The sequence below is a fragment of the Nuphar pumila genome, chromosome 3 (genome assembly GCF_984573655.1).
Source record: "Nuphar pumila chromosome 3, dmNupPumi1.hap1.1, whole genome shotgun sequence".
Lineage (NCBI taxonomy): Eukaryota > Viridiplantae > Streptophyta > Magnoliopsida > Nymphaeales > Nymphaeaceae > Nuphar > Nuphar pumila.
Genome location: NC_143251.1, coordinates 55,601,598 through 55,745,776, shown reverse-complemented (window position 1 = coordinate 55,745,776; position 144,179 = coordinate 55,601,598). Strand labels below are relative to the sequence as shown.

Genomic DNA, 144,179 nt, shown 5'->3' with positions numbered 1-144,179 from the left:
ATATGGACGAGACCCAGATCCATCATCTTTCTACTAGTCACATTGAGCCTACACTCTTAGGCTATCTTAAAATGCACATCATATTTCCAATATTTTCAAAGCATTGTGCATTAAATCAACTAAACTCTGAACATATTCATGGCCACAGTCAGAATATGTGAAGGATTTATTTTGACTTAATACATATTTTTCCAACAAGTTTCTTTGAAAATCTTTTCAAAGTGCATTCATTCATTCATATCATTTGCATCATGAAATCACTGATTTTTCTCATGAGTTTCTCAAAAAAATTTCATTCCATGGAAATCGATTTCGCCAAAAACTCTGAAATTTTTCCAAAGTTGGATTTCCAAAATCAAAGTTTTCCCCCGATTTTCCTTGGAAAATGTTATTTTCTTAAGATTTTCCAAAAGAGTTTTCCAATCCTTCTCAAAAATCAAAAATCGATTTCCAAGTATTTCAAGGCTAAGATTTCCAGGATTTCAATTTCTTAAGTACGAATTTTCTTCTTCAATGAGTTTTCCTATAAATTTGCCATTACTTTCCTAAGAAAATCTTCAAAGTCAGAGTTTTCCTGACAGGCATTTTCCCTTCAAATGTTCACCTTTTTCTCAAGAATTCTTTCCATTTTCTTAGGATTTTCAACCAGTCATGATTTTCCCACAACTTTATGAACTCTCCCGAGATTTCAAATCTTTTCATCTGAGTCTCCTGAGAAATTGATTTTCATCTTTTTTCTGAGAAATGCTTTTCAACTCCAAATATTTTCCAAGCATACATCATGTTTTCCCAAACTTATATTTTCCAAAATCTCATAGCACATGCCTGAATTCTCTATGCATTTAGGATAGAACACAATTTCGATAATTTCACTAAGTCAAGCACAATTTTGGTCCTTGGTTCGATTACCCCTGTTAAAGGCGGCAGGAACGGTCGAACCTCGTACCGACAGGTCGAGCCCCATCCCATGGATTTTCCCGCAATTTTCAAAACGGAGGCGAGTATTTCAAAACATTTTCCAAAATCCGGTCAAGTTTGAAGCGCGAAAGCGTTTTCCCTCTCTCTCTTCCGCAAGGAAGGGGAAGACGGGAAAAATTTCGCGACGATAACAGGTTTGGCGACCGTGATGGGACCTGTCCTTGTCTGATCAAAGTCGTGCTTGACTTAGTTTAATTATCAAAATTATGTTCACAAAATGTCAGCTTTTACTTTCAATATCATGTGAGCCTAGGAGCCTAGATTCTGACCTAGCTGACATTGACTGCATATAGCTTAGGCACGGTTTGGTAGGACCAGATTGAGGAGAAATTTTCATGCTCACATAGACTTAGGTCTAAATACAACTCTCCTCAATTTAGGATCTGAATGCAAACAGTGTATGCTTCTTCAAAGTTTTTAAAATCTATCTCTCTAGGATTTAGAGCCCTCTATTTCTTGCATGTGATCATTTTTTAAAACCTCTCTTACCTATATTGTCCCGGTCTTCACGTTGTTGGGCTCTCTTCCAGAACCATAGTTCGGGACAGATCCTCATAATTGGGCCAACTATTTGGGTTAACACCCCCCTACCACGTACCGCGGGCCACAGTCTGAAGTATATCGGTAGGCGCTCAAGGATGTTGGAAAACCTTACCTTAGAACCGGAGTTGAAATTCTATGCCACGTACCTCGGATTTCGGTTCGGGTATATCGGCATAACTGGATTGGACAAAGATGATCTGAACCTAGAGTTAGGGTTAGGGTCCTACAGCTGTTTTCAAATAATGCATCTAGAGTCAGCCTTTTTAGGGAGTGTTGTATGCGCATGAATGTTCGTGCAGGATGTGATTGTGTATTATTTCTTCAATTCTTTGTATTTCCCAATGTTTTCAGCTCATTAGGTCTTTTTTCAAAATATCTTTATTTTCCATGAGGTCTTTTTCTCAAACCCTGGATGATTTTCTCAAATATCCAATTTCTTTCAAAACTCCAGGTGGTTTTTCCATTCTACCTTTCCACTAGATCTCAAATTTCCAGCTGCATTTTATATCCTGCCTGCAAAATTTTTCAAAAATTTCCCACATTTTCCTAAGTCTCATTCCGAGTCTTTTTCTATTTCAGTTCGATGGCATCCAGTCAAGTCGATCCTATCTTTCCTGAAGATCACATCTCCTACGAGGTGCGACAAGGTCGTCCTGAACATCGAGCCCTTAGCACCGGAACTTTCATTCCCCGGTGGTACTATTCCTGGCTAAAAAGTTTTTCCTGAATGTTCCCGGACCATTTGAGCGAGTGCGGATTAGAGCTGGCGTCAGCAGTCGGAAAGCAGACCATCAATGGCAACCTGATCCATGCAATGGCGGAGCGATGGAATCCTCGGACGTGTACCTTCTGGTTTCCCTAGGGAGAAATGACCGTCTTAATGGATGAATTTTCAGAAATCATGGGGTTACCAGAACCAGCCGGTCAACCAGGAGATCCATTAGAGTATCAATTCTTGATCAATGTCAAGGGTTTGGACCCCCGAGACTCCTTAGCTCGCATGACAGGCCGTCGATCCTGGCCCCTGATCCAGTTGGACGGAAATGAATATGTCAACCTGCTCGAGTTGTACCGCCAGTATGGGACCTTCGTTGAAGTCAGTTCGCTATTAAGGACAGCTAAAGAAAGGATCCAGAATGCAATGGTCCTATGCACTGTAGGATTATCCCTCTTCCCAGACGGACAGAACTACATGGACATCAGAACAATCCAACTTATGAGAAGATGGGGAAGTCGACAAACCAATCGCCTTTCCATAGCCATAGCAGCGCTCGCCTTCCTGTATCGAGGTCTAACTCGATTCTCACTTGGAGAATCCATCGTAGTTGAAGGTTGCATCTACGCACTTCAATCCTGGTTCTTCCATCATGTTCCAGCCCGAGCAAGCTCTTTTAGATACAATGGACAAGAACTTTTTCCAGTGGCGCAGTATTGATCCATGATCAACAACATTCAAGAAGATGACATTGTCTGGGACTATTTTGATCGGCAACTATCTCCTCCCAGATACACATATGCTTATTGCAAGAGGTTCAAGTTACTGGGACCATTCTTCTGCGCCTACTACCAACCAGAGAGATGTGTTCGACAATTATCCCAGAGACAGCAGTACGTCGAAGCCCGACTGTTATCAGGAGCTATGGCAGAGTTCGATCTCACCTCCGCACAATGGTCCGGGGCATATCATTCTGCCCGCTACAGCTGGGATTCCTTTATATCTCTTAAAATCTTTCCTGGTCCTAGAGTGTCTGCCGACTATCGTGAATGGTGGCAAATTGTTTGTCCTCGACCTCTTTGTCAAGATCAATAAAATTATATTTTTTCTTATTTCAATAAAATTCTCTCTTTCTATTGTGGTTTGACGACCTCGCCTAGGTAATAAGGCATATTTTCGTTGTTTATGTCTCTTGCGAAAAGAATGACAACATAATTGTCGTGATTCCCGCGACGACTCAATCCCTAGTAATGGGATATCTTTTTCAAATTTGTCTACCATATTTTCAGCAAATATTTCTTCCAAAAAACCAAATTTCTACAGAATCTAATCAGGTCTTTGCCCTGCAGAGAGCCTCCATAACATTTGATGGTTCAGACAAGATCAGGCAAAAGAACCACGGCATCTCAGTACTCGTCGGCCTCGGAAGAAGAGATGGGCTCCGCCCGGTCTGAGAGGAGTCAAGAGCAGCAATAGGAGGAGGATGGCATAGACCCACAAATGTATGCCATGTTCAGAAAAATGATGAATAAGATGATGAATGAACAGCCCGGGACCAGCTCAGAGAGGAATCCCTTCAGAGAAACGTTCCATGGTCACAAGGATAAGAAAGCTTCCAAAAAGCAAGTTCAGCTGGAAGAGATCTTAGACGGAACCGATTTCAATGAAGATACAGATGAAGAATACGAAGTACCTCCGGTATTTCAGAAAAGGGGCCAAGAACAAAGGAAAAACCGCAAATCAAAGGGTCAGGAGGCAGAAAAGCCCCTGCAAGCACAGTTTCGGGAAATGGCCCGAGTTGTCAAGGACTTCCAAGCCCGCGACAAAGGCAGGAAAGTCTTCACCAGTGAAGACTTCTACGACGGCTTAGAGGGAGATGATGATCTGGAAAACCTTCCCCGAAAATTTATCATATTCGACGGTTCTGGCGACCCAAAAGCACATCTCGCCACTTTCTTTGCTGAATGCTCGAGGTTCAAAAGGGATAACCGAGCATTGTTTCTATGCTTCCCCCGCAGCTTGGAAGGAGTTGCAGCCAAGTGGTATGCTGAGCATATCAACCTCATCGAGCTCAAGGAGTTCGATAAAGTGGTAAACCTATTTATTGAACGCTTCTTGTTCAACACAGAAGCGCTGCCTACATTGAGTCATCTCTGCAATTTAAGGCAGAATGAGAATGAAAAAGCACGGGACTTTATCCATAGATGGAGATCGGCCTACAACAAAATGAGAGACCCTATCTCGGAAAGGCATGCTCTATCCCTAATCCTCAACAACTTTTCATAGCCATTAAGAGGATTGATCTCCATAGCACCATTCCGGACCTTCATTGAGTTGACTGAACGAGCCGAATGGCTCGAGCTGAGTGTGGAAAACGGAGTCTACAAAGGCTTCACCTTTTCCAAAGGCAACCCTCAAGGTGAGCAGAAGAAGAAAGCCCACTTTACTTATTCTGCCAGCAAAAACAACAAAAGCCGGAACCAGTACAAAGGGCAGAAGAAAGATTACTGCTACGGCTCAGGCAGTTCAAACAACAAGGATCAGAAAGCAAAGCCTGCCTCTCAGTATAGCAAGCCTCCTCAGCAGGATCAAGGGTCGAAGCTGCGCGAGAAAGCTAAGCATGAAGGATGGAGTTACGACAGAAAGTTTACTCCTCTTGACCAAACACTCGAGGATGTGCTCGAGTATATGTTGTCAAAAGAAATGGTTAAGTTGCCCAGATTGGTTGATCCCCCTGTGCCCATGGGGAAATGGAAAGATCAGTTCTGCAAGTTTCACAGGACAGTGGGACACAACACTAAGAACTGCTTTGTTCTCAAAAACATTGTACAAGATCTCATTAAAAAAAATCTTCTAGTGGAAGGAGAAGAAGAAGAGAAAATGGATATTCTCAATCAACCCTTTCCTCCACACACCACAGCAGTAGTGTCGGCATAGTCATTCTTACCGCATGAGCACATCAAGCCGTGTTCCGCACAAGATCTACAAGTTCAGCATCAGGTGTCAGTGTTACGACAAGCAGCTCCAGCTTCTAAGAAGATGGACCTAATTTCAGCATTCGGCAAAATGAAAGTTTCGGAAGCACCTGTAAAGTCAGCCTCCAAGTCAAAGGAAACTCCTGACTTCCTCAAGCAAATCATCAAACCTAGGCCGAAAAATTCAAGTCAGAAGTCTCTGACCGCTCTATCCAATGTCTCCATCTTTGATTTGGCCAAAAATTCTAGCAAGCACCAGCGAGTACTGGAAGATTTACTCAGGAAAATCAAAGTTAAGCACAGTACCACTCCGGAAGACATGGCACAGATAGTGAACTCTGCCATGACAAATGCGCCAATCACCTTCTCGAATGAGGACCTCCCAAAGCCTCATTCCTTTCATAATAATGCCTTATACATCGTTGTTCGAGTGAGGGGAATGACAGTACCACATGTGCTGGTCGATGGAGGCAGTAGCCTCAATATTTGTCCCGAGATGACCGCAAAAGCATTAGGGATCAAGGAGGAAGAATATATTCCAGATCCCATCACAATTTACGGATTTGACAACCATGGTCAAACGGCCAAGGGCAAGATATTTCTAGAGGTGTTCATCAACTATTCAGTGCATTCAGTGCTTTTTCACGTGGTTAATGTACCATCTACCTACAACTTGCTGCTTGGAAGGACGTGGATTCATAATGCTAATGCAGTGCCTTCCACCCTGCATCAATCTGTGAAGTGGTCAAAAGGTGAAATGATTACCACAATACTGGGAGAAGACCCCGAAGAAAGACTCCCGCAGCCCATGATTCCTTGGCCATCATTAAATGTGGATATTCCTAGCATCAGGGAAAGTGAAGAGATCAATCTCGGAGAGAATCGAGAAATACTTCAGGCATCATCGGAACTATCTCTGCACACGGTAGCCATGACCCAATGGAGAGGTCCTCAATTCTTCAAGGTTGGAGGTCGGATCAACTATAGCGCTATTAAAGATCACCCGTTGTTTCCGCAATTCATGAAAGCAAGAAAAGGATTTGATTTGCTCCTGAAACATGGTTATCAACCCTTCAAGGGACTTGGCAAAAACGAAGATGGCCGCATCAAGCCAGTGATCCAGAAGCATCGTCCCCACAGAGCAGGGCTGGGGTTCTCCAGTGGAAGCTCGCCAAAGAAGACGGTTTTTGTCAAAGGGGCACAATAAAGACCATTTGTTATTTCTTTCTATTCCTTTCGAAATAAATGTCTCATTTTATCAAATGTCATTGATTAATTCAATCAATAAAATCCCAAGTTTCTTTGTCTATCTGGATGTCATTTATCCCCTTTATGTCTATATCTTCATTATAATTTTAAATACCATTTTATGCATAAGTCCTCTTCAAATGATTGCTTGTCTCGCGATAGGCCAATTTTATCTGAACCAAACTTCTTATCCAAAATTTCAGAATGATTTCTTGGACAATTAAGAAGCTCGTCCTCAATCCCAAGGCTTTTCAGAAGTCAGCAACAATTCACAGAGTCAAAGCAAGCACCGAAGATGGCCAGATTGCAAAGCAGTCAGATGATTATGCAGAATATGATCAGTCTCTTCAGGAATTACCAGATTTCGCCGCTGTTCAGAAGCAAGATGAACCATCTCCTCTAGTACAAGATCCAACCGAAGATGTCAATATCGGTTCAGCGGAAGATCCCAAAATTCTCCAGATCGGAACCAGTCTGAGTCCGGAAGAAAAGAAAAGGCTTACAAATTTTCTCAAGCGGCATGAAGAAGTGTTCGCGTGAACATATGAAGATATGCCGGGTCTAGACCCAAAATTAGTCGAACACCGTCTTGTCTTAAAGCCGGAGGCTAAACCAGTTAAGCAGAAGCTGAGAAAAATGGATCCTAGGATAGAGAAACAAGTCAAAGAAGGACTTAAAGATCTGCTCAAAGCAGGATTTATCCGAGCTATTGACTACCCAGATTGGTTAGCTAATATCGTCGTTGTCCCAAAGAAAAGTGGCAAAGTCAGGATCTGCATAGACTTCAGAGACCTCAATAAGGCAACTCTGAAGGACGACTATCCACTCCCAAGCATCGATCTTCTAGTCGATAGCACGGCAGGACATGCCATGTTCTCTTTCATGGATGGATATTCCGGCTACAATCAGATTAAGTTGGCTGTCCGTGATCAATCTAAAACTTCCTTCACTACGCCTTGGGGCACTTTTTGTTATACTGTTATGCCTTTTGGACTCAAGAACGTGGGAGCAACGTACCAAAGAGCAATGGCCATTATATTTCACGATCAGATGCGCAAAATCATGGATGCGTATGTTGACGATATTCTCGTGAAATCTAAAGAGGGAGAAGATCACCTCGAAGTGCTTGACCAAGTGTTTAAGTGACTCATTCTTTACAAGTTGAGGCTTAACCCGCAAAAGTATGTTTTTGGAGTCGAATCAGGCAAACTGTTGGGTTTTCTGGTCAGCAAAAAGAGAATTGAAGTCGACCCAGCCAAGGCAAAGGCTATCATTGAGATGCCACCCCCGAAAAGTCTCAAAGAATTGTGTAGCCTTCAGGGACGCATGCAGTCAATTCGGCGATTTATTTCCAACTTGGCGATGAGATGTGAACCTTTCAACCACTTACTCAGAAAAGGAGTGAAGTTCGAATGGGGACCAGAGTGTCAGCAATCGTTCGATCGAATCAAGAAGTATCTTCTCAATCCTCCTATCTTGAAGCCGCCAGAATTGGGAAAACCTCTTTTGTTATACATCTCAGTCAATCAAGTCGCATGCGGCGGATTCTTGGCGCAATACAAAAAAGGCGGCCTGATAGATGATGATGCATGAAATACACATCATGTTAACAAGTTTTTCATGCATTTTGTAATGAGTTTAAGGTTTTAAACCCATATTTAGATGTGTTTTGATAGTAAGGGGTTATGGTTCAAATTTCAGAAAAATCGGAGTTAAAATGAGAGAGTTATGGCTATTTTAGTGTTTGGGCACGGATTTCGAGGTAGATCGGATCCATATCCGACCCAATTAGGTTATTTGGACTTTGGATCAACCCTTAGAAAGCCCAAAACCCAATCCACACGCCTATCCATATCCAAATTAAAAAGTTTTGCAGAAAACCCCCCAGAAAGTGGCGCCTAGCAAAAATTTATTTTTTAACCCTCTTTCTGAAAAAGGTCAAAACTATAAATAGTTTTTTTTAAAGAACCCTAGGTGTCTTTGGCTGTGTTTGGACGCCCCTTGCAGTGAATCTACTCCAGCAACTCCTTCCTCTCCATCTTCCCCCACGTTTTGGCCATTGAAAACCGGTTTATGCTTGATTTTCAAGCATATTTTCGATCTCTCTTTTGTTCCTTTCCATTTCTTTCTTTCTCCTTGCTGTAGTTTCACCATTTTTCTGTATTTTTGCAGGTGTAGCAGAGGTGGAGACCATTAATCTTGTGCGGGAGTGCGAAACACACCACTAAGGTGAGCCGGCTTTACCTCCATCCGGCTTTCTACACCCTCCGATCGAGAATCGACGCATAATCCATCTTCGGTGGATCTCCAACGTGTAGCAGCTGCAAAGGTGCCATTTTTTGGTGAAGTCCAGCATTCTCGAACTGTGTAGGACATCCATCTCCAGCCACGGTCCGCTCTTCTTCATCCCCTCGGTCGTCGGATCTTCCAAGAGGTAGGTCTTCTTCTTCCTTCTCTTCTAGCTAAAACCGAAAGTGAGTGTTGGTTTTCTTTTTTTTATTTTCTGAGTGTTTTTTGTTTTCTTTTTGTTTTCAACCTTAGATTAGATTTCGTGCATAGGCCAGCACGTTAGATTAGGTTTATTTGTTTGCTTGATTCATTGAAATCGATTTTTTTTTAGATTTTTCATTCTTTTCATGAAAATCGGCTAGATCTTCATCTAGCCGATTCTTCAAATTTTTCATAGGTGTTCTTGGGTCTGTTCTATTGAAATTCTATTTAGAAAAAAAATCTATTTTTATTCATCTTATTCGTTGAGTGGTGAGTTGTGATTTTGATTTCACTTGAAAAGCAAAAATCCAAAAATCGACTAGACTATTTCTAGCCGATTCTTGATTTTTACAAAAATATTTTTCTTTGTTTCGATTTTTTTTATGTCCAGCATGTGTATTGAGTTGTTTTGCTGAAAATCCAATTATAAAAGTTCATTTTAATTCATTTTATTCGTGGGTTTTGCTCGTCTTGTTTTGATTTTATTTTTGAAAAAGAAAAAAAAATCGGCTAGGATTATTCTAGCCGATCTTTGTATTTTCGTTAAAAGTGTGTGTTGATGTTGGTAAATCGTATGGTTGTTGTGTGTTTTGGGTGTTAACAGCAGTACAAAGCTGTGTTAATTCATTTCATTCGTTTAGGATAGTTTTAAATAATCGTTTTTAGCATTTTGTGTTTTTGGTGTTTTGGATCTATTGAAAAACAAAAATTACAAAAGTCGAATTTTTATTTTCTTTATGTTTTTAATAAATTCCAGCATCTTACTGTTCATGTTTGCTTTTGTGTAATTAGGAGTCCTTTTTATTATTTTCTAATTTAGTTTTATCAAAATAGTGGTTATTTAGTTTTATTGGTTTTTTGTTAATTTATATTTTTATTTTTAATTCTTGTTGTTACGACAATGAAGCCATACATGATACTTCAAGTACGAGGTTTTGATGATGAGCAAGTGGAATCAACTGCATTTCAGCTAAGGCTATGAAGAAATTGAAGAATTCAGTGAAGAATCCTTAAAGACTAGTGTGCAAATGTTTAATTCATTAAAAGTCTTAGATTCTTGTAAGAGCCTTACTTAGAGTGCATATTTAGGTTGCATTTCATCTTAAAAGTCTTTAGAAAAACTTTTCTAAAAGAAACTCTTTTGAAAATCTTTTTAGAAAACTCTTTTCTTAAATTTTCATGTTTATTAGTCGACCAATAGACTTATCAGTCGACTAATCCTTTCGCGCCATATTTTCTAAAAAGTCATTCTTGTCAAATTAGTCGACCGAAGGTTTTATCAGTCGACTGGACAGAATGTCTGTTTTCTGGAAAATTAGCAGCAGTCGACTAATGGTTTTTCAGTCGACTGAACAGAACATGTGTTTTCTGAAAAAAAATTAGCAGCAGTCGACTAATGCTTTTTATCAGTCGACCGAACAGAATGTTTGTTTTTTAGAAGTTTTTAGCAGCAGTCGACTAAAAGGTTTTTCAGTCTACTGATGATATTATCAGTCGACTAACTTTTCTCAAGTCGACTAAGTTTCAAAAGTTCATATTTTCAAACGGCTCGATTAACAGATCAGTCGACCGACGATAACTGTCAGTCTACTAATAACTAACTATTAGTCGACTAACTGATATTTCAGTCGACTAATTTTGCCGTTTTCCTGAAGATTCAAAAAGGGCGTGTATTTTCATTTTTCAAACGTTTTGATCATTCAAAATGAACAGTTTTGACACCCTTTCATACTCTCAACGTATGGAATCTTTGAACTATAAATATGAGTGCATCCTACACTCAAAAATATAAAATTCAATAGAATTATATTGAATTACTTCTTGCTTTTCACTCCTATTCTTTCAAGTATTTGTTTTCTCACTCATGTGATATTTTCACTTCAGTTTTTCACTCAAATCACTTTGAGAAATAGTGAATTCGTGAGTAGAGTGTTTCAACAACCTCAAAAGTCAATTGCATCTCATTTGCGTTCAAAAGGAAGGCTCATAGGTTGTATTGTAAGTTGTTATTTCTTTTCTGTAAAAAGAAGGACTCCTTGGTGTAAAGGAGTTGTTTGCTTTCAGTTGGGTTGTTACTGAAAGTGGGACCGGTTATGGTCTGTGTGATCTTGTAGTTTACAAGGTTGATAGTGAAAATCTCAAGCGGGTTTTGCTTGGGGACTGGATGTAGGTCGGGTTTGACCGAACCAGGATAAAATCTTGTGTTCTTTGTGTGTTTGCTTTGAGATTTGCAAAATCCTTCAATATTCCGCAGAAAGTTTTAAAAGCACTATTCACCCCCCCTCTAGTGCTCGTTGCCTCGATCCTAGTACACTTTCATTTGGTATTAGAGCACAGGTTAGCTATTACTTTGATTTGACCATCATCTGGCATGGAAACTACAACATCTCAGCACAAAGAAGGAAGTTCCTTTGTTCGTCCTCCTCTCTTCGACGAAACAAACTATGGATACTGGAAAGTAAGAATGACAATATTCCTGCAATCCATGGATCTCGATATCTGGAGAGTTGTTTCAGAAAAGTACCAAACTCCATCAACTAATTTCAGCCAATGGACCGATGAAGAAAAGAAGACTGCTTCACTTAATGCCATGGCAATGAATGCATTATATTGTGGCGTTGATAAGGTAGAATTCAATCGCATCTCTCAATGCTCTACAGCTAATGAAATATGGCATACTCTTCTCGTAACACACGAAGGTACATCAAAGGTAAAGGAATCTAAAATCGCTTCTTTAGTTCATAAATTTGAATTGTTCAAAATGAAGCAAAATGAATCTATATCGGACATGGTAACTAGAATGACCGATATAACTAACACTTTGAAATCCCTTGGAAAAGAATATTCACAATTAAATTTAGTCAGAAAGATTCTAAGGTGTTTAACTCCTGAATGGGAGAGAAAAATCACTGCTATTGAAGAAGCAAATGATCTCAATACTCTCACTCTTGAAGACTTAGTTGGTAATCTAATGGCATATGAGGTCCAACTTCAAGACAGACAAGAAGAAGAGCCTAAGAAGAAATCTCTTGCTTTTAAGGCTACTTCTGACTCAGAAAAGTCTGAAGAAGATGAAGATGAAGATATTGCTCTCATCACAAGACAATTCAGAAGATTCATCAAAAAGGGAAGATTTCAAAGAAAGGCAAAGAAGACAGATTCTTCCATTCCCAGTGAAGTAAAGTGCTTTAACTGCAAAAAGGCAGGACATATCAAAAAGGCAGGACATATCAAAGAAGATCTCAGTGAAGTAAAGAAATTGGAGTTAGAACCAATCTCTTACAAATTGAAATATTTAGTCTCAAAGAAAAGTCAAAAGATCTTCTTTCTATAGTGACCAAATTCACCAATGGTCAAGAGAATCTAAAAAAACTTCTTGGTTCTCAAAGATGCTCGGTTAATAAAATTGGATTGGGATATAGCTTCTTTGATGCTCAAAATAGACCAAACTATGTGGTGAAAAATCAAAGACATTATTCTCAACCTTTTGTTCATAAAACTAAACTTTCTAGTTCTAATAGAAATGCATCTAGATATGATTATTCTAGGAATGTTTATTCTAAATCCTTTTATAGAAAGAATATCTATTATCAAAGGAAACCAAAATCCAAATGGATATGGGTTCCTAAGACTAACTCTCATGGACCCAAAAATAGAAAGGGATCAAATGCTCTATTTTCTGATTTTGTTGTAGGTACACAACATAAGGAGCAAATGAATATTGGACAGCGGTTGTTCCAAACATATGACTGGAAGGCCGGAGTTATTTTCCACCCTCCAAAATAAGGATGGAGGAACCGTCACCTTTGGTGACAATAACAAGGGAAAAGTAATAGGTATTGGTAATATTGGTAATCCAAAATTTCCCTTGATAGAAAATGTTCTTTTAGTAGATGGCTTAATGCATAATTTAATATCTATTAGTCAATTATGTGATAAAGGTTTTCATGTTTCTTTTGAAAATGATTTATGCTTAATTTCTGATTTTCAATCTAAAAAGATCATTTTTAAAGGTAAAAGAAGAAACAATGTGTATGAACTATATCTAGATGAATTACCCTCTTTTAATGAAAAATGTCTTATTGTTTCAAATGAAATTCAATGGTTATGGCACAAGAGACTTGGACATGTTAATTTTAAAATTATTTCAAAATTATCCAAGAATGATCTTGTAAGAGGCCTACCTAAAATACCATATAAAAAGGATCACTTATGTGATGCTTGTCAAAGGGGTAAACAAATCAAGAGTTCTTTTAAAGCTAAAGATATAGTTTCAACAAAACGTCCTCTTGAACTTTTACATTTAGATCTATTTGGACCATCTAGAATTCAAAGTTTGAATGGTAGCAAGTATGCTTTTGTTATAGTAGATGATTATTCTCGGTTTACATGGGTAATTTTTCTAAAAAGCAAAAATGATGCTTTTTCATAATTTTCTAAACTTTGTAGAAGAATTACAAATGAAAAATCTACATCTATTATTAAAATTCATAGTGATCATGGTGGTGAATTTGAAAATGAATCTTTTCTAAAGTTTTGTGATTTACATGGTATATCTCACAACTTTGTTTTTCCTAGAGCGGCTCCACAAAATGGAGTTGTTGAAAGAAAGAATAGAACTTTGCAAGAATGTGCTAGAACCATGCTTCAAGATAAAAATTTACCAAAATATTTTTGGGCTGAAGCAATTAATACAGCATGTTATGTTTTAAATCGTGTTCTTATTCGACCAATTTTACATAAAACATGTTTTGAATTGTATTATGATCGTATACCAAAGATCTCATATTTCAAAATTTTTGGTAGTAAATGTTTCTTATTAAATACCAAAGATAATCTTGATAAGTTTGATTCAAAATCAGATGAATCAATATTTCTTGGATATTCTTCTAGAAGTAAAGCATATCGTATTTTCAATAAAAGAACATCTTGTATTGAAGAATCTTTACATGTTGCATTTGATGAGAATTGTGAGCAGGTTATACCTCTAAGCGAAGGAGAAGAAGTAATACTTCAAGAAGAACCCTTGATAGAGAGTACTTCTCAAGAAAATATTCCTCTGCAACCGGTTTGGAAAGAAGTTCCTAATCATCCACATGAACAAGTTATTGGTGAAATAAAGAGTGGTGTCCAAACTAGAAGGCAGTTAGAAAAATATATTGCAAATGTTGCTTTCATATCTAAATTAGAACCAAAGAATATCAATGAGGCTTGTGTTGATGAATTTTGGCTTTTGGCCATGTCTGAAGAACTTAACCAATTTACTAGGAATGATGTTTGGGATCTAGTTGATAGACCTAAGGATCATCCGGTAATTGGAACAAGATGGGTCTTCCGAAATAAGCTGGATGAAAATGGTGAAGTCATTCGTAACAAAGCAAGGCTAGTGGCACAAGGATATAATCAAGAAGAAGGCATAGATTTTGATAAAACCTATGCACTAGTGGCTCGATTAGAGTCAATTCGAATGATGCTTTCTTTTGCTAGTCACATGAACTTCAAGTTATATCAAATTGATGTCAAGAGTGCATTTTTAAATGGACACATCAATGAAGAAGTTTATGTAGAGCAACCCCCAGGCTTTGAAAATGAGAAATATCCAGAAAAGGTCTACAAATTGAAAAGAGCTTTGTATGGACTCAAACAAGCACCAAGAGCGTGGTATGAAAGACTACGAAATTTTCTAGAACAATCTGGTTTTTCTATTGGTCGGGTAGACTCCACTTTATTTATTAAAAAACTTAATTCAGATATTCTTATTGTGCAAATTTATGTTGATGACATAATATTTGGTTTTACTAATGATTCTCTTTGTAAAAAATTTGCTAAGGCTATGCAGGAAGAGTTTGAAATGAGCTTGATGGGCGAATTAAACTACTTCCTTGGACTTCAAATAAAGCAAACTGAAGAAGGAATTTTCATCAATCAGGGTAAGTATACAAAAAAACTTCTCAAGAGATTTGGGATGGACTCATCGAAATCAAGAAGGAATCCTATGAGTACAACTACTTCTCTTGATAAAGATGAAAATGGTAAAAGTGTAGATACTAAGCTCCACAGAGGTATGATCGGATCTCTATTATACTTAACTGCTAGTCGACCTGATATTATGTTTAGTGTTTGTATGTGTGCAAGATTTCAAGCTAATCTAAAGGAATCTCATTTAACTGCAGTAAAACAAATTCTTCGTTATTTGAAAGATACTTCAGATTTCGGTTTGTTTTACCCAAAATCATCTTCCTTTGATTTAGTTTCATATAGTGATGCAGATTTTGCAGGAAGTAAATCTGATCGCAAGAGTACTAGTGGAACTTGTCATTTCTTGGGAAATTCCTTAGTCTTTTGGTTTAGTAAAAAGCAAAATTCAGTATCACTCTCAACAACTGAAGCTGAATATATAGTAGCTAGTTTAGCATGTTCACAAGTACTTTGGATGAAGCAGACCTTAAAAGATTTTGGTTTGAATTACTCCACAACAACTATTTATTGTGATAACACTAGTGCTATAAATCTTTCGAAAAATCCTATTCAGCACTCAAGAACTAAGCATATTGAAGTTAGACATCATTTTTTAAGAGATCATGTGTTAAAAGGAGATATTTCGTTAAATTTTATTTCCACTAAAGAACAACATGCCGATATCTTCACTAAACCTCTTAAAAATGAAGATTTTATGAGAATTAGGAGAGAACTAGGTATTTGCTCGTTTTTGGATTTATAAAAATGCTGATTTTTGAACAAAATCTCAAAATCGCACTATATTAGTCGACCGATAAAATTCTAGTCGACTGGTGTTTTTATATTTTGGAATGTATCGCACCATATTAGTCGACCGATATATTTCTAGTCGACTGATGTTTTCAGAAAGAGATTACTTCAATTAAGGATTTGCTAAACTCTCTTTTCTGATCCTTGATCTTTGAAAAACATACTTTATGGGTTGTAATATTTTTTAAAAACTTGTATCTCTATTTTGCTTATGCTATTTCTGCCCTTACTCTTTTTTTATTATGACAAAGGGGGAGAAAAAGATAAAAGATCTTGCATTAACTTGAAATTGCAGGAGATCTTGCATGAGAAATGCAAAATTAAGAGAAAAAGAAAGCTTTGAATGTATTTCTAAATGCATGAAGAAATGATGAATGGAAATGCAAACCAATCAATATATGATATATGTACTTTAAATATGTTAACTTTTAATGTTTTGCAGCATATTGATAGGGGGAGTAAAATCTCCATCTATGCATCTAAATGCTTTATCTTTGATTAAGTTTGTCATCATCAAAAAGGGGGAGATTGTTACGACAATGAAGCCATACATGATACTTCAAGTACGAGGTTTTGATGATGAGCAAGTGGAATCAACTGCATTTCAGCTAAGGCTATGAAGAAATTGAAGAATTCAGTGAAGAATCCTTAAAGACTAGTGTGCAAATGTTTAATTCATTAAAAGTCTTAGATTCTTGTAAGAGCCTTACTTAGAGTGCATATTTAGGTTGCATTTCATCTTAAAAGTCTTTAGAAAAACTTTTCTAAAAGAAACTCTTTTGAAAATCTTTTTAGAAAACTTTTTTCTTAAATTTTCATGTTTATTAGTCGACCAATAGACTTATCAGTCGACTAATCCTTTCGCACCATATTTTTTAAAAAGTCATTCTTGTCAAATTAGTCGACCGAAGGTTTCATCAGTCGACTGGACAGAATGTCTGTTTTCTGGAAAATTAGCAGCAGTCGACTAATGGTTTTTCAGTCGACTGAACAGAACATGTGTTTTCTGGAAAAAAAATTAGCAGCAGTCGACTAATGCTTTTTATCAGTCGACCGAATAGAATGTTTGTTTTTCAGAAGTTTTTAGCAGCAGTCGACTAAAAGGTTTTTCAGTCTACTGATGATATTATCAGTCGACTAACTTTTCTCAAGTCGACTAAGTTTCAAAAGTTCAGATTTTCAAACGGCTCGATTAACAGATCAGTCGACCGACGATAACTGTCAGTCTACTAATAACTAACTATTAGTCGACTAACTGATATTTTAGTCGACTAATTTTGCCGTTTTCCTGAAGATTCAAAAAGGGCGTGTCTTTTCATTTTTTAAACGTTTTGATCGTTCAAAATGGACAGTTTTGACACCCTTTCATACTCTCAACGTATGGAATCTTTGAACTATAAATATGAGTGCATCCTACACTCAAAAATATGAAATTCAATAGAATTATATTGAATTACTTCTTGCTTTTCACTCCTATTCTTTCAAGTGTTTGTTTTCTCACTCACGTGATATTTTCACTTTAGTTTTTCACTCAAATCACTTTGAGAAATAGTGAATTCGTGAGTAGAGTGTTTCAACAACCTCAAAAGCCAATTGCATCTCATTTGCATTCAAAAGGAAGGCTCATAGGTTGTATTGTAAGTTGTTATTTCTTTTCTGTAAAAAGGACTCCTTGGTGTAAAGGAGTTGTTTGCTTTCAGTTGGGTTGTTACTGAAAGTGGGACCGGTTATGGTCTGTGTGATCTTGTAGTTTACAAGGTTGATAGTGAAAATCTCAAGCGGGTTTTGCTTGGGGACTGGATGTAGGTCGGGTTTGACCGAACCAGGATAAAATCTTGTGTTCTTTGTGTGTTTGCTTTGAGATTTGCAAAATCCTTCAATATTCCGCAAAAAGTTTTAAAAGCACTATTCACCCCCCCTCTAATGCTCGTTGCCTCGATCCTAGTGCACTTTCACTTGTGTGGATCTTCTTCTTCCCCAAGGTGGGGCGACAGCCATTAGATCTCCCATTGAGCTCTAGGTCGATTTTTTTAGAAATGATTTATTACAATTAGTTAAGTTAGGAAGGTGTCTAAGTTCAATGTATTAGGGTTTAGTGTATTAGCCGTTTTTAGGGGTCATTTAAGTTAGTTTTGGGAATTAGGGTAGCATTCAATCCTAAAAATTTGTTTTTCTATTTAAGTCCTTTTATTCCCTAGGTAGCTTTAAGTGCATTAATTTAGAAAGTAGGACTTTTAGAAGTTGACGATTTTTGAGAAAGGAGGTAATTAAAGTAATTGAAACTTGGAAAGCTTTTGGAAATAGGAGGTTCTTCAGAAATCGTGTGAGGCATTTAATGAGGATTTGAATTTGGCATATGCATTAAAGAAGGAGTTACCCCTTAACTTTAGAAAGTGTTTTTGGCATTAAACAAAAATCCCAATCTAGGCTCCACGATTTCCATAGAGCATTAAAAGCACTTTAATTCCATCTTGAAAAGCAAAAATCATGGATTTCTATATTGGACTTTTCATGTTTCCAAAATGAGCTTTAAAGGCAATTAAGGAGTGTAACCCCCTCACTAAGTAGGGCGATTTTTGAGAATCCAATTTCTTTCAAAGTTTGAGCATTTACCATTATTACTTTATTTTCCTAACCTTCTCCATTAAAATCGTGAACTTTAGATTAATTGTAGGTTAATTAAGAGGTTGCTACTTTAATCGATCCAATTTAAGTGAGTCAACCCTAGTCTAAACCCCCTTGACATAGTCAAAACCGATTCTACTGAACCTAGTCAAAACCGAGCCTAGGTCGAGTCAAACCCTAGTCTAAACCCACTTGAGTCTAGTCAAGTCAACCCTAAGTTTAGGTCAACTGAGTCTACCTGACCTAATCTAAGTCAAGCCTAGTTGAGTCAAACCTAACCCCTACTTAACCCAACTCGAGCCTAGTCAAAGACCTAGACCTAACCCTAGTCAAGCTTTAGTCCAACCCTATCTAAGTCAAACTGATTCCAATTAAGTAAACCCGAACCTTAGTTGACTAAGTCAACCCAAAATCGAGTCTAGCTTAAGTACAAGACTAAGACCAAACCCTAGCCAATCCTAGTCAAGTCCAAGTCCAACCTAAGTCAAAGTCAAGACCAAACCGAGGTCGAGTCAACCTTACCCAAGTCAACCCAACCTTAGCTAAGGCTAAACCGAGTCCACCTAAGTCAACCAAACCTAGTTGACAAAGTCAACTCAAAGCCGAACCCAATCTTAAGTCAACCGAACCCAACTAGTAGGCCAAGCCTAGCCGAGTCCACATTAGTCCGAGTAGAATCAAACATAGCTCGAGCCTACCTAATCCAAACCGAGTTCACCCAAACCAAACCGAACCTACCCAAGTCAAAACCAAGCTTCGTTGAGTCAACCGAGTGAACCCAAACCCTAGTCCTTGTTCTCTAGTGAATTAATTTCATTTAGTATTATTTATTTTGATTTTTATACTAATTAGTTTATTTATCTAATTTAGTTTTAGTGTAGAAGTGTGTGTACGTATATCGTATTTGTTTCGTATGTGTGAAATGTGTTTTGTGATTGCTTGATTGGTAGTTAGATATTATTTAACTTAGTAGTCGGATTGCATTTTATTGTTTAGCATAGTTGCATTTACATCGTTAGTTAATGTAGTTCTAGTCATAATTTGCTTATCGTATTTTGTTCGTCGTGCATTTAGTGTAGTTGTAATACTCATCTGCATATACACTGTGATACAGTGTCATTTAGACTGCATTAGGTTTAATTTACATTTTCTAGTGTTTAAATAGATTCATAAAGTGAATAGTGCACTCAAATAAAAACCCGATTTTTGCCCTATCGCACCAGCAGTATTTTCTGTGCAAAAATTCTGTGATTTCCAAAAACTTTTATTCTATTCACTTTATTGACGTGTTATTTGACTGCAAACCAAATTTCAGCTCATTCAGAGTTGATTTGGTCTGATTTTTAAGCGTTTTGCGAAAACCGTTTTTTCTGGATTTCAAATTACAGGACTTTCGATATCCTGATTTTTCCCAGATTTGAAACGCTTATATCTGGAGTTTCAGATACTGTTTTTCCATTATGTAAAAACTGTCATTTTGTTTAATCTGTCAGTTGCAGAACAGAACAAATTTTGGGAAAATCGGACCTCGTTTGCTCTGTCAAACAGTGGTTTTTCGATAACCTGCCAGAATCCTATTTTACACTAGTTAGGGGCAGTTTCGTAATTTTCTTAATTTCGGCATTTTAGACCTGTTTTCAGTAGTTTCTGCGTTTTAGGAGTTGCATAATCATCATATAGCATTAGTAGAATTAATTTAGTTAATTTTAGACTTAGTTTAGTATTTTATTTAATTATTGTTTGATAAGTAGCATTTATTTTATTATTTTCGTAAAACTAGAATTAGTTTCAGTTATTGTTTGCATTGTTAGAATAGAATACTAACTTTGTATTTGTCTGCATTTTTAGGTTGAAAAGCATATTTAATTTCCAGGGTTATTGTCTAAGTGCGAAGATTGTCTAATTGGCGAAAAGACGGAAATACCCTTGGTGTGGAGCAGAAGATTTAGTTGCTTTTTCATTTTCATTTTAGTGATTAATTGTAATTGTAGTAACTTTATAATTGTAGATTGATAGTTGTAATAAATAAATCAAATTTTCTAGACATATCGTGATTAATTCCTGTTCCCTGAGGATTCGACCCGTACTTACCACTTTGTGGAAAGTCAGTTTTTATATTTTTGGTTGACGATTTTCCAAAGTTTTATTGAAAATAATTGTTTTAAAAAGTGCATTCCAAAAGTGCAACCAATAGAGCTTGCCATCTATTATGTCAGTAAGACTTTCATAGACTATGAAAAGAAATACTCTCAAATAGATAAGACCTGCCTAGCTCTGGTGTGGATGTGTCAGAAGCTAAGACACTACCTGCTAGCATCGGAAGTCAAAATCTTGTCCAAGCTCAATCCTCTCAAATATATCTTGGAGCAACCTTTTCTCAGCGGACGAGTCGCAAAATGGCAAGTCTTACTGATGCAGTATGACTTAGAATATGTCTCGCAGCAATCAATCAAAGGCCAAGCAATTGCAGATCAACTGGCGGATTTTCCTCTGGCAAAAGAAGTGAAAGCCGAAGATGACTTCCCTGATGAGCAAATTTGCAATATCCAGCAATCTCCAGTCTGGAATTTATTTTTTGATGGTTCTAAGAATATGGCTGGAATAGGCATTGGAATCCTATTAATCACTCCTGAGAAAGAGATGATTTCATTTTCTCTCAAGTTAGACTTTCAATGCACCCATAACATGGCTGAGTATGAAACCCTGATTCAAGGTCAGAAGATTCTACTAGATTTCAATGTTAAGAGAGTACATGCTTACGACAACTCATTACTCGTTGTCAATCAAGTTCGAGCCGAATGGCAAGTCAAAGATCAAAAATTATTTCCTTATCAGAAAATTGTTTCAGCTCTTGTCAGCAAGTTTGAAGAATTTCAGCTATTCCATATCAAGAGAGATTTTAATCAAGTGGCCGATAGTCTAGCCAGCTTAGGCTCCATTATGGCATTAAAAAATGGAGAATCTTGTCGCTCTTTTGAAATTGGCAGACTTGACCAACCTGCTTTTCTTCCAATAGAACAAGTAAACCAGGTTGAGCAAAGGAAGAAGCCCTGGTATTACAATATCAAAACTTTCATAGAAACTGGTGAATTTCCTCCAGAACTCTCAAAGAAGGAGCAACGAGCAATCCAGCGTATGTCTACTCGATACTTCATTTTGGTCAATGTCCTCTATCGTCGAGGATTCAGTTCAGAATATTCCAAATGTTTAGATGAAGGCGAAGCCAAAGAAGTCGTGCGAGAAGCACACGAAGGCATCTGTGGCGGCCATGTCGGCTACCAAACCCTTGTCAAGCAGATCATCAGAGCAGGTTATTACTGGAAGACTATGCAACAAGACTGTTATCATTATGTGAAGAAGTGTGTGCAATGCCAGATACACGCACCTTCTATCCATGCTCCGGCAACTTATTTGCAGTCTGTTGTTTCTCCATGGCCATTTTCTATGTGGGCCTTCGATGTCGTAGGTCCCATCACTCCTTCAGCTTCAAATGGCCACAATAATTTCCTTGCCGCGACAGAATATTTTACCAAGTGGGTAGAAGTCATCACTCTCCGCACAGTAGAAGGCCGACACGTGGTCTCTTTTATTCACAAGAGCATCCTCTGCCGGTTTGGCATCCCACATGACATCGTGTCAGATAATGGTAGTCATTTCAAGAATGAAAAGATGAAGACATTCTGCTCAAAGTTTAAGATCTATCATCATTTTTTCGCTCCCTATTATCCTCAAGGGAATGGTCAGGCAGAGGCCACCAACAAAATTTTAATTCGTATCCTGGAGCGAACTGTAGAGACAGGTCGTGACTGGCACGAGAAGATCCACGATGCACTATGGGCCTACCGGACCACCATTCGCACTCCCACGAATGCTACTCCATCAGAATTGGTATATGGAACAGAAGTAGTATTTCCGCTACATGTTCAAAAGCCCGCTTTGAAATTTGCTTCACTTCTGCAATTACCTCTTGATCAATACCAGCAGCAGCGACTGGTACAGCTAGACTTACTCGACGAAAGAAGGCTAAAAGCAGCAGAGCATGCTCAATCCTATCGCCAGAGAGTAGCCAGGCAATACGCAAAGTCGGTCATCGAAAGAAGATTCAAAGTCAATGAGTTAGTGCTTCGATCCACAGCCTATCTCAAGCATCATCCTGGCGGTAAATGGTCACCAAATTGGGAAGGCTCGTATGTCGTCAAAGAAGCATTACCCCGCAACTCATATCGGCTCGTCAACGCCGATGGGGTAGAATTGTCGGATCCCATTAATGCTCGACACTTGAAAAAGTTCTACACTTGAAACATTTAGTCTCCTCTTGTAATCTTCCCGTTTTCTTCAAATAATGACCAAACTTTCTTTCCCAGTTACACTGGGGCATTTTAAAATTTTGTTCCGTATGCAGGTAGGATAAACAAATTCCTCATTTCATGCACTTGTGCATTTATATGCATCAATTCATATTCATTTGCATTCAACTGCATTAACAACAATCCGGTCGGTATTGGGATTTCAACAAACAGTCCCATCACAATTCCTAATGATTCAAAGATCCTCGCCAATACTGAACCAAAACCCAGCACTCGAACTAGTATTATTTCAAAATCCAGTATTGAAGCTGGTACATTTTCAAGATCCAACTTTTTGGAAAACCGAGTTTCGACTCGGATTTTTATTCAAATTATTCTCCTTTGTTGATCCGGGTTCCGACTCAGGATCTCTCTACTTTATTCAAGTCTTGACTCGAACTCTTCATTTTCCTTTGTTGATCCGGGTTCCGACTCGAGATCTCTTTATTCATTCGAGCTCAGATTCGAGCTCTTCATTTTCTTTGTTGATCCGTGTTCCGACACGAGATCTCTTTATTCATTCAAACTCAGATTCAAGCATTTCATTTTCTTTTGTTGATCCGAGTTCCGACTCGTGATCTCTCTACTTTATTCAAGCTCTGATTCGAGCTCTTCATTTTCTTTTGTTGATCCGGGTTCCGACTCGAGATCTCTTTATTCATTCGAGCTCAGATCCGAGCTCTTTATTCTCATTTGTTGATCCAGGTTCCGACTCGAGATCTCTTTATTCATTTGAGCTCAGATCCGAGCTCTTTATTCTCATTTGTTGATCCGGGTTCCGACTCGACATCTCTTTATTCATTCTAGCTCAAATTTCAGCTCTTCATTTTCTTCTGTTGATCCGAGTTCCGACTCGTGATCTCTCTACTTTATTCGAGCTCTGACTCAAACTCATCATTCTCCTTTGTTGATTCAGGTCATTTCCAATCATCAAGGTCTGTCAATTGCTCAAAGTTGATATTTTGCCCTCCAAATTCCAATCTTCAAATCAGGCAATCCTCCAATTTTGACCTTCGGGTCACCCAAATTCCGATTCTCAGTTTCAATTACCAATTTCAAATTTTCGACCTTCGGGTCACTCAATTTCCAATTTTTGACCTTCGGGTCAATCAATTTCCAAATTTTCGACCTTCGGGTCACTCAATTCACAATTCCCACCTTTTGGTCAACCAATTCTCAATTTCGACCGCCAAGCCATCCAATTTCGACCTTCGGGTCATTCAATTTCCAACAACCAATTTTCCAATTTCCAATTTTGACCTTTGGGTCAATCAATCTCAATATCCAATTTCAATCATTTTCTCTTGCGAGAGACCCTTTTTAGGGAGAGTTCGAGGGAGCTCGTTCTTTTCGCATGCTATCCAATTCGTTCACTTAGCCCCTTTTTAGGGAAAGTTTGAAGGGACTCGCGTCTTTGTGAACCGTTTGCAAAACAATTTCCAATTTCACACAAGGACCCCTTTTAAAGGAAGAGGCTCGACGGAGACTCGCTTTTCTTGTGACCCCCCAATTTCATACTAGGCCATTTTCGTCATGAAGGACCCTCTTTGTAGGGAGAGTGTGATGGACTCGTTCCTTTCATGACCCAATTTTCAAACCTCACTATTATTGCCCCCCTTTTCATAAGAGAAGCCTCATATTAGGGAGCTTTGACGAAAGCTCAATTCCTCTTCGAAAGTTCGTTTTGCAAACACCTCCTCTTCACGGAAGAGAGGAGTATTTCTCATTTCCCACTCAGGTAAGGGCCAAACCTCAGTCTCTCTTTTTTGGGGAAAAAGAGAGGAGAATTTTCGTCACGGATGTACCGAGCCGGACCTCAAAGGCTCTCTTTCACCAAGATTTCAAGAAAATTTTGTCAATTTGTCAATCAATTATTTATTGATTTCAAAAACTTTATTATACAAATCTTTACCTCAGTCTACCTTCAGCATTACTTCCAAGAGAGTGAAGCTTTTCCGAGAAGAGATTCAAACTTCAAATTCTTTCTATTGGCCAACCACAAGGATGAAGGATAAATCCTTGATATGGCCAGAAAAGAAGATTCAATGTTATTGAAAAGTCGTAGATGACTGATACTGATCGCAGTCAATGGCGCATCTTTAAAGGCTATTCTTGTAAGGACGAGGCAGTGAAAATATCCTGAGCGCTAGAAAAAGAGAGAATTCACCCAAGCCTTGTCTCCTCAGAATCACCTAAGTTGCAATTAAATATCCGCAAAAGGGATCTCTCACCTGTCGTCAAGATAAAGGCGAATTAGGCGAGTATACCCCCGGGGCCAAAGAAGATTTGAAACATCTCCAAGATGACGGAGTTTGTGACGGATCCTTCCAGGGAAAGTCCAAAGCACTGTCGAGATGAAGGCAGATGCGATGAACCTCTCGACAATCCCTAAAAGGTATTTAATTTCAGCCATTACCCAAAGATCTCTCAGCCAATGAGCCAATATCATCAAAGAAGGATCGAAACATCTCCAAGATGAAGGAGTTTATGACGTATCCTTCCCAAAAAGAGAGCAAGAGAGGAAAAAGAAAGAGAGAAAAAGGTCAGAATACCTCCAAAGTGAAGGAGAATACAGCCAAAACACCAGAGAGCTAAAAGAGTGCAGAAAGATTATCATGAGAGAAGCCCTCAGGATATCAAACTGCCAAATCTATCAAGAATCCTCTTTAATCTGTGAAATTCTATTATCAATATCTTTTCATCAACTGCTTTCATAATATCAAATTCTCTTTCCTGCTCATATCAAGGAAATTGATAGCTTCCTTGAAGAAGGTCAATTGCAAACAATTTGGGTTTCCAATCTCGATTCTACGAAGTGAACCTTGTTTGGAGGTAATGCTTTGGGTAGAAAAGAAAAAATATCTTTGCAGCCATGTGCAACATTTTCAAAAACTTGGAATCAACAACATAATTCCCAACATTTTGACAATATTTTCTAGCTATCCTGACGTGAAGTGAGAACTTGATGTCCATTTTCGATACATCCTGACACCAATTTTAAATCCCTCCTAAGGACTTGATTCCTTCCCTTCTTTGAGCACACGGGCTCTCAGATTCACACACTTCCCTGTGTCCCCATTGTCCCACCATAGACAGTCCCATTTCGGTTTGAGGTCGAACCACCAATCATTTCTCGCAAAAGGCAATTTGAAAAGCTGATTTTAGTCTCATCAATGAGATGCCCAAAACCAATCCCTTTTCAAGCTTTAGGGACCCCATTTTCCTTCCTTTTGCAAAACCCCTGTCGGATTTACTGTGTAAAATCCGAAGGTTCCATCATGGTCTCTTCCTTTGAGGTATTTCATTTTCCGCCCGATCAGGATAAGGGTACAAACCTGAACCTCCTTCGATGAGGTATTTTATTTTCCGCCCGATCAGGATAAGGGTACAAACCTGAGCCTCACTCAAAGAGGTATTTCATTTTCCACCCGATCAGGATAAGGGTACAAACCTGAACCTCCTTCGATGAGGTATTTCATTTTCCGCCCGATCAGGATAAGGGTACAAACTTGAACCTCCTTCGATGAGGTATTTCATTTTCCGCCCGATCAGGATAAGGGTACAAACCTGAACCTCCTTCGATGAGGTATTTCATTTTCCGCCCAATCAGGATAAGGGTACAAACCTGAACCTCCTTCGATGAGGTATTTCATTTTCCGCCCGATCAGGATAAGGGTACAAACCTGAGCCTCACTCAAAGAGGTATTCCATTTTCTGCACGATCAGGTTAAGGGTATAAACCTGAGTCTCATTTCTATGAGATATTCCATTCCCCAATCAGGTTAAGGGTCAAACCTGAGCTTCGTTCCATGCGAGGTATTTCTGTCCCATCCAGGTTAAGGGCAAAAACCTGAATTTCACTCTCACAGAGTGAATCTTTCCTCTTCATTCTCCATTTCATATCTACCATGATCACCGGGCTAATTTCTCCATACTCAGCTAGATCCTTCTAACCGAGACATTTTTTTATATATAGCCCAAATTTGGTGTGTTTTTCTTTGCCACTAAGCTCGGCCATGAGCCGGCTTAGTAGCAAAGAGGGGCATCTGTAAACACCCCAAATTTTCACTCACCTTCCTGATATACCCATCAATCATCACATTTCGGTTCTCCGGAACCAATGAAGGGCAAAATGGTCATTTTTCAATATTGAACTTTGCAGAAAGTCCTAAATTCCATTCTCGAGTCGCAAAAGTGCTCTATTTAAAACTCAAAGACATCTTCAAAATGAAAATTTTCAAAATCTCATTCAGAGTGACAATTTTGCAGAACATGTCTTTGCATAGCATTGCAGGAGCATTTCATATCATTTAATCGCACAGCATGTCATTTGAGATCCAAAACTCCTGATTTTCAAAAAGGTCAATCCAGATTTGATTTCTAAACTTTTCAAAATTGATTTTAAAACCCTGGGTTTTCAAAATTGTCAATTCTTCCCATTTTACCCCCAGGACTTGCAATTACAAAAAGTTTTCTCAAGAAAACAATCTGGATGGTTTCGATATTTCAAAATTTCGCCAGTTGAAAAGAGGGCGACACAATTTCAAAAGACCTTATTTCAAACTTTTACAAAAGAGCTCTGAATTTCTCCACTTCTTTCAAAATTTCGCCCAAAGAACCATTTTCTTCCAAGTTTTGAAATCAAGCCAAATTTTTGCTTCGTGTTTTCCAAAAACTAGCCTATTATTGTGAAAATTCCAAAATATCTCATTTAGCTTTTATTTCAAATAAGTGATGTGGGACCTGCCTTGAGGTGGGGTCACACTCAAATTCTCAAAAATCTCCCCTATTTTCAAAACAGTGCCTACCCAGAAGTGGCCCCGACTTATAAAATTCTATTATTTTGATTTTTGATAAAATTAGTGGGCCCACATAGGTGGCGCCCCACTAAGGCTTCTTGCCAAGAAAAGCAAAATCTTTGTTTTCTCAAAAAGTTTTCAAATTCAGTTGAGGTGGCATCACCAAAACAAAATCCATTTTTTTTTACTCAGCTTTTTATTACTTATTTACTTTATCTTTATTACATTTCAGCCCCAAAGTAGAGCCACCGTGAAACCCTACCTCAAGACCCCACTTTCACCTAAGCTTCAAATATCGGCTGAAGAATAGGAGTCGCCCCCTTTTCAAAATGGTGAACCCCTTTCTCAAAAGGATTTCAAATTTTTAAAAGTCAGTTTCAAAAGTTATCAATATCGGCAAAAGGGGAGAAAAAGGAGGAGTTTTGAAGCATCGGCTATTAAAAGAAAGGTGGAAGGCCCAGCAAAGGCATCGGGAATTTCCCTCAACCTCGACTCTCACCTCCTTCAGCCCAACATCCAGCAAAAGAGGACCTGGGATGTGTTTTCTAAAACTTTTCAGCGCCTCCCCCTTCACGGCTTCCCCCTTTGGCTAGCAGGAGGCCAAACCAGACGGCTCTTCTCCCCCTTTCCTAATGGCAGCCCTTCCTTCAGCCTAGGGCCAAGGAACTCCAGCAAAAATCTGAGAGGAAGGACCCAATAGGGCGATTTCCCTTAACCCCAGTTTTCCCCTATTCACGAAAGGGCCCTGCCTCTGCGTTCTCTTCAGCCCATCAGAAGCAAGACATCCAGCAAAAGACGCAGGCTTTCCTCTTCTTCAGCTCACCCTATTAGGAAGCGCTTCTTCAACCTCCGCCGAATCAAGGTAAAAGCCCCTTCTTACAGCTATGTTTAGGTGAATTAAGCATCAAATTTACCATTTGCAAGGCAAACCCGTTGTAGCAGTGGATGTGGCTTGCATCCTGGGTTATCCAATAAGTCAAGAACCGATGATGTCGTTCAATGGCTACATTGATTCAATTTAGATATCAAAGTTCATCTGATCATTATCCTCCTTTTTAAGTTTTTTTTTTTTTTTGGTTCATTCCAATATCCCAAGTATTTCAAATAACAATTTCAGATCAATTTTTTTTTTTACATGGATATTGTTTTCATCCTCTCATATACCCATGATTCACTATTTTGAAAAGATTCTGTTACAAAATATTTCGGTTTTCAATCTTCTTTAAGTACAGTGTTTAAGGTTTTAGAGATCATCTATGTTAATTTCCTCATCTTCACATGTTTTTCTCGTTTAGACTCATTTTTTTTTCAACCATTCATACACCATTGGTCTTTGCAAGTACGCATGGTTTTGATAAAAAAAAAATTTTTTTTTTTTTGCACAGCACATGTAAAATGATGGCTAGAGAAGCCTATCATACAGAAAAAAGCAGTGCTCGACCCAGGCGCTACATATGAATTCACTTTCAATTCCAATTTTTTTTTCTCACAATCTCATAACATCACCCAGGCTCACTTTCAGTTTCCTGTATATCCATATGCATGTCTTATTGTTGTTGTTTTTTTAGTCATTTAAGTTAATTCCACTACCTGCAGCATCTTCCAAAAAAAAAATTCTCTTTTTCTTTTCACATTCTTATACAACTTAGAGGTTGCTTATATCTGTGAACTCCTTCTTGCCTGTGCCGTTACTAAGTCATGTGTATTGTACCATAATCCTGAAGATTTAAATCAGCATTCCTCAGATTATGTAAACCTTTTGTACAATTGACATTCACTGATCGTTTGCTTTACTTACTGTGGAAAATTACTCTGCTGATATACTGTTTTACCCTTTTCCATTGTCGTATCAAATAGCAAATACATAATGTCACCTTTTTTTTTGTGCTGTGTATAGGTATCATGTTGTCACAGCCATGGTTGCTGGATTCCACGTGTATTAACTCTTTTTGATATCACAGATTTGTTCCTAGCATTTACTGAATGTTCATTTTGTTTTGATATAGAAGTGTTTCTCTATTCTTTAGACCACCTACTATCCATCGACCCTTTCATTTGGCTTCTGCTAGACGCTCTGTCGTGGCTTCACTTGTGGTAGCCAGAGATTAATTGCTTTAAGAGATTAGCACCAGCCTTGTTATTTCTCTAGTAACGATTCAGTTTTCTTCCTTGCATCTGTTACATCACTGTTGTTGTACTAGATTTGCATGTATAACTGCAAAATGCACCTCCTCACCACCTGCCTATGACCCATTACCGATATACTTCCATCTTATACATATGCGGATATTTCATTAAATCTGTATATCATAAAATTTTGTCACGGGTTATAGCATTTCATAACACACTTGCATATTTCCAACTCCCTATATTCCTGTATGTCATCATATATCACCTTCGTGTAAACTTGATTATTATGTATACTTTCAATTATGGGAATATGTCTATATCTGTATATGCATATATATATATATATATATGTAGGTAAAAATATATGTCTTCACATACATTATTTCTTTTTCTTTAACATTTAGGTATATGCGCTATCCTACACATTGAGGTAGTTACTTTCTCCTGTATATTCAAGTAGATATATCTCTATAGGTATAAACTTTGGTCATTGTATATACATTTCGTCATTAGCACAGGTTCAACCATGAGCAGTCTGGTATAAATATGATGTTTTCCATCTCTTCGCCTACTTTGCACTTCTATTTCTTGTACTAACCCATTTTGCAGGGAAAATCTGGAGGACGCCGATTCTTTCAACTCCATTTTTTATTTTTCTTTCCTTTTTTTTTTTAGCTTTATGTCAGCAATGTAACAATTAGGTGTAATCTTGGAATAAGAGATTTAATTTCTCGTTTAGATTAGGATGCATATCATATAGTTTGAATTTATGCAATGTCCTGCTTATATGATTCATGCATTTTATTTCAAAAGCACTATGGATGTTCACGAATGGCACGTGCACCAACTCTTAGGGAGTTGATGAACTCGGTGGAATCCATATTTATGGCCCTAGTTGGAATATGGATGAGACCCAGATCCATCATCTTTCTACTAGTCACATTGAGCCTATACTCTTAGGCTATCTTAAAATGCACATCATATTTCCAATATTTTCAAAGCATTGTGCATTAAATCAACTAAACTCTGAACATATTCATGGCCACAGTCAGAATATGTGAAGGATTTATTTTGACTTAATACATATTTTTCCAACAAGTTTCTTTGAAAATCTTGCAAAGTGCATTCATTCATTCATATCATTTGCATCATGAAATCACTGATTTTTCTCATGAGTTTCTCAAAAAAAATTTATTCCATGGAAATCGATTTCGCCAAAAACTCTGAAATTTTTCCAAAGTTGGATTTCCAAAATCAAAGTTTTCCCCCGATTTTCCTTGGAAAATGTTATTTTCTTAAGATTTTCCAAAAGAGTTTTCCAATCCTTCTCAAAAATCAAAAATCGATTTCCAAGTATTTCAAGGCTAAGATTCCCAGGATTTCAATTTCCTAAGTACGAATTTTCTTCTCCAATGAGTTTTCCTATAAATTTTCCATCACTTTCCTAAGAAAATCTTCAAAGTCAGAGTTTTCCTGACAGGCATTTTCCCTTCAAATGTTCACCTTTTTCTCAAGAATTCTTTCCATTTTCTCAGGATTTTCAACCAGTCATGATTTTCCCACAACTTTATGAACTCTCCCGAGATTTCAAATCTTTTCATCTGAGTCTATTGAGAAATTGATTTTCATCTTTTTCCTGAGAAATGCTTTTCAACTCCAAATATTTTCCAAGCATACATCATGTTTTCCCAAACTTATATTTTCCAAAATCTCATAGCACATGCCTGAATTCTCTATGCATTTAGGATAGAACACAATTTCGATAATTTCACTAAGTCAAGCACAATTTTGGTCCTTGGTTCGATTACCCCTGTCAAAGGCGGCAGGAACGGTCGAATCTCGTACCGACAGGTCGAGCCCCATCCCATGGATTTTCCCGCAATTTTCAAAACGGAGGCGAGTATTTCAAAACATTTTCCAAAATCCGGTCAAGTTTGAAGCGCGAAAGCGTTTTCCCTCTCTCTCTTCCACAAGGAAGGGGAAGACGGGAAAAATTTCGCGACGATAACAGGGCCCTTTGTTAATTTTTGTCTTAGTATGATTGGGCTATATCAAGCATGTTTAGGGCCACTTTGAACCTTAGTCACGAATATATATAGTGGCCATATTTTGAAAATATAGAGGTTTTATCATGATGTAATTAGAAAATGCATCAGAATAGAATTGTGATATCGTTAGAATATCACACATTTACCACAATTGGCATGTTTTTAATTTTATCTTTTTTTTAATTATATGTTTTTCATATATTTATTTACATTTTAAAATCATATGTATGTCCATTTTTTCCAAATTTTCTCAGAAAACAAAATTTTTAATTTGTTGAGAGTTTTCTCCCTTTTTTTGGATTTATAACCCGAAGAAACCGCACCCAGAATGGTCGCGCCGGCTCAATCTGCCACACCTACGGTCATCCTGCCGGTGGCGTAAAACTTCGAGGCTAGGACCCTCGCCTCTGGGGCTTATGTTGGACGTCGGCTTGCACAAAGAGGAGACACCCATGAGAATCGAACCTTGACCACCCGTCTAGTGGCCAAGGCCCCATCCCACTATGCCAACCCCCCCTTGGCATGATAATTTTCTCCCTTGCCAAAAAAAAAAAACTTAAAACCAATTGTGACATTGCTTTGAACATGTACAATACGACCAAGTTCATGAGTTCACCAACTTAGTTGGATGATGATCAATTAAATGCCCTTCTTTACTTTTGTCATATTCATCCTAATTATGGTTGGCCATTGAGCCAGCCCAGCCTGATTAAGGCCCAACAGACCTGACCCATATTCCAGCCCAAACCTAGTCTGACCCAGTCATAAATGGGCTTGGGGCAGACTCAAGCTAGGCCTTGTAGACCCAACCTAGTTAACAGAGGGCATGTCGGGTCATGTGCATTTTGCATATGAGCCAGGCCCGATTAGGCAATCGAGCTAGGCCGACCTGAGTTTAATCAGACCTAGGCTGGAAAATGCAGCATGTGCATGACTCGAAATGGGCTGGGTACCAGACAGCCCGTCGGGCACCCCACGCATAAACTCATCTCAACGCCTCAAAATCTTGTAAAACGAAAAATGACTAAATATAAAATTATGTGAATTTCTTCCCAAATATGTGTTTTTTCTCTTAAATATGCAAGTTTTCTCCCAAATATATGAATTTTCTTCCAAATATGAGAATATACATTTTTTTTATGGAGGTTCGCACATGTGTGAGGACATTCACAAATGTAAGAGTATTTAGGAAAAGGAGGATCACACATTTTGGGGACATTCGCAATCAGAAAGTATGGTTATTTTGTGTATATATATATATATATATATATATATATATATATATATATATATATATATATATATATATATATATATATTGAGTGGTAGCTCCCTACCACTCACCTGGTGAGATGCCAGTGGGCTCGCGTGTGCTAAAAGGCATCACTAGAGGCTTTAGCTGGACTTTTGAAGCATCATCGGAGGCCTTAGTGGTACTTTTGAAACAACGCTAGAGGCTTTAGTGGTGCTTTTGAAGCATTGCTAAAGTTTTTTTTACCTTTAGTGATACCTTTGCAAATACCAGGCAGGAGGCCCTTTTCTTGACATGTCCTGACAATCACAATACATTACGATATTCACAATCATGAGTTGCAAAGGTTCCCAAAATGTGTGAACCTCCTTTTACTAAAACCGCATAAGGGTCACAGGCAAGAGGACGTTCGCAAATGTGTGAGTACATTCGCATGGGAAGGTCAGGATATTCACAAATGTTGCAGTATTCAGTTAAAAAATGTGCATATTTTGGGAAGGACATTCGCAAGTACATGTTTATATTTCTTGTTTTGTTGTGTTTTTAGGATGAATATCGCGTATTTAAGAGAAAATTCATATATTTAGAGAAAAATCATATATTAAGAGAAAATTCAGATATTTGAGAGAAAAATCACATATTCTCATATTTAGGAAGAAATCACATATTTAAGAAGAAATTCACATATTTAAGAAGAATTTTGCATATATGGGAGAAAATTCTCATATTCTCATATTTGCGAGAAAGTTTGCATCTAGAGAAAATTTGATTGTGTGAAGGTTAAAAGGGTCTTTTTAATGCCAAAAATTTGCAAAATTTGGACATCGAGCAGATTTTGAAAATTTTAGGACATTTCAGGAAACAGTCATTTTTATTGTATAGTGAGATTATTTTTTGCTTGTAAATTGTATAAGGAAAATTGGTTATACAAAGATTCCAATTCTAAAGTTGCCATAAGCATTATTGATGTAACCCCAACTTTTAAAAATATCAAGGAATTTTTTTTTAAAACATAGCAGAAGGCTTTTAGTTTTGCAAAGAGATGTTCTCTTTCCAAATCATATAGGTCCCAAAAACATATCCAAACACAAAAGAATTTCACACTTATGCAAAATATTCTTTCATTTATATTTTCAATAAAAGTTCATGCATTATATATATATATACACACACACACACATTGTACATCTCAAAACGCAACCCAAAATACGGGCAGAAGAGTCCCAGATCCATCCTCTTAGGTTTATGAGTTTTGTGTCCACTGCCTTTTGTATGTTTATTGTTGGGCACCTGAAAACAATTCAAATAGAAGGGTGAGACAACACATGTCTCAGTAGGTCTTTTCACTCAACACATCCCTGGTTCGTACAGTAGTGTAAGTATAGATAAAACCATACTGATAGACAAACCAAGTATCCAACACGAAGAGTAAACCTAATCACCTAAGATGTCGACCTTAAACTCTACAGGATCCAACTAACTTAAGTGGGAAAAACACAAACGTGTCGACCCTCAACTTAGGCTGGGTCGACTCTTAGGTGCCAACTGCACCAACACCCACTAAACCATGTCATGCTTTCCTAAATGTATGAGTATATCTTAGCTCTTTATATTTTATTTTTGTTGCATTTACGTGATGCTTATACACACAGTTATTGTTTTAATCTTGTTACATTATTAAGGGCACAACTCCTCGATGTCACTATATGCTCTCTGACCTACAAAGGGGTGTGAATTCAAATAAGTATTTTAATATATTTTGAAACCTCATGAAGACTTGGAGTTGCGGACACAAGAGACTGGGCTTAGATGTAGTGTTACACACTACTACAATCAAAGATATTCCCCAATCCAACATGGTGGGAAATTGGTCCTCTTTGACCTTATGACGGGCTTTTCCAACACATTATCATTACATATTCACATGGTTGTCTCCTACGCTCCTATGGTAGGAGATAGGGTCCTTTAGACCATATGATGGTCATGTAAAGCTCGCCTTCATTCTGAATTCAGAATGAGGATTTTGTAGATTTAGTGTATTTTCTTTAATTATTGTTATCATGCATTATGCAAATCACATGGCACTCTCCCTAGATTCAGAGTCACAACCCAAACCAACTCAAATATAAAGTCACACCATCAAGAATTTAGAATTTTATGTAATATGCAGCAACCAATACTGCTACTCATGCAATATAAAACACCTAGAGAATTGTTGACCTCCAACCAAAACTTATACATTAACTAAACACACAATAAGATATGCAAACCTATGCACTCACATGCATACATAATTAAAAGCCAAACATCAGAGCCACCAAAATAATTTTAAGCAAAACATTCTCAGACAGGTTTTTCGGACCTCACATCAAGTCAGAACACATATAATTAAATGTCAAACCTCAATGCCACCAAATTATTATAGACATCCTCTTCTACTTATACTTAAGTATGTATTATATATAAAACCTTTGGGCAAGCTTCAACGTCTAATTCTAGCATGCACACACACACACACATATGTATATATATATATATATAGGCTAAAGTCAAATACAAAGCATGTCAATATCAAATCTATTGTATATTTGACCTAAGCACGATACTGTTAGCTCCCAACATAGAATTTATGTTGAAATAGAATCAACTCTAAAATTTTCTAAACACACGTATGAGATCCATCTAATATATATAAATAGAAAATTTTCAAAAGAAACGACCATGTTGGAGTTCCAGGCATAAAAAAGAAATTGTATTGACAGAAACAAAAGAACAAGTATATATTGAATATCAGAAATATAGTATATATTGAAGGTTTATATAAATATACAAAATTTCAAAGAACATAACACGTGATTCATTCAAACCCAAAGATTTCATGTTGTAATTTAAAAATCTCAAAACCCAAAACTGATTTTCATATAATTTAAAAATAAAAACCCCAAACAACATATGTGTTGTGATTAAAAATCAAAACCCATTACAAATTTACATATGATATAAAATCAAAATCTCGAACAACATACATGTTGTGATTAAAATTTCAAAACCCATTACAGATTTATATGTTGTGATTTAAAATAAAAATCCCAAACAACATGTGTTGTGATAAAAAAAAATTCAAAACCCATTACAAATTTACATGTGATTTAAAATCAAAATCCCAAACAACATACATGTGATAAAAAAATCAAAACCCATTACAGATTTACATGTTATGATATAAAATCAAAATCTCAAACAAAACAGTAATCTATTGGAGTTCAAAATCAAACCCCAATACAGATTTTTTCTGCTGCAAATTAAAATCTGTTGGGTTCAAAATCAAATCCGAAAACTGATTTTTCTGTAGTGATTAAAATCCAACACTAAAACAGATTTTCTACTGAAATTAAAAATCTGTTGGGGTTCAAAATCAAACCCCACAACAACAACAACAACAACAACTACGCCTTCATTCCAAAACATTTGAGGTCGGCGATATGAACCAAAAAAGAAAATCATTCTGGGTCTTCCACATGAATCCTTCTCCTCCAATCATTTCTATCCAATGCCATGTCTTTGGTAATGTTCAAAGCATTCATATCCTTTCCTATCATCTCCATCCATGTCTTTCTAGGCCTACCCCGACCTCTTTTAACTAATATATTTTCCCATTTCTCCATCCTTCTAACTGGAGCATCATTAGGCCTTCGCCGAATATGTCCAAACCACTGTAAACGATTCTCTCTCATCTTATTTTCAATGGGTGCAACGTCTACCTTCTTACGTATCTCCTCGTTTTGAATCTTATTTTTTATTGTATTTCCACACATCCATCTCAGCATACGCATCTCAGCTACACTCATTTTTTGAATATGATGTCTCTTGGCAGCCCAACATTCTGTACCATATAGTAGAGTGGGCCTAATAGTCGTCCTATAAAACTTTTCCTTCAACCGCAATGGCATTCTACGATCGCACAACACTCCAGTTGCACTTTTCCATTTCATCCACCCAACCTTTATCCTATGATTTACATCTCCATCAATTTCTCCATACTTTTGAATGATAGATCCCAAATATTTGAAACAATCATCCATCGGTATTTCTTGCTCACCAAGCTTCACTACACTCCCATCACTACTTTGTTGCTTACTGAACCGACATTCCATATATTCTGTCTTACTCTTATTCAACTTAAAACCTTTTGCTTCCAATGTCTGTCTCCATAATTCTAACTTAGCATTAACCCCGGTTCTAGACTCATCAATCAAAACAATATCATCAGCAAACAACATACACCACGGCACATTTTCTTGAATTGATATCGTAAGCTCATCCATCACTATAGCAAATAGGAAAGGGCTTAATGCAGATCCTTGATGTAACCCAACCGTTATAGGAAAATTGGTTGTCACCCCTCCACAAGTGCGGACATTGGTTACTACTCCTTCGTACATATCTTTAATTATATTAATGTACTTGAGAGAAACACCTTTCTTCATCATTGTCCACCAGAGAACATCCCTAGGTACTCTATCGTATGCCTTCTCCAAATCAATAAAAACCATATGCAAATCTTTGTTCCTCTCTAAATCTCTCAATAAGTTGTTTAAGAAGATGTATAGCTTCCATAGTTGATCTTCTAGGCATAAAATCAAATTGATTCTCCGATATCATGACAACCGTCATCAACCTATACTCAATCACCCTCTCCCAAAGTTTCATAGTATGACTCATGAGTTTTAAAACACAATAATTTGTGCAATCTTGTATATCACCCTTATTCTTGTATAGAGGCACCAAAGTACTATTCCTCTACTCATTAGGCATCTTATTTGTCCGCCAAATATTGTTAAAAAGATTTGTCAATCATTCTAAACCTTTCTCTCCCAAGCATTTCCAAGCCTCGATAGGTATACCATCTGGGCCAACTGCCATTCTTGATTTCATTTTCTTCAAAGCCTCTGCAGTTTCTTTCTTTTGAATCTTGCGCATGAAGTCACGATTCATCTCATGAAAAGAAATGGATAAGTCTCCAAGATCCTGAGCATGACTTTCATTAAATAGCTTATCAAAATAATCTTTCCATCTCTCCTTAATCTCCTCATCTTTGACTAAAACCCTTTGCGTTTCATCTTTGATACATCTAACCATACCCAGATCCCTCCATTTCCTATCTCTCATCTTTGCAAGCCTATAAATATCCTTCTCGCCCTCTTTGGTATCCAACTTGTCATAAACCTCCTTATATATCTTATCCCTCACATTTCGAACTATTTTTTTAGCTTTCTTCTTTGCTATCATATACTTCTCCAAATTCTCATTATCACGACTCTTACTTAGATTTCTATAACACTCTCTTTTAACCTTAATAGCTAATTTGACATCCTCATTCCACCACGATGTATCCTTACCTAGCAGTGCACCGCCTTTAGACTCACCCAATATCTCCTTAGCCACCTTTCTCATGCCACCCGCTATCTTATTCCACATTGATTCTGAATCCTCCTCCAGATACCAATCAGCTTCCTTAACTACCTGCTAGGGGTGGCAATCGGGTCGGGTTGGCGGGTTAGCGTGTCAACATACCTCAACCCGAACCCGACCCGTTTAATAAACGGGTAACCCGACACGACCCGCCAACCCATTTAATAAATGGGTTGGGTCGGGTAAACGGGTTTTCAGGTTCGCGGGTCGGGTTGGTGGGTTGACGGATCGGGTTGGCAGGTAGTCAGGTTGGCGGGTCGGGTTGACGGGTTGGCGGGTTGGCAGACGGGTTGGCAGACGAGTTGGCGGGTTGGCGGGTCAGGTTGGCGGGTTGGCGGGTTGACCCACCCGCCTAACCCGTTTATTAAATGGGTCAGCCGGGTTGGCGGGTTGGCATACCCCCAACCCGAACCCGACCTGTTTAATAAACGGGTTACGCGGGTCGACCCGTTTATTAAACGGGTTGGCTTAAGCCCAACCCGAACCCGCCTAAGAGGCGGGTTGTCGGGTCGTGTCAGAAATTGCCACCCCAACTACCTGCTCTACAAACATTCCTTGTTTAGCTCCTTTCAGTGCCCACCATTTAATTCTATGATCTATCCTATGTCTATCCCTTTTGCAGCATTGTCTAATTCTAAGATCTAAAATTAAGACTCTATGTTATGTAGCTACACTTTCTCCCGGTATAACCTTACAGTCGATGCAACAACCTCTATCTCTCTTTCTAAGTAGGAAAAAATCTATCTGACTCGTATTAACCTCACTTTTAAATGTTACTAGGTGAGACTCCCTCTTCCTAAACCAAGTGTTTGCTAAGATCATATCATAGGACAAACAAAAATCTTAAAATCCTTTCTCCACTTTCGTTTTTTTCTCCTATACCATAGCCTTCATGGATACTCTCAAATCCATCCCTACTAATGCCTACATGTCCATTAAGGTCACCGCCGTTGAAAAGCTTTTCTCCATAAGATATCCCTTGTACTACTCCATCTAAATCTTCCCAAAATTGACGCTTAATGGAATCATCTAAACCTACTTGAGGTGTATAAACACTAATAATATTAATAATATTCATACCTAATACTAATTTAATAAGTAAAATCCTATCACCCTTCCTACGGACCTCAACTACATTATCTATAAACTCACGACTCATAACAATCCCTACTCCATTCCTATTCCTATTTATTCCTGTATACCAAATCTTATATCCCCAAGGTTCTATCATTTTTGCTTTCTCACCTACCCATTTGGTCTCTTGTAGACATAAAATATCAATCTTTCTCCTACACATAACATCTACTAACTCTACCAACTTACCAGTTAAAGACCCTATGTTTCAAGTGGCTAACCTAATTTTATGGTCTTGGACTAACTTCTTTACCCCCACCCGTCCAACAAAGTGAGGGAACCCTTGCCTATTTGACACCACACCCGGGTGCCGGTGTGACGCGTCGCTTTCGGGCAACGACCTAGCAACCCTTGCCCATTTATCACTGCCTTTGGGCCTATAGAGTACAACGTGTCGCTTAGTAAGGAATGCCCCAACGAAATTCTCATATTGGTTCATATTCATAGGGTATGACTAAGTTTTTATGACGGTTGTCACTGGCCTACCGCAACCCTCCTCCTTTATCTGGGCTTGGGACCGGCAATGTATAACTAAACAATTATACACAGGTGGAGTTTTCAAAATCAAACCCCAAATACTGATTTTACCTGTTGCAATTTAAATTCTATTGGGATTCAAAATCATTTTTTTTTTTGTAATTAAAAGCAAACATCAAAACAAATTTTCTGTTGTAATTAAAAATATGTTAGGTTCCATAATCAAACCTCAAATACTGATTTTATCTACTGCAATTTAAATTCTGGTGGAGTTCAAAATCAAACCCCAAAACTGAATTTTCTATTGCAATTAAAAGCAAACATCAAAACAGATTTTCTAATATAATTAAAAATCTTTTGTTTAAAATCAAACCCCAAAATCAATTTTTCTATTGTGATTAAAATCAAGCACCAAAATACATTTTCTTGGCAAAACATGAACCCACAGCAACATGATAGTTTTCTAGGAAACCCCAGTGTAAAAGCATGCTTAAATCACAGTTTCAACAAGAAAGTACATATGGTACTACCTAAGGGATTGGAGTTTAAAAGCCTACCTTGTAATAGCCTAGCAATACGTAGAGAACAACAATGATTTGATTTAACCCCAACCAAAATTGAGATCTTTCAAGAGCAACAAATTCTCATTTTCTCTCTTCGATTTGGTATGTCATTCTCCACCCAAAGCTCCAACATGAAGGAGAGGAAGAAGAGATGCACAAACATTAAGCAATACAAATCTGGGGAGAGAGAGAGCACACATTTGAGAGGGAGAGAAGAGAAGAGGGGAGAGAGTGGATGAGAGAGAGATAGTATACAAAATGAGAGGGTGAGAGAATAGTTATTAGGTTAATTAGGCTAAAGTAACTCTCATTATTACATGAGATTACTTGTCCAAACAAATGTTGGACTTAGAACAGTTGTTACAGAAGGAACAAAACCAATGTTCTGTTTCGTTCTTTTTGTTCATTTTGTCCAAACCTGGACAAGCCATCAAACATGCCCTAATGGGGTAAAATGGTGGGGGTTGATCGGCCTAAGTTAATGAGAGTTGTCCCTGCCACCATTACCAAGTTACCCTATGTAACAATTTAAAATTCCATCATGTCCTTACTATACCAAGTTAACTCTTGAATCTCTAATTATAAATTTGCCATTTTACTTAAAACCCAAAGTCATTTCATAAAATTTCTTACATATCCCTAAGACAAACAAGTCATATTTCTTTTCCAAAAATATTAATTAAGTCCTTTACTCAATTTGCCTTCATCTTTAGTGATAATGATGATTTTGTCCCCCAAAACCAAATTGATCAAATCTAAAATCAAATTCGGTTGAACAACAATCCAAAACCCATAAATCATTTGATTAACACATCAATATGCAAGAAAATATCATATATATTAATTAATTACAATATAAAGTGTATACAAAAATCAAGGGTGTTACAATTAATATGTGTAGTTAAGGGTTTAATCGCCCACAAGGACTCCGCTCATCTAGTAGGGGCGACTTGCGAATGTCACCAAGTTGACAGGACGTCACAAGTTCGAAACCCATGGGAGGCATCCCTTATCACAAGGTCGAAGCTAGGTGTACTCCCCGATGGGTAGGGAGGACCTCAAGAGTTTTACCAACCGAGGCCAGCCTTCATGGTCTCACTATTCTAGTTATCTAGTAGGATGCCTTAGAAAAAGATGGTACATTTGTTAAGCTCCAATTCGCTGGAGGGAGATTCTTGGGTTTGAGATTCAATGATCGGAGGATGGACCTCTCCCCCGTATGCTATAGATTGGAATGCAAATGGTTCCGATCTAGAACAGCTAAATACATGCCGATTCGGATTAGGATCAGATCCAAAAACAGCCAAAAAACTGCAAAACCTTTATCTTGGATTAGACTCATTTACATGTCTATTTTGAACATCAGTATACCATTTATAGGGGTGGCAATCGGGTCGGGTTTGCGGGTTGGCAGGTCGGGTTTGCGGGTTGGCGGGTCGTGTCGGCGGGTTGGCGGGTTAGCATACCTCAACACGAACCCGACCCATTTATTAAACGGGTCGACTGTGGCAAACACGAACTCGATTCATTTATTAAACGGTAACCCGAAACGACATGGCTAACCCATTTAATAAACGGGTCGGGTCGGTCGGGTCGGGTAAACGGGTTGGCGGGTCGGGTTCAGGGTTTACGGGTAAACGGGTTGGCGGGTGGGTTGGTGGGTCGGGTTTGAGTAAACAGGTAAACGGGTTAGTGGGCGGGTCGGGGTCGGGGTCGGGTAAACGGGTTGGCAGACGGGTCAGGGTCGGGTAAATGGGTTGACCCGCCCGCCTAACCCGTTTATTAAACGGGTCAAACGGGTTGGCGGGTTGACATACCCCTAACACGAACCGGACGGGTCGTGTCAGATTTTGCCACCCCTAACCATTTATACGAGGGATCTCGTATCCTAGACCTGAGATCCTGCCTTTGAAGAAAACAAGGACCTTGGAGTGGGGCCCGTACTATATCAGCATGCCTCATGCCTCCTCAGATCTTTGGACATGAGACCCGAGGCTCTCAGATGCCCCTAGTTTCACGGCTTCATATGTACAAATTGCTTTTAGTACCTTATTAGCTGGCATGTAAACGGTGACATGAGTAGGACACGGTGACATGACCAAGACCCATATGGACATTATTTTAAAATTATTTTAACATATTTTAATAAAAAAATATATCAAAATATCAAAAAATTTATTAATCAAAAATTAAACTTTTTTGGTCCCTATCTTATTTAAAAAAAAATTAACTTGCCTATCGAACACATGTCAGCGGGTTCGTACCCGTGTCTTTGTGACATAGCTGATTCGGTGGTGGAGCATGCTCCAAGACCGCAATGTTGTGAATCAAATGCAATGATGAATAATACATTTTATGTAGCCACCTTGGGCCCCACCCTAGGAGATAAATGCATTTTTTTGGATAATTCAAGGAAAAAACCTCCGTATCACCCAATGTTGTCAGTATACGGAATCGGGCGGCCCTGAATCATTTGGCCAACGATTCAAGTGAATCGGACCGATACCCTTGCTCAAGTGAATCGTTCTGAATCTGCTAAAAAAATTAAAAAATATTCCATGTCAATCAAAACGTGTCACATGTTAAAACTATTAAAATAATAATAAATTTTATTTTTTACATTTATTAAAAAATAATAATCACCCTCTCCCATAGCCAGCAGGATCTCAATCGGAAGGCAAAACTCTTGTCATTTTCACTGTTCATAGAGATTTTACTTAATGGCTTTCATAGCATATTTGAAACTTTTACTTTAATTCTTTGTAATGGAGACATATGAAAGCCTTTGAAAGGATACAGTTTTTTTTCTAGATATTTTAATTTCTCATTATTGCCCGCAACCTGTTTGTTTGATTGCATAAGATCCAAAAAAGTTCCTAGTTTTCCACTGCTCCAATAACTGAAAAATCAAGAAATTTGGGCTGACATCAAACACCACCTCAAAGAAAATTTGTGGTCCCCAATGACAACAATTGTCAATACCTTCATTGTCTTGTACCCAGAGTTTGCCAATAAACAAAGGGTCGGGTCAGCTTATGACTGTGACCAACTTTTTAGACAGTGTTCATGTGAAAGCTTAGGTTATGCAAATAAGATATGGACAGTGACCTACCTTTTAACTTTCTTGCTCTTTTTCTTGTTGTCTACCAAAAAGGATTCATTCCACTCTTTATTGTCACCATCACGAGCAATAAGCAATTTTGTTTTAATTGTCAATCCGCACATGCTTTTTTTTCCATAAAATTATGGAAAAAAAGTGTTCAGAAGTACTAACAAGCCTCAATTATTAAAAATATGGGTACAACTTTTTAAATACCCTTCATGATGGGGATTGTGTTGCCTCATGTTTTTTGTTAGGCCACTGTTATGACCCTCTAAAAATCCTACTATTATTTGTTTTATGCAGATCTAAATCATTGGATGTGTTTACCATTGCCTATTTATTAAGAAACAAGCTTTATTTTGAATTGATTTGATGTAAAGATATGAATATTTTATAATCTAATTTTAGTAGAATATTAACCATTGATTTTTTTCTTTAAAATGCATATATGAGCATAAAGATGCTTAATCAAAAACATTATTTCTATTGAAACAATGATAAACACATCTAATGATTTAGATCTAACATTAAACACCTAAAACTATGATTTTTAGAGCAAAAAATAACCGTATTGTATGGTAAATTTGGCCTATTTTTCAAATGCCCCACAAATTTCAAAATTCGCCGAATTTCCAATTTCAGTTGCTTATGTTTTTAGGACCTTTCTACCATTAGTATGAAATAATCTCTCATTTTTTGCATGTTACGTCGCGATGCTCTCTCGATCTCGCTAAATATTACTAAAAATGAAATATGCATGATATTTTCATGAAAATCACAATTTTTGCATAATATACATTGCAAAAATGGCTACTACTCACTTTCGCAAAAGCCCTGCAATTTTTGCATGTATAGTACAAAAATCGCGACAATGCTTGCAAAAGCCTCTTACATGCGAATTTCGTCAAGAGTTTCCCGTTGGTGGTTGCAAAAGTCTGCTTTCGATGTGAAAATCATAAAAAGTTTGCAAAATTCATAGACTTTTTTGTCAAGAGTTTCCCGTTGGTGGTTGCAAAAGTCTGCTTTCGATGTAAAAATCATAAAAAGTTTGCAAAATTCATAGACTTTTGCATGCAATCAACTTTAAGAGGTATGAGATTCCGTTTTAGCATGCAAATTTCATTGTATATATATAGGTGATTAGCGTGCAAATTTCGTCAAGAGTTTCATGTTGGTGGTTGCAAAAGTCTACTTTCGATGAGAAAATCATGAAAACTTTGCGGAGTTAATGAACTTTCACATGTTGGCGACTTTAAGCGATACAATATTTTATTTTAGCATGTGAATTTACATGTATATATAGGCATTTGTGTTCATTATTTTTTTGTATGAAAAGAGTGATATCCCTTTTTCCTCTAAAACCATAACGCTTTTCCCTATACCATTGCAGTGATTCTTGTGAATTTTTTTTTGCTTTATTCTGAAGGCTATTGACTTTCCTGTTTAGTTTTTTTGCTCTACTCCGACGATTCTAGTTGTTTTTGAATTTTTTACTTTTTTATAGATATAAGCAGTTAAGAGCCTTATAGTATTTTTGTTTGGTTATTGTTATGGATGTATTATGTATGTTTTCTTATTATCAATATTTTATTTATATAACCTTATATTTATTTAATATTTGACATCAAATTTACCATTTAGGGCTTACTATGTTTAAGTTTTTTTTGCATATATATATATATATATATATATATATATATTATAGTCAAGCTAGGGTTAGGCAGACCTCTACGTATTCATTTATCTAATACATATTTTGTTTGGTTGTTATTCTAGATGCATTATGTATGTTTCTCTATTATGGATGTTTTATTTATGTAACTCTATATTTTATTTAATATTTTGTACAAGATTTACCATTTAGGTTTTACTATGTTTAGGTTTTTTTGCATAGATATATGTATTTGTTGTTCATTGATCCAATACTTTTTTGATTTGTATACAAGGAATCACCCTTCTATCAATGAGTGCCAATTTGGGGGTTGATCTTCCAAAATCTTGGTTATTCTCCCTCTTGCTAATTCTGCTATAAGTTTTTATCAAAAAAGTGAGTTTTACAGTAATTATAAGTAATGATACTTTGTGTAGTTGGTGTAGGCAGTTATGATGACTTCTAAAATGGTAGGGGTATGTTATTGTAGTGTTGATCAACCTATTTGGAGATCTATTGATCTCTAAAACCAGTAGTTATAAAGAACTTGTAGCATTGATGTCTCATAAAACTAGATATGTAGAAGTGTCAATGATCCTTCGGTATAAATGTTCTAAAAAATTAGATGAACAATATATATGGATGCATGTCTTAGACGATGATGATATAAAATCAATGTTATATAGTAGTGACGTTTATGTAGTTGCTAGTAAAGCTATAGGTGCTAGTAAAAGTAATCGAGAAGTCATTATTTGCAAAGTTAAACAAAAACTTGTTGGTTGCAAAGTTACATAAGAAGCATTCAGAAGTGTATACAAGAAGAATTCGTAAGAAGCATTCTAATGATTAATGGAATCATGATAATCATGTGAATAATGTGTATCTATCTTAGGCATATTTATGTATTGAGCTCAGTCCTATGAAGAATATATCACTGTCTCAAATAGTTAAAGATGAAAGGATTACTGTAGAGGATATGAAACCACGCGGGCAAACCAGTGTTGGTGATCTTTATCGCAGTAAATTGGATGACACCCAACCTTCCATTGCAGATAACAAATCTAAGTAAAGGTTGTTAGAGTTTCTAATTTATACTTAAATTTGAGGTGTTATTTTTATTATTGATTTTGAAAGTTAGAAATGTAAGAATGTTACATGCATAAAAGCAAAGTGAATGATATATATAACAAATTTTGATTTAGTTTGTGCAATTGGTTAGTCAATTTGGAGTAGTAGCGATGATGACCACGATGAAGAATTAGAGGATAGCGATTATGATGATTATACCATGTCGGTTGAGCAAGAATCAGAAACAATAGGAGATGACCAAGATAGTGATAATATGGGACAAATAATGGCAGGTAAGAACAATACATGAATGACATTTGAGAAGTCAAACCCTTGGTTCTTATTCAATGTTTCTCTTTCAATGAAGAGCAATTGAAAATCATTGAAGCAAAGGTGTTTGAGTTGTATAATGAGTTGCACAACGAAAAACTAAATGATTGTAAACAGTTTCAGTCGCTAACAACAAACTCAAACGATGAAGAAATTGCTTGCAATAAAACATTTAATGATCTTGAGCATTGCTGTGAGTTTTTGAGAGATCATATGATCAAGAATAACTATAAAGCAAAATTCGTGAATAGTTGCAGTAATAAAGTCATTATCGTATGCACGAGAAAGAACTTACTGACTATGACTGATTGCATTTAGAAGATCCATTGCACAAAGATGCATGGAGTATCATTCTCTATGGTGAAGATGTGTGAAAGAGAGTATACATGTGGTGGAGCAATGGGCAACCTTGTAGTAAAAAAAATATCTTTTAAGTGAATTTCACATGTTATTTATAGACACTTGCACGATAACCCAGAGATGACTCCAAAAGAAATCATTAATGATATAAGTTGCGAAGAAGGTGTTGAGATTAGTTACAAATAAACACGACATAGATGGAAATTGACAAGAGAGGCGATATATGGTTTATTCGAAGACTCCTTTAAAATGATTCCCACCTATTGCGGTTATTTGATGACGACTAACCGAGAATCGCTAGACGTCATCAAGATTGATTTAAGTACATGTTCTTATGCTTTTGTCCATGCATCAATGGGTTTTTAAAAGGATGCCTTCTCATTCTTATGATAGATGATACATTCCTAAAAGAAAAATACATGGGTTGTTGTCAGCCCATGATATTAATTCTTATATTTTGACAATAAAAAATATGGATATAATTTTGAAAGGTGGAGTCACGGGAAGAAGCTTGTTGGTTTTTTTTAACAGATTTGATTAAATTTATGTATATGTCAAACTTCTTAGATGTGTTTTTTTATGGTTCAAACTTATAACCTTGTATACAAGACCTTTGAATGTATGAAGATGGATGATGAGATAAACAAAAGTTACAGAATTGTCTTATTAGCTTATTTTGTTATTGTTTTTTGCTTTTTGGCAATATTTTGTAACCAAGACCTTTGAATGTGTTAAGAGGGACCTTCAAATGTTTTGTATGCAGGAGTATTTTGTTAGTGTTGTTTAAATGGGATAACCCTCTTCTAGGTTATATCATTTTGTTATTACTGTGTTAGGGAATTAACAAATACAATGTCTCTTTGCTATGGTTCAACACCACTTGAATTCAGAAAGACCAAGCCACTCATAATCTCGGGAGTTCGAGTCAAGCTCATACAATCTCATGTATAGTTGTTCAAATTGTTCATGAGACGAATATGAGTTATTCGAAGAGTTTAACAAGCTGAGCCCGAATACCTTTTTTTTGGTTCTATAACAGTGAAATTTAAAGCAAAAAATGTCACATATTTAATAAAAAATCATACATAAGTAGAAAACTCGCATGTATACGTGCGAATTTGCATAAGAAATTCACAAATTTAGGAAAATTTCATGAAGAGCTGAAGGAAAATTGCATGTATATAAAATATTTGCATAGGAAATTCACACATATACGTGCAAAATTCCTATCATATTATGAAATTTGCATGCTAAAATGAAATCTCACATCATTTAAAGTCAACTACATGTGAAAATCTGTGAATTCTACAAATTTTTCATGATTTTCGTATCGAAAGTAGACTTTCACAACCACCAATGTAAAACTCTTGACGAACTTCACATGCTAATCCCTTATATATATATATATACAACAAAATTTGCATGTTAAACTGGAATCTTGCATATCTTAAAGTTGACTGCATGTGAAAGTCTGAGAATTTTGCAAATTATTCATGTTTTCACATCAAAAGTAGACTTTTGCAACCACCAACGCGAAACTTTTGAAGAAATTCGCATGTAAGGGATTTTTGCAAGCATTATCACAATTTTCGTACTATAGATGCGAAAATCGTAGGGCTTTTGCAAAAGTGAGGAGTAGCCATTTTTACAATGTGTATTGTGCGAAAATTATGAATTCTGTAGAAATATCACATGAATTTTGTTTTTAGTGATATTTAGCGATATCAGGAGAGTGTCGCAATGTAACATGCAAAAATCTAAAAATTCGCTCGTATTAAGGGTAAAAAGGTCCTAAAAAGTAATGAACCTATAAAATTGAACATCCAATGGATGTCAAAATTTATAGAGCATTTGGATAAATGGGCCAAATTTATAGTACAATACGATCATTTTTTGTTTTTTGAGGGTCCTAATGGTGATCTAACAAAAAAGGAGCGGTCACACACACACACACACACACACATATATATATATATATATATATATATATATATATATATATATATATATAGGGAAATAAAAACCTCCCTGATGGAAAACCCTCCCTAATGGATGTTTTATTGAAACTTTTTTGTGTTTTTCAAAATTCTGATAGTACAGATATGATCTATATGCATGTTTTTATATGAATCAGTTCTTGGTGCATTTGATTCCAATACATGGATAGGTTTTTATAAATTTCAAAATCAACCACGTACAATTTTCATAAAGTTTTGATGCGCTAAATACCATTTTCTTTATCCAAAATTCATGATCCAAGTAGCAATTTATAGTAAATCAATCATGCTGAATTTTGAAAAAAAAAACACCAAAATTTTTTCATTGGGGAGGTTTCCATTGGAGAGATTTTTATTCCCCTATATATATACACTCAAAATCCTACAGGAGTAGGATGTAGGTACAAATTAAGTGTGACAATTTTTTTTTATTTTTTAATTTGACCATATAAATGTGATGTACAATGTTTGATTTTATAATAATTAACTCTTAGACTATTTGATTCTGATATGCAAGTAGGTTTTTATTAGATTTGAAAAACAATGGCTCAAAATTTTATAAATATTTAAGACAAAAAAATTGTTGAAAAAAAAAATGATCCAAGTGTTGATTCCTATTAAATGGACAATGTTGATTTCATGTATAGGATCAAATTTGCAAAACTGTATTAAAAGTACTCTATCTTATATGTATTTGGAACCCAAGGAGGAAGCTGGATACAACATGTTCATCTATTTTTAGACACATACACACATAAGTTTGTGCATGTTTAAGCATATGCATCGGCAAATACTCTTGCATTTTCAAGTACCATATGTATGACATTAACACACAAACAGGTAGGGCATCAATCCGACGTGATAACGATACCAATCAAAGATATAAGACATTGTTTGGTCAAATAATGTTTAAAATTGCGTCATCTAAAAGTACCAAGAGTTTATACTCAAAATGACATGCTGCCATTGGTTCTTAGTCATACCAAGATTAGATATTTATCAATGTTGTCAGAATCAGTATCGGCCCTTAATAAATTTTTGAAACCAATGTTGTTAGTATCGTATCCCCTGAATCGTTTGGCCACAGATTCAGTTGTATCTAGGGGTGGCAATGGGTCGGGTTGGTGGGTCGACCCGAGCGGGTTGGCGGGTCAGCATACCTCAACCCAAACCCAACCCATTTATTAAACGGGTGGGCTGTGGCAAACACGAACCCGACCCGTTTATTAAACGGGTAACCCGACACGACCTGCCAACCCATTTAATAAACGGGTTGGGTCGGGTAAACGAGTTGGCGGGTTGACCTGCCCGCCTAACCCGTTTATTAAACGGGTCAGCCGGGTTGGCATACTCCTAACACGAACCCGACCCATTTAATAGGCGGGTTAGGTGGGTCGACCCGTTTATTAAACGGGTTAGTTTAAGCCAAACCCAAACCCGCCTAACAGGCGGGTTGGAGGGTCGGGTCAGGTTTTGCCACCCCTACTTGTATCAGACGATACTGATGCTCAAGTGAATCGTTTCTGTATCAGCCCAAAAATAATAAAAAATTAGTACATGTCAATCATTGACACTTGTTAAAACTATTAAAATATTATTATTGTTATTATTATTATTATTTTGGTATTTTTTTTACATTTATTAAAAAATAGCCGATTCAGGCTTGCAGCATATCGATTTTCTTTCGATACTATGTGTATCGGCCGATACACAACTACGGTAACATTGTTTGAAACGATTCGGGGAATCGGCCTATTTAGATTCTGAACACATTGAACTAAATCAACCAAAATTTAACCAGCAGATCATGACATGTGTCATAAAAATATTTAAAATTATTACATATTTTAAACCATCCTTAAAAAATAATTTTAAAATAAACTGAATCAGCTTGGTTTAGCATTGATTTCTGACCGATACGATACAAATCCGCCGATTTGCAATGATACTGACAACATTGCTATATCGTGTGTGTATCTTTACTTTGTTGTATTGTTAGTCTTAGGTTGTTTTCAAGGTCCCTGCGTTGGATGCAAGCAGTGGCGAAGCCACATGGTGGCCAGGGTGGGTACCTGCCCAACCTGACGTCAAAAACCCCTCTTAGGTGTTATCAGGTCAGGGTGGGTAGTATGCACCATGACCTGAAACTCTAAAGAGAGGACCGGGTCAGGGTGGGTACCACCTGGGCCCATCCCACCAGGACTCAGGAAATCTCTCTCTCTCTCTCTCTCAAGCCCCAAGCATGGGGTTTAAGTCCAACATTCGACCACCACCCAGCAACCATGGGTGGTGGGTACCACATCTTCTTCTTGTTTTTTTAAGGTTTGGGACTTTAGGGTTTTTTGTGCTTTTTTCTTTAATTAGCAATTAGATTTTTTATTTTTGCAAATGATATCAATGCAACATTACTTTCTCTGTTTTTATTTTCAATCAACATTAAATATGATTGATGATTCCACACAGTGTTTTAAAACCTGCACTCGGCTCGTCCTTGAGTGACTCGTGACTCGGCTGGGTTAACTCGATGAATCAGTCAGGTCAACTTGATGACTCAACCAGGTCATGTTAATTTTATATTTTATATAAAATATATAAATATATGTATATACTATCTATATTTTATAGTATTTTACCAATATATTATATATAATATACATTATATGATATTTTTTATAATATATTTAATGTATAAATTTTTTAATACATGCATTATCATATTTCTATATATAATTTACATAATATTTATATTATATTTTATATAATATATGTAATTATATACAAAAGTTATTATATATGTATATATATGCATGACTCCCCCATGACTCGAATGACTCGCCCATGACTCGGTCGAGTTATGACATGACTCGATCTAGTTTTGTTAAAGTTAGCTCACACCTGTTTTTTTGACTTGATGATTGGGGCGATCCTGGTTGAGTCACCGAGTCAACCCAATGAGTTTTTAAACTATGATTCTACCTGCTTGATTTTAGATATAAACTTAAAATTTTAGTTTTTTTAGTTAGCATATATATGTGAATGATGTTTGTTTAGAATTTAGGTTTTTGATATAGCCTTTATTTTTTAAATAGCATGAGCCATGTATATTTCATTAGATTTTAGGGTTTTTTGTGTTTTTTTTTCAAATTAGTATTTAGGTATTTTTGTTTTTTTATTTCAATCAGCATTAAACTTGATCAATATTTTAGGGTTCTTTTTCAATTAGTATATATATATATATATATGATCTTTTTTTAAGATTTAGGCTTTTGATTTAGTTTTTATTTTTTAAATAGCATGAACCATGAATATTTCTTTTAGGTTTTATAAGGGTTTTTGTGCTTTTATTTTATTTTATTAGCATTTAGGTATTTATGTATTTTTTTATGTCAATCAATATTAAACTTGTTTTCACATGCTTGATTTTAGATATAAACTTAGAATTTTAAGGTTTTTAATTATTATATATATGAATATGATGTTTGTTAGGATTTAGGTTTTATATTTAATTTTTTTAAATAGCATGAATGTTTAATTAGGTTTTAAGTTTTTTTTTAATTAACATTTAGGTGTTTGATTTTAGTTTTTTAAATAAGGTCAATATTTAATTAGGTATTTTTTGTATTTTTATTTTTAATCAACATTAAGCATGATTCTACATGCTTAATTTTAGTTAGAAACTTAGAATTTTAGCTTTTTTTAATTATCATATATATGTGAATGATGTTTGTTTAGGATTTAGATTTTTTATTTAGTTTATATTTTTTAAATAGCAAAAACCATGAAAATTTTATTAGGTTTTGGGTTTTTAATGTTTTTTCAGTGTTAATTAGCATTTAGGTATTTATGTATTTTTCTTTTCAATCAACACTGAACTTGATTCTACATTTTAGTTATAAACTTAGAATTTTAAGGGTTTTATTATTTAATTATTATATATAAAAATGATGTTTGTTAGGATTTAGATTTTTTATTTTTTTAAGTTTTTAGGTTTTTTATGTTTTTTTTTTCTCTTTTTCAATGTGCATTTGTGCTCACCTTAGTTTAGATTTTTGGCTCAGCCATTGGATGCAAGAGATAATTATCATTCTTTTGGGGAAATGTTTGTTTATGGGCTCCGTTGGGTTATGCACATGTAGTGTTTCAAAAAGAGCTGTACCATTGCCACAAATATCGCAAATTGTTTAGAGAAAGTAATTGGCATCATTTTACCAAAACAGAAAAAGAGAGTTGATGAAATGAGCAGCTGGCACGCTTCTCTCTAAATTGCAAGTGGTAAGGGATTCCTATACGGACATGATCCATTTTGAGGTAGCAAACTGATAAATCCTTAGCCCCTTAGGGGTTTGGTGTAGTGGGATGGGGCTTAGGCCGCTAGGCCAGTGGTCTAGGTTCAAATCTTATGAGCGTCACTCTCTTCACAAGCCGAAGCCTGATGACTCATGGGGTAAGCCCTTAAAGTTTTATGCTGCCATGAGGGTGATCGTAACCACGGCAGGCAGAGACAATTAATTAGGTCTATGATCCTGAGGCGGTTTCTCCAGTAAAAAAAACAGATAAATCCTTGAGATGACAGATACTGGACATGAAAAGAACAACGAGTCTTTGATGCCATGAAAAGGTTTTCTTTCCAGGTAAAAAGGTATATTTCAGTAGAACTGGACCTCACCAGCAACCTACTACAACCCCTGCTGTTTTACTTATTACTGATGTATCTTTTAAAAAAGTGACATCCTTAATGCACTGTTTTCTAATATGCCTACACTATTCTCACGCTCATGCGGGAAAGCACTTCCCCAGGGAAGGTGAGGTCCATAGGCCATTTCCTATGAAAATATAGGGCCACCACAAAGAGTTTTTGTTTCATTCATAGTGGGAAAAGGCCCAAGGGGTGAAACAAATGACCACTGAAGGAGCGTTTGTTACAACCTCAGCACTTCATCGTGTCTTCGATTTGAAAAGCACCACTTGCAGAAAAATGCTTCCATGGGAGAAGGATCTTTTCATATGAAAGCAGATGGAACCCTGCAGGCACGCTATTATTTTCTCATTGGGCGTTAGTTTCAGCCCTTGTGGGAAAGAGCCCATTTCATATGAAAAAATGGGACTCTTTCCCTCATTTTGGGCTGAAACAAATGCTCCTTAAACAAGTCACTTTTTTGGTGCAATACGGTATCCCTGAATGCACATCAAACGCGGTATTTTATTTAGCCCTGCTGCTGTGTTGCATATTGGGGGGATTAAATATCCCAAGAATGGCTGGCGTTGCCAGCAGGGTGGTTGCGACTTCTGAGAGTGTCGAGATGAAGGTGCTAGATCAAACCCCACTGGAGCCGTAGCTTTCAGAGGTGGGCCAAGTAAGGTGGGATGGCTGGGTTTTCCTCACTTCGGCTAGGGTTCTTTGTGCGTCATAAAAAACAACAACAAAGAAAAAGTCACCAAAAAAGACGTCCTACTTTTTTCTCAGCCGATTTTGTCAGATAAAAAACAGAAACTGTGGTTTTTTCTAATCCGCGTATCAAAACGCCCTTGAGTAGGAGGGGAGATTTGCTTAGTGTCCAGGGCAAATGTATAAAGTTAATCAATATATTATACTTCTCCAATCTCCACCAACCACAAACAGTACACATGGAAAAGACTATAACTAAAGAGGATTTGTGGGCAGAAAGAGCTGTATTTGGTGTCTGAACACGTGCACATTAAACAGGTGAACTTTTTGGTATACTTTTATCTCAAAGGAACTACCCAACTCCACATTTAAAATTTTCAGAAATACTTGTCTCCTGACATGTTCATGAAATATGTTGAAAGAATAAGACTTGGTCATCAAAGTCCAGTTTGATCATTGCCATTGTAGCCTGCACGGAGGTGAAATGTGCATCCATTGATAACTTTTCTTGGGGGATAGAGAATTATTAGCACTGATTGACTCATGCTAAAGTATGGTACCTACCAATCAAAGGCCTAAGGCTAGGTGCATTTTTTTTTGGCATTTATATCACCATGTGGTACTCTTTTTGGTTGTTTCAAAGCAAGCAAATAGTGTTAGTACCGACCACCTTGGAATTTGAGCTTGAAGCCGTTGGCTAAAATAGCATAAATCCAACACGTGAACCCTTGGCTTAGTAGTTGATGTAAACTTGCCAAAAATGAAGTGTTAGATGAGTTGTTAACTTTGTTAGTGAGGAATATATATGCCTTTCTTAGTGCATGATTGATGGTGATACTTCCTCTCATATTTCATTAGTTTGGGTGGGTTGTGATTGAGTGCCATGACCTAACAAAACCGTGAGCTTGAAAGGATTGCATAAATATTTGAGTTGTTTAGTTGGTCAACCAATGCGTGAACCAAATATCAAATGTAGGCTACATTTCAATATGAAGCATAACCAAAGCTTGAGCTGGATCAAACCACAATCTTGGTCCACTCAGCTTAGAAGATGTGCAATGCGGACAAGTTAGTCTAGTAACCTCCAGTCCTTCTCAGCTCACCGATGACACAATTGAGCGATAAACCTCATAAAGATGCACTTGGCTGCACCAACTTGAGCCACGGGTTAACTTGATGAACTCTTAAATTCAAGTCGATCCAAAGGCTTAAGTTCTTCTCAAGGATCTGTTCAATTGGATTACTTTTGGATTTGGATCAATATTTTATTTTGGACTAAAATTGATTTGAATTAAAATCCGATTCATTTGCATTCTTTACATGTAAATAGTTTTTTTCCCTTTTATTTTTTTTAGATCAAGTAGTATCACTTCTATTTCAGATTCGGATTCAACCTGACTTCCTCATCGGATCTAATTCGGTTACAATTTGCATTGTTATTTGAATTCCGATCTATTAGGATCTAACCCGAATCAGACTCGTTTGCACCCCTAGGAGTGGGGCTTGGGGGACATGGCCTTTTCGGGGTTGTTTAATGGTGTGTCTGGGGCGTGACCACAAATCACGCCCTCGTGGACAAACAACGAATGTGGTGGACATGCAAAACCCACATCTATCATGTTCGTAGAATGGTGATTCACCGTTTCATCCCTTGTTACGTTGAGATCAGGATGCGACGGATGTGTCTGCATCCACTGCATCCATAGAATGGTGATTCACCATTCCACCCCTGTTATGTTAGGAACATGATACAACGGACACACATTCGCCGCATTCGTAGAATGGTGATTCATCATTCTACCCCCTTGTTACGTTGGGAACAGGACGTGGTGGACATGCAGAACCCGCATCCGTTGCCCATGTAGAATGGTGATTCACTGTTTCACCCTCCTGTTATGATGAGAACAAGACGTGAGGAATAATAAAACACCCAAAAAAACGACTCATTTCTCCCTCTCCTGTCCCCTTTCCTCTTTGTACATCTTCTCCTCTCATCCCCAAAACCCTCTCTCTCTCTATATATCTCTCGTGTTCAGCAGTAGGAACAATGAGACGTCAATGACCAAAGTCTCTCTCTCTCTTCCTTCTTAGTTCCTATCTTTCACTCTCTCTTCTTTCTTTCTCTCCTTGTTTCCCATGTTCTTCGTTCTCTTTCTTCTTCTTTTCTTTAGACTTTGATTAGGGCTCCAAATCAAATATTTTCTTTGATTAGGGCTTGAATCAAATTTTCGTATTTGTATATAAAAAAAATATGATTTCTTATTTTTTCTCAAATTATCCAAAATCTAAACATTTTTTCTGTACTTAGATCCAATTTGAGATTCATATTTGGGGCTAAAATAAATAATTTTTTTGATAAACTTTCATAATAAGATATATATGACACCGATTAAAGTATTTGTATACCAAAAATTATCAATTCTTATTTTTTCTTAAATTACCCAACTTTTAAACATTTTTTTTTTGTTTTTAATCCAAATCCTAGATTTTATATCCAAACGTAAAATTTATAATAAACATGCTAGAACACTCATATGGTTGGACAGATTGAATCGTACGATCCAAAATAAATTTATGTGACCTATTATTCATGGGTCTCCATGCTGTCCGCACAACGTAAAACAACCTTTGAACTTTAGAACACAGCTTCGGTGGACAACGAAAAGGCAGTGCATTATGTTATGTTCACTGGTAGGGGTGGCAATCGGGTCGGGTTGGCGTGTCAGCATACCTCAACCCGAACCCGACCCGTATATTAAACGGGTCAACTGTGGCAAACACGAACCCGACCCGTTTAATAAATGGGTAACCCGACACGACCCGCCAACCCATTTAATAAATGGGTTGGGTTGGGTAAACAGGTTTTCAGGTTCGCGGGTCAGGTTGGCGGGTTGGTGGGTTGGCGGGTCGGGTTGGCGGGTTGACCCACCCGCCTAACCTGTTTATTAAACGGGTCAGCCGGGTTGGCATACCCCCAACCCGAACCCAACCTGTTTAATAAACGGGTTACGCGGGTCGATCCGTTTATTAAACGGGTTGGCTTAAGCCCAACCCGAACCAGCCTAAGAGGCGGGTTGGCGGGTCGGGTTGGCGGGTCGTGTCAGAAATTGCCACCCCTATTCACTGGTGGGGGTCAAAAAAAAAAACAAGGAAATAGAAAGTAAATGTAGTACAGTTGTTATGGAACAGTGAGAACGTGTGTTCTGTATCGTTCCGTCTACAGAAGTCATCAAACGTTCCCTTATTACTTCACTGCCTAGCATGAAGTCGGTCAAAAACAGCACGAGTGTTCAATGGCACTACTGTGAGCCTGAAACTGTTCCTAATGGAAAGCGTTAAAACCTGGTGATTTATGACCCTATTTAATTGTTCACTCTGCACCGTTGTCGAATAGAAAGGATGTCCCACACAAGCACACATACTATCTCTCTCTTACTGTGTGTGTGTGGTGGTTGTCTCTACCGACACCTCTGATCCTTAAAACCCATTAATTATAACCTTTCATATTGATTTTTTTATGCATTTCTTAAGTGTTCCTAGTTGTTGACAGATGTTGACGAAGGCATAGAACTGAGAAGAAGAAGACAGATCTCCATCTCTTTCTAGATTTTATTGTTGTTTCTGGGAAGAGGAGAATCTCTCTCTCTCTAGATTTTGTTGTTATTTCTGGGAAAAGGAGAAAGGGGATAAGAAAGTGGAGTGTTTGTAGCCATGGAAGAGGAAGATGGAAGGTCTCTTTAGAATGGGTTTCTTGCCATTTTGGATTTTGCTTCTTCTGCCTGTCGTTCGGGCCACCACTGATCAAGCCGACGGTATTTTCTTCCGGGCTCTTGCATTTTGTAAAATAACGAGCAGAAGAGGAAAAAACCCATTTTTGTTTATGCATTTTTTTGGTATTTCTCGGATCAAAATCTGGTTTTTCTCTTTGGTTGCAATGGAATAAATAAATATCCTTCCATGCATTTCCTGACTAGTGTTTAATTTATGTGTTAAAGAAATGAAAAGGAGGAAATGGTTTTATCTGTTCAGTCTACTTAGTTGCGGTTCATGTCTTTTTGCCATTTGATGGTTTACTTATAGCTGTTGTTTGGGTTGCATTTTCAACAATAATAATCACAAAGACATCACCACCATCAATGGTAGATGAAGATGGTCTCTGGGAGAAGTTATAAAAGTATAATTTTGGTTTTGGTATATGAATTTTTGTACCTATCAATTTATGATTAATCATGAGAGAAAATTTTATGTTTGATTTTGGAAAAATTAGTCCTTTAACCATGTAGAATTCTGAAAAAGGGCATGAAAAGGTTCATTAAAATATCCCATTTCTGTTGACACCTTACTATTTATTGATCTTCATCTGGTTAGCATCGTTAAGAACAGTTCTTGACTATAAAACATGCAGTAATCTCCCAAATGTTAAAATTCCAAGTACTATTTACCTGCAGTGTCTTGTTTGATGTGCATAAATAATATTGGTTGTGGAATGTGTAAGCTTTGAATGTAAAACAAGAATGCAGTTGAATTTCTTTTCATCAGACAAATGATTCTATCCATTGCAGCTATGACCACTTTTTTTGGTTTAATCTATGGTACCAACCATCATCCCTTTTTTGTTTAGTTCAAGCCCTTCAAGTTATATACAACTCACTGAACCAACCACCTCAGTTAACTGGTTGGAAAGCGAGCGGAGGTGATCCATGCGGGGAATCGTGGATGGGAGTCTCCTGTGTGAGGTCGTCAGTTGTATCCATGTATGCACAATTTTCCTGTCAATGAGTCTTTTAAATGTGCTTTGATGCTCTTTCAATAAATTTTCATTGTTTTTGTATTCAGTTACATGCTTATATGTCTTGGAAAGGCCCTATTTAAGATGCCATTTTTTTGTTGGCTGTTATGCCAGCCAAATTTCTGGGATTGGGCTCAATGGAACGATGGGTTACATGCTTTCGAACCTCTTGTCGCTGAGAACATTGTAAGTATCTTTACGATGAATTCAAAGAATGGAGGAGGTAAATTATAAAATTGATGTAATTGTTGTCTCTTCCTGATAGGGATCTCAGCAACAACAACATACACGAAACCATTCCTTATCAATTACCACCTAATGTAACGTACCTGTATGATAATTATCCCTAGTGACTCCCTCTCGCTCCATCCATCTCCCCCCCCTTTCTGGAGGCTTAATATTGGTTGTTTGATAATTGATGGTTTTCCTCATCAAAAATGCAGAAATCTAGCAAGGAACAACTTAAGTGGGAACCTTCCTTACTCGATTTCTACCATGGTGTCACTTAATCACCTGTGAGTTGTCATAACTGTTTTAGGATTGTTGTATTGTGCTTGAGTTCGTCAACATGATTGTTGTCTGGATTTTGTAGGAACGTAAGCCAAAATTTCCTTTCACAGACAATTGGAGATCTTTTCCCTAAATTAAAGGGCCTTTCCACCCTGTAAGCTTGGTTATTCATTCAGCTCATGTTCTTGTTGTGTTCAGCATAAACCCCAGTATCAGCTCATCTAATTGTGAAGGCATTTGACTTTGTGATATGATGAAACACTGAATTTGGCTATAATTCTGTCCTTAATATAAGCAGCAGTCAAACAAATTTTAAAATGTCTTACAATGCCCTGACACTTCCCTTCGGTCCTATACAACATTGCACAAGTTTTCTTTACTAAGCTACCTCTATCTCACCATATGGGGGATTATGGATGTCAATCACTTGTACTTGATACCATAAACAAGTGTACTATTTGAAATTAGTATTCTCATTTGTTAATGAACTTGACAAGACTAAATGTTTAGACTAGTCGACGAAGTTATCAATTGGCTGCATAAGTGCACCAGTTGGCTTTACAGTCATCAAATGTCAACTGATTAACATGTGATCAGGTTTAACTTTTTTGTTTTTTGGCTTTTTTCCATTTTCCCATGAGAAGACCTAGGAATCCCATTTATTTGACCTCCCTAAAACCATTTATCAACTTCCAATTCTGTGAGTTATTGGTTATTGTTAGCCAAGACAGAGCTTATGGTGCAGGTCTATGCACATAAACTAAAGTACGATGTGACATGGGTATCACTAATGGTTGCATGTGATCATTGAGGAAAGTTGAAAGAATCTTGGATTAAAGCAATACTAAATTTTTCTCCAAATTAAGGACAACTTAAAGAAAAACCTACATACACCTTCTTGGAATGGACTTTCAGTTCTAGATTTTAGCCTTTTCTGAAACAAGCTTAATGCCTTCCTCTATACATTTTGAGCAATATATTAGTCAAAATCTATGTGTTGGTGTTGTCTCTTTGTCCCATTTACACAGGCTGCATCTGTTAGATGAAGTTTTTCTTGCCACAAATTCAAGTTCAATGGAGAAGGTGACTGTAAGGGACATCATACAATCGTTACAGAGGCGTTGGCTAAGATCATGGGCATTAATGTGGTGTTGATCAGTCATGAAAAACGACTTCCCTGCTAAAACCCCCTCTTTATACTTAAAGCAGACGACATCTTAAATGTAGCAAGGACCCCTATGATGTAGTGTTATATGAATGAATTGTGACAGACTTTAGGACAAAACAGAATTACAATGTGCTGTCGATGGTAAACTTGACATTATATCTTTATCACATAGACAATTCACTTAGTATGTGTCTCTTGATGTGACATTACATGACCTTGTCAAACCTTCATCTGACATGGTCACCGTGATGTCCATAACGTCGTCTTTTATTTATTTATTTTTTTCTAGGATCTTGATTCTTTTACTTTGTGGCTACTTTTTTCTTCTCCAAAAATTATCATTTGCTGTGTACATTTCAAATTTTAGCTCAGATTTTCATCAAGGACATATGCTTCTGGGATGGTGTTCATGACTTGTTGCTTTAGATTGTGAGAATCAAATATCTTCTATCACATATGCATCACACACACACACATGCACATAGAAGTGGCCCCATTCATAGTTTTACAAAACTCTATTGTATCCCCACACCCTTCTATGTATATGTGACATATGCCTATGGTGGCAGTAGTGCTAAATCGATAACATGGGCACATACTCAACTGATTTGCACGACCATGGAGGCTTGATCATGAGATGTATTTTCAATTAGGAATCTCCTTGTCCACCTATATTGACAATTCATTTTTTTTAGTTTTTTTCTGAATTTCCACAGTCATGTCATGTCTATATTGATTTTTGTTGCTAATGAGTGCTTAACCATATATATAGAAAAGTATTCTTAGCTAACTTGGATGTAGCCCTTTAGCATCATTTCATTCCTTTCGAAAGCAGATATTTATATGCAGTTTATTTCTTTTTGCTTGAATGTTGATAAGAGGCTCCAATCTTTTCTATTAGGGCAATGGGAGAATGTCACTCGCCAAAACTTTTTTTTTTCAATTCTTTGTTAGTCCTTTCTCCCACTTTTGTAAACTGGTTGCATGTTCCATTGTATGTATCTGTACTACCATGGCAGGGATTTATCTTTCAACAACTTTACAGGAGATCTTCCAAACTCTTTTGGTTTATTGTCAAACCTTTCAATTCTGTAAGTATGATGGGGTACAAGTTTAAGAAGCTTGTGTATATGATAGAACTTTGGTACTTATGCACGATATTTTCTGCAGTGACATGCAAAATAATCAATTGACTGGTCCAGTTACTGTTCTTGCAAATCTGACCTTGAAGGAATTGTAAGTCCTTTTTTTGTTCCTTCCTTGAGCTGAATCTTTACTCCACATCGATGTTTCACATATCCTGATTTCAACAGAAATATTGCAAACAACAATTTCACTGGCTGGATTCCACCACAGTTCAGTTCTATTTCTAATCTAGTGTAAGTACCAATTTAATCTGTCATATTCTTTTCCTTTCTCTTTTATCACAACTCTGCTGCATTTTTTCACTTGATAATTATACAGGATTGGAGGAAATTCATTTAATGCTGGCCCTGCTCCTCCTCCACCACCATATATCCCACCACCTCCAGGAAGAGCAGGCAATAATCATAGTACTGGAGTGACTCTACATAATCCCCCAGTTATCAATGGAAATGGGTCCCAGAGCAACAAACAGAGTGATTCAAAAAGACTGTCATCTGGTGCAATAATAGGCATCGTTATGGGCTCACTTTTGGTGGTTGTGGTTGTTTTAGTTGCCCTTGTGCTTTGCTTACGTAAATTCCCAAAAGGTATAGATACAAAGGAAACTGCCATCAGCAATTCCCCAGGGGTCTATTCTGTTTCATCATCAGGTATCACCATACCTTCCTTTCCCATTTCTTGTTTTTCAGTCTTCACCTAGCAGCAGACTCATCATATCTTTTAAGTTCATAATGGTGTTTAGATAAGCTGTCCTTTACATGTCCATAGCTTCATTACATGCCTTTTTAGGTTTTGTACATGTGTGTGTGTGTGTTTTTGTGGCTTATCTTTGGTGGCCTTGTGGCTACCATACTCTGTAGTAGAAGGTCATGGTTGCGGATACGTGTTTTTATCATGTGTTTGTCATGGTAAACATGATTTAGATCTAATCCTTCTGATATTAAAATACATACGTAAGTACATATACATACACGCGTATATATATATATATATATATATATATATATATATATATATATATATATATATATATATATATATATATATAGAGAGAGAGAGAGAGAGAGAGAGAGAGAGAGAGAGAGAGAGAGAGAGAGGGAGGGAGATTGGTTCCTCCTAACCATCTATATAGTGTGTCCGGTACTGATTTTTGATGTTCCAAGCCATGCTAAATAAACCAGACCCCACAGATGTGTTCAGCATGATCCATTTTCTAGGAATAAACCACTCTGTAGTAGAAGGTCATGGTTGCGGATACGTTTTTATCATGTGTTTGTCATGGTAAACATGATTTAGATCTAATCCTTCTGATGTTAAAATACATACGTAAGTACATATACATACACACGTATATATGGAGAGAGAGAGAGAGAGAGAGAGAGAGAGAGAGAGAGAGAGAGAGAGAGAGAAATTGGTTCCTCCTAACCATCTAATTAGTGTGTCCGGTACTGATTTTCGATGTTCCAAGCCATGCTAAATAAACCAGACCCCACAGATGTGTTCAGCATGATCCATTTTCTAGGAATAGATGGTTGGATCATTCTTTTTTGATAAAAAAATTATAATTTTATGAGATTTAAAATATTCTGAGCGATTGATTTTCAAATCCTTACAAAAACCTGCTCACATGTCATAATTGGATGATTCAAAAGCTGATTCCTACTAAGCAAACCATGTAGAACACATCTGTAAGGTCAGATTCCCAAAAAATATCAAAAAATGAAAAATTGAGACCCGTCCACACCCACCTATAGTTAGGAGCTATGTAACACGGACTCTTCTAACAAGGCACCGCACCCGCGTCGCCCTCACACCCATGTGGATGCGACACTTGGACATGGCTTCCTTTGTGTCAGGTGAAGTCAACCACACTGAGGTTCATTTCTGTCTAAAAGTAGATTCAGTTAGCCCTAACCAAGTCCAATTATATATATATATATATATACACACACACACACACACACGGTGCTCCCAAAGCACCTACTCCCTTTTATTAACCGCTGGATCTTTTGAGATCCAACGGCTATGATGCATATGTGGGTCTCTCTCTCTCTCTCTCTCATCCTGTCCCATGCAGTTATCTTAAATGATACTCTATTACAATGGTGGATCTTAGACATGGACATGGATGATGGCATGTAAGCATTGTTAAAATATAGCTTGCGTATGGATCTGGATCCAGATCTATATGCATGGTATGTTAAATGAAACACATGTTGTATATTACTCATTAATGGCATCCTTGTAATATCTCTGATATTACAAGGATCGTTGTATACCTGTTTTATATATATAAAGGTTAGGGCTTGGAGGTCGAGCAACTGAGTGTCGCCCCAGCCGATTGTCTCTCTCTCTCTCTCTACTTTCCTCTGCAGGTTGAACCACAGATACGAAGTCTCATATGGTATCAGAGCGCAGGGTTGCGAAATCCTGTTAGAGGCGTGTTCAGCGAGATCTGTAGAACCATGTTTTGGCTCATCTTCCCTTTCTCATTCTTTTCTCCCAATCTATCTCTTCCCCTTATTGCAACTCGTCTCCCCATCTGTCTTTTATTCTCCTCTTTGACTGCAGCCATAAACGACCGATTGCAGCCATCGATTGTTTCATTTTTTTTTGAGACATTTTTCACTCTTAACGTCTATCAGTTTTAATAAAACTGCAACCATCTCTTAACGTCTGTCACTTATTGCAGTCAGTCGTTTATCAACGACTGATTCCAAACAATCTCTTTTGTTTTCCACTTTTAACGTGTCAGTTTTTTTATTCATTCTTTGATTCCAGAAATTCTTTGATTCCAGATTTTTTTTTCCTTTATTGCTATTTAGTGTCCCCTGTGCAATGCCTACAGGCAGATTGTAACTGTTTACAATCTCGATTCTGTTAACGTGTCAGTTTTTTTTATTCATTCTTTGATTCCAGAATTTTTTTCCTTTATTGCTATTTAGTGTCCCCTGTGCAACGCCTACAGGCAGATTGTAACTGTTTACAATCTCGATTCTGTTTAAAAAAAAAAGGTTATTTCCAGATATCGGTCGCACAGGTACATGTCTTGTTGATGTTCTCCTGATTGATTAAGTGATCTCAAACCTGTTTGTTTCTTCCATTCGTTTTGTTTGCTTATTCATTGTCCCATTGATATGGATTACTCATCGTCATCCGATCCCTCTGCAAATTTCTTGAGTCAGCTCGTTACAGAAAAACTTACTCATTCTAATTTTTTGACTTGGAAGAGGCAAATCCTTCCTTTTATACGGAGTCGGGATCTCGATGAACATCTGGATGGTTTAGTTCCTATACCACCACGACTTATTTTGTAGGAAACCAAGGATGAGAAGGGTGACACAATTACCATTTCTATTAAGAATCCAGAGTATACAGCTTGGAGGAAGCGGGATCAGTCTTTGGTTGCTTATATTACGTCAACACTCTCTCAAGAAGTGTTGGTTACTCTTTCTGATGATTGCACTGCGGCGGATCTGTGGAGTAAGCTGTCCCAGACATATTCTCAGATATCAGAAGCCCGAGTTATGTACTTAAAAAGTAAATTTCAAAGTTTGAAGAAAGGCTCCATGACAGTCATGGAATACATAGGCCGCTTGAAGAGTATTATTGATCAATTGGCGGTTATTGGAAGTGCTATTGCAGATAAAGATAAAGTTCAACAACTTCTCAATGGATTGGGTCCTGATTTTGACATGCTTACCACAACTTTATCATGCCTTCCACAGTTGCCCACTTTTGACGATCTTCAAGCGAAACTTCTCCATCATGAGATGATTATGAAACAAAAGGTAGAAGGAAATGAATCAGCTCGTCCTCATTCAGTTTTGGCCATGGACACTTCTGTAGGTTTTGGACGAGGGAATGTAGGGCATCAAGGAGGCAGAGGCCGCAGACGTTTTGGGTAGGGAGGACGTGGTATCTTGCCTACACCTAATATTTCAAGGGGTTTTAATACAGGGAATCAGAGGAGAGTGCCCACTTGTTTCTTATGTAACAAAAGAGGACATGTGAAAGCTAATTGTTGGTTTAATCTACAGAACAGAGGAAAAATAAACAAAATTGAGAATAAATCAGCTACCACTGCGGACACAAAAGTGCCATCCATAGATGTGCAACAACTTTTGTTATCAGCATTGTCACAGATGACGATCAAGCAAAATGAACAAGGCGAATGGTATGTTGATTCAGGTCCCGCCACACATGTTACGGGTAATGCGGGTAAGTTATCTCACTTATTGCCTTATTTTGAAAAAGGTAGTATAGTTACGGGAGATGGAACTTATCACTCTATTAGTCATACTGGCAGTGCACATATCCCTATGTCAAAGTCCTCACTTCACTTGTCCAATGTCCTTCTTGCTCCTAATATTAAAAAGAACATTGTTTATGTAGCTAAACTTGTTGACGATATGAATTCTTCCGTCGAATTTACTCCCTCTTCTGTTTATGTTAAGGATCTACGAACGAAGGAGACGTTCGCTAAGGGGGAGCGACAAGGAAACATGTACGTCTTCAAGGAGATTCCTTCAGTGTCTTCGTCTTCAGTCCCAGTTCTCCAGTTGAAGTCGTCCAAGCATTCTTCAGTGTCTTCACCTTCAAAGTCTTTGTTTTTCCCTTCATTGGAAGTTTTTAATTCATCTCATTGTAATAAGTCAGATATTTGGCACAGTCGTTTGGGACATTGTAGTCGGGGTTTCGTTGAAAATCTTGTATCTGATGGTCTCCTTCCAGAGTCTAGTTTATGTTCATTTTTTGGTAATAATAATAAATGTTCTTCGTGCGAACTCTGCAAAAGACATGTTCTTCATTTTCATATTATAAATAAAAGAACTTCAAAGCCATTTGAGATGATTTGTTCTGATGTTTGGGGACCCACACCTATTCCTTCTCTTTCTGGCAGTCGTTACTATGTTATCTTTATTGATTCTTATTCCCGTTATACTTGGATATATTTCTTAAAACACAAGCATGAAGTTTTTCAAATATTTCGGGAATTCCATTCGATGGTCAAAACAAAGTTTGCTTGTGATATTGTGCATTTACAATGTGATGGTGGAGGAGAGTATTCATCGAACGAGTTTATTGCCTTTCTTCGGGATAAATGAATAAGTCGACAAGTTTCTTGCCCTCATACTCCTCAACAAAATGGGGTTGCGGAGAGGAAACACAGGCATATTGTCGAGAGCGCGATGAGCATGTTACATGATAGCAATGTGCCCGTTAGTCTCTGGACAGAAGTTTTTCACACATTTGTTCATGTCATAAATCGTCTTCCTATGACACTTTTGGATCGAAAATCTCCCTATTATACTTTATTTTGGGCAACATCCCTCTTACGATGAGCTGCGTGTTTTTGGTTGTGTATGTTATGTACATGTTGATTCATCTTTGCGAAATAAGTTTCAGGACAAGGCTCTCAAGTGCAGATTTGTTGGGTATGCAGATGAATACAAAGGTTATCGATGCTATGATCCTACTACAAAACGTATTAGGACCTCCAGAAATGTTGTTTTTGACGAACGAAATTTTCAGGTCAATGACTCTGCAGTGTTGCCATCTCGAGAATTAGAAGTATATGATCCATGGATGAGTGCAGATCTTTTTGCTAATACAGGAGAAACATGTCAGACAAATTGTCCTTCCTTCGGCTTGAGTAAGGAGTTGAATGACTCACAGATGCATGTTGAATTATCTCCAGTTGAGTCTCCAGTTGAGCCACCCCCAGTAGAACGCTTCTCTGAGCAGATATACACTAGACGGGACAAAAATATAGAGCCGAGGAATGTGGAAAGCATCGCCAATGATCCGGCTCAAAGGCCGTCACGCATTAAGCATCCTATTCAACAATGGGTGAGTTATGAGACTTTCTCCCTTGATTTCCAGTTGTTTATGTCTCAGCTCACAAAACAGGATGAACCCACTTGTTTTAATCAAGCTCTTCAATCCCGTCATTGGACTGAAGCTATGAATGAAGAAATGGAAGCTCTTCATGAATGCCAGACTTGGGAAATAGTCCCTCGGCCAGAAGGAAAGAATGTAGTTGGCTCAAAATGGGTTTATAAAACAAAGTATAAGTCTGAAGGAAGCATTGACAGATATAAGGCACGACTTGTTGCTCGAGGATTCACACAACAATATGGTGAAGACTACGATGAAACTTTTAGTCCGGTAGTCAAAATGGGTACTATTCGTGTCATCATATCCCTAGCAGTCGATCGAGGTTGGAGCCTTACCAAATGGATGTTAAAAATGCATTTTTGCATGGAACTTTAAAGGAGGAAGTGTATATGGAGCAACCTCTTGGTTATGCCGAGAAGGATCCTACTGCCTGGGTGTGCAAACTAAGAAAATCTCTGTATGGGTTGAAACAGGCGTCTCGTTCCTGGTTTGAAAGTTTCTCTATGCAAATTCAGAGTTATGGTTTTAGAAGATGCTCTCTGGATCACTCACTCTTTATTTACCAAAAGGCAGACATTGTTATACTTCTTCTTATATATGTTGATGACATTGTGATCACTGGGAGTTCAAATAATCATGTGCAAGACGTGAAGCAGTTTTTAATGAAAACTTTCAAGATGAAAGATTTAGGGGAGTTGAGGTACTTTCTTGGTGTGAAAGTTGACAAACAACAAGACACATTGACACTCATGCAACAAAAATACACTCTTGACCTTCTGGAAAGAGCCGAGATGACGAATTGCAAACCAGTCAGTACTCCTAGTGTATTACATCAATGGCTGAGCTCTGAAGATGGTCATCTTTGTGTCAACCCTACAACGTATAGAAGTCTCGTGGGGATGTTACAGTACTTGACCTTTACCAGACCTGATATAGTTTATGCTGTCAATCAGGTATCCCAGTTTATGCATGCTCCAACGGAGGGTCATATGGAAGCTGTGAAGCGCATTCTACGCTATTTAAAAGGAACTATAGGAGACAGACTTGTTTATCGCAAGAACGATAATCTGCATAGAGGACATGAACTCATCACTTATACAGACGCAGATTGGGCAGGGGCTCTAGATGAGAGACGATCTGTCTCTGGATATTGTGTATTTATTGGACACAATTTAGTGTCCTGGAGCAGCAGAAAACCAAAGGCAGTGGCACGATCGAGTACATAGGCTGAATACAGATCGATGGCTGCAGGCATGGCAGAAGCCACATGGATTAAACACTTATTGAGTGATCTTGGGGAGACAATTATTCGATCTTTTCTTCTACGTGACAATCAAAGCGCAATAAACATTGCATGTAATCCTATCCAGCATAGCAGAACGAAGCACATTGAGATTGATCAACATTTCATACGGCAGAAAGTCGAGATGAAGGAGATAGAACTACGTCATGTTCGAACAGAAGATCAAGTGGCAGACCTATTTACCAAGGGGTTAACAGGACGTCAATTTTGGCTATTGAAGAGCAAGTTGTACATGCTCCAAAATCACGTACAACTTGAGGGAGGGTGTTAAAATATAGCTTGCGTATGGCTCTGGATCCAGATCCATACGCATGGTATGTTAAATGAAACACCTGTTGTATATTACTCATTAATGTCATCCTTGTAATATCTCTGATATTACAAGGATCGTTGTATACCTGTTTTATATATATAAAGGTTAGGGCTTGGAGGTCGAGCAACTGAGTGCCGCCCCAGCCGATTGTCTCTCTCTCTCTCTCTACTTTCCTGTGCAAGCTGAACCACAGATACGAAGTCTCATAAGCATATGCATCCATGTGCCTTTTGGTTTTCTCAAAAAAAAAAACTTGGTTTCCAAGCTCTCTCTCTCCTTCTGGATGAGAGCTCTACAAATCTCTCTCTCTCTCTCTCTCTCTCTCTCTCCGGAGGACTTCCTCCATATGAATCAATCAGGTTCTGTGATACCCTAGTTTTTTATTTTCATTTTTTCTTTTATTCTTTTCTTCTTCTTATTGATTAATTGATTGTATTTCATTCATTATAGTTTTTTATTCTGTCTTTCATTCTTTCTTTTATCCAGTTTTTGTCTCTGATTCTGCCTCAAGTCTCAAGTTGAGCATCATATGTTGATCATTTGACATTATTTTATCTGTTGATTCTCTCATTGTATCACTGTTCTTGAGGGATAAGGTTTGTGTGCTTTTGATATCTGCATCAATTGGCTTTTCTTTCAGCCATTATCATTTTATGGTGTCGGTATTCATCTCTTTGGATCACCACAATATGGACTGAAGAGGAAGTTATGTATAAGAAGAGTTTGTGGATGGTCTAAACCGTGAAAATGTGCTTGAGATTTGTTAGTGATTTTAGCTGGCCTCTACATGAAATGAAATTCAATCACAGAACTTCTTTAAGCTGCATATGAATACAAAGGATGTTAATGCCAAATCACCTGAACTCATCTAGTTAGATTTGGTTGCCAAAGATCCTAATTCTGCGTATCCAAATTCCTTGACAAAGAAATATTCAAGACAATATACTGAAAATTTTCCAGAATAACTTTGAGAAACAATAATAAATTCTATATTTAACCCCACCAATTGCCACAAATATATTGAGAATTACCCTAAATTGTACCATGCTTTCTAGTAGAAACCACTTGCTTTTCAATATTTTCTTAGTATTTTCATGGATCCAGAATTATGGATATGATATGCACAACACATTTAATCATAAACATGTTTTGAATCATCTAATTGTGTCGTCAAACAGAATTTAGTTCACCAAAATTGTAATATTAAACAAAGAATCACATTTGTACATCCAAAAAGGTCTATGTGTGATTTATACTACACAAACTGTGCTGGACACGTTTAGGAGTTCAAGATTAGATAAAGCTCGCAACCACTACTTTCTACAAGAAAGTACGGTAGAGTCAAGTGGACCAAATACAATACCCAATATTGAGATCTTAAACCAACGGGGACTCCGCTTGTTTAACGGCTAGGGTATTACAAAACCTGATTGATTCTGATGGGGGAAGTTCTCCAGAGAGAGAGAGAGAGAGATGAGTGAAGCTCTCGTCCAGCAGGAGAGAGAGATTGGAAACTATGTTTCTTTTAGAAAACCAAAAGGCACATGGATGCATGTGCTCACATGCCATCATCCATGTCCATGTCTAACGGCTGTGTTGAGACTATTTATGTTCAGAGTTTTTGTTGATTTGATCGTCTGCTATATCAAAAAGTTGCTTGTTTTGTTGCATGTTAGAAAATATGTTCTGCATCTCGGTTAGTCTAAAACAGAAAATACAACAACTTGAATTTAGCATACGTCGCAAAATATTATTCCAAAATTTACAAACTCTGATTTATTGGAAAGATAAAAAGACATTGGAAGCTAGAGGTTTTAAGTTGAGTAAGAGTAAGACTGAATATATGGAATGTCGGTTTAGTAAGCAACGAAGTAGTGATGGGAGTGTAGTGAAGCTTGGTGAGCAAGAAATACCGATGAATGATTATTTCAAATATTTGGGATCCATCATTCAAAAGTATGGAGAAATTGATGGAGATGTAAATCATAGGATAAAGGTTGGGTGGATGAAATGGAAAAGTGCAACTGGAGTGTTGTGCGATCGTAGAATGCCATTGCGGTTGAAGGGAAAGTTTTATAGGACGACTATTAGACCTGCTTTACTATATGGTACAGAATGTTGGGCTGCCAAGAGACATCATATTCAAAAAATGAGTGTAGCTGAGATGCGGATGCTTAGATGGATGTGTGGAAATACAATAAAAGATAAGATTCGGAACGAGGAGATACGTAAGAAGGTAGGGGTTGCACCCATTGAAAATAAGATGCGAGAAAATCGTTTACGGTGGTTTGGACATATTTGGCGAAGGCCTAATGATGCTCCAGTTAGAAGGTTGGAGAAATGAGAAAATATATTAGTTAAAAGAGGTCGGGGTAGGCCTAGGAAGACTTGGATGGAGATGATAGGAAAGGATATGAATGCTTTGAACCTCACCGAGGACATGGCATTGGATAGAAATGATTGGAGGAAAAGGATTCATGTGGAAGACCCAAAATGAATTTCTTTTTTGGTTCATATCGCTGACCCCAATTGTTTTGGGATGAAAGCGTAGTTGTTGTTGTTGTTGTTGTATAAAAAGATAATCTACGGATTTCCCATTTGGAGCTTTCCCAAACTCCTTCATCTGAGAGCTCTAAAACCCTCTCAAAGATGACTGACTGTTTTCCAGTGAGCTTGTCGACGACCAGTTCAACTGGTCCAGAGATTCGTTCGTAAATCAGATACTTCATATTCAATTTCTGCGATTTTACCTTCGTTAGAACTGCGTGTTTGTCACGCATATTTTCTGTGTTTATCATTTTTGACGAAATAAAGGCCAGCTACCTCAAATCACTCTTTGATCGAGTCCTGTTCGAACTCGACTATCATCCTTTGAGCTTCCGCGCGTGGAGATCCATTTGGATCTTAGATCGTGGGATCGACTCCAGTGCCGACTCTACACCATTTTGGTATCAAAGCTTCCGCTGTCGCTGCATCATTTTGGTATCAGAGCTAGGGTTGCTGGATTTCTTAATCCCACTTGGTTCAGGTGTTAGCGGTCATAAATTTTTTTTAAGGGAGTCTTTCGTCATGGTTGGGCGGATGAGTAGTAGAAGTCATAGTGAGCCTGAGTTTGAAAGAGAAAATTGGGAGTTTTGGCATGAACTCCTTAACTTGCAAAACAAAGTCCTTGATCAGTACATAAAGAATTATGATTTCATGATTGAGGACGAACAACGATCTAAGGCTGGTGTGCATGGATCCCCAAAGCCTTATAGGCGGTATGCCTCCGATTATGGGTCTGAGCCGCATCCATATTCATATTCAGGTAAAATAATGGATCCGCCTAGGAGATCGAATTGGGAGCCTCGAGCTCTAAAGTTGAATTCGAGTTATGCGAATCCTTCGCATAGGGGGCCGAGGTAGAACACTTGTGCACCCTTCTCATCTTTCAGTAACCAACCCAACCCCACCTCATTTAAATCTGAAAATTCTAGGTGTAGGATTGAGGATACCTCGTATGTGAGTTGCGAGGTCAAAGAAAATCGCATATCATATGACTTAGAACCTCAGACAATCAAAGCGGTCATAGGGGAGAGCGAAGAGTTAGAATGTGTTTCAGATTTCGAAAAAGAGTCCCAGTGCAAAGAAATCTTCAAAAAAGATCCTCTCGAGGAGCCTTTTCGTGAAATATTTGGTGACCCAATTTTTGATGACATTGAAGAAGATGAACCCTCACCTAAAATTGAAGATGTTCCTATGTGTGAAATTATTGATGAACCTATATTCGGTGAAGATGAGGATCACAAAGATCATCAGTCCATGTTTGATGACCAATTCATCTTTGATAATCTGCTCTACGAAGATGCTGATAAAAACATCGAAGATGAAGAATCATTTGAATGTGAGGATGTTAACAATGACCTCACATTAGTCATTAATAATCCCATCTTCGAGCAAAATATAAGATTTGAAAAGATGGATTCTAATGTGAAGGATCATCAAGAAATGTGTGACAATGAGCGCTTAAAAGTTGAAACTTTCCCTATTAAATTGATTGAGAATTTAGAGACTTGTTGTAGTCTTCAATGTAAGTCAAACACATTAGGGCTTAAAAGTCCCAATTTTTTTTCGGGAACATTAGGCTTTTGTTGATAATCTCGCTTTTGTATCATTGTTAAATCCTGATAGTAAGTTTGCTCTATTATTATATTGTGTTGCTTGAGAATTGTCTCGTGATTGCCAAAATTTTTATGAAAAATTTAATATATTGAATAGCATGATACGTAGACACTTTTTATTTGTTACTGATCTGAATTTTGTTGTAATTGTTAGAGCCCTTAGCATGGTCAAATTATTAAATATCAAGTATTGGAAAATTTTGAGCTTTAATTTAATTCGTCTGATTATATTGTGCAAGGAATGCTAATTTACATGCTCTTGCTTAAACCATAAATATTTGTGCGAATCCATGTGAATATTTGAGTGAAGACCCAAGTATATTTGCCTTGCATAATAAAATTGTTAATGTGTTAATATCTAACATCAATTTACAATATTTACATAGCATGCATATTGTTCAATTATATATATGATCTTGTTTGCATTGCATGGTACATTTATTTTTTCGGTGGACAGACTCTACGTTGATTTTATTTTGAATCTTTGCAGAGATTATGGATCTTCGCATGTAAAGGACCAAACTCCGAGGACGAAGCCTTTTGACCCAGGAGGGAATGTTGTAGAGCATCCGAATCTTCAATTCAGGGAAGATGAGTTAGATCCAAACCCAACTCACTATACCCAATTCGAGATGCAATACCCTCAGAGATCCAATGTCATGCAGGACTATCCGAGTCCAATTAGATCTTCGAGCAAAATCCATTTTGATTATTGTATTCCAATTTCTGAGATTTTGCTTTTATCTTCTCAGAAATTGCATTTTATAGTGTCAATTTCATTTTGTCAAAGTAAGGAATCATATTAGATATTTTAATTTTTTTTTAGGTGCCGGATTCTACGGATTCAGATAGTTGTAGTGCCCTGTAGAATCTTTTTGTGGTACTAGAAGGTGTATGGGGCTTAAGGGTAGTTTTCTATTTTTATTTTAATGCATTGTCGTGTGAGGGTACAGTTCTCAGCATGTTTGGATCTTGCCCAAGATCCAAACCCATATTTGACCCTTGTTGGTGCCAACCTTATGAGGACAAGTCTAATCCTCATTTGAATTCCCATTTGATTTGAAAGGCAATATGGTTGTTCAATGGGTTTTAATGTTCATCTCAAACTTAGCATTGGTGAGGCTATTTTTGGGTTGCAATCTTGGAAAGACTCTCCCCCTCGTGATGATAGTCCATTTTTGGGTGTTTAAGAGCCCAAGAGGGGGGCGTCCAGCAGGTGGCTATTTATTTTGAAAAATTTTGGCGAAGAGAAAAAAATTCTGAAGAGGAAAGAAAAGATACGAGATTTGTGAGAAGAAGGACATCATAGTACGTGTGGTTGTGATTCTACAAGGTGGACAAATCGTGTGGGGTGTTGTTTATCGTTGTAAAAGTGGTTGAAGTTCTACTTCAATCTTGTTGGCTGCAACAAGATAACATCCCCTCGACTTTGTTATATTTGTTTGAGTATTTTGCATATTTGCTGTCATCGTCTGTTAGTTCTCTTGTTATAGACTGTGAGAGTATTTCTGAAGTGTTTATGATATTGTTCTTTAGATTCTAGTTTTTTTGAAACTCGTGTTGGTTGATGCATGTTTGGTTATTGATTGAATCTCGTTTCTGCAAAAGAAACTCGTTTATGCACTCGGGTCTGTCTGACACAGTCCCAGTGTTCAGGTCGTATCTCCCTAGATACTGGGTCAAATCATATGATCTTTGGCTTGTTGGAAGGCTAAGATCCAGCACATCAACTTTGTTGTTTACTATTTCTCTTGAATCGTCGTTATTTGGCTGCAAAAGTTTCTGAAAAGTTTCTGACGTCTGGGCAAAACCTGAGTCTTGTCTTGTGCAAAACAACTCTGCTACTGTTACTTATTTTCAACGTATCTTTTTAACTATTACATGAAAAATTGCAAATCATACCTTGTTGAAAAGATAACATCATACGCTGCATCTTTCATGTTTATAAGTTTTTTCTTAATCGAATTCGTTGATAGCCTAAGATAGCCGACAATCTCTGCTTGCCGATAGCTATTTTTTGAACTGGCCTGTCTGTGTTCTTTGCTTGAAAGCCTGTTGTATTGGTTATGTATCTTCATCTTCCATGCATAGTTTTTTCGAATCAAAACCTGATATGAAAAGATAGCTGTCTACTTGAGAATATTCATGTTCTGAGTTTTTGTTGATTCGATCGTTTGATATATCAAAAAGTTGCTTGTTTTGCTGCATGTTAGAAAATCTGTTCCGCATCTCGGTTTGTATTAAATAGAAAATACAACTTGAATTTAGCATACGTCGCAAAATATTATTCCGAAATTTACAATCTCTGATTTATTGGAAAGATAAAAGGATAATCTACAGATTTCCCGTTCGGAGCTTTCCCAAACTCCTTCGTCTGAGAGCTCGAAAACCCTCTCAAAGACGACTGACTGTTTTTCGTCAGCCTGTTGATGACTAGTCCAACTGGTCTAGAGATCCGTTCATAAATCGGATACTCCATATCTGATTTCTGCGATTTTACCTTCGTTGGAACCGCGTGTTTGTCACACATATTTTTCGTGTTTATCATTTCTGACGAAACAAAGGTCTGTTACGTCGAATCACTCTTTGACTGTCCTGTTCGGACTCGACTGTCATCCTCTTAGCTTCCACCCGTGGAGATCCATTTGGATCCTAGAGATCATGGAATAGACTCCAGTGCCGACTGTACACCATTATCCAATGGCTAATAAAAGGGAGTAGGTGTTCCTGGAGCACCATGTGTGTGTATATATATATACCCTGCTCGCACCCCTTCACCCAAGTTTTTTTAAAGTGCCGCATTGCCGCATACACACTTGCATCTGCATACACATGCACTTATTAAGATTTTCTATACTTTTAACTTTTAAACAAGTTTCAACGGCGGTTGACACATAAAAAATATGAATTAGTGCAAAAGGATAGAAATGACTCATTACGTGTCATGTGAAAAGAGGCTCACGAATCCAAAATCCAAAAAAACTTACTCAGAGGAGAAGAAGACGATGGCACCAGATGTAGGAGTAGCTTTTAGGATTTGTGAAACGGTTTTCGCAATTTGGGTAATCGTCAAATCATTAAAGTTGCCTCACTTTCTTGCTTTTTGAGGTTCTTCACTTATTATGGCCAGCCTTATGTGCCTTGGTTCTTTACAATAATGACAAGTAATCTTACTTCCTTTGTATCGTCTTTCATTGTTGTCTACCCTATTATATCCTCCTCCATTGTATTTTTTCTCAAAGTAAGGAGGTTTATAGGTCTTTACATAGTTTTCGGGTCTTGATACAACAAAAACCTCATCACTAGTTTTGTGCATTCCTAATCTAGTTTCTTCTTGATATATTTGAGCGAGGGCCTCACTTATAGAAGGAGCGAAAACTCTATGAAGTAGTCGAGCCATGTCCTTTTGAATGACTGAACATGCTCAAATGTCGGTCTAAGACCATATAAGAAAGGGAAGAGATTCTCTCTTTCTACTTGTTGCCTCATTTCAATGGTCGAACCTTCCCATTTAGATTCAAGCATAGCCAATTCATCCTAAATAGGAGATAAAAAATCATAAAAATCTCTTACACTTTTATCTCCTTGCTTGGTAGTACATACTTTATCTTGGAAATAATATAGTTGAGCCATGTCCTTTTGAATGAATATGCTTTTTAAGAAAGATCATGCATCACATGCTCTTTTGAATTTAATGATATTAGTGGCAATCTTGAAGTCCATAGTATTCATGAACCATGAGATTATTTGAGCATTGTTAGCTTCTCAATCCTCTATTTTTCTTAGATATTCTTGCAAAGCTCTTTCCTTTTCTTTTTCGAAAAGAGCTTTGATTTGATCTCTTTTTCTTCTTGTTAGCTTTAGTTGGGGTTCATTAGTGGTTTAACTAACAGGACCCCATAGCTTTTTTTCCTTGATATGGTTTTCCATGGTGGTAGCCCCATCAAGCAGTTGCTTTCGTTGAACTTGTAGGAGATGACGGAAGATGATTTTATTTGACCCATGTTAACAATCACGATAAAGGAGATGACTTGAAGATGACCACCACCACAAAGAGAGCACACTTAAGATGACTTTCAATACTACAAGAGCTCTAGGTTCGGATACTATGTAATGAAATGAATAACAATCACTAGAGCATGCCACCAAGGGCTACAAGAGATGCAAAAGCACAAATGACCACTATTGGGTCAAATACAAACTCACAAAGGAGTTAATCACAAAATCACAATCTTATACAATAGAGTTTTTATATCAGCCAACTATGCTTGTAAAAAGCATAACATTACACATTGAAGAGACTATTTTTAGAGCCATGCATAGAGGAAAGGAAGGCAGTCCAACGGTCATATTTATGACCGTTGAGCAATCCAATGACTAGTTGGACTGCCTCCCAACAGTCATATTTGATTATGACATCATAAATCAGAAAAATAAAATAAACCTAAAAAGACTATACAGTCCCTACTAAACTGTATTTATTACATGAACTAAAAGACCAAGATACCCTGATATATATATATATATACAATCTATTTTAACAGAAGAAGAAGAAGAAGAAGAAGAAGAAGTGGTGTCTGTTCACATCCTGTTGTGGATGCCCCTTACGAACTTAAAGATGACATGGTGATTTCATGAATATGGTCACCAACTAACTGGCATTTAGTGATTTCATAAAGATCGAAGGAGAATTAATAAGTATGGTATCTATTCTTTATAATTTTTTTAAAATAGTTTGAAGTAATGCATGAAATTACCATGCCTTTTTTAAATTCATTAAGAGCATAAATTTATGGTGAAACTTGTTAGCATCCATGAAAGGCTATTTGTGGGTGTGGGTGTGCACGTGTCTTCCTGCCTGCTCATTCAGATACCCTTTGTACCAATGGAGGGGACAATGAGAACCCAGTTGACCCAGCAAAACCTGTCCCTTTGATTAATGCTATCCAGGCATCAGATTGGCTGAGAAATTGATACTGCGGCTGGTTCCATGCTGTCAGTTTTCTGCCAATCCTATGGCAGCCAGTACTGAAAAATAACACACATTTTATGTACGCGTATCATGTGTATAGTCATGGATTTTATTGTGAATCCTGCATAAAATGTATGCTTTCTCTGTAAATTGATTATCAAACATTGTATTAGTCATTTTCAGTTACAATTCTGTATGCAGAAATAATGGATTGTTGTTTGTTTATTTTGCTTAGTTGCCAACAACGATATCCATGATCCGATGGCTAAAGTTGATCATTCTATAACAAGTTTGAAGCCTCTACCAGTAGATAAAATCATGGGTGAGAGATCAGTAGGTCAAAGTAGTGCTGGAAAAAGAGGAAAGTCTCCTATAACTGCAGCCTCTTATACTATTGCTTCCCTTCAAACTGCAACAAACAGCTTCAGTCAAGAGTGCCTTGTCGGGGAGGGTTCACTTGGGCGTGTATATAGGGCAGAGTTTCCTAATGGAAAGGTGATGAGTACTTCAACAACTATGACTTTCCTTTGTGATCTTTTGATCAAAGTCTTTTTCTTCAATAGAATTTCAAGTTGTAATATTCATGAGTTTTTTTGTTTTTTCACTTCACAACTTCACTCTGTTAGTCTATGTATTGCAGAAGGAATTTCTTGTCTTCCACTGCAAAAAATCATTCAGTGGCATTTTATTTTTGTTGTCAGTAACTTTGCTGCCAAGTCACTATCTTGGATAAGTTGATTTCTGTACCTGGCTTTGTTCTTGTCAAAAGGGTTGATGCAAGAATTGGTTCTGTGTTTCCTTTTTAAGAGGCCTCTATAGGTGCCAATAATTGGTAGCTGGCTTAGGCCCAGCTAGACCCTGTCGTGGATTCCAGGCATTTCACTTGGGCCAAAGTGGAGGAATGGATTGTCTGGTTCAGATCCTCATCTTTTACGTTCTCCCAAAAGAAAAGAATATTTATATCAGCCTCAGATCCAACTGTCATATTCTTGACTTGAACCTGGATTGGGTTTCTTTTACATGGTCTGGGACTTGCCAGTCAATCCCACTACTGGCTGGTAATTCTCGCCTAAGCAACGTAGGTGAGCCATGGTGTCTGGTTGATCCAGTCAAACTAAAGGACCTAGACTTTTCTTTTTTCTTTTTTTTTGTTTTTATTTTGCATTGTTCCAGTAAAGGCCTAGATGTTGACCAAGCAAGTCCAATGTCTTGGGGTCGGCTAGCACTTATGACCACTTACTCTAGTTCATCCTTCCTAGTTACCACTTAGTCTAGTTCTTGTTTCCTAGTTGGCTTGCCCAGCCTGAGGCTATCTACATGGGCCATGTGTATGGTGCGTGGTTAGTGGTCAAACATTCGCAATGTCGGCCTTAGGCATTTGGTGGTTAATGTATTGTATCACACTTGACAAGGCATTCACTAGTACCAGAGCCAAAAATAAATAAACATAGCATTAACAGATTCCAAATTTAATATGAGCTAAGTAGGATTGTTTATCTTTATCCTGCTTTCTCGTTTGCAACTTGTGTATCTGTGATGTTGAATTAGCAACTAATGTCACATTGCTTTGCCATTCCGTAGGTTCTAGCTGTCAAGAAGGTCGACAGATCAGCATTATCCCTGCAGGATGAGGATAATTTCCTTGAAGCAGTATCAAATATGTCACACCTGAGGCACCCAAACATCACAGCATTGCTGGGGTACTGTGCAGAGCATGGACAGCACCTACTTGTTTATGAGTTCTATGGAAATGGGACTCTTCATGATATGTTACACTTTATTGAGGATAGCACTAAGATATTGACATGGAATGCACGTGTCAGGATTGCTCTTGGCACAGCCAGGGCACTTGAGTAAGTTCACAACAATAACATTATTCCTGTTTTGTTTTTGTTGAGGTTGCTATAATTGTTTTTTTTTCTCTCATATTTCTTGTTAATTTTTTGTTCAGATACTTGCATGAAGTATGCCTGCCATCTGTTGTACATAGAAACTTCAAGTCAGCAAATATATTACTTGATGAAGAGTTGAATCCTCACTTGTCTGACTGTGGGCTGGCTGCACTAACACCCAACACTGAGAGACAGGTAAAGGCTCTTGATTTTATGCGTGTGTGTGTGTAGAAAAAATTACATTCTAGATTACCACTCTCTAGCAGAAACTCACAAGTGCAACCTTCATTTGATCAATCTGACCCCACAGATGTGGTCAACATGGTTAATTTATTAGGAAATGCACATTAGATGGAGTTATTTTGAATGTAAAAAACATGATTTTTTTGTCAAATCATGAAAGTCTAATGTATGGTGGACCATTGATTTTTTTAAGCTCTTAAAAAGTCTACTTGCACAATGTGTATATAACAGGTTTCAACACAGATGCTTGACTCGTTTGGCTACAGTGCTCCTGAATTTGCCATGTCTGGAAATTACACTGTAAAGAGTGATGTCTACAGCTTTGGAGTGGTCATGTTAGAACTGTTGACTGGTCGGAAGCCACTGGACAGGTTTCCATCTATAATTCTTTCAAGGCCCAGAAATTTCTACTTTGGATTAGTTATATGCACCTTATCAATTATAACTCTTTCTTTTTGTTTCTGATTCCCAAGTTTTGCTTTTGAAGTTCAAGGCAAAGATCAGAGCAGTCCCTTGTGAGGTGGGCTATCCCACAGCTTCATGATATTGATGCATTGGCAAAGATGGTTGATCCGGCTCTCAAAGGAATGTATCCTGCAAAGTCTCTTTCACGGTTTGCTGACATAATTGCCATCTGTGTTCAGGTACCGTAGAGCATATTTTCTCCTGCAAAAATTGCTTGCTTTGAGCTACTTGAAATTGGTTAAAATATAAAAGAGAAAGTAGTGGTTAGGGATGCACACGAGCTGGGCTCGAGCCGAGCTTGGCACGTACATGCTCGGCTCACCCAAAAAAAATGTACAGGCTCAGATTGAGCTCGTCCCAAGCCTGAACCGAGTCGAGCCTTAATCGGGCTGAGTCCAAGCCTTAATTGGGCTGAGCCCGAGCCTAGCCCGGGTCAGTGTTTTGTACTGCAGCTTCATAATAGACCGAGCTGGCCCAGGCTCATCAGGCAGAGAGAGAGAGAGAGAGAGAGAGAGAGAGAGAGAGAGAGAGAGAGTGACTCTTGCCCTCTCTGAGCTATCTCCTTTCAATCAGGAAGAACGAGAAAAAGAGGGGAAGAACGAGAGAGAGGGAGTCTGCAGCCTGCAGGTGAGAAGGCATCGGCCAGACAGGGGTATCAGATTTCATATCTGCTATAGCATTAACAGGAACCAGGGCGAGAGAGAGAGAGAGAGAGAGAGAGAGAGAGAGAGAGAGAGAGAGAGAGAGAACACAATGGCTGGGGCGGCTCACAATGCTCGACCTCCAAGCCCTAACCATATTATATAATCAGCAAGAATACAACTATCCTTGTAATATCAGAGATATTACAAGGATGCCATTAATGAAAGTAAAACATCATGTGTTTCATTAACATACCATGCGTATGGATCTGGATCCAGATCCATATGCAAGCTATATTTTAACACCCTCCCTCAAGTTGTACGTGATTTTGGATCATGTACAACTTGCTCTTCAATAGCCAAAATTGACGTCCCGTTAGCCCCTTGGTAAACAAGTCTGCCACTTGATCTTCTGTTCGAACATGACGTAGTTCTATCTCCTTCATCTCAACTTTCTGCCGTATGAAATGTTGATCAATCTCAATGTGCTTCGTTCTGCTATGCTGGATAGGATTACATGCAATGTTTATTGCGCTTTGATTGTCACATAGAAGAAAAGATCGAATAATTGTCTCCCCAAGATCACTCAATAAGTGTTTAATCCATGTGGCTTCTGCCATGCCTGCAGCCATCGATCTGTATTCAGCCTATGTACTCGATCGTGCCACTGCCTTTGGTTTTCTGCTGCTCCAGGATACTAAATTGTGTCCAATAAATACACAATATCCAGAGACAGATCGTCTCTCATCTAGAGCCCCTGCCCAATCTGCGTCTGTATAAGTGATGAGTTCATGTCCTCTATGCAGATTATCGTTCTTGCGATAAACAAGTCTGTCTCCTATAGTTCCTTTTAAATAGCGTAGAATGCGCTTCACAGCTTCCATATGACCCTCCGTTGGAGCATGCATAAACTGGGATACCTGATTGACAGCATAAACTATATCAGGTCTGGTAAAGGTCAAGTACTGTAACATCCCCACGAGACTTCTATACGTTGTAGGGTTGACACAAAGATGACCATCTTCAGAGCTCAGCCATTGATGTAATACACTAGGAGTACTGACTGGTTTGCAATTCGTCATCTCGGCTCTTTCCAGAAGGTCAAGAGTGTATTTTTGTTGCATGAGTGTCAATGTGTCTTGTTGTTTGTCAACTTTCACACCAAGAAAGTACCTCAACTCCCCTAAATCTTTCATCTTGAAAGTTTTCATTAAAAACTGCTTCACGTCTTGCACATGATTATTTGAACTCCCAGTGATCACAATGTCATCAACATATATAAGAAGAAGTATAACAATGTCCGCCTTTTGGCAAATAAAAAGGGAATGATCCAGAGAGCATCTTCTAAAACCATAACTTTGAATTTGCATAGAGAAACTTTCAAACTAGGAACGGGATGCCTGTTTCAACCCATACAGAGATTTCCTTAGTTTGCACACCCAGGCAGTAGGGTCCTTCTCGGCATAACCAGGAGGTTGCTCCATATACACTTCTTCCTTTAAAGTTCCATGCAAAAATGCATTTTTAACATCCATCTGGCTAAGGCTCCAACCTCGATCGACTGCTAGGGATATGATGACACAAATAGTACCCATTTTGACTATCGGACTAAAAGTTTCATTGTAGTCTTCACCATATTGTTGTGTGAATCCTCGAGCAACAAGTCGTGCCTTATATCTGTCAATGCTTCCGTCAGGCTTATATTTTGTTTTATAAACCCATTTTGAGCCAACTACATTCTTTCCTTCTGGCCGAGGGACTATTTCCCAAGTCTGGCATTCATGAAGGGCTTCCATTTCTTCATTCATAGCTTCAGTCCAATGACGGGATTGAAGAACTTGAGTAAAACAAGTGGGTTCAGCCTGTTTTGTCAGCTGAGACATAAACAACTGGAAATCAAGAGAGAAGGTCTCATAACTCACCCATCGTTGAATAGGATGCTTAATGCGTGACGGCCTCTGAGCCGGATCATTGGCGATGCTTTCCACATACCTCGGCTCTGTATTTTTGTCCCGTCTAGTGTATACCTGTCCAGAGAAGCGTCCTACTGGGGTTGGCTCAACTGGAGATGATTCAACATGTATTTGTGAGTCATTCAACTCCCTACTCAAGTCGAAGGAAGGACAACTTGTCTGACATGTTTCTCCTGTATTAGCAAAAAGATTTGCGCTCATCCATGGATCATATACTTCTAATTCTCGAGATGGCACCGCTGCAGAGTCATTGATCTGAAAATTTCGTTCGTCAAAAACAACATTTCTGGAGGTCCTAATACGTTTTGTAGTAGGATCATAGCATCGATAACCTTTGTATTCATCTGCATACCCAACAAATCTGCACTTGACAGCCTTGTCCTGAAACTTATTTCGCAGAGATGAATCAATATGTACATAACATACACAACCAAAAGCACGCAGCTGATCGTAAGAGGGATGTTGCCCGAATAAAGTATAATATAGAGATTTACGATCCAAATGTGCCATAGGAAGACGATTTATGATATAAACAGATGTGTGAAAAACTTGTGTCCAGAGACTAACGGGCACATTGCTATCATGTAACATGCTCATTGCGCTCTCAACAATATGCCTGTGTTTCCGCTCTGCAACCCCATTTTGTTGAGGAGTATGAGGGCAAGAAACCTGTCGACTTATTCCTTTATCCCGAAGAAAGGCAATAAACTCGTTCGATGAATACTCTCCTCCACCATCACATTGGAAATGCACAATATCACAAGCAAACTTTGTTTTGACCATCGAATGGAATTCCCGAAATATTTGGAAAACTTCATGCTTGTGTTTTAAGAAATATATCCAAGTATAACGGAAATAGGAATCAATAAGGATAACATAGTAACGACTGCCAGAAAGAGAAGGAATAGGTGCGGGTCCCCAAACATCAGAACAAATAATTTCAAATGGCTTTGAAGCTCTTTTATTTATAATATGAAAAGGAAGAACATGACTTTTGCAGAGTTCGCATGAGGAACATTTATTATTATTATCAGAAAATGAACATAAACTAGACTCTGGAAGGAGACCATCAGATACAAGGTTTTTAACGAAACCTCGATTACAATGTCCCAAACGACTATGCCAAATATCTGGCTTATTACAATGAGATGAATTAAAAACTGCCAATGAAGGAAAAAACAAAGACTCTGAAGGCGAAGACACTGAAGAATGCTTGGACGACTTCAACTGGAGAACTGGGACTGAAGACGAAGACACTGAAGGAATCTCCTTGAAGACGTACATGTTTCCTTGTCGCTCCTCCTTAGCGAACGTCTCCTTCGTTCGTAGATCCTTAACATAAACAGAAGAGGGAGTAAATTCGACAGAAGAATTCATATCGTCAACAAGTTTAGCTACAGAGACAATGTTCTTTTTAATATTAGGAGCAAGAAGGACATTGGACAAGTGAAGTGAGGATTTTGACATAGGGATATGTGCATTGCCAGTATGACTAATGGAGTGATAAGTTCCATCTCCCGTAACTATACTACCTTTTTCAAAATAAGGCAATAAGTGAGATAACTTACCCGCATTACCCGTAACATGCGTGGCGGCACCTGAATCAACATACCATTCGCCTTGTTCATTTTGCTTGATCGTCATCTGTGACAATGCTGATAACAAAAGTTGTTGCACATCTGTGGATGGCCCTTTTGTGTCCACAACAGTAGAGGATTTATTTTCAATTTTGTTTATTTTTTCTCTATTCTGTAGGTTGAACCAACAATCAGCTTTCACATGTCCTCTTTTATTACATAGGAAACAAGTGGGCACTCTCCTCTGATTCCCTGTGTTAAAACCCCCTGAAATATTAGGTGTAGGCAAGATGCCACGTCCTCCCTACCCAAAACGTCCGCGGCCTCTGCCTCCTTGATGCCCTCCATTCCATCGTCCAAAACCTACAGAAGTGTCCATGGCCAAAACTGAATGAGGACGAGTTGATTCATTTCCTTCTGCCCTTTGCTTCATAACCATCTCATGCTGGAGAAGTTTCGCTTGGAGGTCGTCAAAAGTGGGCAAGTGAGGAAGGCATGATAAAGCTGTGGTAAACATGTCAAAGTCAGGACCCAATCCATTGAGGAGTTGTTGGACTTTATCTTTATCTGCAATAGCACTTCCAACAACAGCCAATTGATCAGTAATACTCTTCAAGCGGCCTATGTATTCCATGACTGTCATGGAGCCTTTCTTCAAACTTTGAAATTCATTTTTTAAGAACATAACTCGGGATTCTGATATCTGAGAGTAAGTCTGTGATAGTTTACTCCACAGATCCGCCGCAGTGCAATCATCTGAAATAGTAACCAACACTTCTTGAGAAAGTGTTGACGTAATATAAGCAACTAAAGACTGATCCCGCTTCCTCCAAACTGTATATTCTGGATTCTTAATGGAAATGGTAATTGTGTCACCTTTCTCATCCTTGGTTTCCTGCAAAATAAGCCGTGGTGGTATAGGGACTAAACCATCCAAATGTTCATCGAGATCCTGACTTCGTATAAAAGGAAGGATTTGCCTTTTCCACGTCAAAAAATTAGAATGAGTAAGTTTTTCTGTAACAAGCTGACTCAAGAAATTTGCAGAGGGACCGGATGATGAAGACGAAGAGTAATCCATATTAGTAGAACAATGAATGAGCAAACAAGATGAATGAAAAGAAATAAACAGATTTAAGATCACTCAATTAATCAGAAACACTGTAATAAGGCAGATACTTGTACGACCAAAACAAGGCTGCACAAAGAACACTAAAACAGCAATGAAGGAAGGAAAGGAAATTTAAAGAATCAGAACTGATTTGAAAGAAAAAAAAAAACTTAGGATGATAGAGTAACGCTGAAAAGAGAGAACTTAGGATGAACACAGTCGATGAGCACGCCGAAGGAGGAAACGCTGTTTCAGAAAAGGGGAGATCACGCTGCTGCTATTCCAGAGAGTCTTCACGCTGAAGGAGGAACACAATGCTACTGTCCAGAAATTTCAGAAGAGGAGGAAACACTGTTAGGATGAACACGCTACTGCTGTCAGGTGGAACACGCAGAAGGGAGTTCTGCTGTTCACGCACAGGGGAAGATCACGCTGCTGTTCACGCTGGAAGAGGATGCGCTGGGGAAGATCAGGCTGCTGTTCACGCTGAAAGAGGATACGCTACTCTGCTGTTCACGCACAGGGGAAGATCACGTTGCTGTTCACGCTGGAAGAGGATGCGCTGGGGAAGATCAGGCTGCTGTTCACGCTGAAAGAGGATACGCTACTTCAGAAGGTCTTCACGCACAGGATGGCCTAAGCTCTGATACCATATCAGATTTCATATCTGCTATAGCATTAACAGGAACCAGGGCGAGAGAGAGAGAGAGAGAGAGAGAGAGAGAGAGAACACAATGGCTGGGGCGGCTCACAATGCTCGACCTCCAAGCCCTAACCATATTATATAATCAGCAAGAATACAACTATCCTTGTAATATCAGAGATATTACAAGGATGCCATTAATGAAAGTAAAACAGCATGTGTTTCATTAACATACCATGCGTATGGATCTGGATCCAGATCCATACACAAGCTATATTTTAACAAGGGGCACACCGGCGAGGAGGGCGATGGGCGTCAGCCGGACAGGGCATGTTAAAATATGTTATATATATATATAGATTATGACACATACACACATATATATTACATATATATGTTTATGTGTCTATCTACATATATAAATATATATTTATTTTGTAATGCCTAATAAGGGAAAAATAGTCTTTTCACCTTGTACACGCATATCCTAAAAGATATGCTCTTTTCCCTTTTCTTTTTTTCCTTTTTTTTTCTCCTTTTTTCTTTTCTTTCTTTATTGGTTGAGAGGGGTCCACAGAGAGTCGTTGGACCCCTCCAACGATCATAAATATGACCGTTGGAGGGGCTCCAACGACTCTATGGGAGCCCCTCTTGTTAAAATGTAAATCTGTACATATATATAATAATATTATCATATGTATAAATATATTTTCATTTCTTTCTTTTCTGCAACTTTTTTCCTTTATTTTTATTTTTTGTCTTTATGTCATCTAGTTCAGTTTGAACTAGAATGACTGTTGGTAGTCAAGTCTCAATAGAGCTATTGGGCTCTATTGAGTCCCCTCTTTCAACTGTGTATATAAAGGGTGCAACCCCTCTTGTATTCCATTCCAATGCTTCTTAAGCAATTGGTTTTTCATATCAATAAAGAATACATTTTTATTTTGTTTTCAGTTATACCCTTTTTAAGGGTTATACTTTAGTGTCATTCATGACACTTTCCCTCGTGAATCTAAGCTCGTGTTTCGAAGATCCTTATTTCATTTCATGGTATCAGAGCCGTGAAAGTACTAGATCTTGAGAAAAAGCTACCTCGGTTTTCTTGCCCGTTTGCAAAAGTGTTCACCACTTGAAGAGAAGTGTTTTATCACTTCATTGGAGAAGATTTCACATCTTGTTGTATTGTATTTTCTTCTTTTTTTTTCATTTTTCTTTTCGTTTCTCTTCTATTCATATTCCTTCTCTCCTTGTAATCAATGGATGACAATGATAAAGTCACCATCATGCCTATGAAACTAAGCGATACGAACTATGTAACATGGGCTTTAATCATGAAGCATCATATATGGGGAAAAGGCCTATGAGGGATTGTGGATGGTTCTGATTCGGAACCTAAGCTATCTCTTACTAAAAAGGAGGGAGATAAAGAGGTCCCTCTATCGGAAGAAGAAAAAATCAAAGCTCTTGCCTCATACGAGAAGAAATGGAAAGAATGAAGAATATCTCATGAGAAGATAATGTCATGGCTTATCAATAGCGTTGCATTAAAAAATGCTCAAGTCTTGCCAAATTTGATCATGCCGATAAGGCATGGGAATACCTTAAGAATATGTATTCTCTTAAAGATATTGCACACGTGTGCAACTTCCAAGAAAAAGTTCGAATGATGACACAAGGAGACAAAACTATTCGTGAATATTACAATGGGTTGTTCGAACTTTGGGAAGAACTTTCCCTTTTAGAACCAAAGTGGCATTATGCCGAAGACATCGAGCTTCGTCAAAAACAACTCGATGCTGAACATTTTTACCAGTTTATCACTAGATTAAGGCTGGAATTTGAAACCACTAAATCGGCCCTTCTTCACCGGGAAAAAATTTCTTCTATTGTTGAAACTATTGAAGAGTTAACAATAGAAGAAAATCGTCTCCAGAAAGGTTCTTCAAAAATTGAAGATGATTCCGTTTTAGCCGTGTCTAGACCAAGGAATCATGTTCGATCATATAGGCCTCCTCACTTTAACCGACAAAATGGTGACTGTGATAAAAAGAGAGTTATTTGTCATCACTGTCATGAACCGGGATATTACAGGCCACAATGTCCCAAACTTAAGGAGCTGAGAGAAAAAAGAGCTGCAATTGCTGGATCAGAGCCTAAAGATCAGGATGTACCAGTTTTCCTGGCCCAACTAATGGAGATTCTTCAGCCTCTCATCAAAGGTGCCTCTTCCTCATCTGAAGCTTCAATCGACGCAACAACCTCATCTTTTTCTGATTTAGGTAAAATTTCTTGGCTCCTTGACTCTGGTGCATATTTTCATATGACCCCAAATAATCAAAGTCTATCCAAATGTGTTAAAAATAAAACAAGTGTGTCAAAGGTCTTTACTGCTGATGGGACTTCTCTTGAAATAGAAGGAATAAGAAATTTTGAAAAAATTTATAAAACAAAGAAATTTTCTATTCCAGAAATTAGACATGTTCCCAAATTAAATTTAAATATTTTATCTGTATCTCAAATTTCTGATTATGTGTGTAATATTTTCTTTTTTTCTCATGGTTGTTGGGTACAGGATCGCCAGTCAGGCAAGCTGATTGGAGAAGGCCATAGTGAAGGACTCTATTAAATGATTTTTTTTGAAATGCCGAATAAAGCTTTTTGTTAGAATATTCAGAAAATAAAGTTGAAACTGAGGCATAAGAGACTTGGTCACCCACATATAGCCAAAATCCAACATTTTTCAAATCTAGGAAAATTTTGTAACTCTGAATCATTTGATTGTAAAGATTGTATTCTCGGCAAAATGAAAAGATTACCATTTCAGAACATAACCTTTTTCTCTTCAAGACCACTTGAATTAATACACTCGGATGTTTGGGGTCCTGCACCAGTAATTTCTAAAGGAGGATTTGTTTACTATGTTATTTTTGTCAATGATTTCTCCCGACATACGTGAATTTACTTTCTCAAACATTAGTCTGAAGTATTTTCATACTTTCAAACTTTTCATAATATGGTTAAAAACAAGTTTCAAAATGATATTGCTATTTTTCGCACAGATTCAGGGGGAGAGTTTTTATCCACAGATTTTCAAAATTATCTTAAATTGCATGGCATCACACATCAAAGATCTTGTCCTTATACACCTCAACAAAATGAACTGGCGGAACGAAAACATTGCCATATTATAGAAACCACTAGGACTTTATTAATAGCAAATCAAGTCTCGAAAGACTTTTGAGCAGAAGTTGCCTTAACTGCCACCTATCTCATTAATAGGATGCCATCTTCTTCGTTACAAAATATCACTTCCATTGAAAAACTTATGAACATTTCTCTAAACTACTCTAGACTAAGAATATTTGGGTGCAAATATTTCATATTTACTGACAAAAATGATAAACTTTCCCCTCGTGCGATTCCCTGTGCCTTTTTAGGATATGCTGAAAATCAGAAAGGTTATAGATGTTTTGACTTAAAAAATAATAGACTATATGTGTCTAGAAATGTTTCCTTTCTTGAAAATAAGAGCTTCTTTGATTTTAGAAAATTAAAAGACGTCACTGAGTACTCCTTTTTGCCAGATCTAACATCAACATCTGATAAATATGACCCTGACTGTAACTTTTATGATGATCAAAGAATTATTGATCTTAATCATAATGTTAAAAATGAAGTTCATAGGGATATTAGTATTCAATATTCCAGGCGACAAGAGTCTAATCCTCCATGTGCACTTGAAAAATATTCTAACATTCCAACTAGACAATCATCCCGAGTCTCGAGGCCTCCAGGAAAGTTTGTGTTGGGTTGGGTATCGGGCCCGCCCATGATGGGCGAGATCCGGACCCGGCCCACCATTTGAGGAGGGGGCGGTTTGGAAACCGCCCACCTCCCCATCTTCTCATCTCTCTCATTTGCGAAAAAAGAAGAGAAACACACAGAAGAAAAGGGTGACTGTGTAGGTGCTTAAAAGAGAGCCCATTAGAGAAGAAGAAACGATGTGCACAGTGAAAAGAAAGAAGAAGAAGACGATGATGATTGAACATCGTAGGCATTTGGACTTGTGGAATCGTCGTTCTCTCCAAGTGGGGGCACGCGTTCGTTGAGCAAAATGAGCATTAAAGATCCATTTTTCCGCTTCCGCTTCAATTAAAAGGTATGTTTCGTATCCTTTATTAGTATCAGAGCATTCAGTTTTTTGGATGCCGTTTTTGCTTGCGGATGTATCCCCGTGTGCACGGACCATTGTATGTTCATGGTGGATGCACGCTATGGGGCCGATATAGGGCTTGTTCGAAATCCCGACCTTGAAACTCCTGTTTGATGTGAAAAGGACTGCAGGCCTTCAGTTGGGTGGGCCACTGCAGCCGCAAGCCCAACGACTACGTCGCTAACCTGGACTGCAGCCAGATGGGCTACTGCAGCGCAGGCCCGATTTTGGGCCAGATCCTGCGGCACAGACTGCAGGCCTAGCCCCAGCCCTGCGGCACAGACCGCAGGCCTAGCCTCTGCCCCCCCCCAGCCACAGGCTAGGATATTGCGACTAGGTCGCAATCCTGGGCTACGACCAGGTGGGCCGCTGCAGAGCAGGCCCGAGCCCCGACAAGACTCAATAGCCTGCCCTTCGGCCGGCCGGGCTATTCCAGTGCTGGCCGCAAGCCTGGTTTTTGGTCAGGCCCTACAGCACAGGCCAGACCCCTCAACTAGGTCTCTGCACTCGGCCATGGGCCAGGCACTGCGGCAGGGCCACAATAAATTTTTTTGCATTCGGCCAGGGTCTGTGTGGGTCGAGACCCATGATCTGCTGTTGGTGCCATGAACCCTCTTGGTTAAGCCACGGATGGGCCAGAGATTCCCGAATCCAGTTTATTAAATATATTTTATTCATGGATGTGAATGAAAATGATGTAATCATGTTGATTTGATGATGAATTTGAAGTACTTTGGAAGTACTTACTCCATGTGTTAATATCTTATTTATACAGTCATAATACAGTTTAGGTAAATATAATTATCTTAGGGAAAGTGAGAGATGATTGTGAACATAGTGAGCTTTTGATTCCACGCTTTGTGAAAAATTATATGTTATCTAATCGTGTAATTATGACTGCATATAGATGTGCTAATGATTAGATCATAATAACATTGTTGCGTATTTTTTTTTAAGGACATGGCTGCACCAAGTAAATCCATAATGGACTTAGCACGAATTGAGAAACTGAACGGTGATAACTATGATATATGACATAAAAAGATTCAGTTTACACTGGAGGAGGCTGACGCCTTGGAGGCTCTCAACCATACTGTGAAACGACCTAAAATTGGTAATGAGGCACAATTTCATAGTGACATGGAGATCTATGAGAAATGGAAGCGCATGAATACTGTTGCGCGTGTCACCATGCTATGTTCTATGCAGGATGACATCATGTGCCAATTTGAGCATTATAAGACTGCTCAACAGATGTGGATGACCCTTAAAGATAAGTTTGGGGGAACATCAACCACAAAGCTTAGAAGGCTGACCATCAGGTTCAATTCCTACATGAAGTATCCTCAACACACTATGAGCCAACATCTCAGGGAGATGGCAAATATGATAAGAGAGCTCAACAATACAAGACATACCCTTACAGATGAACAACAGGTCCAGACTGTGATTCGCTTTCTGCCATACAATTGGGAGCATATGAAAATTAACATGACTCATAATGAGAGTATTAAGACTTTCGATGACATTGCCCGTCATGTAGAGCTAGAAAATGACCGCCTTGAAGCGGCTCAACAATCTGGCATGAGGGCATATGTGGCAGAAAGCTCGAAGAAGCCAAAATCTTTTAAGAAAAAAATTTATGGACCAAGAAAGTTCAATAAGGGACAAGACAAAGAGAAAGAAAAGAAGCCTTATCAATGTTTTGGAAAGCATGGCAACAAGAAAAATAAGGCGAATGCAAAATATTTTAAGTGTGGCAATTTGGGTCACTATGCTCGTGAATGTCATGAGCAGGAGAAGGTACATTATCTTAAAACTCCTGTTTTATGTGCAAATTTTATAGTTATGCACTAATTATTGAATCTAATCCTATGTGAATTGTAGACTCAGGAGCCACTGACCATGTGACCAAAGACCGCACAAACTTCGTCGAATACAGGAAGATGCCATCTGATTCGAAGTGGTTGTTCCTGGGGAACAACACTAAAGCAAAAGTCAAAGGGATCGAGACTTGCAAATTGGATTTGCGAGAAGGGCGATCTTTATTATTATATGATGTTCTGCATGTTCAAGAGATTCAACGAAATTTGATTTCAGTTTCTGCTTTGTCTATGTTAAATTATAAACTTGTGTTTGGAGATGTCAATGTTGACATCTTTTGTGGACATACTTTAGTTGCTTCTGGTTTCTTGATGAATGGTTTCTATGTGTTGGACACTAAACTTAAAAATCTGAATGTGGGTAATGAATGTTTTTCTCTTGTTTTTACTGCTAGTAATATGAATGTGGATGTATCTATATGACATGCTCGACTTGGACATATAAGGTAAAAGAGAATGGAGAGACTCACACGAGAGAATCTTTTGGGATCCTATGCGAAGATTGAGATGCCTATATGTGAGCATTGTCTTGCTGGAAAAGCAACTCGATTGCCTTTTGGAAAGGCAGTTAGAGCAACGTATCTTCTTTAATTAATTCATTCCGATATATGTAGACCAATGAATGTGGTAGCGAGGCATAAAGCCTCTTATTTCATTACTTTTATTGATGATTATACATGATTTAGCTATGTGTATTTAATTTCACATAAATCTGAAGCATTGGATTGCTTTAGATTTTTTATGAACATGGGAAATAATCAACTTGATCGTAGAATCAAGGCCTTGAGAACAGATTATGGACGCGAATATCTATTCGAACAATTTAAGAAATTGTGTGATGATAAAGGGATAGATAGACAATTGACTACTCCTCGAACTCCGCAACAAAATGGTGTTGCAGAAAGGAGGAATAGGACCCTCTTAGAGATGGTCAGGTCCATGATGGCGCATGCAAATTTACCCTTTTCCTTTTGGGGTGATTGTTTGTTGACTGCAGCCCATGTATTAAATCGTGTACAAACTAAATCTATTTCTTCTACTCTCTATAAATTATGGACAGGTAGAAAGCCTGATTTGACTTATCTCAGACCTTGGGGGTCTGCTGCATATGTCCATGATCTTTCCCATCAATATGGAAAATTGGGTCTTAGGGGAAAGAAATGTATTTTTATAAGATATTGTGAACATTCAAAAGGATATGTATTCTTAGGAGAGAATACAGATGAAAGTATTTCTGAGATAGATTCGAGAGATGCCACATTTATTGAGAGTGATTTTCCTAAAAGAGGAGAGATAGGGCGTAATTTTCAATTCTATGAATTGGATGATACTGATCAGTTTAAAGAGATTGATCATCATGTTTTAGAGACACAAGATGATGTGTCTATACCACTATTGGATAGTGGGAGTAACACTCAAATGGATATCGACAATAAAGAAGATCTGGCAACTCGAAAGAGTTTAAGAAAAAGAATTCCTCGCCGGAGATTTCAAATCGAAGGGGAAGTCTTTGTGGTCATGCCCCAAGATGATAAGATACCTAAGAGTGTTAGAGATGCTCTATCTTGTTAAAAAATGGATGAATGTCGTAAGGCAATGGAAGATGAAATGAAATCCATGGCATCTAACGAGGTCTGGGATCTTGTTAATCTTCCAAATGGAAGAAAACCTATTGGGAGCAAATGAGTTCTCAATATTAAGAGGAATATCGATGGATCTATCGAGCAATACAAAGCTCGTTTGGTTGCTAAAGGATACACACACATGGCAGGAATAGACTATAAAAAGACATTTTCTCCTGTAGTCAAATTGACCTATATTTGCCTTTTTGTTAGCCATAGTGTCACATATGAATTTAGAATTACATCAAATGGACGTTAAGACATCATTCTTAAATGGAAAACTGGATGAAAATATATATATGGAACAACCCGAGAGGTTTGTTACTGCTGGATTTGAGTGCAAAGTATACAAGCTCAAACGATCCATTTATGGATTGAAGCAGTCATCCAGACAGTGGTATTTAAGGTTTCATGAGACCATCATGTGCAATGACTTTGCCATGATTGATGAGAACCACTGTGTTTATCTTAAGCGTCAAGATCAAAAATTTGTAATCCTAACTCTATATGTGGATGATATTTTATTGGCTAGTAATCATTTAGAGTTTCTGAAAACCATTAAAGAATGGTTGTCTATTCATTTTGAAAGCATGCTTTATGCTGGGCATAGAGATTAAAAGAGATCGTTCAAAAAGACTTCTTTCTTTTTCACAAGAGTCATATATAAAGGTCTTAGAACGATTTCATATGCAAGATTGTAAACCCATAGATACTCCTGTTGCAAAAGGGAATGATTTAAGTCTTAAGATGTGTCCAAAGGAGTCGAAAAAAATAGAAGTTATGTTCAAAGTCCCTTACTCCAGTGCAGTAGGCCAGTCTTATGTACCTTATGATGTGCACCCGTCCTGACATATGTTATGCAGTAGAGTTGGTGAGTAGATATCAAGCTAATCCAGGACAATCCCATTGGAAGGCTATCAAGAGGATTATGAGATATCTTAAAGGCACATCAAATTCAGTTCTTTGTTACCATGGTAGTAACATGCATGTGGTAGGCTATACCAAGGTTTTAAAACCCGTGACTCGGAACTCGACTGGTTCTTTATTGACTCGTGACTCGGCGGGTCAACTCGGTGACTCGGACCGGGTTTTGTTAACTTTTGATTTTAAAAGAAAAACAATATATAATTTGTCTGAAACCGTGTTTTTGAGTAAACATAGTCTCCAAATGTCTGTAAGAATATAAAAACAACTGCAAAGTGCTATAGAGGTTTGCTTGAATAATTGAATTTGATATCTATACAAGCACTTTAACAGTCAATTTGTCATGTGCCACAGAAATCTGGGAGTTAAAAGATTAAAAGTTTATTAGATGTAGAACAGTTGGTCACGACAAGCAAAAATTCATTAATTTTGCTAGTTTAAGTCCCGACTGCCAAACCATTTCATCAGCTTGCAGAAAGTACTACTCTTTTAGCCTTACTCAAGACCTGGTTCTCCATTTCAACAGTTTATATGATTTTTCATATCAATCCCAATTTTGAGGTAAACAAGGTCTGAAACTGCAAAATAGACCATTTTTTATTTGACAAAAGCAAATGCATACAAAAATCTCCTGGTTTTGCCAATAGAGTAAGTTTTTCAATGTATGTTTTTACACAATCAATTGTACATATAATCTATTAGAACACAATTTTTTTTTCAAATAGTTTGTCAACATGTAAGCAAGTTTCTCAAGGGCTTCACAAATCAATGGCCTACAATATGCCAAAATTTCATGACTCAAAAAAACATATTTTTACATAAAAAAATATGATAAAGGTGTGATTCCTAACAAATAAACCATGTTGAACACATATATGAGGTCAGATTGCTTAGATACAACTTGCATCTATGATTTTTCAACTAGATTGTACAAACAGTAAACAGTAGACTGCATATATGTAAATATATCATTACCATTTGAAACTCAAAAAACAAATTTCAAACATCCCAGAACTCGCCCGAGTCAGGCCGAGTCAAGCCCGAGTCAAGCTCGAGTTTTGGCAAACCGAGTTTGCGTTGCCGGGTTGACTCGCTGGAGGGCCGAGTCAGCCGAGTTGACTTAGCGAGTTTTAAAACACTGGGCTATACGGATGCAGATTGGGGCAAGGACCTTGATGAGCGTAAGTCTACGTCTGGCTATGTGTTCTTGATGAACAATGGTGCTATATCTTGGTATAGCAAGAAGCAGACGTGTGTAGCCTTATCCACAATGGAAGTTGAATTTGTTGTAGGCTCGTTCGCAGTGCAGGAATGCGTTTGGTTAAGGAGATTCATCAAACATTTGAGACTCACTTTTAAAGCAAAGCTGCCAATGACTTTATTCTGTGATAATCATGCGACAATTGCGTTTGCTAAGGATCCCAAGTTTCACAATAGAACCAAACATATAGACACGAGATGCAAGTATATGCACGACATTGTATCTAAAGGCAAGGTTGCCTTGGCATATGTTAATACCCAAGATATGGTGACAGATCCCTTTACTAAGCCGATTAATAGGGATTCTTATGTCAAGCATGTAAAATCTATGAGTATTTGTAAGATTTGATATGTTAATGTTATTCATATTTATTTCTATGATTATTGTATGGCATGTTGCACACTTATATGAGTATGCTAACAGGTTTGAGATAAATCTTCTCACACAGATTTATCGCCTCAGACGCTGCTTGTGGGTGGGCTGAGATGAGATGTAACAAAATCCATGATTGCTGAATTAATAAGCATGTCGGATTTTGGGGATATCATGTGATAATAACTCAAAAGAGTGGGAGTACAATGAGTTATGATATTCGCCATATATACGTATATGGGATACATCGCCCTAACTGGGTTAGGATAAGGTCTCATGAATATTTAACTATATAGAGAGACCGACCTTGCTATTTAAATGTCAAGGGTAACTTGGTTGACCAAATCTGAGGACTTGGATAGACATTGCATGGGAATATGCATCTTGAGGGACTCAAGTTAGTTTCTTGGGGAGGAACTGAACTAGTATAGATCTGTACGACAGAGAATCAATGGTGTATGCATACACTCACTGGAGTGAGATAGTCTTGCCGTAATACGTGAGTCATACCACGTATGTCACACCATAACTATAAGTCGACCACAAAAGAAAATGAAAAATGATCTCTGTTTTTTCATTGTGTGAGTCCTTGATATATATATATATATATATATATATTTTGGTGTCCTTATTGACTTTTGACCTTATTTTAAGAAGAAAGATGAGTGTTGTTACTTTAGTATGTTGCTTAAGGCCATGTCTGATTCAGTCTAAAAGTACATGTCTGAGAAAACAACTTATCTTGATTCAAAGAATGAGAGTTGGAAAGGAAGATCATTTGACATTTTCAAATTATGCACATGTTAGAAGCTAACTTATTTTACCACATCCTGGGGATGTTGGGTTTATGATTAAACATGTGACAATGAAAAAGGCCTTGTCTAGCATAACTTAGCACTATGAAATGTGCAGAGGGATTTAGTATGTTAGAATGTAAAAAAATGTATTTGATCTAGGACACAGTGAGCTTCTTACCTGGCTTGTGCAGGTATACTTTATGTTATCTTATTATTTGCAGGTTTAGACTATTATGTTACACTAACTCGTACATAATATGCCTCCACTCCCTAAGCTCACGGGTCGCACAGTCCATTTGCCAGTATGAATGCCCGATGTTATTCACCATTTGAACACATTTGGTGTTCCTTCTTCTTTGATCTCTTCCCATCATGTGCGAGTGGGAGAATATTGGGTTGGGTACCGGGTCTGCCCATGATAGGCGAGATTCGGACCCAGCCTATCATTTGAGGAGGGGGCGGTTTGGAAACCGTCCACCTCTCCATCTTCTCATCTCTCTCATTTGCGAAAAAAGAAGAGAGACATACAGAAGAAAAGGGTGATTGTGTAGGTGCTTAAAAGAGAGCCCATCAAAGAAGAAGAAACAATATGCACAGTGAAAAGAAAGAAGAAGAAGATGGTGATGATTGAACATCGTGGGCATTTGGACTTGTGGAATCGTCGTTCTCTCCAAGTGGGGGCACGCGTTCGTTGAGCAAAACGAGCATCAATGATCCATTTTTTCACTTCCGCTTCAACGAAAAGTTTTGTTTTGTATCCTTTAGTTTGTATCATACGAGTCCTCACCCACATATAGGGCAGTTATTGCATTAATTCACTCATATGAAGAACCATCCACATATTTTCAAGCAAAAAATGATATCAAATGGATAGAAGTCATGAAAGCTGAATTAGATGCACTTGAAAAGGCTTCTACATGGACTATTCAAGATCTTCCTCCAAGAAAGAAAACTATAGGATGTCGATGGGTTTATAAAATTAAAACCAAGAGTGATGGTACTCTTGAAAGATATAAAGCCTGATTAGTAGCCAAAGGTTATGCCCAAGAATATGGGATTGATTATGACGAAACCTTTGCTCCGGTGGCTCGTATGACAATTGTCCAAACCTTAATTGCCTTAGCTTCTATCAAAAAATGGTCTATTTTTCAAATGGATGTCAAAAATGCTTTTTTAAATGGAAAGCTAGTTGAAGAAGTATACATGGAACCCCCCATGGTCTAAGTATTCCTAAGGGTAAAGTTCTTCGCTTAGAAAAAGCTCTTTATGGACTTAAACAAGCACCGAAAGCTTGGTATGATAGGTTTAGTCGTGTTATGATTGATATTGCTTTTCAATTCTGTTTAACTGACACTGCTTTGTTTATTAAGAATTCTGATGCAGGGATCATTGTGCTTATTATTCTCTATGTGGATGATATGATCATCACCGGAAGCGATAAACAGGGAGTTGAAACGATCAAAACACTTCTTAAATCTCATTTTGAAATGACTGATTTAGGCCTGTTGAGATATTTTTTAGGCATTGAAGTTGCTTATTCTCCTAGAAGATATTTATTATCTCAGACTAAATTTGCTTTTGATATTGTTTTCAGGTCTGGTATTACTGATGATAAGAAATTCGACACTCCAAAAGTTGTTAATGTTAAAATGAAGATTGATGATGGAGAATTTCTTGCAGACCCTACTTCTTAATGACAGTTTGTTGGGGCACTTTACTATCTATCAATTACCAGACCAAATATAACACATGTTGTTCACACAACAAGTCAATTTCAACGTGCTCCTACTTCTGTTCATATGGGAGCAGTTATGCGTATTATCAGATACATCCAGTCCTCTCTTTCACGAGGACTTTTCTTATCTTCCTCCTCTTCTCTTGATTTAATTGCATATACTGATGCTGATTGGGGAGGTGATCTCAATAACAGACACTCAACCACTGTTTTTTGTGTTTTTTTAGGAGAATCATTGATCTCGTAGAGGTGTAAAAAGCAGCATAAGGTATCTCTCTCATCCACCAAAGCTGAATACAGAGCCATGACAACCACGACCATGTAAGTAGTTTGGCTCCGACGACTGCTTGCTGACATGAGAGCTGAAGCAACAAATGCTTCACAAATGTGTTGTGACAACAAAAGTGCGATCTACATTGCCACTAACAGAACATTCCACGAACGCACCAAACACATCGAAATGGATTGTTACTACGTCAGAGAGGAATATCTACACGGGATAATTGATCTGCCATATGTCACTTCAGAATATCAGTTAGCAGACTTCTTTACAAAGCCTCTCGCTGCTCCCCGATTTCACTTTCTCTTAGACAAACTTTCCCTCATTGTACCGTAAGTTTGAGGGAGAGTGTTAAAATGTAAAACTGTACATATATATAATAATATTATTATATATATAAATATATTTTTCATTTCTTTCTTTTCTGTAACTTTTTTCCTTTATTTTTATTTTTTGTCTTTATGTCATCTAGTTCAGTTTGAACTAGAATGACTTGACTAGCAAGTCCTCCTCTTTCAACTGTGTATATAAAGGGGTGCAGCCCCTCTTGTATTCCATTCCAATGCTTCTTAAGCAATTGGTTTTTCATATCAATAAAGAATACCTTTTTATTTTTATTTTGTTTTCAGTTATACCCTTTTTAAGGGTTATGCTTTAGTATCATTCATGACACTTTCCCTCGTGAATCTAAGCTCGTGTTTCGAAGATCCCTATTCATTTCACCACATTGGGTCCCTTAGTGTGTGTATAAATAAGGGGCTTGGACCCATGTATTCTTCCAGCTTCTTGTGAAGCCCTATGTGAGTGGAATATATTTTTTCACCTTATTTTGTGTGTTTTACCACTTTTGTGGTTTGTTGTAATCTTGTCCATTTGTGGCTTCTTGTGTATGTGCGTGCTTTCGTGCTTGCTCTTAGAGATATCGTCTCACTCATTTGGCACTTCATTACATGGTATCAGAGCCTTAGTTGAGAAAGCTTCATCGGGTCCTCTCTTGACAAGTAATATCTGTTGAAACCTGAATGTGAAAAGATTGAAAAAGTCTCATTCACGATTAGCCCTAATCACCCTTAAGTAGTGATTAGGGTCAATAAAGGAAATTACACAAGATACCAATGAGAAGTTAAAATATACACCAGACCACCTTATAACTTTTCTAATTTCCAATAACCCCCTCATGATAATAACTCTCAACACTCCCCCTCAAGCTGGAGCATAGATGTCAATCATGCTCAGCTTGGTACAGCACTTTGAGAATTCTGCTATAGGAAGGGGTTTGGTAAAAACATCTGCTACTTGATCTTCTGAAGAAACATTAACCGTTGATATATTTCCTACTTGAACCATATCTCGAATATAATGGCAATGTATCTCAATATGCTTAGTCCGCTCATGAAATACAGGATTATTAGCGATATACGTGGCTGCCTTGTTATCACATATCATCATCATAGGCAGAGAGACCTTTATGCCCAATCCGGTAAGCATAGATTTTATCCAAATTATTTCAGCAACAGTTTGTGCCATGGCTCTATATTCTGACTCAACACTTGATCTTGCTACTACAACATGTTTCTTGCTTCTCCAAGAAACTAAGTTGCCACCAACAAAGACACAGAACCCGGTAGTAGATTTTCTATCATCCACAAACCCTGCATAATCAGAATCAGTATATGCAACTACATCAAGATTTGCCCTCTTTTTAAACCACAGACCTTTTCCTCGAGATGTCTTTAGGTATTTAAGAACCATCATAGCTACCTCCCAATGAACTTTTCTTGGTTTATCCATGAATTGACTCAACTTGCCCACAACAAATGATATGTCAGGCCTGGTTACAGTTACATTACCAATGAGAGTCCTATAGGACTTACTATCAACTGCCTCAGATAGCTTGTCATACAAGAGTAGTTTAGGATTCATGGGAATATTGGCAGGTTTTGCACCAAGCATCCCTGTCTCCTGTAAAAGATCAAATACATATTTTCTCTGAGAAAGGACCATACTTTCTCTATTTCTGGCTACTTTAATTCCCAAGAAGTACCTGAGACGACCCAGATCCTTTGTAATAAAGTATTTTTGCAGATATGCCTTGGTGCTGGAAATCTCCTGCTCATTATCTCCAGTTAAAATTATATCATCAACATAAACAACCATAATCACACAGCCTTTAGAGCCATTCTTTATGAACAAAGAATGATCTGATGGTGACCTCTGGAAGCCAAATTTAGACATCACCTCGAACAATTTGTGAAACCGTGCACGCGGGCTTTGCTTTAGCCCATATATTGCCTTTTTTAGTTTACACACTTTGCCACACTCCCCCTGTCGCTCAAAACCAGGTGGTTGTTGCATGTAGACAGTCTCAGATAGATCCCCATACAGAAAGGCATTCTTCACATCAAGCTGGGTCATACTCTACCCATGATGAACAACCACAGAAATAACTAAGCGTTAGTACCCATTCTCGCTACGGGAGAAAAAGTCTCAAAGAAGTCCACCCTATATGTTTGGGTGTAGCCTTTGGTGACTAGACGCACTTTGTGTCTCTCCAGAGTGCCATCAGAATGATATTTAATAGTGTACACCCACTTGCACCCAACAATATCCGCATCAGAATGAGGATCGACAAACTCCCACGTCCCTTGAGAAATCAAGGCATCCATTTCTTCTTGCATTGATTGTTTCCACTGAGGATCTAATAAAGCCTGTTGATGATTGATAGGACTGGTGGTGGCAGATAAAGCATATAGAAAGTTTTGCATGCTCTTTCCAATCTTGTATGTGGACACAAACTTTAAAATTGGGTGCAGAGTACACTAACGCGTGCCTTTCCTCAGGGCTATGGGCAGATCATTTTCAATCTCAGGATCTGCTCTACTATCATCAAGAGAATCAATAGATTCATCAACATAATTTGGATTCCTGTCAGCAGGAAGAGAAGACGGAGAAGGCCCACGAGAGGAGGCTTGACAGCGAGTATACACCAATGGAGGATCATGGAACCGAGTTGAAGAGGGATCAGAACATAATGAAGGTCCCAAATGTACCGACTCCAAAGGAATAGGATGAACGGGTAATGGAAAATATTTTGACGTATCAGGATTCACACGAGACGCACAAGGCGAAAAGTAAGGAATAGTTTCAAAGAAAGTGACATCCGCACTGATATACTCTTTACGAGCAATGGGGAAAACATTTGTATCCTTTTTGGTTTTTTTGATACCCAAGGAAGACACACTTAACTGCCTGTGTAGCTAGTTTGTCCCTAGTAGGTCCCAATTTTTGCACAAAACAAACACAACCAAATACCTTAGGAGCAACTTTGAATAAATAACAATCAGGATAAAGTTGTCTGATAGGAATTTTGTCACTAAGAGCAGTAGATGACATCCTGTTAATAAGGTAACATGAAGTAAGAAGGGCATCTCCCCAAAAGGAAGCGGGCATGTTTGTTTGAATCATAAAGGTTCGCGTTACTTCCAAAAGGTGTCAGTGTTTTCTTTCAACTACCCCATTTTGTTGGGACGTATGGGCATATGAAAATTGAGGACAAATCCCATTATCCCGATAAAATTGTAATAGTTTGCTAGATTTGAATTCAAAAGCATTGTCAATACGAACAATTTTAACAATAGAACCAAATTGAGTCTTTATTTTAAGAATAAAAGATTGGAGAACACACATGACTTCAAATCTCTCCTTTATTAAAAAGACCCAAGACACTCTAGAGTAGTCATCAACAATGACAATGTAATACTTAGACTGAAATCTATTAGGAACCCGACTAGGCCCCCAAACATCAACATGAATTAGATCAAAAGGACTCTGACTAGAACAACTCTGACTTAAAGAAAATGAACTACGATGATGCTTGCCCAACTGACACGCTTCACACTGAAAGGATCCTGTAGGAGAGACTTGTGGAATGACTTCGAAGTTTTGAAAGAGAAGGATGACCCAATCTGAGATGCCATTGGTAGGAATTAGGACTCGATTCCTCACATGAAGATGCTACTCCAACTGGTTGTGTAAGATAGTAAACACCTCCCTCCTCATGGCCTCCACCAATCTTCTTCCCAGACAGCAAATCCTGAAATACACAAGAACCAGGGTCAAATATAACTCGACAATTTAGTTCTTTTATAAGCTGGCTTACGAATAATGAATTCTTAGGAAATTGTGAGGCATGGAGGACATGTTGAATCTGTAATGTAGGGGTAAGATGCACATCTCCTTCCCCCACCATTGGGGATAATCTACCATCTGCCAATTTAATATGACGAGGGACAAATATATGGACCAGTGTAGAGAAACTATGTGAATCTCCACAAAAGTGTCGAGATGCTCCAGAGTCAATAATCCACATCTTACCCCCATCATCCACCTAAGTACCCGCAGAGCATGCCCCATTGGTTACTACAGTAGAGGCAAACATTGAAGCAAAACTCTGAGAAAGAAGCTGATCATATTCTGCACGACTGAGAGTGATTGTATTGGTTGAAGAGGTAGGCACAAGTTCAATTATGGAAGAAGCAATCTGAGCAGTTGCTTTGGGGAACAATGATGAGCTCTGTGGATGACTTTTAGGGTTCTTATCCCAACAACGATCCTCAAGGTGCCCCTGCTTGCCACAATAGGTACACTGAAGCTTGCTACGACCTCCACTGCCTCTGAAAAAACTAGAAAAACCGTGTCATCGTCCACCAGTAACATTGAGAGCAAAAGTCTAAGAGTCCCCATGAGGTTGAGGAAGTGTAACAGCAAGACGACTTAACCGGTTGTAGGCATCAGCTAGAGTAGGGATCTTAGAGCCAGTAAGCATTTGTACTTTGGCTACTGAGTAATTAGGTGATAATCCAGATAGAAAACGAGCCACCATAGCCTGCTCTTGATGAGTCTTATGATTAGTGCAGCAGGGAGGACGAACAAAGTTAGCCTTTCATAGGCAGATTTGACTGATGCATAATATTGGGAAAGATTTTGATCGCCCTGTTGAAGCTTAAATATTTCTTGCTCATGAGTCCCATATCTCCTTTGTAGTAGAATAGTAAATTAAGCCGTCTGCAATATGTGGCTGAATACTGTTCATAATCCAAGACATAACATTGTCATTATCTTCCTGCCATGTGGCATATTTCTCGGTTTTCTCAGTTGGTTCCTTTTCTAACAAGATATGTTTTCGACGATGTCCTGACACAGACATCATGAAAGTCCGCAACCACCTTTCATAATTATTGTCGTCCAGCTTTACGGACGACCCATAAGAGATGGATTAGCAAAGGCTTTGTACTCTGCAGACACTTTAGACCTTAGATCACCATCACTAGACTTTATTTCAGCCATAGTATTTACGGCTGAAAGACGCTATCCAATGAGCTGGATAAATATAACCAGAAGAAATCGCAAGCAATCTGAGATAAAGCCCCTGTCTTGAAATATAAATATATATATCCCAAACACCACCAGCAGGATAATAAACAGGTCACTACTATACCACACTATATAAAAAGATTAAATTAAGATGCCAAGATAGATTTCAGATCTGAGCATAAAAAAAAGCAATCTAATCAGATCTGATTCCAACGACAGCCAGCACCACCTTATAACTTTAGATTTAATGCCTACCTCATCATCACAACTCTGATATGAGCCACAGACAGTCAGCCACACCGTTCATATCTGACCCAACATCAACTCTCTCCTTATAACTTTAGATTTAATGCCTACCTCATCATCACGACTCTGCTATGAGCCACAGACAGTCAGCCACACCGTTTAGATCTGACCCAACATCAACTTTTCAGGCTACACGACACCCAGTTATTCCACGATCTCAGATCTGCTTCACCCAATCACAGAATGATCGTTGATCTGATACAACACGATCATGATGTCAGATCTGATCCACGAACTCTCCACATAATGGTAGATCTGCTGCACCACGATCCATCAACATTACTGAGGTGTCATCCATAAGAATCAAAAGGGGAACATACGATCTAGGGTGTCTGATCAGATATGCATATTGTGCAGAACTAGTCAGACCCCAGGACAAGAGAAGACAAAAAAAAAAACGGGTTTGATCAGAAGAAAGATCGAATAGACAGATATGGGCTAGGAGAAGAGAAAGAACAAACTGAACTATGATATAGAGGAAGAACAAACTTCAACCTAGGCGTCAGATTCTCCCAAGACCGAGAGACTCTCATACCATGTTGAAACCTGGATGTGAAAAGATTGAAAAAGTCTCATTCATGATTAACCCTAATCACCCTTGAGTAGTGATTAGGGTCAATAAAGAAAATTACACAAGAGACCAATGAGAAGTTAAAATATACACCAGACCACCTTATAACTTTTCTAATTTCCAATAACCCCCTCACGATAATAACTCTCAACAATATCACTCCTCTTTCTTGCTTTCAAACTTTTTTTCTATAAATGGCCAACAAGGATGCAAAAATTGACCTCTCATTCAAATTGGATGGGGCCAATTACCGAATGTGGGCAGTCGCTATGGAAAATAACCTCAAAGGTAAAAAACTTTGGGGTTATGTGTGTGAAACCATTCCGGAACCACAATTGAAGTTAACTAAGTTTGAAGGAAATAAGGAAAGAGCATTAAACGAAGAGGAAAAAGAAAAGGCTATTCTTGATTTCTCTTCAAAAATGGAAGATTGGGAAAGTGAGCATGCTAAAATTCTAGCATGGTTCATGAATAATGTCGAATTAAAGATTTGTGCAAATCTTGCAAAGTTCAAAAAGGCTAATGAAGCTTGGTTCTTTATGAAAGGCATGTACACTCAAAGAGACCTTGCTAGGTATTTCTTTATACAAGAAAAGGTAAGAGCTACCAAGCAAGGTGATATGAGTATTAGAGACTATTACAATGCCCTATCTTCTTTATGGGATGAACTTATTCTTCTCGAACCTCAATGGGAAGGTAGTGTTATTGCCATGAGGCAAAAGCAAATGGAAAAAAAATGTTTTTTTTTTCAATTTATTCGTGGGCTTCGTCCCGAATTCAAGCAACTTAGAGGATCCCTTCTTCATAGGGCGTCTACTCCTCTAAGTGGCATTTTGGCCGACTTATGTCAAGAAGAAACTCATTTGGCCTTGAAAAGAGATGTTGATGAAGTTCATGTCGTGTCTAGACTTTTGTCAAAACCAAGTCTCAATAAATTCAAATCATATGTTTCCACCGCCAATATAATATCCTTGGATGTTAAAGGCATTGGAAACCTTGAGAAAATTTATGACCAAAACAAAGATTTTTTTGTTCCCAAAATTCGAATTATTCCAAAACTTAATTTAAATCTTTTTTCTGTTTTTCAAATTACCGATTTTGAATGTGATGTCACTTTTTCACCTACCCCTACGTGCAGGACTCCGATCCGAGAAGCGGATTGGGCAAGGCCATAAAAGAGGAGATCTTTGTTATATGATTTTTTTGTCTTTACCATCCAAATCATTTTGTAATCATGTTCAATCTAAAAATATTAAGACTTGGCATAAAAGGCTTGGACATCCTAGTATTTTCAAGTTGTATCTATTTCCTTTTTTGGAAAAAATTTGTAATACAAATACATTTACATGCAATGATTGTATTCTTGGAGAGATTCATTCGCTTCCATATTCGCATAGTAATTTTGTGTCAAAAAGACCTTTTGAACTTGTGCATTCCGATATATGGGGGCCGACACCCGTTATGTCTAAGGGGGGATATTCCTACTATGTTACTTTTATTGATGACTTTACTAGATATACATGGGTATACATTATTAAAAATAAATCTGATATTTTCACTAATTTTAAAGAATTTCGTGTTCTTATTCAAAATCAATTTCAAAACAATATAGCTATATTTAGATCCGATTCTGGAGGTGAGTACATGTCTAAAGATTTTCAAAATTATTTCAAAATAAATGGAATTTTGCACCAACGATCTTGTCCTAAAACTCCGCAACAAAATGGTCTTGCGGAAAGAAAACATAGACATTTAATTGAAACTACAAGAACACTTCTTGTCTCTAAAAATGTTCCTAAAAACTTTTGGGCCGAAGCTTTTCTTACCGCAACATATCTTATCAATTGTATGCCCTCTTTTTCTTTAAAAAATGTATTACCTTTTGAAAAATTATTTAAAATTGCTCCAGATTTTAATAGACTAAGGATATTTGGATGTAAATGCTTTCTGCTTGTTCAAGGACAAGATAAATTATCACCCAAAGCTCTTAAATGTGTATTCATTGGCTATGGTGAAAATAAAAAAGGCTATAGATGCTATGATATTCAAAGCAATAAACTCTATGTGTCATAAAATGTAAACTTTCTTGAAGAACAAAATGGTTTTGATATCCACACATCTAGAGAAGACATTGATTATTCCTTCCTATTTGACTTAGCTCCTAGAATTGAGTCCCCTGATGCAATTATTTGCGATAATACTTGTAATGATATTTTACATCATAATGATATACCACAACATGGTAATGTTTCTCAAAATGAGAACCTTAATAATATAAATGTATATACCCAACGGTTAGGAAATGAACATCAACCTGCTCTTGAGAGATATTCTCAAGACTTCTTTTTAGAAGAACCTATTGATTCAGCTAGGAGATCTTCTCGTAATAGTAGGCCACCACAAAAATTTGTGTCTTATGAATCTTTTTCACCTAATTATAGGACTTGTCTTATGTTAATACATTCGTATCATGAGCCTACTTCATTTAGAGAAGCTAAAGATCATCCACATTGGATTGAAGCCATGAAAATTGAATTAGAAGCTCTTAACAAAGCCCAAACTTGGAGCATTATTCGTCAACCATTAGGAAAAAAGACAATTGGGTGTAGATGGGTATATAAAGTCAAAACCAAATATGATGAATCTCTAGAAAGATACAAAGCTCGTTTGGTTGCAAAAGGCTATGCCCAAGAATATGAGATTGATTATGAAGAAACCTTTGCTCCAGTAGCTAGAATGACTAGTGTGCGAACATTAATTGCCTTAGCCTCCATCAAGCAATGACTGATATATCAACTTGATGTTAAAAATGCGTTTTTAAATGGAACTCTATGTGAAGAAGTTCTTATGGATTCTTCGCCAGGTCTTGAAATTGGTAAAAGAAATATTCTAAAGTTAAATAAAACTCTATGGTCTTAAACAAGCACCAAAAGTTTGGTATGATCTTTTTAGCAAAGTAGTTCTCGATAATGGTTTTTTCTCATGTTATACTGATACTGCTTTGTTAAAACTTCTAATGAGTACATAATAATTTTGTTGTTATATGTTGATGACATGATTATCACAGGTAACGATAAAAAGGGTATTGACCTTATTAAAAATATTCTTAAAGAAAATTTTGATATGTTTGACCTTGGTTTTCTAAGATATTTTTTAGGAATTGAAGTTGCATACTCTCTCAAGGGGTATGTTCTCTCTCAGATGAAGCTTGCCTTCAACATTATTCCCCGGTCTGGGCTGACAGATGACAAGGTGGAGACTCCATAAGTGATCAACGCCAATATGAGAACCAGTGATGACACTCCTTTATCTGATCCCACACCTTATTGTCAGTTGATTGAGTCACTAACATATTTATCTATCACCAGGCCGATATTTCTCATGCGGTTCATAGTGCAAACCAATTTCAGACTGCTCCTTCTACCATTCACATGGCCGCAGTCATGAGAATTATCAAATATTTGAAAAGCATCATAACTAAAGGATTATTCTTACCCTCTTTTTCATCTCTTACTTGCTTATACTGACTCTGATTGGGGGTAACCCCGATGATCGTATTTTCACCAGAGGTTATTATGTGTTTTTTGGAGTCACTTATTTCATGGAGGTGTAAGAAGCAATAGAAAGTTTCTCTCTCTTCTATCAAAGCAGAGTGTTGTGCGATGACCACTACCACCACTGAGATTGTATGGTTAAGAAGCTTGCTTAAGGATATGGGTGTCTCATTCTCAACTCCTTCGAAGTTGTGCTGCGACAACAAGAGTTTTATCTACATTGCCAGCAATCATACCTTTCATGAATGAACAAAGCACATTGAGATTGACTGTCATTATGTTCGTGATGAGTTCTTACGGGGCACCATTCAACTGTCATATGTTCCTACTGAGTATCAGTTGACAGACTTCTTCACCAAAGCTTTGCCATCGCCTCGTTTCTACTTTCTCCTTAGCAAACTCTCGGTGATCTCACCATGTGTTTGAGGGGGGGTGTTAAAATATGTTATACATATATATTTCTTTTGTAATACCCAATAGGGGCAAAATAGTCTTTTTACCTTGTACATGCATATCCTAAAAGATATGCTCTTTTTCCCTTTTCTTTTTTTCCTTTTTCTTTTCTCCTTTTTTCTTTTCTTTCTTTATTGGTTGAGAGGGGTCCACAAAGATTCGTTGGACCCCTCCAACGGTCATAAATATGACGGTTGGAGGGGCTCCAACGACTCTATGGGAGCCCCTCCTTGGGTCCCTTAGTGTGTATAAATAAGGGGCTTAGCCCCATGTATTCTTCAAGCTTTTTGTGAAACCCCATGTGAGTGAAATATATTTTTTCACCTTATTTTATGTGTTTTACCACTTTTGTGGATTGTTGTAGTCTTGCCCATTTGTGGCTTCTTGTGTGTTGAGATTAAGAGGTTTTATGGTTAAGTTTTCCTAAACTAGAGGCTATTTGAATTTTTATTCTAATGAGGGACTTACGTGTAATTTCTCTTCTTTGGCCTCTCTCTCTATTTAACATAGAGAGGAGCCCTAATAAAAAAAAAGTACTATTGTTTCCTACAGCCGTCTCTCTCTCTCTCTCTCTCTCTCTCTTTCTCTCTGCCTCGGTTTCTGCATTTGCTTTCAGGTCGTCAACATGGTATCAAAGCGGTAGATCCCAGGAGCGTGATCGACCTACTCAAAAAAAATGTATTCAAATAAAACTGAAAGAGGTGGAAACAGGTGTGTCGCTCCTTTTTTTCTCTGATGATAGATCTTTGACACGATGAGTGTGTGTCATTAAGATCTGAATATGAAAAGTTTTTGTTTGTTGCTGAAAAAAAAAAAACAACTGAAAGTTTCTGGAAGTCGTGATTCTATGCTTCTGCGTGCGCCTGTCATCGTGGGTCGTGAATATGGTTGCCAAGTTCCCTGCTGAGTCCTGAAATTGTTTTTTTTAATGACATGCTGTCATTGGTTGTGAATCTGGATGCCGAGTTCTTCTCAGATCTTATTTGGCTGTTCACTTTCAGAACATGAATATCAGCAGGCGTGATTCTTGCTGGTTCGTGATTTTTTTTTGGTCGTAGCATTAGTGCTGTGAAAACAGAATGTTAATAACGATTTCTGTTCGTGGAAGCAGCAGGCATGAGCAGCAGGCTGTGTCGGGATATTTTTTTTGCAGTAGCAGGAGTGCTGTGAGAACAGATGTTAATATGCTTATATCGCCATTTCTTTAATGTTCTGGTTGTCGAAAGAAAAAAACTATAGGGATTCTTATATAAGTCGTGGTCCTGCATATTCCTTCAGATCTGATATTCTCTATCGAAGTCAGATTTCTCAAAATTAGATCACATTCAGATCTGATATTCCTCCTGTTGTAGTTGAAGTTGTCTGCTGCCAGATCTAGAAACTGTCTGAAGACCCAACCAGGAGATAGCGTGAAGGTTGAAGTCGCGTGAAGGTGGAGAGAAAAATCTAATGATCGTGGAACCAGATCAGGTGGAGATCTGGATTGCTGAAAGTTTTTTTTTTTTTGACGTTGATCTGGAATTAGGTTTGACGTCAAGTCTGGAAGAAAGTTGTGTTGAAGCTTCAAGGTATTTCGGTGAAGGCCATCAGCTGTCGTTGATCTGCGGAGTGTGGAGCAAGTCTTTAGTGCTATCTCTGGTGGTGGTGTGATATGCTGCCTATAGCAGTTCATTGTTAAGGTGGATGTGATATATTGGGTCTGAATAGTCGTCATATTACAGTCGGTGGTCATGAATCTCAGGGTTTATCTGTGAAATTAAAACTAGATATAGCCAGTTGTATAGCTGGTTGTGAATCAGATTTGGATTTTCAGCAAACTGGGTGCGCATGTGGTTGTAAATTTTTTTTAATCAAGCCCATCATTTTATCTTATGGCTCAAGGGGATAAACCAGGTGAAAATTATTCCAATGACTCTGTAACTCTTAGCAGGGCTGAATATGATGAGCTCCTTGCCTTATGTTCATCCGCTTCGAAGCCTCCTGGTGCAGAGGTTGCCGGCTCGGCAAGAGGTGGCCTTCTTGGCCAAGGTGGTAGGTGGGTCATTGATTTTGGAGCCTCTGGTCACTTGTGCGGAAACTCGAGCAACTTTGTGAGTTTAAAACCTGTGACAGGTCAAAAAGGGGTACGTCTTGCTGATGGTAGCTCTTCCCCAATTGTAGGGCAAGGAAACACGTCTATTACCCCTACTCTTCAATTGTCGCATGTTCTTCATGCTCCTTCGTTTTCACAGAATTTATTATCTGTCAGTCGATTGACAAAAGAGTGGAATTGTAGAGTGATTTTTGATCCTATGGGATGCACCTTTCAAGACTTGCTGACGGGGAGAAGGATTGGTGGTGGCTATGAGGAAGGTGGTCTGTATTACCTACACCAACCAGAGGTTTCGGCCAATTCTGCTGTTACATCATCCTCAAGTCCTCTTTTGTGGCATCATCGTTTGGGTCACCTTCTAGTGACAAAACTTCGTCGTGTCATTCCTCATATACCTCCCTCAGTTTCTCTTCAGTGTGAAACATGTCAATTGGGAAAACATTGCCGAAGCTCTTTTCCCTCTAGTCAAAGTCCATCGAGTCAAAGATTGTTTGACCTCCTTCATGTCGATGTATGGGGTCCGAGTAGGATTCCTAGTAGGTCTCAGTGTCGTTATTATGTGGTCATTGTTGATGACTTCTCAAGGTTATCGTGGGTGTTCTTGTTAAAAGATTGGTTTCAAGGCCCTGTCATTCTTAAATCTTTGATTGTTGAAATAAAAACTCAATTTGACGTGTGTGTTAGAATTGTTCGCACTGATAATGCTCTTGAGTTCAAATCCAAAGACTTGCTTCAATTCTATTCTGAGAAAGGGATTCAACCTCAATTTACATGTCCTCATACATCCCAACAAAATGGTGTGACTGAGATTAAACATAGACAAATTCTAAATGTCGCTTGATGCCTAATGATTCAATCCAATATGCCTGCGTCATACTGGGGAGATGCAGTTTTGACTGCTGGTTTTCTTATAAACCGCATGCCTTCAAGTTCTGTAGAAGAACAGATCCCAATCCAAATTCTCCGTCCTGAGGCTCCTCTTTTTCCTATCCCCCCTAAAGTTTTTGGATGTGTGTGCTTTGTGCATAAGCTGGGTCCTGAACGAGATAAACTTGCTTCATAGTCTATTAAATGTGTTTTCCTTGGGTATCCTAAGAATAAAAAAGGATATCGTTGTTATGATCCTATATCCCATAAAGAGTATGTCAGTGCAGATGTTTCCTTCTTTGAGTCTACCCCATATTTTACGAGTACTACTCCAAGGTTACAAGAGAGTCAGGGTGATGTCTTTCCTCTGTCAATTCTTCCTTTTCCTTTAGAGTCGTTCACTCCACAGCCTGTGGCTCCATCCTCTGGGGAGTCTCGATATAGAAACCCTCCTATAGTGTATACTCACAGGTTACCACCTACCTCCATGCCCCCATTATCTCCTTCTCCTGGGGTAAGTATCTCTGAGCATACTGAAGCTTCTGCTCTTGATGAGGATCTTCCTATTGCTCTGCGAAAAGGGAAAAGACAGTGTACCCTTCATCCCATTTCTCAGTTTGTTTCTGAAGTTAATCTTGGGGCATCTATGAAGAATTTTATCTCGGCTTTGTCTGCCTCCTCTGTTCCGCTTCATCACAGTCAGGCTCTCTTCAACCCCAAATGGATGCAGGCTATGCAGGATGAGATGGATGCCCTATGCTCTAGGGGCACTTGGGACTTAGTTGATCCTCCAACTGATGCAGATATTGTTGGCTGCAAATGGGTATATACCATTAAATATAACTCGGATGGGTCAATTGAACGGTACAACGCCCGGTTGGTTGCAAAAGACTATACTCAGATTTATGGTGTTGACTTTTTTGAAACTTTTTTCCCAATCGCTCGTCTTGGCACTATTCGTCTCGTTCTCTCTGTTGCAGTGCACTATGGATGGCCCTTGTCTCAGTTGGATGTCAAGAATGCCTTTTTGTATGGAGATTTACATGAAACAGTCTATATGCAACAACCCCCAGGCTTTGAGGTTCAAGGGGAGTGTCAGAAAGTGTGCAAGCTGAATAAGGCTATTTATGGCTTGAAGCAGAGTCCTTGGGCATGGTTTCAAAAATTATTTGAGGTAATGTCGAATTTTGGATTTGTCAGGTCAGCCTCAGACCACTCCTTGTTTATCAAGAAAACTAGTTCTGGAATTGTGATTATGGTGGTATATGTCGATGACATCATATTAACAGGAAGCAGTGCCCAAGATATTTCCGCAACAAAGGATCATCTTCAGGAACATTTTGTTACTAAAGATCTTGGTTCCCTTCGATATTTTTTGGGTATTGAGGCTGCAAGAAACAAAGAGGGCTTAGTTTTGTCACAAAGAAAGTATGTGATGGACTTATTAAAAGAGACTGGAATGCTAGGAGCGAAGCCAACTAACATTCCTATGGATCCCAAAACTCATATGTTCGATGAGAAATCTGAATATGTGGATAGTACCAGTTTTAGATCCTTGGTGGGTAAGTTGTTATATGTGACCGTTACTAGACCAGACATTTCATTAGCCGTGAGTAAAATTAGTCAATTCATGGATAAACCTACCAAAGCTCACTGGGATGCAACTATGATGGTTCTCAGGTACTTAAAGTCATCTCCTGGTAAAGGACTGTTATTTAAACAAAATCCTTTTTTGGACGTTGTTGCTTACACTGACGCAGATTATGCGGGGTCTATCGAAGACAGAAAGTCAACAACTGGATTCTGTGTTTTTGTGGGAGGAAATCTTGTTACCTGGAGAAGTAAGAAACAAACTGTTGTAGCCAGGTCTAGTGCCGAATCAGAATACCGAGCTATGGCTCAGACCGCAGCTGAGATCATGTGAGTAAAATCAGTTTTGACCGAACTTCAGGTGAACGTATCCCTACCTATAGTGATGGTGTGTGACAATAGGGCTGCTACATATATTGCCAACAACCCAGTTTTTCATGAAAGGACTAAACATATTGAAGTTGACTGTCACTATGTACGTGACTTGATCCAGGCTGGTTATATTTGCACAGATCATGTATCTTCCGAAGATCAAGTTGCTGATGTCTTTACCAAGGCCCTTGCGAGGCCTAGTTTCTCCCATTGTTGTGACAAGCTAAGCATGATCGATATCTATGCTCCAGCTTGAGGGGGAGTGTTGAGATTAAGAGGTTTTATGGTTAAGTTTTCCTAAACTAGAGGCTATTTGAATTTTTATTCTAATGAGGGACTTATGTGTAATTTCTCTTCTTTGGCCTCTCTCTCTATTTAACATAGAGAGGAGCCCTAATAAAAAAAAAGTACTATTGTTTCCTACAGTCGTCTCTCTCTCTCTCTGCCTCGGTTTCTGCATTTGCTTTCAGGTCGTCAACATTGTGTATGTGTGTGCTTTCGTGCTTGCTCTTGGAGATATCGCCTCACTCATTTGGCGCTTCATTACAGGGCATATCGGCGAGGGGCGATGAAGGGACAAGGGGCATCGAAGGGGCGAGGGGCGGCCCGATAGGGACGGGGTTCCCGATGAGAGAGAGAGGACATGCTCGATTTTTTTTTATATTTTAATATATATTTCAAAAAAATAAAATATAGTTGAATTTAGCGTTTTGAGGCGCATCTAATGATGTATAACTTGAATTTCACCTCTGAATTTCACCCGAATTTCGCTTGATTTTAAAGGTCAAAAATAAAAGTTTTTATCACATTTCACTTGGCTTGTTTTGGTCTTGTCAATGAGACCTTGGCCAAACCCAGATTCAATTGAAAAGCCCTTTGTAGACCACCCATGATGGAAACCCCTAAATTTATAGTGTCTAAGTCTAATCCCAACCAGTGGGAAGAGAGGGATTCCATCTGATTGTGAATGTTTTGCTGTTGAAGGAAACTCCTGATTGTTTGAGCTGGTGAGCAATTCAGATCCTCACTTTTCTCTTGGAATCCCCGATATTCTCGGGGTTCATCCTCATCCTTCCCCTGAATATCAAACTCCCTTTGGCCTCGCTGTAGTGGTGGAACCAAGAAAGTTGAACTTGAGCTTGAACCAGAGCTCATGCTTTCATATCAATAAACCAATAAATGAACTAAAGCCGAGCAGACCTTGAGCTTTTTCACATGTTCTATATCTTAGATTGAACACCAGTATTGAAGTTCAACTTGGAAGCTTACCAAACGGATCCAGCCATTTTCATGAAGCTTTCCAATAGGAACAATATAGTAAATGGGTTATCCAAGTGACATAGCCTGAGCTTGAATAGGCTGAGTTGCATCTTAGCTTAGATTATATGCAGTCAAGATGACAAGTTTCATCATGAGATGTCAGAAACAGTTAAAATGAGCTAACCCAGTTATATTTGAGCCCTTTGCTAGCATAGGCTTCTGCTCAAAGTTGGTTAGAGGTTTGAAATTGTGAATCTAGTCCAGCTATTTCTGGTCTCCGTGTATTCGAGACCTATATGCATAGCAGGTCTATAATTCCTAATATTATACTCATACATTCTTGGTTTTTACCTTGTTGGTAATGGGCATCCATCAATGTAGTTTTGATACTCTAGAACTGGATTATATGAAGGGAAAAAGTCTCTTTCAATACTTTTGTGATTATGCTATTATATATGTCCTGAAGACTATTCAAGTTTTTTCTTGCATCTTCTTTTCCTGTTGAACTTTGATCTCTATTTTGATTTCATCAACTAATGTTTTTGATGAACTTTACTAGCCCGAACCAGAGTTTCGGCCTCCTATGTCTGAAGTGGTTCAATCTCTAGTCCGCTTGATGCAAAGAGCCAGTGTCAACAAAAGGCGGTCCAACGATGAAACAAGCCTTTCATACAAGATCCTGGAGCACAACCCTTCGGATCTGTCCATTTGAGTATCAATAATAGCAAGCAAAGAACATGTAAAGGCTCTTATTGTTCCTCATTTTGCTCGAGCACCCAAAATCTATCAGAGCTTACAAGGGCTTCCGGACTGGTAGGCGACTCCATTAAGGATGTTGGTTTTCCTCACCCGACCATTTTCTGTGGATAAGTTTTGTATTTATGTATTTCTATTGCAATGACTAAAATCTCCTTGATATTATGGTTATACCCCACCCTCCACTCTGCAGTTGTAATTAAACTTGGCTGAAAATTTTGTTTTATTTAATCGAAGATGGCATTTGGATTTAGAAGTAGCTGAAAACAAAGGTACTGCAGATTCCTGTATGTATTGTGAAGCACATAAGAAGAGAGTACTTTGTGTTCATTTGTGCAAGCTGATACAGAAGCAGAATTCCATGACAAACTGAGCCCAACATGAAATAAACTTGGTGTTTTTTTACATGGAATGCTTCCGTGGTCTCCATGAATATGGATTCATATTGTTATGATTATTTATGTTGTTACTGTCTTCCTTGTTAAGGTTAGGCATGCTTTTATAAAGACTTTGCAACTGCCGTGAAAATAACTACTTTGTAACAATCTGCTATGACTCACAAGGTTATCAGATCTTTTACTTTTTTTGTGAAAGACAATATGGGGGTTAGACAGACCCTTACAGTTATACAATCATACCATTGGGTTTTTGAGATCTTTTGCTAAATATTGGTCTTCTAAAACTCGCAGGATAAAGTTATGGAAATTGATTGTTTCCATTCTGGATCATTATCATGGGCAAACTCGGTGAATGACCTTAGTTGACTTGGATCTAGGGGCTGGTAAACGAGCTGGAATGAGACGAGTTTGAAGTGTTTAAGCTTGGCTTGTTCATGTGGTGAGCCAAGTCGAGTTCAAGCTAATAATCAGTGTAACGACCCCAACTCGTACCTACGAAAAAGTAACATTTTTTTTCAAAACAAGTGCAGAAACATTATAAAAAACTTGAGGTTCTTACAGTTTAAACATAACCATCATTACAAGGGATTTTATACCCATCATTCAAACTAAAAATTGTTGAGAAACTCTGTTTTGATGTCACATAATATGATACATTGTCGTATTTGATTTCATATGATATGATAATATGTCTTCTTGAAAAATGTTATATAATGACTGAATATGTTTTGCCATATATCTAACGAGTATTTGATGCAAGGACATCTCACTCAAAAAGGATGGAGACTTCTTGTTCAAGTACAACTATGGTGCAATCATACTCCTTGAAGAAAAAGCTTGTTGAGCCATGCATTCCTAAAGACCATCTAAAAAGATCGGCTACCTAAAGATGGAGATTTTTTTTTTTCTTTAGAGTCTTATGTAACAGAACCTTCAAGAGCATGCATATTGCATATTACATATTCATTCATAAAACCTATATCATAAAAGTATATGATAGTTTCAAAAAGCTCCTTTTTTGAAAACTAATAATTGTACCTTCTTACAACCCTTTATGAAAAAGGTATTTTGACATAATTGTACCTTATATCATATACAAGACAACTTGAAAAGTAATAATTTTAAAAGTAGGAAAAAGACAAAACATGAAATCGGCTACACAAAGAAAAACAAATATAATATGTTTTGAAAAGACTCTAGTTACGTTCTTTAAAGAAATGATTTCAAATATAGGAAAAAGACAAAACATGAAATTGACTACACAAAGAAAACAAATATAATAATAGTTTTAAAAAGACTCTAGTTACCTTTTTACAAACCCATAGAATGTCGACTTACTTGAAGTCATCATTCTCTTTGTATAGCATTAAATACCTCCTGTAAGAAATCCTTGTTAAATATCCTTCTCAAGAATGTCGACCTTCTTGTAGTCCTCATTCTCTCTGAAGACTTTGAAAAACACAACATAAAGAAAACACTTGACATGACTATGTACAAATAAATATCTCAAAGCACTCATTGTACTTACACTCATTTCAAGTAAAGAAGTACTTATGTACCTCAAATCATTAATTAGAATAAAGACAAAACCACAATTCAACGTTCAATGTACTATTGTAAGAAATAGACTTTTTACATAAAATATGTATTACCTAAAATATTACAACGACTAGTGTACCCCATACTTTACTTTTATGGAAAGAAAACTTTCTCGAATTTCTCTAAAGATGTTTTTTGAAATGACATGACATTTCACATCTCAAAAAGGCTACGATTTCAAAAAGGCAACGACTATTTTTTTTAAGCTATATAAACACACTCAAATGAACTATTCAACACAACGAATGAAATAGACAAGTGAGCTTACAACGAGAAAAATTCCTAGTCAATATTTGAAAGAGAGCCTAAAAAAAAAGAAAAAGAAAAGAAAAAAAGTCAAGTATAGCTCTTTGACAAAGAGTATCCTCTGAGTGAAAAGAACAGAACATTATGAGAATCTTTCATTCATACTCTGCATATCATTCTGAAGGTTCTATAGTAAAGTGTTGTAACTTTCTGATATCTGTTGTATCCCTTCTTTGTTGAAAGAAGTAGACCTCTGTGAAAGAGGGTGTTTCCCTTCTCTGTTGAGAGAAGTAGACCTCTGTGAAAGAGGGTGTTTCCCTTCTCTGTTGAGAGAAGTAGACCTCTGTGAAAGAGGGTGTTTCCCTTCTCTGTTGAGAGAGTAGACCTCTAAGGAAGAGGGTGTTGTACTATTTATCCGGTGACTCGGATGTTATAGTGGAAAGCTCAAGTGGTTTACTTGGGGACTGGATGTAGGTCTGAGAATTGACCGAACCAGTATAGATCCTGTGTTTATTGTGTTGTGCCTTATTGCCTTATTTTTTATTTTATCGATCTGCATCATATTTCACTATTCACCCCCCTCTAGTGAAATTTCATTTGGTATCAGAGCAGGTTTGCTGGTTTCGACGTAACAAGTCTTCCAGCACAAATGGCATCTACCTCCTATGCTCGTGATATTGAAGGTCAACACGCATCTCGTCATCCTTTCTTCAACGGCTCCAACTATGGATACTGAAAGTGCAGAATGGCTATATTTCTCAAATCCATAGATTTTGCTGTATGGAAAATTGTTGAGCATTCATACACATCTCCTTCCACAGACTATAGCTTATGGTCTGATGAAGAAAAGAAAATGACAAATCTTAATGCAAAGGCCATGAATGCCTTATATTGTGCCATCGATCAGAACGAATTCAATAGAATATCTATATGTGAATCTGCATATGATATTTGGCATTCTTTGGAGGTTATTCATGAAGGAACCAACAAAGTGAAAGAAGCCAAAATCTCATCTCTTGTAAGAAAATATGAGTTGTTCAAAATGAACAAAGATGAGCGTATCACAAAGATGTTTACCAGATTCACCAACATCACCAATGATCTGAAATCTCTGGGTTTAACATATTCCCAGACAGAAAAGGTGAAGAAAATCTTGAGATCTCTCACAACTGATTGGGAGAAAAAGACTACAGCTATTGAAGAAGCTCAAGATTTATCTAAGCTTACTCTGGACGACTTAATAGGCAATCTTATGGCCTATGAAGTCCACATGAAAGAAAGAAGGGAAGACGAACAACCGGTAAAGAAAACTCTAGCCTTCCCGGCTCTATCTGAGAATGAAGACTCAAATAAAGAATCCGAAATTGCGCTACTAACCAGAAAATTTCAGCGCTTCATGAGAAGAAACCGGCTTCCAAACAAGCACAAGGAAAGAAAAGATCCTAAGGAAGATCCAGTGTGCTATCAGTGTAATAAGCCAGGTCACTTGAGACGTGACTGTCCCCTTCTCAAAAGAAAGTCCAAGACTGAGGAACCAAAAAAGAGGTTCTTCAAGAAAAAGGCTCTGCATGCTCAATGGGATGACTCAGAACCATCCACCAGTGAAGAGTCAAGTGATGATGAAGCCGAAACTGCAAACATGTGCTTCATGGCAAACGAAAGTTCTGTAAGTGAAATCTCTGATTTTTCCTTTGAAGAACTTCTAGATGCTTTTCAAGAACTATTTGAAGAATCTAGAAAATTGAGTTTCAAAAATAAAGCTTTAAAATCTGAAAATCTAGAGCTTTCCCAGAAAAATGAAAAACTCAGCAGTGACAATTCTGAGTTGAAAAAGAAAAACTTTATGCTTATGTCTGAAATCTCTTCCACTAGCTCCAAAACTAAAAATCTGCAATTTGAAATTTCAGAGCTAAAAAGTAAAACTGAAAACCTCATGAAAACGATTTTCAAGTTTACTAAAGGTAAAGAGAACTTGGATAGACTCTTATCCTCTCAGAAAGTCTCTTTCTACAAGAATGGTATTGGCTACTCTCATTTCAACAAGCCTTCTTGTATGAATCAAAAGACCACTTTTGTGAAAGGTTCTTCTGAACCTAAAAAGGAGTATTATAATTTTAATATCTTAAACTCCTCTAAAGCTGAAGACAAACCCAAATCAAAATGGATATGGGTTCCAAAGTCTAACAAAAAGAGACCCGATTGGGTACCAAAAAAAAGATTTACTTAATGTTTTGCAGGCTCCAAAGAAGAAGAACAGGTGGATACTAGACAGTGGATGTTCAAAACACATGACAAGACATCCAGACCTTTTTGCTGTTCTTCATCATAAAGAAGGAGGAACCGTCACCTTTGGAGACAACAACAAAGGTTTGATAATTGGTATTGGTAATATTGGGAATATTGATAAACCTCTTATCAAAGACGTTCTTCTTGTTAAAGGATTAAAACATAACCTCCTAAGTATCAGTCAAATGTGTGACACAGGTTATAATGTTAGCTTTAATCATGATGCATGCCTCATAACAGACTCAAACGAAAACATCATCTTAAAAGGTATAAGAAAGAATAATATATATGAACTATACCTAGAAAACATCACAGAACATTGCCTCATAGCTAATAATGACTCACAACATTTATGGCACATGAGAATGGGTCATGTCAACTCTAAGTACATGTCTAAATTAGCTAAAGATAAGTTAGTACGTGGGTTACCCAAAATCTCTTTTAAAAAGGATTATTTTTGTGATGCATGTCAACTAGGAAAACTATCTAAGTCATCTTTCAAATCAAAAAATATCATTTCAAGTAAAAGACCTTTAGAGCTTCTCCACCTGGATCTTTTTGGTCCTTCTAGAGTAGCTAGTCTTAATCATAATAAATATGCTTTTGTCATTGTAGATGACTACTCAAGATTTACTTGGGTAATATTTTTGAAAAACAAAAGTGATACGTTTTGTCAATTTGAAATTTTATGTAAAAAATTACAAAATGAAAAATCTTGTTCTATTGTTAAAATCCGTAGTGACCATGGAGGAGAATTTGAAAATGAACTCTTTGTAAATTTTTGTAACTTGCATGGCATTTCTCATAACTTTGCCTTTCCCAGAGCTGCACCTCAAAATGGTGTAGTAGAAAGAAAGAATAGAACCCTTCAGGAATCTGCTAGAACTATGCTCCAACACAATAATCTTGCTAAATCTTTTTGGCCAGAAGCTGTTAATACTGCATGCTACCTAACAAATAGAGTTCTCATTAGACCCTTATTAAATAAAACTCCCTATGAATTATTCTATGACAGAACTCCAAGAATAGACTATTTCAAAGTCTTTGGTTGTAAATGCTTTATCCTAAACACAAAAGATAGCCTAGATAAATTTGATGCTAAATCTATTAAAGGCATATTTTTAGGATATTCAAGTCATAGTAAAGCATACAGGGTTTTCAATAAGAGTTCTAATTCTATTGAAGAATCTATGCATGTTAGTTTCTGTGAATCTATTGATCAATCTGTGTATAAGCAAACTAATGCTGATGATGTTGAAAGTACAGATTTATTTTTAGATAACACAGCTAAGTCTAATGAAGATGATCATCAAAGAACATTTGTCGATATCAAAGATCATCCTCAAAAGCAGATTTTGGGAGACCTGTCAAAGGGGGGTCAGACTAGAGCTCAGCTAGAACGAATTGCAAATATGGCATTCATTTCTCAACTTGAACCCAAGAAGATTGATGAAGCCATCATTGATGAGTTCTGGATGCTAGCCATGACTGAAGAACTGAATCAATTTCAAAGGAATGAAGTTTGGGATCTTGTACCAAGACCAAAGGATCATCCGATCATTGGGACAAGATGGATCTTCAGAAACAAGCTAGATGAAACAAGTAATGTTATAAGAAACAAAGCAAGACTAGTAGCTCAAGGATACAACCAGGAAGAAGATATTGATTTCGATGAAACATTTGCTCCTGTTGCTAAACTTGAATCTATTAGGATGTTTTTAGCATATGCAAGCTATATGGATTTCAAATTATATCAAATGGATGTTAAAAGTGCTTTTTTAAATGGTTTTATAAATGAAGAAGTTTATGTAAAACAACCTCCAGGATTTGAAAATGAACAATATCCAGATCATGTTTTTAAACTGAAACGTGCTTTATATGGTCTAAAACAAGCACCTCGTGCTTGGTATGATAGACTCAAAACTTTTTTATTAAAAACTGATTTTTCTGTAGGCAAAGCAGACTCGACATTATTTGTGAAAATAGTGAATAATCATACCCTAATTGTTCAAATATATGTAGACGATATCATCTTTGGATCTACTAACAACACTCTCTGTGAAGAATTTTCTAAGTCCATGCAGAAAGAATTTGAAATGAGTATGATGGGAGAACTCACCTACTTTCTTGGACTGCATATTAAGCAAACCAAGGATGGAGTTTTCATCAATCAGTCTAAGTATGCTCGTGAACTTCTGAAGAGGTTCAACATGAACTCAACTGCTTCAAAAACTACTCCTATGAGCACTACCACTGTTTTGGACAAAGATGAAGATGGTAAGTCAGTTGATACAAAGGTATACCGATGTATGATAGGATCACTACTCTATTTAACTGCTAGCCGACCAGATATCATGTTCAGTGTTTGCTTGTGTGCTAGATTTCAGTCAAATCCAAAAGAATCACATCTAAAAGCTGTAAAAAGAATAATGAGATATCTAAAAGACAGTTGATTTTGAATTGTTTTACTCAAAATCATCTACATTTGATCTAATCTCATACAGTGATGCTGACTTTGCTGGAAGTAAATCTGACAGAAAAAGCACAAGTGGAACATGTCACATGCTAGGGCACTCACTAGTTTCATGGTTCAGTAAGAAACAAAACTGTGTATCTTTGTCAACTACTGAAGCTGAATACATAGCTGCTAGCCTAGCCTGTACACAAGTTATCTGGATGAAACAAACCTTAAAAGATTTTGGTTTAAATTTTGAAAACACAACTATTTCCTGTGATAATACTAGTGCTATAAACCTATCTAAAAATCCTATCTTGCACTCACGAACTAAGCACATTCAAATAAGACATCACTTTTTAAGAGAACAAGTCTTAAACAACATTATTAAACTCGAATTCATACCCATTAATCAACAGTTAGCAGACATATTCACTAAACCATTAAAACATGAAGACTTTACACGAATTAGAAGAGAACTCGGAATATGCAAACTAAATGACTTATAAATTAATCACACTTATTAAGATTATTACTCCTTATAAGTTTTGTTAAAATCTTATTTTAAAAAGGATTTTCCTCTTATCGATTTTTTTTGTTATTCAAAGTCAACCTAAGTTTCCATATTTTCATATACTCATAGAAACACATTCATCATGACACATTCTTTATGTCTGTCAACTTGTCATCTTTCAAGTACACTCTCATAATGACTTCTTGTCCTATCTCCTTTCACTCATATCCATAAAAACTAATTATATTAAAAGCTATCATAACTTTGTTCCCATCACTTATCTCATATCTCCTTTATTATTTTTGTCCTTTTGTGAAAACTTCTCTTACGATAAATTGATTCACCTTCTACATGATAACATATTAGTTCATGAGAACTCGTGCTTTTCAAATTATTAGTTAAAATCGAATGATTATTTTTTTGGCTCTTTTACCTTTTTCTAAAGATCTAGTTGCTATGTTCTCACGTAAATTTTTACTATATCATCTGTTATATCATAGCCTAAAGAACTATCTATTATCATCTCTTCATGCTTTACATCTTTTACAAAAAGCATTTGTACTCCACCCATTCGTACGTTTTGTATCACCTTTGTTTTATTATCTCTCTATATATATATTATACGAAGCTCCTTTTCATCCGTGACCATGACTCTCTCATATATTTTATATCTCTCTCCAATCGAGACCCATTAAAACCTTGTCCTTCATATTTTTTTATTCTCATTAGTACATTTAGTACTTTCTCTCTCTCATACGAATTGAGCCTCCATTCTTGTCAATTCGTGTTTGTGACTCCTGTACTAGTTTAAAACTTAACTTTATTCTCTAAAAACTATGAACTTTCTCAAATCGAGTTTCTTTAAAAATATGTTTATCAAATAAACATTAATTCATGTCAATCATAACTTTATCTCATGTCTTTCATCTCATATCAATCATGAATTTTGTATTACCTCTTATCCTACTCGATGTCTACTCTTACTCCTTCCACGCATATCTATAAAAATACTTCTTATATAAACAATTATTACTCTTCACTCTTGAATATCGGTTGTCTCCTTCTCATTTCCTCTCTCGAATATTTTTTAGATTTTTGAATCTGACTCCATCTATCATTTATCAATTTTTTAATATATTTTTTTTACTCTTTCTCGTTTACCACTATTCAAAGTCAAAGTGTGTCCTTTTCATATTCACATATACTCTTAAAAATTACAAAAACACATTAATCATGACTCATTTTTTTTAAGTCATTTTTTTTTTCAAAAATGTCATATCTTTCAAACCACATATCCGTATCACCCTTCTTTATGTCTATTCATTTTTTTTACACATATCAAAATATATACTTATTAAATAACAAATTATTGCCTCTCACTCTCGTATCTTTGTTTGTCTTATTCCAAAATCACTCTTCACGAATTTGGAATGCTTCCACATCAAGTAATATCATGTAGAAAAAGTTGTTTGTTTTATTAGGCCATTATTTTCTTCACTCTCTTCAATATGACACTCCATACTCAATTCATGACATTTCTCACTACTCGATAAACTCTCCCATAGTATATTTGTTCAAATCTATGTCCTTCTTAACTTACATACCAATATGATACACTATCTTCCACCATTGATTTGATTTGTCATTCACAAGCCCCTTACCTTACAACTCACGCATTTCCTTATTCAAACTACAATCCAAAAATCATTCACTTCCATTGTCATTCAATTATTGTCACAATTATTTTCTCTCTTCTATTTAATCGATTGGTTCATTCCTCACCAATACCACTCGTAGCTCACTATCTTCATACATACTTTCAAACTCCTCTCTCAACTTCCTTTTGCAATGGCTTCCTCCTCAAACACTGCAATCACTGCCGCCGATCTAAGGTATCCAGATCTATTTCACTTCTACAACTCCCTTTGCTCTCGATCAATTCATGAAGGTAAGTTAGTTCACTATGAAGACTTCATGTTATTTGACCTAGACAGCTATCTCCCCGAACTCAAACACCTACTAGGATCTTCATCCCAAGCTGCCTACTATCCTGAACTAGTTAGACTATTCTACACAAATTTTTCTTCTGATCATGAACGAACTACCATCACCACCAAAGTACGCGGACGTCTGATGTTCTTTCATGCCTCCTCATTAGGTCGTATTTTAAACCTACCTTCCACCGGCACAGACCTCAATAATATAATACCAATCGAACGATCGGTACTTCGAAAAATTCTTCTCTGCACCAACTGCTACCAACTTCCCTGGCACATGAGGAATCTCCAACCTCATGCTCAATTACTTGCCCAGATTCTTCTCCACAACATCTATCCCAAGCTTCCTCGCAAGGGATTAGTTCTACGAAAAATCTCTCTCCTTATCTACGCAATTTTTTCTTCTACTCCGATAAACTGGTCCTCCATTCTTTTCGACCTTTTTATTCGTTATAAAAAATTCAAGCCTCTTCTTTTCGGGTGTTTTATAACTCCCATCCTAAAATATTTCAAAGTATCCCTTCACAACGAAGTTATCCTCCATCCTTCTCAGGTCCTCGATGCTACTACCTTCAATCTCAGGTCTCTGCACCTTTCCGGCTCTGATGAAGACGAACCAACATCCAACTTTGATTACTTCTCTGCGATGATGGATGTCCAGCGCTCTCAGGATCGTATCCTTTACAATCAAGCCTTGTTGCAGCAGACTCGTCAAGCTCAACAGCAGGATCTAGACGCCCCTACACATCAACCTACTCCACCTTCAGAATAAACTTATTTTTTATTGTAATATTTATTATTGGTTTGTAGTAACTCTCTTACTCTGATCCCGTCCTTTTTGTCTATGATAAAGGGGGAGAAAACCTGTCTCCATTATTGGAGAAATATTCTCTTTAAACATTTTTCAATATTTTATAATTTCTATGCATAATGTCTTTTTGACAGGGGAGCATATTTTGTCATCATAAAAAAAGGGGAGAATGTTGAGAAACTCTGTTTTGATGTCACATAATATGATACACTGTCGTATTTGATTTCATATGATATGATAATATGTCTTCTTGAAAAATGTTATATAATGACTGGATATGTTTTGCCATATATCTAACGAGTATTTGATGCAAGGACATCTCACTCAAAAAGGATGGAGACTTCCTGTTCAAGTACAACTATGGTGCAATCATACTCCTTGAAGAAAAAGCTTGTTGAGCCATGCATTCCTAAAGACCATCTAAAAAGATCGGCTACCTAAAGATGAAGATTTTTTTTCTTCTTTAGAGTTTTATGTAACAGAACCTTCAGGAGCATGCATATTGCATATTACATATTCATTCATAAAACCTATATCATAAAAGTATATGATAGTTTCAAAAAGCTCCTTTTTGAAAACTAATAATTGTACCTTCTTACAATCCTTTATGAAAAAGGTATTTTGACATAATTGTACCTTATATCATATACAAGACAACTTGAAAAGTAATGATTTTAAAAGTAGGAAAAAGACAAAATATGAAATCGGCTATACAAAGAAAAACAAATATAATATGTTTTGAAAAGACTCTAGTTACCTTCTTTAAAGAAATGATTTCAAATATAGGAAAAAGACAAAACATGAAATTGGCTACACAAAGAAAACAAATATAATAATGGTTTTGAAAAGACTCTAGTTACCTTTTTACAAACCCATAGAATGTCGACTTACTTGAAGTCATCATTCTCTTTGTATAGCATTAAATACCTCCTGTAAGAAATCCTTGTTAAATATCCTTCTCAAGAATGTCGACCTTCTTGTAGTCCGCATTCTCTCTGAAGACTTTGAAAAACACAACATAAAGAAAACACTTGACATGACTATGTACAAATAAATATCTCAAAGCACTCATTGTACTTACACTCATTTCAAGTAAAGAAGTACTTATGTACCTCAAATCATTAATTAGAATAAAGACAAAACCACAATCCAACGTTCAATGTACTATTGTAAGAAATAGACTTTTTACATAAAATATGTATTACCTAAAATATTACAACGACTAGTATACCCCATACTTTACTTTTATGGAAAGAAAACTTTCTCGAATTTCTCTAAAGATGTTTTTTGAAATGACATGACATTTCACATCTCAAAAAGGCTACGATTTCAAAAAGGCAACGACTATTTTTTTTAAGCTATATAAACACACTCAAATGAACTATTCAACACAACGAATGGAATAGACAAGTGAGCTTACAACGAGAAAAATTCCTAGTCAATATTTGAAAGAGAGCCTAAAAAAAAAAGAAAAAGAAAAGAAAAAAAGTCAAGTATAGCTCTTTGACAAAGAGTATCCTCTGAGTGAAAAGAACAGAACATTCTGAGAATCCTTCATTCATACTCTGCATATCATTCTGAAGGTTCTATAGTAAAGTGTTGTAACTTTCTGATATCTGTTGTATCCCTTCTTTGTTGAAAGAAGTAGACCTCTGTGAAAGAGGGTGTTTCCCTTCTCTGTTGAGAGAAGTAGACCTCTGTGAAAGAGGGTGTTTCCCTTCTCTATTGAGAGAAGTAGACCTCTGTGAAAGAGGGTGTTTTCCTTCTCTGTTGAGAGAAGTAGACCTCTGAGGAAGAGGGTGTTGTACTATTTATCCGGTGACTCGGATGTTATAGTGGAAAGCTCAAGTGGTTTACTTGGGGACTGGATGTAGGTCTGAGAATTGACCGAACCAGTATAAATCCTGTGTTTATTGTGTTGTGCCTTATTGCCTTATTTTTTATTTTATCGATCTGCATCATATTTCACTATTCACCCCCCCTCTAGTGGAATTTCAAAAATAAGCTTTATTTATTAAAATGCACAAAATTTGAGACATAAGCAAGTAAATTATAAACAAAGCAAAAAAAAAAGAATCTCGTTGTCCAAAAGAATCTATCAAACAATCGTATGGTTCTCTCGTAGCTCTTCTCAAAGTAAGTCACCTCACTAGTCATCTGAAGCTGTAAAAAACACAAAAATAGGAGTATCAGAATTTAAAAAATTCTATGTATGAATTCATCTAATGAAATAAATAAGTACAAAGAACATAAATAAGATTTATGTAATATTTTAGAAGAATACAATTATAACAGTTTCATTAATTGTTTATGCAATAGGAAATAATTAACGAACATGAATCACAATTTAAGTAATACAAATATCTAATATGCATTTGGGAACAAACATCATGTATTCACCAATATATCATAATTAAGAAAATAAGTAAATATACATGATCTAATGTATAACACGAATATTCATGATTTTAGTGCACATGCATGAATAACTTATTATCTTTTATCAGAGTTTTCTTTTCATATGCATGTCCCTATTAAATGCACACAATTTAAGTTTCTCTTTTTAATTACCGTTGCCCGCGAATACTCCAAGCATGTAAGAATTCTCGAGGTCAAGTAGGGTTTTCAGGGCAACTTAGCATATAAGTTGTATTTTATTGTTGGATTTTAAACTTAGTTCTCAACCAAAACGGCCTTTGAAACATTATGCATCCAAATTTAATGTTGAGATATCAGGGACATCCAAATTCACAAGTGTCACTTTCTTGGTATACCAAAATAACAACTGTGTCTATACACCACCTCCAGGCAAAGTGGTGGATTCTCCCTAAAATCATGGCCAGGAGAAGAACCTCAATATCGGGTTCAGAGGCAACAACAACGCACACGGAGTTTTAATATCCTCACGATTTTTCAAAATCATAATGTTCAAGATTCTCATATTATAGAAGGGATATCAAGAAAACACAGATTACACTGTTCTTTTAATTTAATTTATCTTGTTACTAATTCATCTCTTTTAATTTGCAATTCAACATGTAGAATTAATAACATAAGTTCACACATCTACATGTGAAACTCTTCACGGGACCACAACCCATGACAATATAGAATAGTGCAATTATAATCATAATATCACATTTAATTTTTGTAATACATGAAACAATTAAAACAAAAAGCAACATATGCTCAAGGCTCACACAACTTATGATGATCCCTTTTGATCATCTATGCATTCTCATGCAAAAATCATTAATTACATGCCATTATGCATTCATTCCACATGTCTTTCTATGTACAATCATATATGCTAATATAGAAATGTGCATGAAACAACAATATTCTTATGCATGCGTATGAATTCACATATTCATGTTAAATGCATGTTTTCATTAAATACACATATTTATGTCAAATGCATGTCATTATGTACGTGCAAAACATATCTATCTTACATATGCATATGCACATGAAAGCACTTCACATTATTACTTTAAACATGCATAGCACAACTAATCTAAATATGTGCATAATATCATTCTTTTGCATGCATAGGGCCAAATATAATATGAATAGCAAAATCTGGAATTTTATAAGCATAGCCAAAAATAGAATATGCTTATATGACCCTCTCACTCATGCACAAATTGAGTCTACCCCCACACATGAAAACCGTATGTATAAGCCCAAGTAAGTAGAGCATTTTGTTCCAAAGAAGGTGAACTTGTCAAACACACAACCATGTACGTGTAATCTTCAAAACCTATTTTTAAAATTCTTTTTTTTTTTTTAAATTAGCACCCAACCGACTGTGTCGGCTGGCTCAGCTACAGCCCAGCCGATTAGGTCAGTTGGGCCTGGCAGAGTACCACATGGCCCAAGCTAGGCTTGTGCACCACCTGCCAAGGCCTGACATCCAGTTGAGTGCCACTTGGCTGGATGTCAGCCAGCCCAAACCAAAAATAAGTTTTTTTTTAGCCTCCTGCCAGCCAGCCATTTAGCTAGGCTTGGTAGGTCTGTCAGGCACTGGCAGGCCAGTCAAATCTGATTCAGCTGGGCTGCTAGTCAGCCTAGCAAAAACCAGGAAAAAAAACCAGTATAACAATACAAAAAATTAATATAACTAAATCCGGATATGCTTGCAAATGATTTAGTTATATAGGCATATACATATTTGTATCTCAAATGTGCAGGCATAAGCATGTTTATATTCAGTTATATGCAGTTTCGTAAATCAAGAAACATGCATATGCACCCCTTTCATTTAGATATGTATTTGCAAACATATTATTTACAAGTATACATGCATATTCTTATTTTTACATCAAACATAATTCCAATTTACACCAATACATGCTCTTCCAATCATGAATAAAAAATCAAACGAACTTTCTGTTTCACCTGACAATAATCATAAACAATTTTTTTTCTAACTATGCAGATTTCATTAAATCCCTTTTTTTTTCAAAACTTTAGGCACAAGATCTGGACCAGATCTACGCATGTTAAATACATGGCAGATCGATCCAGCTCAGTAGCTTTACAACACATTGAAAATATATATACATATAAACACACACACACACACACACACACACACACACACACACACATATATATATATATATATATATATATATATATATATATATATATATATATATATATATATATATATAATATAGAGAGAGAGAGAGAGAAAAGGAGAAAAACATTAATCTCAACCGTGAATCTAGTGTAAATATTCAAATGTACTCTTTTCTCAAGAGTTCTTGCTAAAATCTTGCATGAAATACAAATTCATGCTCTTCTTCTCATTCGATTCAAGAGAAAGACCCATACCTCAACTGTAGATCGAAAAGAAACAAGAAAATAATGATGGAAACGACAGATGATCAGAGAAACCCTTCTTCTTCATCTCTCTCTCTCTTTCTCCCTTTTCCTTCTCTCTCTCTCTTTTTTTTTGATCTATTTATAGAGCTCTAGGGGGGGGGAGATGCCCCTCATCTCTGGTCCTTTCTAGATGGGTTGGAGAAGAGAGTGTAGTCTCATATGGAACTCTCTTTTTTTTTAGAGTTCCAAAATTTTTGAAACTCTCCAAATTGACTCTTTCAAAGTTTTAATTCATTTAGACTCTATGTTTCTCAAACCATATTAGATACTTCTAGGTGTGTTTAAACAAATGTCAAATTATTTTTTTAGAATTAAATTAAATTAATTAATTAATTATTTAATATTAAATAATAAATAAAATTTTAAAAGCTTTCAAAAATTACCAAATTAACTTGAGAGGTTTTTTAATATTAATTAGCTCCAATTTAAAGTTGGAAAAATCGTTGGGCATGGATTTGGATTAGGATCTAAGATCTAAATCTACCTCAAAAATTCAAATAGGTCTTGGACGGGATAGAATTTAGATTAATATGAGTCTTAGATAGAGTTCGGATCCATATTAATTTGGATCAAATCCATCAGATCCAGTCTGATCCAAATTCAGATCTGAACCGACAAACTGCTCTTTTTTCAAAAAAATATGATTTTCGGGTCGATTGTAACCCGAATCAAGAAAAATAAAATATTGTTACGCTCAAAATTTGTTGACACATTCAACGATATATAATTCGAATTTTGCTTCCGAAATTTGCCCCAAAATAACCTGAATTTTGCTCAAATTTTGCTTAAATTTAAAAGTCGAAAATAAAACTTTTTCTCACGTTTTAAGTGATTCGTTTAGGCCTTGACAATAAGACCTGGGCCAAGCCCAGATTCCAAAGCATCGACCTAAAATCGATAATCTACCAATTTTTCTTTTATACTTAGCTAAATTTTTTGAAAATCTTAAATTTAACTAAGTGTAAAAATATACGATATTATAATCAGATAGTTAAATGAGTTGAGTCTGAGCTGACTTGTATATAGGAAAAAGACTGTTTTAGAGTCGAAAGAAAGAGAATTACAACAAAATACATGTAAAATATATAAATGTATTTCTTACTGCCTAACAAGCTTATTAGAGTTAAGTTGAGCAAGTATCTAATGTTCATGTTCAGCTTGCTGAGCCTATTTTACGAGTTCCAATGATATCTTATTGAGCCAAACATGAGCCGAGCCACAAGCAACTCAGCTTGTTTCCCAACTCTACTTGGATCGGCCGCTAACCAAGTCAAAAGACCAGTATGACTGGTTAAGGACTAAACCTGGCTAAGTTTTATCATTGAGTTGGCTGAGTTGTCCCAATCTTGTATACTTATTTTGAGTTTTCTTGAAATTATAAAATAATTATCTTATATGTTTATACACAAACACACATAATTTTTGTAAGTATTATTATATACAATAAAACACATTTATGTTGTTTTTATATTATAATTATATATTTAAGATTTATTTTTAATAAATTAATTAAAAGCCATGACTAGCCTGAGTCACTGAGTTGCATTTTGCTGATCTTTTTTTGGATTTATAACCCAAAGAAACCACACCGGCATGAAGACCTGGTCGCGCTGGCTCATCCTGCCATACCTACTATCGTCGTACTGGCAGCATAAAACTCCAAGGCTAGGACCCCTGCCCCCGTGGCCTATGATAGGCATTGGCTTGCGCAGAGGGGAGACGACCACGGGAATTGAACCTTGACTCCCCGTCTAGCAGCGAAGGCCCCACCCCACTACGCCAAACCCCCCTTGAGGCTGCATTTGGCTGATCTGATACTAAGTTCCTGAGAATGTCAAACATGGTTACTATTGTTTACATCTGGGTTGTACGGGGTTGGATCTTATGTGGCTAGAACCGATACTAATGCAGTACCACCAAAGCAAGAATCAGGTCCAGTTACTTAATTGGGTTGGGTCTACAAGATTGAATAGTAATAAAAATTCAGACCTGGTTTGGATCTTTATAAACTTGCCTCAAAAGTCAGGCAAGCTTTGATTGAGGCCAGAAGGGTCTCAACTCTACATATATCCCTTGGGGCGTGTGGAAAGGGTTAACCTGATTAGCCCAGGCTTGGTTATGTGGACCTGGCTGAATACAGCCTCCTCAAAGTAGGATCAAACTCTGGAGGTGATCTCATCCAGCCCAGACCAATACTTTACAAACAGCTGCCGAATTAAGAGAAGTCCGCCAGCTTTTCAGTTATTACATTCAGCTGTCTGCTTTCCCTTTTATGTTTCACCGGCACTCTTGGTCCTAAAATCACTCAGCTGTCTTTAGTTTAGTATAAAAAATGATTAAAATGCCCTCTTTATTGATTTGTTCAGTAAAAGAGCATAAGATGTGTAGTTTTAACAAAAAATGATAAAAATGTCATTTTACAAACCAAGAAAGCATTTGAAATGTTTATAGATGGGGGCTCCAAATGTGTTGGATATGGGCCTGCAGATCTTGTTAGATCCAAATACAAATCCAATATATACAATGTAGATCTGAAACAGATCTTATATGGTACGGTTGAATCCGTGGGAGACATATATGTAAAAAAGAAAAGAAAAGAAATTATATTAAATTTTTATCCAGATCCAAATTAGATCCAACTTAAAATAGACATAAATCCCATCTAAATCTAAAAAAAATCTGATTTAGCAAATCATAATCCAGATCCAGATCTCATTATAAGGATTAAATCCGGAAAGTGCTGGATTCAAATTGGATATCCAATTATATCCGATCTGATTCCCAATTTGTAGATTAACACGGCAGTTTAATGTAATAACTGAGATGTTGGGCAGTTCTTTGTAAGTAACTTTTAAATTCGGAAACCTTTTGTAGATTATGCTAAAGCTATCCTATGACGATCCCACAGTAAATCAGTTTGCATTAGTACCTTAGTGATTCCTCTAATAGTATTCCCTCTCCAAGGCATAATTAAAATTCTGGAAAAACTGGAAATGCATGAATTTCGAGTACCGATTTTCTTCCTTTTTTGCCTCCTTCCAGAAGGATATCGTGATTTAGAAATGAAATTCCAGTACCATTTTGAGTTGTTCCGGCTGTCATCATCAAGAAAGAACCTCATGGTTGGTTGTGATTATGAGAAGCACCTTAGGGCCTGTGGGTTTATGAGACCCCAGGGCTGAATTAGAATTTCCCAATAAACTGGAACCTAAGAGTTCAGATTTTTCATAAATCTCGCATTTTCCCAGTTATAATTTTTTTGGGTAATCAGGGAAAACCAACTCAGTCAACTCGCGAACCCGTTGGTGAAAAACCCCAGGTCCCCCCTTCCCACCAAGAGTACACCCAACTTCAGCCTTACGGCAAGGGACACGCACGGGTTTTGAACTTGTGACTTGACATTCCCAGTTACAATTGGAAAAAGTATCCTACTGAACTTTGAGGCAAGTTGAGAAGCACAAGGTCTCTCTCTCTCTCTCTCTCACTGGGATTTTGAGGGCAAAGTGGCCGTGGTGTAAATTTGATTTTCCTCAACTCCAAACATGAACGGAATAAATTAATAAACAGATAAATAATCTATTGATCAACCGAACAGATGAAATCAGTGCCAGGAATTCAACAAGTGGTTAAAAAATTCTGGATTAGTAGTGATGCAGATCTTCAATGAAAGATCATTAGCAAGTAATGTTGAATTTCAATTTAACATCCATTGCTTAAGATTTTCCATCCATTTAGGCAAGATTCCAAATTATCATGACGGTGAGATGCACACGAGGATGGCAAGATTATTTCACCTGAACAACAGTAGAATGGCAAATTTTAACACTAATGATTTGCCATAAGTCATGATCTGACACATTTGATCTACTCAATCAAATACTTGCTGTCAACTCCAGGAATAATCCAAATCATTATATCTGAAGAAAGATTTATAGTTATCTGATCCTCCTGTTGGCATTAAATTCACAATGATGCTAAAATGCTTGGATTTATTCCACCCTTCCCCTAGCATCAAAGGCAAAGATGTAGGAAAAAAATGTGATACATCAATTTGTGTTTCAAATGTGCAATAATGGACAACTGATTTAATATGTACAGACGAATCATGGATTAAGAGATCTTGACTTAGTTTCTGCTTAGCTCATGAGCTAATAGCAGAAACCTCTTTCTGTAAATCCACATCTCCATAAATGTAGATGGGATTTTCTTTTCATGATTGTAGAAGATAATTAGTGTCAACCTAAAACATAGTGTAGACATGCAACAACATTTTAACTGAAAATAATAAACTGACAAGCAATGGTGGCAAGAAAAATGAGTTACCAACTGGGTCTTGCACACTAACATTTAAATTTGAAAGCACACAACAAATGAATCCTTAACATCAATATTTAACAGCCAATCTAAATCCATACATCCATGAGTGCATTTGAAACTCTAAACTGGTTTGAGCATTGGAAAAGCAGCACAGTGGTAAACTCAGTTCTCTGAACCAAAGCTTATCCACCTCAAGAAACAAGGAAAATCAGAGAACATTCAGCAGTCAAGGTTTAACCTGCATTGCATTTGCTAAATGAGACTACTGAAACTGCAGGCCTGTGGGCCAAGGTTGCTGGAGGAAACAAACTTGACGACTGCAAATGCACTTGCAGGGCATCATCCGAAACAGCACCAAATTGCAAATTTTGTGGAACCATTTTTACCAATGGCATTTGGTTCATGGATGAAGCACTGTTGAACTCAACATCATTCCATCCCTTTGACAGAAGACAGAGAGCAGCGCGCCCAGAGTTGGAAGTACCGAATAAATTCTCTGCACCACAACCGTCATCGCTGCATCCATTCTTAAGTGACAATCTATGTCCGCATGTCTCCAAGTAATGATCATGCAGCCTCCCTTCATAAACATTTGTGGTGGGATGGAGCGACAGAGTGTCTGCATTTGTGTTAAAGGACATTAGTCCAGGCAAAGCAGCAGCAACCTTACCAATGAAAAAATCACAAGCATCAGCCGTCATAGGCTTCATGGAGTTAAAATGTGTTGGTTTCTCCATGGTAAGACCAGGAGTGAACTGTCCACCTGATGATCAAACATGTTAGGTCTTGTAAATAAACATTATAAGTGCATTCTTGTTCTTACTATAAAAAAGAATATAACAACAGTTTTGAAATTTTAACTCACCATAGAAGGAAGGAGCAGTAATTTGCATGGGGTACTGAATCAAAGTTGCTGGGTTAGGTGCAGGTTTCCTGCGGCGCTGGTTATGACCAGCCAAACGCCTTCGACAGCTGCGTTTATCTTCATCAAACTCCCCCAGCTCATGAAACCTGATCATACATCCATGAAACAAACAAAAAAAATTAAACATATTCAACTGTCAATAGGAATGAATAAAAGCTTAGCCCGAGATATGCAGAAGAGACAAAAAAAACTTGAGGGTAATTTCAGAATTAGCACCTAAATATTCAGTAGAATTCAAAAAATGCACCAACGTTATGAAAAATTTCAAAGATGCACCTAATTTTTGTTATGGCTAATAAAAAATGCCCATGGATAGTTTTAACATTAAATTCATAGCAAAATCTCAAATATGACCTCTGAAATTTTAATAATCACTCTTTCTCTCTTCTCCTCCAACCTTCAAAGCCTCTTTTCTATAAGTTGAACAAATTTTTGTGGCATCTAAATATCAATAAATTTTAAGGATTAACAATGAACAATTATTAAAAATTCAGACAGGAAGATATCAGATCAAAACCCACCTAATTCATATGCTTCGCAAACCCAGGTTGGCATATAAGACCAAGAGTATATTGTAATTGTTGGAGGGTAAAAAGGTAAAATTTATTACTTACCCAAGATAGGTTAGCAGTAACTGCGGTTAAGTTTTAAAATTTCTTTTTGAGGTATATAAATAGAACTTTAGTTTCTTTTTGAAAATTTCTAAACATTAAGGGCATTTTTTATTTATGTTAGAAACTTAGGTGCCATCTAGAAAATTTTGCAAAATCAAATTCTATAAAAATCGATATGCATATAAGTGGCAAATGAATGGGAGCGGACAAGAAATATGGCAATTCTGCAAGGAAAACCAACAAAATTTCCAACAGAAACAGAAGTATGCAACCTGTTAAGGATGAACATGTACATAGATGTGTCCCACACAATTCTACATCTGATAAACCTAAATCCTTACACGGTAGAGTTTCTAAAAGAGCATGAGCAGCTGTCCTAGGGCATTGAAAGGTCTTGTTCAGAAAATCTGAGACCTGAATCCATCTAAAATAGGTTATACCAATGTCATCTTTGACTCTGTGGTTCTGATATATCAAAAATTTCCACATCATAGTCTGTTAGGACAATTTCAATCTCAAATTTTGGAAAATGAGAAGTGGTTTGTTTGCATTACATCCACCTCGCCCATTACATTCAAATTTAAATGGTTCAGATTCAACTTCTTATTTAAATTTGGATATTATCCAAAGTCAAATCCAACTCCTGAATCCGTTTAGTAACAATTTGGTAATACCTAGATACAAAACCAACTCATCTAGTTGAAGTGGAGCGAGAGAGAGAGAGAGAGTCACTAAACATTGATAATCAAACCTATTCAGTTTTGGATCTATAATTGAAAAATAGGTTAACGAAGGATTGCAACTAGTTAAATATAAGTTTCCATAGTACTAAAACAAACATAAAAATTGAATTGTATTCGTTTTCAAATAATGTAAATCATGCACAATAAAATAATTCACTGGATTCTAAATAATTATTCATTTTCGTATGGGATTTATTTGTATGTGAAGATGAATTCCTCTTTCCAAACATGTCCTAAGAGAAACAAATTCTGTACTGCAACATTAAAATCTCTGTTCTTTCGATGTTAAATTGTTAGTTGATTTCCAAGCAATTCTTTTGACAAATTGAAAAGACAATTAACAGTATACTATGGAAATTGAATTCAGATATTTCTTATTTTTTCCTTTTTTGAAATATATACTATGTACTTGCAAATTGCCTTTACTATGACCACTAATTTTTTCCAAACATTGAGAAAAATATATTGCTTGAGGAATAAGTTTCGGCATGAAACTCATTCAAGGAAACTTCATGCAACATGGACAAATGTAAAGGCATCAGTTAAAATTTTCCAAGCCAGCAAACTTTTGAATTTGGCCCTCAATTTATGTGCCTCAGACGTGAATCATAATGATTGACAAAATGTAAATTTTTGGCAATGCAAGCTTTAATAGGTTATTTTTTAGTTTATCATATAACAAGTCATATGCTTCTTAACTTAGATGCCCCATTCTTTGAGAGGATTCCTCCACAGGCTCTGAGCTGCTCAGGACCTCCTTGCTCACTTTCTAGCTTTATTATACATATACATGTATCCACTAAGATAATGATCCCTTGAACATTTCCCACACTGGATACCAGTGTTGATGATCTTTGACATTCTGGAGGATGTTTTGGTGGTAAAAGTGCACTCTTTTGCAGGGGGGCTTAGGTCAAATGATACAGCTCGCTCCTCATGCTTTCAGTATCCACTTCATCTACTGCTGCTAAGCAGATGTCCTTTTTTGGCATGTACTTCATAAACTGCAAAACTTCTAGAATTTTTTTTAACTGTATGTTGGATGTTCTCATTATGCAACTGCATTTTGGCTGTCCCTATTGCATGAATTAAGACAAGTACAGACCATTCATTTACATCTACTTCAGTCATACTTACAATTGATTTCTTATCACAATGGCAGTCATTTTTTGGCTTCTGCTCAATATAATGTTTCTTATGAATTTCTTTTTTTTCTAAATGAAAGAAAAAGAAAAACTTTATCAGAAGCAAATATCACAGAATAGCAAAAAGAAAAAAACTGTCATGCTTCACATCCAGAAAAGCACACCAAGTTATGAGTTCAGCATGCCCACTACGCAACACTGCACACAGTATGAATATAGACCAGGGAACTGCATTTGTATGAAAGATGTGCAAATTCCACTTATGCAAAGTTTGCTCTTTGTCACTGTTAAATGCAGATAGTCATGTTTATAATTGCATAAAATGTTTTCAGAAGTCCAAGCAGAAAAAACTGCTATTAAAGAATAGAGAAAATGGTGACACGGCTTCATTCACCAACAGGAAGAAATTGACAAGAGAAAATTCAAAGTCACAAATAAGAAGCAACACAAACCAGTACGAGATCATTCCAATCTAATTCATCCATTTGACATTAGCCTGATTTAATAACGTTTGATAAAGCCTACAAGTAGACAAACTGTAGATCATAACATATGCAAGCCATCTAATAGGTTCCTTTGAAATCTCCCACCAACTGGCGTGCACCCATTGACAATAAGACAATACCACCTGAGTGAATATGCTCCATCACCAACCAAGCCACAGCAAATAACCTACAGAGAAAACTCAACTAAGAGATGAAGCACACCATCCATGTTTAAACGAAAAACATCGTTCACTTGATTCATGGTTTCACTCCAATATCCCTGTAAACTTGGAGTCCAAGTAACTGACGTCAAGTTCACCGAAACTTCAGAGAAGAAAAAAGGAAAAAAAGAAGAAAAGAAGAACTGACAGATCACGCACATCTGCCAGCTGGAGATATGGAAAAAAATGCTTAAAGAGAACAAACATAAAGTGCAGATAATCGTTCCCTTAACTGAACAGAATAGGACAACACCACACAAAGAAAAAAGGGACCAACAGAACAAGCAAGCATATATGAAATCTCAATTTCACACAAAAAAATAGTTAACAATCCTAATAATTTCTTATGCCATAACCCACAAAAATATATATACTAAAAGTTCACTTACCCTTACATAAGAAACCATAACGCCCAATAAAAAGAGGAAGCAAGAAGGCAAGAAGAAAATGACAACATACAAGAGAAAAAGAAAAGAAAAACATAAAGTGCACACACACAGCAATCAACGTCAGATGATCGTAGGAAAGCACTAACCCATACCCCCAAAAAAAGGAAAAATACGAAAAAGCCATAAAGCAAAATAGAAATAGTTGCATACCAACATATCCATGAATGAGCTTCCCTCACACTGGCGAACTAGCAAAAAGGCAAAAAGACATGCCAGAAAATGATTAAAGATCTCAACTGTTGAAACCACCAAGCTAAAGAATGGGGTTAATTCACCAACACTAAAGAGAGAAAAAAAAAGAAAAAAGAAAAAAGGAAGAGAACTACCAACAGTTATAATACCATGAAAAGAAAAAGTTACCATTCACCAAAACTTCTTTTCTTTTTATTGATAGGAAAGCTGGGAGATAACTCCCATGGGATTTGAACCCGGGACCCCTCGATTATGATATCGCAACCTAATCAACCAGCTATCTCACTGCATCCCAAAAACTTACGAAACCATAATAACAGAAAATAAAATGAAAAAAGGATCACCATTATTTCAAACAAGAAAAAAGAAAACCAGAAAACAGGATCACCAACGTCTAATAACGATCAGCAAACGGAAAAAGGAAGAACCCTTAAATTCAAATCTCAAGAATTTACAACAAAAGAAGGAAAGAAAGCCAGATAAGGAAACCAATAGTCGACCACGAATCACTTTCCCAGCATTTCTAGCAACAGTAAAGCCAACTAAATAATAAATAAAGAAAAGGAAAACAATTCATGGAAATTTGTAACACAAGAAAAATGAAAACCAGAAATCATATGAGAGAGAGATGGCGACCTGCTACACTGCTGGCAGAACCTCTGCTTCCGGCCGTCGACGACGACGACCGGCGACTTCGAGTGGACCTCGCAGACGCGGTGCCGTACGTGGTACGACTTCTGCCCCTTGAGGTCGTCGTCGCAACCCTCCACCTGGCACCTGTTCTCCGCCGCCGTCTTCGCCCTCCTCTTCTTCTTCCCCGCCACCGACGGAGCTACGCCGCCGGTCCCACCCGAAAACCTTAACCGCGAGACCGACGACGACGATGACGAATCCATATCTCTCTCTCTCTCTCGGAAGCAGAAGAAGCAAGCAGGAAGGAGGAGGGACGACTCGGATCGATGGTCGTCTCTCTCAGAGTAAACCAAGACGGCCTGGGAGGGGAAGCGAGTGAGCGTGGTAGGAGGAAGCCATGGCTGCCGGCGATGCCAACCCACAGGGGAGCCGTTTTTAACACGGGCGGTTGGTCGCGGCACCAAAATGATTGTCATGCGAAATTTCCTTTCTGCCCCTACTCCCTGTAGGGCAGGCTAAGGGTCCTGGACCGATCCAGGCATCCAGCCAGTCCCAGGCTTCCAAAATTACCTTTCTAATACTGTTTTTTGTGGGGCCCATATCCAACGGTGTAAAATGCCAAAATGGACCTGAGTCTAGGGATGTAAACAAAACGGGTTTGGGTTCGATACCCAACCGAACTGAACCCGTTTACTCGGGTTTAGTAGAAAACTTATGAACCAATTAATAATTGAATGCGAGTTTGGCTTTGAGTTTTGAATTCAAACCCGAACCCGAAACCCACAAAACCTAGAACCCAATTCAAACCGGACCTGATTAAGTGTAAATTGTCAGGTTTTAAGTTATTAGGTTTTGGGTTTGGTTTTATATAATTCCATCTGATTAAGTCAGACTTTGGTAATGCCTAAACCCGAGTCCGAATTAAATCCCTACCTGAGTCTATGGATGTAAATGAATTGGATTTTATCCCATATCAGACTGAATTACATTTAGTTACATTTGGTAAGCCAAAACAATAATCCGATACGGATATGGTTTTGATCTTTGGCGACCGAATCTGACAAATATCTAAAATTGATGAATATCTGAATCCTTTTACATATAAGTAAACGGATCTGGTATGAACTTTTTGCCATTCAAATTTGAATCCGTTTAACCAACATCCGATTCGTCGAATATGATATTGACTGTATGAGTGGTATGGACCTTCTTCAAAATAGAAACAGTTGCGCGTACCAACGTAGCCAGGTGCGCGGCCAGCACCTGTTGTAGGCAAAAAGGTTCAAATTTAAAAAACAGGGATTTAAATGTGAAAGGTGCAAATGGATTAAATTTGATTGAAATCTAATTAAAGGCTTAAAGTGGATACACAGAGACGAGTAAGGGCGTAGCTTCGAGGAGTTAAAAAATAAGCATAGATCAAGAGATTCCCGAATAGGTCAACCTTTGGAACTGCTGCTGAATCCATGGGCTATTCAATACAAATTTTAATCCAAATTGAATTTGAATCCCCAAAAGGTCAGAACATATCCTATCTGAACAGAATAGTATGTCATATTTAGATCATAGATCCAACATAATCCAATCTATTTTTGCCTCTACTATCAACAGACGATGGGTGTAACTACCCCTTTTTCATTAGGTCATCATCAGGACCTTTTAAAAATTATACTTTCAAGAGTTTTTTTGCTAGATCTGAACTATTAGATG

General features: G+C 37.3%; 2 protein-coding genes across 3 annotated transcripts; one reads left to right on the top strand and one right to left on the bottom strand.

Annotated features, from left to right (window-relative positions):
• The first annotated feature begins 57,853 nt into the window (after positions 1 to 57,853).
• Positions 57,854 to 117,951, top strand: LOC149842921 (protein STRUBBELIG-RECEPTOR FAMILY 8-like). Its single transcript, XM_090001648.1, has 16 exons — positions 57,854 to 58,270; positions 59,080 to 59,212; positions 59,362 to 59,433; positions 59,513 to 59,578; positions 59,691 to 59,762; positions 59,840 to 59,911; positions 61,945 to 62,016; positions 62,096 to 62,161; positions 62,239 to 62,304; positions 62,390 to 62,721; positions 78,956 to 79,215; positions 80,302 to 80,573; positions 80,672 to 80,807; positions 81,087 to 81,226; positions 81,343 to 81,499; positions 117,350 to 117,951. The coding sequence occupies exons 1-16, from the start codon at positions 58,183 to 58,185 to the stop codon at positions 117,500 to 117,502; spliced, it is 2,157 nt and encodes a 718-aa protein (XP_089857774.1). The 5' UTR covers positions 57,854 to 58,182; the 3' UTR covers positions 117,503 to 117,951.
• Positions 117,952 to 137,118: 19,167 nt separating this feature from the next.
• On the bottom strand, positions 137,119 to 142,869 carry LOC149842920 (squamosa promoter-binding-like protein 15). Of its 2 annotated transcripts, none has more exons than XM_090001647.1 (3): positions 142,473 to 142,869; positions 137,928 to 138,073; positions 137,119 to 137,681 (listed from the first exon to the last, which is right to left on the bottom strand). In XM_090001647.1, the coding sequence occupies exons 1-3, from the start codon at positions 142,730 to 142,732 to the stop codon at positions 137,296 to 137,298; spliced, it is 792 nt and encodes a 263-aa protein (XP_089857773.1). In that variant the 5' UTR covers positions 142,733 to 142,869; the 3' UTR covers positions 137,119 to 137,295. The 2 variants fall into 2 exon arrangements, with proteins under 2 accessions (XP_089857773.1, XP_089857771.1); XM_090001645.1 differs by having other exon boundaries at positions 137,119 to 137,825; positions 142,473 to 142,813.
• Between the last annotated feature and the right edge of the window lie 1,310 nt (positions 142,870 to 144,179).

Coding starts and splice junctions, on each gene's coding strand:
- LOC149842921 (XM_090001648.1), top strand. CDS start 58,183: ATGGAAGGTCTCTTTAGAATGGGTTTCTTGCCATTTTGGATTTTGCTT. Junction 59,434..59,512: donor CTCTTGTCGCTGAGAACATT/GTAAGTATCTTT, acceptor TCTTCCTGATAG/GGATCTCAGCAACAACAACA. Junction 62,305..62,389: donor AGTTCTATTTCTAATCTAGT/GTAAGTACCAAT, acceptor ATAATTATACAG/GATTGGAGGAAATTCATTTA.
- LOC149842920 (XM_090001645.1), bottom strand. CDS start 142,732: ATGGATTCGTCATCGTCGTCGTCGGTCTCGCGGTTAAGGTTTTCGGGT. Junction 138,074..142,472: donor TTCTGCCAGCAGTGTAGCAG/GTCGCCATCTCT, acceptor ATGTATGATCAG/GTTTCATGAGCTGGGGGAGT. Junction 137,826..137,927: donor TACTGCTCCTTCCTTCTATG/GTGAGTTAAAAT, acceptor TTTGATCATCAG/GTGGACAGTTCACTCCTGGT.